The 144,179-nt window shown below is 43.7% G+C and overlaps 1 protein-coding gene across 3 annotated transcripts; it reads left to right on the forward strand.

Annotated features, from left to right (window-relative positions):
* Nucleotides 1–24,746: 24,746 nt before the first annotated feature.
* Nucleotides 24,747–111,330, forward strand: CACUL1 (CDK2 associated cullin domain 1). Of its 3 annotated transcripts, XM_075935375.2 has the most exons (9): nucleotides 24,751–25,230; nucleotides 37,031–37,157; nucleotides 46,704–46,806; nucleotides 66,489–66,584; nucleotides 83,248–83,350; nucleotides 94,702–94,791; nucleotides 101,588–101,726; nucleotides 106,708–106,751; nucleotides 107,771–111,330. In XM_075935375.2, exons 1-9 carry the CDS (start codon nucleotides 24,912–24,914, stop codon nucleotides 107,809–107,811), a joined length of 1,062 nt encoding a protein of 353 aa, XP_075791490.2. In that variant the 5' UTR covers nucleotides 24,751–24,911; the 3' UTR covers nucleotides 107,812–111,330. The 3 variants fall into 3 exon arrangements, with proteins under 3 accessions (XP_075791491.2, XP_075791492.2, XP_075791490.2); XM_075935377.2 differs by lacking the exon at nucleotides 66,489–66,584 and having other exon boundaries at nucleotides 24,750–25,230; XM_075935376.2 differs by lacking the exons at nucleotides 83,248–83,350; nucleotides 94,702–94,791; nucleotides 101,588–101,726; nucleotides 106,708–106,751; nucleotides 107,771–111,330 and adding an exon at nucleotides 67,619–70,622 and having other exon boundaries at nucleotides 24,747–25,230.
* Nucleotides 111,331–144,179: the final 32,849 nt, after the last annotated feature.

Genomic DNA, 144,179 nt, shown 5'->3' on the forward strand with positions numbered 1-144,179 from the left:
AAAAGGGGCCAGTGTAGACGTAGCCTTAGAGTACACTGCTCTCTACAAAAGCTCATTGCAGAAGATTAAAAGCTGCCAATGCATCCAAACCAAGAAATCTTCAAAGTGGGAATAAGATCCTCCGGAAAAGGGCGCTTTTTCCGGAGGATCAGGGCCAGTGTAGACGGTCTTTTCCAGCTTTTCTAAAAGCCGGAAAAAAGCGGCGGACATTTTTATTTAAATGCCGCGGGGGATATTTAAATCCCCCGCAGATTTCCCTATTATGATCTCAAAAATTACCATGCCCCTTCCGGAAAAGGGGCCAGTGTAGACGAGCCCTAATGGATTGAAAAGGCATATACTCTGGGAGCCAGGGCTGGTTGAAAATTAGGAGAAATTCACAAAAATGTTTTCTCTTTCCCCTTCCCTCCCTCTATTTTTGTTTTTGGCCAACATTTGAAACTTTGTTTACAAAAATGTCAAGTTTGAAATTAAAAAAAAGGCAAGTAGTTTCAGGAAGTGCCAGGTCCAACCCTGGCCCTGACATCAAACTCCATAAGTGACTTAGCCGCCTTTTATTCAGCTACCTCTTAATGGAGTAATACTGTACTTAGTTTGCAGTAGTGTGGTGAAGGGAAGAGGGGATAGTGCTTTGAAAAGTGCTGTTATGATAGAAGCTCCCAGTTCAACCAAGCATTTAAGAACTTGATTAACTGTAAGCACGAGTCATCTCCTTGAATTCAACCCATAGATAAATTTGGCTCATCAGTGAGTGGCCAAGGTATCTGGAGGAACTGAGTCTCAGATCTGAGCCATATTGGACAAATGAATGCAGCAGATACTATGGGTATTCTAGTCTGTGCAGAGAATAGGTAGGGTAGATCAGCTTCTCTAAGGGTATGTCTACACTGCAGTGTTTTTCTGGAATAACAGCCATTATTAAAAACTGTAATAGCATTATTTCAACAAAAAGGCTTTTTTGAATGGTGGTAAACCTCATTCTACGAGGAATAATGCTTTTTCAGAAAAAGGCATGTGTGGACGTAGAAGAGAGAGTTCTGTCAAAAAAAGAGGCCTCCAGGAAATAACATAGGTGCCCTCCTGGCCACTCTGTCCACACTCATAACAACTCTATAGTTCCTGTGTCCTGGGACCTCTTCAAGCCGCAGGCACCCGGGACAAGGCTTGTGACATAAGCCAGCCCTGGGAGCTGCACTTCACTGCACAGCTGACATTGCCACACTTCTCGGCACCATGGTCCTGCCTCAAGCCCCCAAGAGCTTCCTGCCCATCCTAGGGAGCATGCAAAGGGTTCCCAGGAGCCTGCTTGGAGCAGGAAAAGACATTCACTGTCCTGGTCTGGGGTGGAGATCCTGGCTCTCCTTGAAGTCTGGGGTGAAGAGGGGACCCTCCAGGATCTCCGCTCCAGATGCAGGAAAGTGGACATATATGGCTGGATGGCTGAGACCCTGGCCACGAAGGGCCACCACCACAGGACTCTGGACCAAGGAGAACAAGGTCAAGGAACTTTGGCAGGGGTATGCCAGGGTCAGGGAGAGCAGCTCTCGCTCCGGGGCAGAATACCACTCCTGTCTCTGTTACCACAAGCTTCACCTCAACTTGGGGGGAGGTACAGCCCCTTCCCCCCCCCCGGTCATGGACTCGGAGCTGGAGACGCCCATCATCACCCACCCTGGGCTCCCAGCCCAGGAGGAGGAAGGAGGTCAACGAGCTGGAGGAGGAGGAAGAGACAGTCAGCACCAGCACCCTGGAGCCGGTACCCCAGGGCCTGGATGTCTCCCAGGCATCCTCCGAGGCTAGGGAGGGATCAGCAGGTGAGTGCTATTAGTTTTTCACACACACAGGGCGGGGGCGGCGGGTGCTGAGGGACTGCGGTGTGGTTGTTGCTCGGCTTTCTTGGCCTGGTCCTCATGCTGCAGTATATGCATGTGGATGCACATGCAGTGCCAGTCTGTGCCACACAGCCCCAGAAAGCAGCCCTGGAGCAGCCCAGGCTCCTGCTCACAGGCTCTGGGGAGGCTACACACACACTTCTGACCCCACGGGAGGATGCCTTCCCCCCACCAGCCGCCGCTGGAAGAAGGCTGGGGACAAGGGCACACGGATGCCTGCACACAGACTGAGGAGTGCCGCACATGGCACATGGGCCTGCCTGCCCACTCGAGGCACCACCCACTCCTGGGGACAGCGCTGCCAGGAGCAGGTGTGTGTGTGTAGCCCTGATGGAAGCCCAGTTTGCTCGAGGTCCCTCTCCCGCCCATGGGATCACAGTGTGGCCAGACAATTCCCTTGCCTGCCTGTCTGTGGGATGAAGAGGGGGGTGGAAAGCATGGTCCCCGTGGCACCTCTGGGCCCCTGTGAGGCAGGGCCTGTTGTCCAGCTCCTGGGACATCACTGTCCTCTGCCCCAAGGACTGTTGCTCGCAGCTAACAGAGGAAACTAAGGCCTCAGAGACAGTGTCTGCATGGATGACGACTGCCTCTCCCTCTTTATTCTCCACAGCCAGACCAGCCATGACTGCGGGGCAATCACCAAAAGCCGAGCCAGCCACTCGACCTCGGGGGAGCTGCAGGAGCCAGAGGGTCCAGGAGGACCTAATGAGCGAGCACGTGTCCGTCCTCCATGACATGCAGCAGACCCTCACCCAGAAGGTCCAGGACGATACCCCGAGCTGGTGCAGCAGGGCTGCAACATCTGTGCCCACCATCCAGGAGATGATGGTATTCTTGGCAGCAGTTCCAGGCCCTGCTCCAGTCCTTGCCCCCCCTTCCATTCCTGACCCTGCCCCCCCTGCTATGCCTGACCCTGCTTCAGACCCCCTTCTTGCCTATCCCCCTGTTCTCCCTGGACCCTTCCACTGCCAGCTTCCCTGAGGTCCTCAGACGCGAGGTGGAACTTCCAGCCACACCATGTGCCACTCTCAGCCCCAGCTCTGACCCCCTCCTCTCTCCCCATAACCAGGTTCTTAGCCCCCTTCCTTTCCAGTTACTTTTATTATATATAAAAAAGTTTTTTTTAAACACAAAACTGGTCTTTTTATTGAGTATACAGGGAAGGGGGGAAGGGAGGGATTGTTGTGGGAAAGAGAGAGAGAGGCAAGGCACAGGCCCCTAGTGGGGAGGCCCTGGGGAGAGTTACTGGGGTCCTTCAGAGAAACACTCCCTCAGGGCCTCCTGGATATGCACCCCCACCTAATGAGCCTGGTGAATAGCAGCAGTGCACTGCTGCTGGAAGGCCCGTCCCTCCCGGCCGGCCTCAGCCCCCAACCCTGGAAGGAAGGCCTCCCCCTTGCTCTCCACAATTTTGTGGAGAACACATCAGGCTGAGACCACTTGGGGGATGTTGTGCTCCCCCACATCGAGGCAGGTCATGAGGCACCTGAATCTCGCCTTCAAGTGTCCGAAGGCACATTCAGCCCGTATGCGGGCTCTCCCCAGGCGGACATTGAAATGGTCCCTGCTCGGGTCCACGTGGCTGGTGTACAGCTTCATCAGCCATGGCATGAGGGGGTAGGCTGCATCCCCCATGATGCACAGCAGCATCTGCACGTCCCCAACCCTGAAGTCACTCTGGGGGAAGAATGGGCCAGCCTCCAGCTTCTGGGAGAGGCTGGAGTTTCTAAATACATGGGCGTCATGCGCTCTTCCTGACCACCTGACAAAAATGTCTGTGAACTGTCCATAGTGGTCAATGAGGGCTTGCAGGCCCATGGGGAAGTATTCCTTCCTGATGATCTACTAGGTGGCTTGATGTTCTGGGGCCCAGATGGGGATGTGGGTTCCATCTATGGTTCCCCTGCAGTTGGGGGAGCCCAGGGTGGCAAATCCAGCCACGATGGGGTGCAAGTCTCCCAGGCGGATGACCCTGCACAGCAGGACAGAGTTTATGGCCCTCGCCACCTGCAAAAGAAGACAAACACACAAAACAGAGAATCGGGGGGGGGGGGGGGCTGAGCCCTTGGGTGGTCCCTGCTCCCTTCTCATTCCGCTCCCCCCCACAAACACCCAAGGGGCCACCCCCTGTGAGGGCCTCCCCTGAAACACGGTGTGAACGCAGGGCTGCAGAACTCCGTGAGGACGGGGCTTCCCTCCCAGGCCACACCCCTGTACCACCAAACCGCCTTTCACTGGGATCCCCCTTTGCAGTACTCCCCCCCCCCAAAGACTGCAGAGTGCATTATCTCCATGAGGAAGGCCTCAACAGTGGACTTTCGCATGCCAATCTGGTTGCCCACGGACCTGTAACTGTCTGGGGTTGTGAGCTTCCAGATGGCGATGGTGACTCACTTCTCCAGGGGGATGGCGGGTCACATCTGGGTGTCCCATTGAGCGAGGGCAGGGGTGAGCCAGGCTCATAGCTCTGTGAAGGTGGCCTTCCTCATACAGAAGTTATGGAGCCACTGCTGGTCGTCGCACTGCTCCATCTCCAGCTGGTGCCACCAGTTGGAACTGGTGTCCTGCCTCCAGAACTTTCCTTCCACAGTGGGGTGCGGTTGCAAGGGCCTTGCTCCTGTCCACTGGCAGAGGGACTTGATGATGAGCTCGGAGTCGAGCTCGTGCAGGATCATGAAGGCAGCCTGCAGAAACTGCCGCAGAAACTGCAGCATGGCCATGTGCTGCCATCGCACGCCCAGGCTCCACGGCAAGGAGTGGGCTGTGGTGTCTGAAAGCTGGGCAACCAGAGCATACACTGCAAATGCCTTGCTGTCCCTAGGAGAGGTAGGCAAGTAAGCAGAAGAAGCGGAGAAACGGCTGTCCAGGGGGGTTCTTTAAGCACATGTCTCAGATAGCCGGAAGCAACAGCACCCGGAAGCAACTACTGACCTAATGCCCTGCCTGAACTGGATCTAGTATCTCCTTAAATGCGAGATAGCGTCCAATCAGTGCGGACGCTATCTTTTGAAATAGCATATCACTATTTCGTTATGCTTTTTGCGTGTGGACGCTCTCTTTCGAAATAAGCTTTTAAGGAGGATCGCGTCTTGAAAAGCTTATTCTGAAAGAAGCGTGCAGTTTAGACGTAGCCTGAGGTACAGTGGAAAGGAAACTAACTGTTGACACTATGGGTATGTCTACACTAGCCCCCTAGTTCGAACGAGGGAGGCTAATGTAGGCATTCCAAGTTGCAAATGAAGCCCAGGATTTAAATATCTCGGGCTTTATTTGCATCTTCCCGGGCGCCGCCATTTTTAAATCCCCCTTAGTCCAAACTCCGTGCCTGCGGCTACACGTGGCACAGAGTAGATAGTTCGAATTAGAATCTCTACGGATCTCTTACGGAGGATCTCTTACGGAGTTCGGACTAAGGGGGATTTAAAAATGGCAGCGCCCAGGAAGATGCAAATGAAGCCCGGGATATTTAAATCCTGGGCTTCATTTGCAACTTTGAATGCCTACATTAGCCTCCCTAGTTCGAACTAGGGGGCTAGTGTAGACATACCCTATGTGAGGTGTGATCTCTGGCCTATAACAGAAAGGGGAGCTATGGAAGATTGGCTTCAGATGCAAATACTCTGCATTCTTTCTGAATTGTATAAGCTGCAGGTATTCCACATTTACACCGGTATAAAAGAAATCAGAATCTGATTCTTTTTCTTTATTCTTCAGGTCTATTCTTTACGTATTTTGCTTATACAAATAATCTAAAAGAAACCTAGAGTCACTTTTGTATTTGAAGCCATTCCAGCTGGTTGGGTAAAGGCTACTTTTATTACACTAAATAGTTTATTAATAGTGTTTGGTTGAATTCTGTGTAGCAAATTAAACACACAATAATGATTTTCACAGAACAGTTAACTTATTTTAAAAAGCAGCATGTAGAAGTTCACTTACACAGTATGATACTTCACATTTCACCTCCGTGAAGAACACTTTAAAAAAGTCACATTAAAGATAATTGGATTTAATTTAGATTTCCTGCTACTACAGTAACTAGCCTGAATGCTTTTTTTTTTAGTATTCACTACATCAGTTACAGCATTTTTCATGACAAATTGTCATACATCTTATGCCAAACAGGCAAAAATATTTTTTTTGCAGGTGTCCAGTTGTTCATAGTAAACAGGGCCCTGGTATCAGAACAGGTCCTCTTGTGTTTTTATTGCCCTTACATTGTTTTCCATTTACTCTATTGTTCTGCAGCACTTTAATTCCAATCTTGGATAGTATCTTCCAAGATACTGACCATCTTCCTGTTCTTGAGGCACATCCTCAGGTGGTGTAAATCAGTGAAGCATCAATGAAATCAGTGGCTCTCCACTGACTTACTCCAGCTAAGAAACGTATTGACTCTTCAGTGCTTTGCCTTCCAGAATGTTAAGACTACTGGGCTATGTCTACACTACAAGGTTTTTGTGCAAAAAAGGCCGTTTTTGCGGCGCATCCACACCTTGAGCACGTTTTTGGGCAAGAAAATCGACAGAACAGAGGGCTTTTGCTGGTAGAGTTATTCCTCTCCACACGAGGAATAACTCCTTTTTGCACTACAGCTCTTGTGCAAAAAGGCAGGTGTGGACACTCCAGAGGGATTTTTGTGCAAGAAACCCCTATCAGAAAAAGCACAGGTGCTCTGATGAGTATTCTGTGAATGGCCATCAGAGCTTTCTTGCACAAGAGTGTCCATGCAGTGTCTTTGAGGTGTGGACATGTTTTTGTGCAAGAAGTTTTTGCACAAAAACTCTTGCACAAAAGGCTTCTTGCGCAAAAACCCTGCAGTGCAGACTAAGCCCTGATGCCCTGTAATTCTGCCAGCAAAGGTTGCTTTAGAAAAGAGTGTTGGTTTGAATGGTCCTATTAAAATAAACTTGCTCTGAAACAGAAAAAAAGTAAATTCCCGCAATATTAATGCAAAATGGGTTATTTCTGTTGATTGAATTGTGCTCTGACATCAGATGAGACTTTTATAAAGCCAGGATGATAGAATCCTAAATCAGAAATCAAATATCTGGTGATGGATGATTCTTGAAGCACAGCAGGTGGAAGGGATAGGGATTCCAACTGTCCTACAGCATATTTTGCTAACACTAAGGCCACGTCTTCATTTGGGGGAAGATCTATGCTGACATGATCGATCTTCCAGAGTTCAATTTAACAGGTCTAGTAAAGACCCGCTAAATCAAACTCAGAGGGCGTCTGTGTTGGTAGCCAGTACTCCTGCTCCTGCACTGTGGGGACTGTGAGGAAATTCAGATTAAGGTGCATCAACTCCAGATATGTAATTAACATTGCTAGATGTGTATATCTTAATTCAACCTTCCCCTTTAGTGTAGACCTGGCATCATTTGATATATGAAACTACACTCTGATTACTAGTTTTAGCCCCACAAGTAAAAGTACTTGATGTCATGTTGAATGACCCATGGTCGTAAAGTGTAACTTATTTTTGTTATTTATACTCTTCTTTGTAGACATTTTGTAGTTATTGATCTTGGAAAATGAACTAAACTAGTCAATTTCACTCTCTTGTCCTCAAACTATAACAGTACTGTAGTTTCAGCTCTGTGGCAAAAATTTTTAAATCAGGCAAGATGGTAACTGTTTTCAATTTGATAAAGATGAGGCATTTTTGTATTTTGTAATCTCTTCTGCCCTCTCCGCAAACCAAAAACACCTGAAAAAAATTAGGTTTAAACTTCTTGACACTGTCCCTTTAAATAAATACTATTGGAATGAGTTGCATTGTAAATGCTTTCAGTATTTTTTATTTGTGTAACTTTAATTATAACACCCAAAGCCTTTTTATATTTTAATTGATAGAGTCAAATTAAAAACCTGAACCTACAAAAAACTTGAACCAAAATCATAGCAGTAAAATGCTGGCAGATTCTCAGAAAATCTAACCTAATTTATTCCACTATTAAACTTTATTTTATTCCATGATTCCATGATTAAACATTATTTTAACAGTACCAAAGTTGTTAGTCAAGCACTCATGCAAATCCTTCCAGTAAGAGAGGAAAAAATGGAAAAAAAACAAACCCCAAAGCCCCTTAAAGGTACAAGAAATAAACGGTGTTCCTGAGAAGGCTATAGTTTCCTTTTTACTTTTAGTCAAGAAGGACTTGAATGATAAATGGTGTGCTTTTAGAAATCTTACAATAGACTGGACACACAAATGAAGGTTTAATAATGGCGAGGGAGATTACCAGGAGATAATGAAGCAAGTCAAATTAGAAAACATGATGAAACAGCAGAAGATTTATATACAGTTTTGGTTGTCCCCCTTGGCAAAAATAAGACCAAGGACATTATTATGTTTGTAGTATTATTATAGAGCAAAGAACTGTGTTACTAGTTTCTGGCTGCTAATGACCCACACAGCATTGGTAGACAAACCAGCTTCCACCCTAGTGAAATATGTTTATGTCTAATGTAAGGCCATAAAAAACAAGGTCATTTGGAATTTTGAAATATCATTGGTGGTACATTACCACATAAAACCTGCCAGACTCTCATAAAGAATCTAAATTTGTGATGGGAGGAAAAATGATATATATATAGGCTGGCCTAAATGAAAACACATTGGTGCCAATTCAGTTCCTCTGGAACACAGGTGGTGCATATTATGCAGTGAATCAAGCCAACTCATTTCGATCAGGCAGGAATAGGCGTAAGCCAAGCTCCTGACAGGCAGCTAGCCTTTCAGAAGGGAAATCTGAATGAGAAACCTACAGCAGACTTGGTTTAAAAGCTACTGATTTAAATAAAGAGTGTACGCAAGTTGCATAATGTAACAATTTTCATTTTGTATGAAGATGTTTCTTTTCACTTGTGAAACATAAAGGCCCCCTGGTGGAAATGATTGATAACAAAAAATATGGAGCCTGATTTACAATAGCCTAGTGTTGTTCCACTGTCAGTACATTTGAGTGGAATATTTTCATTGAATATTTAAACCCGTTTTTAATGTCCAGCATATTAACACATGTATGATTGTATGTTTTACTTATGCAAATCCTTCAAATAAGTGAGAAAAAGTAAAAAAGGACTATAAAGGACTTTCACTTTGATGATGCAGAAATCAAGATGGATACCAAGGTTGCATTTTGCTATGAGCAGTACATTGGCAGTATCTAAAGTTTCCCCTTTCCTGCCTTTGCTTCAAAGCCTCAGAAGATCCTTGACCTATTACATATAGCAAGAAGGATACCATGAGAAGTACTTTGTTTTTGTGCTTTTTTTTTATAATACATAAGTACTAAGGTGCACAAGTTACCCTCTGAACATTAGGCTTCCACACATTTGCTAAGCACTCAGCTGCTTTTGTAGTGCAGACATGCCTTGACTTTTCAACGAGATCACTTTCCTGCTTGTGGTGGTCCAATGCAATAGAAAGACAATGTTTGTAATTCTTTATTTTCATTACTAGGGTTTGTGGCAATGGATCTGTGTGTGGTTGAGTAAGTGGCAGGAGTTAAAAAGATCCAGTTTGTAAGAAATTGCTTAAGTGAGATGAATAGTGAATTTAACAATACAATGTACTAACTATGGGCTCCAAAGCTCCTATCAACCTATGGAACTGAATGGCATATGAACAGGGGTGTGCAAAATATTTCCAGCAAAACAGCATGTACTCTTCACATGTCATTAAAAATAAGAAAATTCATAGCTTTTTCTTCCAACAAAAGGAAAATGTGAAGTTGTAATTAAACTACTGGGGGAGGGGAGGAAGAGCTAATTTTCAAGTGAATATGGAACTTCTTTTTGAACAAAGGCAAATTTTGTAGTGAAGATATAACATCTTCAAAAGGGTTTGATATGAAAAATAGCCATTTTTGGTGAATTTTTACAGTGTAGCACAGTTCAAGGGTGCCTACCAAAATGTGAAGAGCTAGCATATAAACACCTACACAATTAGTCTACAATGCCATGGAATCTGACAAAGAGGAATCGTATTGGCCTAAATTCTCAATTATGCTAAGGCCCCTATCAGTTGCTATGGAGATGCAATGGACACCCTCTTTATACCAGTGACAAGGGGTTTTAAAGGAGGCTTAGAGTAAGTGAGCATTAGGCCCGTTATATTCAGCTTAGCTGGGTTGTGAAAAGACATTATCATCTGCTGGCATGTGGGAAATAAGTTTGTACAGTTCAGGCATCCATATCTTGAAGACTCAACAACAGAATTTGCACCCCCTGCTGGCAGTCTCTGCAGAGAAGTCTGAGCTAGATACTGAGGCTACATCTATACTGCACAGTTATTTCTGAATATGCTATTTCAGAATAGTTATTCCTAAACAGCTTATTTCAAAATAGCATGTCTGCACTGAAGGGAAGCCTCAAAATTAGTCCGAGGCAGGCTTCCCTAATGTAGACATGCTATCTCCATAGGGGGAATAACTTAGAATGGCTCTGCTGAGGGTCTATTTCAAAATAGCAGAAATGAAAAATAGCTATTTTGGAATAGGCGTTATTCTTTGTAGAATGAGGTTTAAAGAAGCTGGAATAAGCCGTCCATTATTTTAAAATTATTTCAAAATAACGGAATTGCTGTGTAGACACTTGCACAGTTATTTCGGAATAATGGCTGTTATTCTGAAATAACTTTGCTGTATAGACACACCCTAAGTCAGTGGTCACCAGCAAGTGGATCCGTATCTACTGGTAGATCTTGGAGCCTCTGACAGGTAGGAATGTTAGCAGCTAGTCCGCAAACCATTTAACTGATAAGTAATTGCCTATCGGTTAACAGTCCCAGTTAACCACAACACCCCTCCTCATGCACTCTGCATCTTAAACTTGGGCCGGCAGGCTGGCTCAGTCCCAGCCTGCCTATCTGAGTTTTAAATGAAGAGAATGCAGGGGAGATGCCTGCCACCCCGCACAGCTGCCTGTGTATCAGAGGCAGCAATGCGGAGCGGCAGGCGGAAGCCGGTCTGTGCGGGGAGCTGATTTTTAAACCCACTGGCTACCGCCTGCCAACCCATGCGGCTGACTCTGATACAGTGCGGGGTGGCAGTGGGCTCCCTGGGAGTGGGGGCCAGGAGTGCAGTGGCTCCTGCCTCCTGCCCCCAGTGGAAAGCATTTTAAAAACCGTGTAATCACTTAAACTTGTTGCGGCTACATGATTACTAAAATAAATAATTTCTAACATCTCTACTGGCAGGTGACCCTGTCTGTTTGGCTGGGAGGCTATCACGTGCCAGCATGTCAATTGCCCCTCTCTCCACTGCTGTCCTGCTCCTGCCCTCTGCCTTGGAGCCTCCTGCTTTCTGTGCAGGGTATAGGAGGCAGGGAAGAGGGAGGCTAATACCAGCGTATCCCCCTCCCTCTGCCCTTGTACCCTGTCTCCAGAGTGAGCAAGGCGGGTCCTGGGAGAAGGGGTAGGGCAGGGCCTTGGGTAAGGGGTTGGGAAGGAGGCAGGACAAGGGTATTTGGGTCTGAGGTAGATCCTGGACTGAATTACATTTAAAAAGTGGTCTTTTGCTTAAAAAGGTTGGAGACCACTGGCCTGGTAATCTCTCAGTCTCAGAAGATCTGAGGCACACTGAGAGGACTGCACTTCTGCTACCTGTGCTGTAATTATTCTACAGGTAAAGGAGTCTCTGGGGCTGTCAGTTGGGGATTTTTTACCAGGGGCTGCATCCTCATGTTGGAGGTTGAAAAGACTGGTGTAGTTCACCAGTATTAAATTAACGACTTTCCATCAACTCTGTTTTTTAAACATATGATAGGTAGGGCGGGTAGCACTCCTCCTTACTAAGATTGCCAAAGACTTTTTATTATACTTTGCACCTCAGTGATCCCTGACTACCATAAATGACTCATGATAATCCGGCCTCAGTTATTCACAGCTCGGTCACTTCTTGGGTGGACTATTGCCATGGGACATTGTGAGGTGTGCAGCCAATTCCATCTAATACAGCACCCTGCAATGCATCTCCTCAGCAATGCAAGCTACCAAGAGAATATTAGACCCGTCCTCCAATCACTATATTGTCTTCTCATAGAATTTGAATCAAGTTCAAAGTCACAATCCGTCTTTTTAAGGTGATCAGTTGCTTGAGCCCAGCATATTTAAAGGACTGTCTAAAGCTCCAGGATGAAGACTATGGTCAACAACTTATCTCACAATGGTGAAAATGAAGTTCATCCATGTAGCAGAGAACATTTTCAGGGACTGGTCCAAGACTAGAAAAAACTCCTTCAGGTGTAAAGAACCTATTCAAATCTTGCAACCTTCCGCTTAAATTTCAAGGCACATTTCTTTGACCTTGTCTTCTCTACAATAAGTACATAGCAACATGGATAATGAAACAAAATTACCCCCTACCTCCAAATCCTACTAAAAGAAGATGCCTCACTTCACATGCTTCTCCACCTGGGGAGACTATGAGGGTATGTTTACACTACATAGTTAATTAAAAATAACAGCAGTTATTTCAAATTAACTTTAATAGCATCTACACACGCAAACTGCTATTTCGAAATAGTAGAGCCCTTATTTCGAATTTGGTAAACCTCATTCTATGAGGAGTAACACCAAATTCGAAATAGCTATTTCAAATTAAGTGCTGTGTAGACATTGAATTTCAGGGAGCCCTGGTGGCCACTCTGGGCACAACCAGGAAAACTTACCCTCCTTTCCCCCACCCCCGGAGCCATTAAAGGGGTAGACCTTGGCCACAGTGCCTGTGCCAGCTCCAAGCCTGCCAGCCCAGAGCCAGCAGTGTCCACCGGGGCCCCTGACCCAGTGCCCCCAAAACATGAGCCAGCAAGCCACTGGCAGCCAGCCCTCCACCGCTCCCTAGGAGCAGTCTGCCAGCTCCCAGGAGCCTGATGGTCTGGAGAAGGTGGGCGCCTTCCTGGTCCAGGGTGGAGATCATGGACCTTATTCAGGTTTTGGGGGAGGATGCCCCCAACATCCATGATCTCCGCACTAGACGGAGGAATGCAGCCGTCTATGGCAGGATAGCTGCCAGCCTGGCCACCAAAGGCCACATGTGAACCCAGGAATAGGTTAGCATGAAAGTCAAGTTGGTCTGTTGAGACCCGAGCTTCCCTTCTTCCTTCTTCCCCTTGCTTCCCCCTTCCAGCTCCCTCCTCCCAGGTTTCCCCCTCCCCTCTTCCACTCTCTCTCTTCCCCTTTCCCACCTCCTTTACCAAGTCTCCCCAGAGGTCCATCCCCCCCCCCCAGTTTTGTTCAATAAACCCAGTTTGTATTTTTGAACATACGTGTGTTTTATTTGACATCAGGAAGGGGGCTAGGGAGGGGTAAGTGGAAGGATGGGTGGGGAGGACCGGGGAGCCTCCGTGGGCTCCTCGGGGTGGACGCTTTCCCTCAGGGCCTCCTGGATCCTGACAGCCCCCCGATGGATGCCTTGGATGGCAGCTTGCAGCAAGTACAGCTGGGCTGATGGCAACGACCCCTCGAGACGCACTGGGCAGGGGCAGCTCTGGCTCCATGTGGCCGAGTGTTGTAGTGTCCCTCATCAAGGTAGACAAGCAAGCAGGGAACCCTGAGAACTGTCTGTCCGGGGTGGGGGTAGGGTCCCTTTAAGCATGGAGCTCAGTTAGCCTCAGGCAGCAGCCTCACACACTCAAGTCCTAACTTGATGCCCTGCCAGCACTGGTTCCGGCCAGCCTTAACTTCGGATCAGGGTCAACTCAGTGTGGACGTGCTATTTCGAAACAGCAAAACACTATTTTGAAATAGTTTTTGTGTATAGATGCGTTATTTTGTATTAGCTTAATTCGAATTACCTATTTCAAATTAAATTAACTCGAAATAGTGCTGTAGTGTAGACATGTCCTGAGAGAACAAACGTCACATGATAGATGCGTGGTCATGTTGCTTTTAGTACTTGTGGAAGGCATTTAGATAGTATAGTGATGAGTGCAATATACGATTGTCTATAAAATAGAATATATTAATATTAGTTCTTAAGGACAAGGCTACATTTTCATTGTATGGAGCTAAACAAGCTATGATATTAATATATGCACATTCACACATACAGTTTGTTATAGCAATTTGTCAACGATGACAAATATTTATTTTAAAAAACAGATGCACTAAGTGATGTGGTTTCTATTCAGCTGTTGAAATTTATAAATAAATTTGTGAATGGACTTTATTCCTGGAAGTAGTTCTTGGGGCAGGACAAGTCCCGGGCTCTTTCTATTATCTTTTCCCCCCCCCCTACGTTTATAGTTTTCTGAACATTTATTTTCAAGGAAGAGTGAATGAACACATACATATATGAAAAGAAATACCTAATGGAAAGTACTCCCCCGAGTGGATAGATGTATAAATTGTAAGGAAATAATCTGCAAATGCAACCCACAAGAGCTGAATTATTTACACTCTTTTAATCCTCTTAATTTCAAATCTAGATCATTCATATTGCTTTAAAGTCAAGCTTTCAATTGTGTGTTCACGAATAATTTCCTTGTCATTCACTGCATTGAACACACTTGTAATCCGATGAGGTTTTCAACATAGAATCATTTGTCTGTTTATTCTACAGCCTAACAACTCTCATCTTCAGCCCTTCTTAATCTTCTTAAGTCATGTTTTTAAGTTCTCTGCCCAAATTTCTTTACAGTGGAAAATACATGAATAAACCTGTCAATAATAAACAGGAAACTGACTGCATTGCTTCTAGTTCAGCCACACCTGATATGAAATAACTTTCAAGTTGTAACATGTTACAAAATCAGCCAAGGAATTTCAAAGCTGGATTTGACAGTCTACCTTTAAAAAAGCATTTCAGGGATGGTACAAAATTTTGTATTCCTTGCTAACTGATAGTTTGAAATAGCCGCAGAACTGTTCTTGTTCGTTGGCTAAATATGTTTTGAGGGGGAAAAGATTTCTCTTGGTGTTTGGGGATTTGCATGTATAATTCCTCTCACATCCAAGATAAAAACATGCTTCTTTGGCAGTTTTACTTATTATTATTTATCAAAGACTAGAGTTTTTGATTAAATATTTATTTTAATATTTTAACTACATTAATCTTAGATTCTGGATGGTTAAATACATGATTTTACAAGTATGTATGGATTAACTGTTGAGTTATGCAAATATAAATAGATGAGATAGGCAGTAGGTGTACTAGGATTATGCAAAAAAACTCTTTATGTGACATAATTATTATATCTCACATATATAGCAGCTAGTTTTCAGACTGTTTGCTTTCCATTCCAAAAAGACCATTTAATGCACTTGCTTATTAATGTATTCTTCAGAATTGAATAGGCCTCCTGAATAAAGAGTTTTTAAAACACTCACATAACTCAGAATTGATACTGATCTCAGACCCGATTGCTGTGTGTTGGGCAAAAGTCAAATGCTGCACTCCATACATAAGCCAGCTGTGAGTCTCAACTTCCCAATAACTTCACTGGGAGTTGAGGACACCTTGCAGAATAATCCCCCCAAGAGTCCCGAAGAAAAGAATCAACATCCAGAGCAACACTGCTGATTTATGCTGCCATAAGGGAACGTATAGTAAAAGATGGTTTCTGAGATAATTGGGCCCTACACTATTCAGAACTTCACATATAATCATCAATACACTGAACTGTCCCAGGAAATTAATAGAAAGGAAATGCATGTGTTTGAGCATCGGTGCTCAGTTTATGCCAATATATTATGAAGGAAGGGCTTTCAACTTCAGTTCTGAGTAGAATGCATTGGAGTAGTCTAGCATATAACAGGAATAAATAACTTTTGTGGAGCCTTCAGCAGAGATGAGAGGTAATACCACCTTGACTTCAGTAAGCAATCAAAGGCATTATGGACCATATCACTACCTGACAATCTAAGTTCAATGGAGAGTCACTAGACTTGCACACCATTGTGTCAAAAGGAAGGCAAACACACTCGATAGTTGGTACATGCCCTCTTTTGACTTGATCTTTATTAAGTCAAAGTTGAAACTTCTTTATTAAATGCCTCCCTTTTCTTCCCATTTAGCAGAATTAAATCTTGGTCTGTTTACTTTCATTTAGGTATCTTCCTCATTTGGAAATAGACTGTAAAATCTGAGTTTAAGGGAAAGGAGAAGACCCAAGTCTATTTGCATGTTGATAACAGTGAAGCCCACAATATCTAATGATCTATCGTAGTAGTTGCACATACATGTTGAATAGGAGTGGTAATAAAATGGAACCCTCTGAAATCTCAAACTTAGGAGCTTGGGGCAGAGGGGTGAAAGCATTGCTTAAAATTAACTCTGAGGTCACTCAAGAAGAAGAATAAATTCACTGACGTACTGCTCCATTCACCACACAGGAGAATGGTCAATATTTCATTATCTTGGCATCAAAAGCTGCAGCTAAATGTAATAAAAATCAACATGATCTATCAGGAGATCAACCACTGGTCTAAAAACAGAGTCTCTTCCATATGCAGGTATGAAAAAGTAAACCAATAGAAATCAGGGAAATATGCAGAATTCAGATGCTACCCCTTGACACCTTCTTTGTTACCACCCGTAAAAAAGGAGGTTTAAGAATATAATGGTAATTAGCAAATTTAATAAAGTCAAAAGATAATTTCCTCAGGCAAGAGACTAACTATGATCTGGTTAACAGCAGCTTGCATTTAGCCTCCACAAGCATGGTGTAGTAATCTTCATCAGTAAAGCTCCAAAATCTCCAGTGGCCTTAACTACGGATCAAAGTCATGGGTCCATTCCAGAGATATGTTGGCACAGCTCCATACACATAATAAAACCCTGAAACTGAAACTAGGTGAAAACCAACCACAAAAGAGATCATCACATTTCTCACTTACTGCTCTGATATTGTTCCTTTCTTAGGTAAGTAACCATAATGATCCAGTGCTCAATGCTCTTCTCCACAAAATATTGACTTTCTTACATCAAGAAACACAAATCAACTATCGAGCTAAAGCAAGTTGACAATTGGCCTGCCCACAATTGAGAAAAGTCTGCTGTTTTGCATTTTATAGATGACAAGGTGAAGGAGAAAGCACTTTACTATGATCAAAATTGCTACCACAATAGAAATTCAGTATGGAACATGGATTATCTTCCTTGTACCAGCTTTTTCTCCACCAATACTTTATTCTCCAACTGTAAACCATTGAGACCTAAAGGCACAATGTGGGTGGGGGGAGAGAAGGGAATCCAGGTACCACTGTATCAATGTCCCTCTGCAACTGATATTTATGTTTCACAAGAAGGAGAGTGGATGAGAATTAGCAGCCCTAGGACAAGATGGAATCTCATTATGTCCATCAGTTTCCATAGGAACAGGCCCTCATGTTCCAGAGGCAAAGATCAGCAGTAAACTCAGTCAAGAGCAGATAATGATCAAGCTATCATGAACGCCTCCTTTTAACACCCTGTGTTTTCAATCCTGTCCTAAAATTTAGATGCAGAATGTGAATACAGTTATGAGTCAGAAACATTTTAAGGTCTTCCCACAGTTGCCATGAGAACATGAACAAACACATAAAAGATATCGATGGCATGGGCACTGAAGTTCCCTAGAACATGATGTCTGCACAGCTTCACTGCTAGACCACACAAGAACATAACTCAGATGGGAATTACGGTGAGTAGCAGACTGGTCTATACATTATCATAACTCATCCATATTAATTTAATCCTGGCACTTTCATATTGTACAAGTTGGACTCTTCCTTACAATTTTATCTTTGAGATAAGAGGCAAAAATATAGTCATACCCTCTGCAGGGTCCTCCATAGGCTCACGCTGAACAAGTAGCTAGCTAGAAGAACCTGAATCAGCTGGATCTTCCAGCAAGGTCTCTGAAATGCAAGCACGCACAGCTGCTTCATCCATGATTAAATATTTTGGATGGTAGCAATTTAACCAGCATTCACTCATGGGCTACAAAGCATGAGCTATAAGTTTGAGAAGCTAGTTATCATTGCCTTGGAGGAAGTAGAAAGAACATAGTAAGAAAAGAAAATTGACTTGTGAAAGGAACCAATTTGTTGCACAGAGCGGAGGAAGAGAATAAATATGGAACTCTTTGGTGCAATATTTTATTTTATAGACTCTTACCGCTTTCAGTACAGTGTGTGCGCATGGGAGGGGGAGAAAGGGTCAGGGAATGTTATCACATAAATTAAAAGGAATCACATAGTCCCAGATAGGGTGATGCATAAAGTGGCCAAAGATAAACAAAAGGTCTGCAAAGACAATACCGGGCCTATGCAAAGAAGGAAAATGAGTTAGAGAAAATAATCCTAGGAAGGGATAAATGTTGATCTTATTTTCTTTTCTGTTTTCCTCAAACACTGACAAGACAGTTTATAAATGAACAGAATATAGAAAAAATTGTGCGGAGGATAGTTATGTGCTTACTGCTCCCCTTGGCTCATAATTTTAAATACTTGGCATCAGATCTGAGAGCATTTAGATCAGCAAGAGAAATGACTTGATCTGCAGGTTAACACCACACACATACTTCTTAGTAGCAGTTAAGTTGTGCAAACATCATTTAAATGTCTTTGTTATTACTAGAAAATCGACACAGTAATCTAGTCTAAAATTGTTTCCTGATTTAGATTTCACCATAACATTCATTATAATGGGCTCTATTGATATTAACTATTACACACCACATGCCACACAAAGAAAGATGTGATGGAGTCACAAGCTCACATTAGCAACAAAGTAAATTATTGTCCCTCATCTTGTTGTGGTCAAGACAAAGCAACAGATCACCAAAAACGGGATGGTGGGACAGGGACCATTGCCTATCAGTAATCTGAGCACTACAAGAGATTTACCAGAGCCATATTTGGTCCCTGAATCAAGCCATGACTCTGTGGGAAACAGAGAAACTCCAGGAAACTGCAAACTCCAGCTTATTAAATTCTGGTTCGAACAAAGCCTGATGGAGTCGTTTTGTTTTAATCCCTAAATTCATCCAGGCCCTTCACAACAGGCCTGCTTCAATGACTATTGGAGTTTATTGATTTCAATAAACATGGATCAGGCCCATTGTCCTTCAGGCCAAAGAATAGATGGGCATGAATCCTGAGGTATTTTCACACCTCTCCAGAGATTACCTCACCAAGTTACAATTTACGTCAGTGATGGCAGTGAGGATGGAGACATTTGCACGGCTGCTGTTCATGCTATATTCATTTTGTGGACAAACAGAAGGCTTGCACTCTTTGCGCAGTCAGCATGGATTACCATTTAAGCAACAGAAACCCAGTGCTACTGAGGACAGAAGATCATTATAGGAGGTAGGCACATACTACATGTAATATTATGTGTTAGAAGAGTATTATAGAAGCTTTATCCACACACAGTAAGACAATTCCCTCAAATAATACAATACAAATAAAGACAAACTACGTTTCTAATAAGTCTCAGATGGGGTAGCCATGTTCATCTGTAACTTTAAAAGCAATGAGTTGTCCTGTGGCACCTTGGAGACTAACAAATTGTAGGATCATGAGCTTTTGTGGGTAAAACCCACTTCATCAGATGAGTTCAAGTGGAAATAACAGAATTCAAGATAACAGAAGTGGAAATACAGAATCCAAGATATAAATAAAAGCAATTTATATACTTGTCAATTGTAGGACACATGTTAATGAAGTTAATTAAGAGGACTGGATGCATCCCATTCGTAGCTTTTGATATAAAAATGTGAATGTCAAAGGCAGGGGAAATTGACTTTGTAGTGCATTAACCAGTTAATATCTTTATTTAAGCCCAGGTTGACAGTGTCAAATTAATAAATGAATTCCAGTTCAACAGTCTCTTTCTGTAATTAGGTGGTAAAATTCATTTGTAGAAGAATGGCTACTTTTAAATCCATGATTGAGTGTGCAGGTAGGTTAAAATATTCCCCTATAGGTTTATGTGTGTTACCATTTCTGAAGTCTGATTTGTGTACATTTATCCTTTGTTGCAGAGACTGTCAGGTCTGGCCAGTATACATGGCAGAGGGGCATTGCTGACACTTGATGGCATATATCACATTAGAGAATGTGTAGTTGTATGAACCCCAGTGTTGTGGCTTATGTAGTTAGGTCCTGTGATAGTGTTAGTTGTGTAGACATGTAGATGAAGTTAGCAATGGTGTTTATTGCAAGGGTAGGTTCCTGGGTGAGTGGTGTGTACCTGCTAGTAAGTATTTGCTTCAGGTTGGGGGGTTGTCTGTAGGTGAGGATTGGCCTGTTTTCCAAGGTCTGTGATGAGGATGTTAAATATTGGTTAATTGAATGGGGGGGAAGGGGTCTGAAATCTGGCACAAGCCGGAACTGAGCTGAACTGCCTGGCTCCTAATACATTTCAAATGCAGAGCCGCTGCAGGGGTAGGTCCAGGACCCAGTGCAAGCTGGGACTGAGCTGGACTGCTGGCCAGCCTGCTAAAAAATTGACTGGCACGGTGTGGGAGGTGGGGGGGGGGAAGGAAATGCGTGTAGTCTATAGCATCAACCGATAAGCTTTTGCTTATCAGTTAATTGGTTAATCAACTATACTATTACATCCCTAGTCTGTGAGAGTGAGGGATCATTTTCCAGGATAGGTTGTATGTCAATGACATGCTGGAGGGGTTTAAACTAGGAGCTGTAGGCGATGACTAGTGGTCTTCTGTTATTTTCCTTGCTGGGCCTCTCTTGACGTAGGTTTGTCACTTGTTTTTTCATGGGAAATGTTGTTCCTTTTTTGGTTTTGTCATGTCTTCCCACAATTTTTGTGATTGTTTTTTCACTGAAAATCCAAAACCCATAACATCTCCAGCTTGAGATAAAAAATATTATCCAATTTTCAACTCAAAAACAGGAAATATATTTGGAAGTTTGTTTTCAATTCAAAGATATCTTTTGCCCAAATTATGTTTTTGACAGTTTTTTTTAGCAGTTCTAGTTTTAGCTCAGTCTTCAAAGAAAAGTTCAAGAGTACTCTACAGCTATATAACTATGTATAGGTATCTCCAAATAAGGCTGATTTTATGTACAACTTTTCTTTTTCATTTGTCTGATGTTGACTGAAACTGACAAGGAATTGAAATGTCATTGTGTATAAGCTGATAGCAAAAGACACTACCTCATGCTTATCCACTGAAAACCAGCTTGTCAAGTACACTCGAGAGATTCTAACAGAGATAAGTCAGTGGCAAGTTCAGCCATGTCAGGAAAGTAAGTTTGGAATCAAACACAACTAACAGTACCAATGCCCTCACTCATGTACAAAGGCCCTCCCATTGTCTCAGGTTGGGTGGTACAATCTGAATGATAAGAGATTGCAATTTTAAAAAGACATGATTAACAGAAAAATAACAATTCTGTCTGGAATGTTTTACCTTTCATTGTTGCAGTGGCCATGTCTGCACAGAGGCTGTGTCTAGACTGGCAAGTTTTTCCGCAAAAGCACTTGCTTTTGCGGAAAAACTTGCCAGCTGTCTACACTGGCTGCTTGAATTTCCGCAAGAACACTGACAATCTCATGTAAGAAATCAGTGCTTCTTGCGGAAATACTATGCTGCTCCCGTTCGGGCAAAAGTCCTTTTGCGCAAAGCTTTTCCGCAAAAGGGCCAGTGTAGACAGCTCATATTTGTTTTGCGCAAAAAAGCCCTGATCGCGAAAATGGCGATTGGGGCTTTTTTTGCACAAAAGCGCATCTAGATTGGCACGGAGGCTTTTCTGCAAAAGCGCTTTTTGCGGAAAAGCGTCCGGGCCAATCTACATGCTCTTTTCCGCAAATGCTTTTAACGGAAAACTTTTCCGTTAAAAGCATTTGCGGAAAATCATGCCAGTCTAGACGTAGCCCTACAGTATGTCTGGTGAAGATGCTCTATGGTGAAGGAAAGAGCTTTCTTGCCAGCATAAGATAACTACCCCTGCAAACAGCAGATGCTATACAGACAAGAGAGAACTCTCCTGTTGGCACACACACACAAAAAAAACCCCACACCTGCAAGTGGCAGAAGCTATGTCAGTAGGAGAAACTCTCCCACCAACATAGTGCTGTGCACACTAGCACTTATGTTGGTGCAACTTACATTGATTGGGGTAGACTGGTCACACCTTGATTGACATAAATTTTGCTGATATAGGTGGTAGTGTAGACTGGCTTAGACTATAAACTCTTGGGGTAGGGACTGATTTTTCTGTTCTGTATTTGTACAGCATCAAGCTCATTGGAGTTCTGGACCATGATTGGTGGTTATGAACACTAAAATAATATAAGTAAATAGTAATAATTGCAAGTAACTCCTAAGATTACTGATAGAAATGTAGCCGTGTTAGTCTGATGTAGCTGAAACAAAATACAGGACTATGTAGCACTTTAAAGACTAACAAGATGGTTTATTAGATGATGAGCTTTCGTGGGCCAGACCCACTTCCTCAGATCAAATAGTGGAAGAAAATAGTCACAACCATATATACCAAAGACAAAAAATGAGTCACAAGGTAACAGCGGCAGCAGCTGAACTGAGCAAAAAGGGTAAAAAAGGCTTAAAAAAACTAAAACATCACAGTATACTGTATACAGTATGTACAATAAAAAGGGTTAAGAACACTTTATATACAGTACATAACGTATACAGTATATATATAACCATCTTATAGTACCTCCTGATAGTCCGGCATATTTGATAATCTGGCACCATCTAGGTCCCATAGGTTCCGGATTATTGGAAGTCTACTGTAATTGCTGCTGGATCCCAGTGGGTGGAATTGAAAGAGAACTCCTGAAATTTGCTCTTCCCTCACCTTGTAAGTTAAATCCATAATTTGTTAGTTACAGGAGAAATATTTAATAGCCCTACTAACAGAAGAAAACGTCTGAAGACTTTGCTCCCTCTTCCCCGCAGTGATAAACCAGATCGGTTTTAACTCTGCTGCAGCTTGGAAAAGCTCTGAGAAGCAGCAGCAGGGGCATGGAGACCGTTTGTAGACTCTTTGAAACAGTTTTCAAGGGAAAGGGAGATAGTAAACTGAGACTACTGCTGATTATGCAAACAAGTGCTTTTTTGACTATTATATGTTACCTCTTCCTTGTCTCCGTTTGCATCAGTACTGACAAACCCAAGTCTTCAAAAATCATGAGCGGCTACCATTATGGGTTCTTTTTATTTGCCTTTTAGGGCCTGACCTTTTTTTCAGGAGGGGAGGGTGGATTCACTTCGATTTTTCAAACTTTTCTCCATGACCATGAGGGTTTTTGAAAATGAAAGCTGTCTGTTTCACAGTCACATGATTACGGGAGCTGGGACTCTAAGAAAACCATCAAACAGTGTGCGATGTGTGATAAAACTGAGAGTGGGCCACACTGCATCTGTTTTGTCCACTGCATCTTCATGTCTCTTGTCATGAAGCTAGATGTGTATGCTCTTTCAATCAGATAGGCCTAGCACAACTGGGAGCTGATCCTTGACTAGGCTGGCTAGGTACTACTGCAATACAAATTACTAATAATTGGATTACGCTCAGTTCACAATTGGAAAGGTTTTCTTTGCTGCTAAGAGGGCTAAAAGCCCTTTTTTATATGACGTGAAGTTCTGCAGAGGTGAGCAGCCCTGGCTCCGCACCTTCTCCTCCAATGGATTCTTCAAGCCAGGCCTCTGGGAACACCACAAAGCAAAGCCCTTCCCTACCAGGGCGGTCTCCATCAGAGGGCAAATGGGGGCATCTCCCACAAAGAGAGACTGTCCTAACTTGGAAAAGGGGGCCACCTCTCCCATCTAAGGATGTGAACAACTAGTCAACTATCTGAGGGTATGTCTACACTTGAAGCCTATTTCGGAATAGGGCTGCAAATGTAGGCATTCGGGATTGCAAATCAAGCCCAGGATTTAGATACCCCGTGCTTGATTTGCATCTTCCCGGCTGGGCACGATTTTTGAAATTTACAAGCCTGGAATAACTGCCCGTGTCTATACGTGGCAGTGAAACGGGCGTTCGAAATAAAGCCCTATTTCAAACTATCCATTATTCCTCCTGCAATGAGGTTTAACAGGTAGTTCGAAATAGGGCTTGCCGCGTGTAGACGCGGGCAGTTATTCCGGACTTGTAAATTTCAAAAAATGGCGCCCGGCCGGGAAGATGCAAATCAAGCGCGGGATATTTAAATCCCGGGCTTGATTTGCAATTCCGAATGCCTACATTTGCAGCCCTATTCCAAAATAGGTTGCAAGTATAGACATACCCCGTTAAGCAAATGCTTATCAGATAGTCGACATACATGCTTTCTATCAAAAAGAGGTAGCCGGGGTGGGGGGAAAGAGAAAGGGGTGCTTAAAAGTGGCCGAGCTGCATGGAGCCCTGCATGGAGCCGGGCTGCATGTGGCATTTGCGCTTTGAAACACTGTGGGCGCATGGGGCTTGCAGCAGACTGCTTGAGGCCCCTTTGGCCCCAGGCTCCCTGCAGAGCTTTTGCCTTAGGGCTGTTGCTACAATTGGACAGAGGCACCATTATCGACTAATTGAATAGTCAATGTAAATTACATTGATTATCTGATTGGCCAATTAATCGAACTTTTATATCTCTACTCAGGGCCTCTCCTCTCCCCCTTGCCATCAGGGCCTCTCCCCTGCACAGAGAGAGGGGCCGTCTCCACCAGGGAGTCCCCCCTCCCACGCACCCCGATAAACAAGGCTCAACACCTCGCTTCTTTGCCTATAGCGTCATGGCGCTGGGGAAAACATGAATGCAGCGGGGAGAAGCCACGTGACACACCCGCTGGGCCTCCCTGGTCCCGATGAGACTACGATCCCCATAGTGCCCCGCGGCGGCAGGCGGAGCCGCCCGCCGCCGCAAAAGTGTCGCGACGGCGGAGCGCTGCTTGACGGCTGAAGCCTGAGCCTGCTGGTTCCGCCGCTTTGCCCTGCCCTCCTGCGGCCCGAGCCCTGCGATGTAACGTGCGGGATGGGCGGCCGGGTGTGAGCTCCCCCCGCCTCTCCCGCCGGAGCGCGCGGGCCCCCCTCCCCCGGGCAGGATGGAGGAGGAGAGCATGGAGGAGGAGGGGGGCAGCAGCAGCAGCTATGAGGCCATGATGGACGATCAGAACCATAACAACTGGGAGGCCGGCGTGGATGGCTACAGGCAGCAGCCCCCCGCGGGCCATGCCCAGGCCCCGCTCGGCGACCGGCCCCTGGATAGGAAGGGCCCCCGGGGGCAGCAGCAGGAGGCGGCGGAGGAGATCCAGATGGTGCCCGAGGCCAATGGCCTGCTGCGGGGCTGTGACTCTGCTGCGGCCAAGGGAGGAGCCGTCGCGGCTGCCACCATCAACATCAACACCTCCACCTCCAAGTTCTGTGAGTGACAGAGCCTGGCCCGCCCCTCTCCTGCCGCCCCGCCGAGGTGCCTGGACCCAGCCCGTGGGTCCCACCAGCTTCCCGCACGCGCCATGGCCGGGGGGGCCCTGCAGTCGGCTCCTGTATCGCCCCCCTCCCTCGCCTGCACGCACTCTGTGCCTGGGGTCTCGCCGCCTGCTCTTGTGTCCCACCCGCCTGCCCTCAAGCTGCCACTTCCCCAACCCCTTCTGCGACATTGAGCTAACGCTGGGGCTTCACATGTGTGTCTGAGCTACGCTTCCCTCCGCTCTTCTTGAGTCAGGGCTAAAGCTGCCTCCTCTCCCACCCTGTGTCAGCCTGTCTCACCCTACTGCTCAGCTAGAACTGTCTCTGTGTTTTTGCTCCTTCTTCCCTTTGAGCGCCTCTCTTCCCATAAGTACCTGCATGAACCTTGAGTCCCTCCTCAAAGTGGCTCACTTCCCCTGACTGCCTCAGTTCTTGCTTGTGTCTGAACTCCGAACAAAAAATATTTGAACCATTGACTGTTGGAAGTAGAAAGCATCTTTTCACACTCATGCTTCCCACTTGCCTCAAAACTAGGCCTTCCCATGCGGTCTGGCTTTCCACCTGGTGGCTCTGTTGGGGGCAGCAGGAAGTGTAGGAATCGCAGGTGAAAATAGAATGTTGTTTCATTCCACTTCTTCTGAATTAAATATTGGGTTTCTGGTCTTGTAAGAAATCTTGATATTTAATTTTTCATTTTATTTTGGAGTGATTTCCCCCCCCCCCCGAATTTGCTGTGTAATGTGAATGCCACGTGATAGGCATTTCAATTTTCAGACAGTTCTATATTTGAAGCGTGAGGGTCACTGAACTACTATGACAGCAACTGCATCGTGTGTGGCTCTTCTAAAATGTGGATCTGTCATTAAAATGGCAGATTCTTGTAAAGCATATTTGAGCATTTGCTTCCAGAGTTTCTATGAAATAGTTATGTAGGAGGTAGGCGGACCTTCACTTTTATTCAGAAATCCCTTATCTAATATTGCGAAAATTATGTAATGGTTTAATCATGATATTTGTGAAATCATGGGCAGGTGCTTGGTTCACTAGAACTCTTCAGTGTGATAAATCATCATTGCCTGTCAAAGACAAACCTTGCTGGTATGTGTACATGAGCAACATAGGTCTTATCCTCTGCAGCTGCTATGAAAAGGCATCATCTGTAGAGGCACTGTGATCTGAATGCAGAGGTAGCCACTCCTGTGTCTTAATCCTGGCTCTGACATTCTTGGCCTTTAACTATTTAATCTCTCTGCCTTAGTTTGTACATCTGAAAAATGAGGATAATAATTACTCGACAGGTGTGGGAATGAGGAAGTGGAAGAAGGGAAACAATTTTTCTCTTGCCTTCCTCACCTCAGCGGTTGCTTACTTTCTAAACCAGGGCTTCTCAACAGGTTTTGGTGGCCCAAGAGTGTGGCCACCAACTCTTACAGGTGGTAGTTCTGACAATTTTTCCTAAAATCCTTAATTAAATTTAAGAAAAACAAATATGTACCTGTACAAAAAGTGATTTGTTTTTGCAGTAGGAAGTAGGTAGGAAGTAGAGCTTCTCATTCAGCACACCCAGACTTAACTCCTATTTCTGTGCTTGGAGCAGGTCATGGAGTGGAAGCTCCTCACTTTGATGGGGAGCTGCCAGGCTCTTTAAGCTGCTTCCATAGCTAGAGCAACTGAAAACTGAATTTGGTCCCAGGCAAGGGAAGTGCTAACCCATTTCCCTGTTCCTGCCTCCCACTGGCCCTTCAGCAAGAGCCCGTCCTCTTGGAAGATGAGCTGGGAACTTGCAGACCACCTGTGGAGTCCCAGGCTTCCCATGCCCCAGCAGGGTGAGAACAGGGAAGTTGCCCAGGGGAGTGTCCCATGACCAAGTGCTGCAGTTGCCTCTGTGGATAAGAGCTGCCTTCAGCACTGACCCCACTTGTTTCATTGTGTTGCCTGTAGTCTCCAAGAAGGCTGCGCGTTGCAGGGAGCTGATCCTGGTGGCAACACCAGCATAAACATGCAGGCAGTGCATTTCACTGCCCTTGGTAGCAGCTACTCAGGAGCAACAGCTGGATGCTGCAGGGAGGGGCTACTGTTTTGCCTTCCCTACCCCAACAATGCCCAAGCTGTGAGGCTTGCCAGGGCTGGAACAATGATGCTACCAATAGATTTTGAGAAACTCTGGTCTACGCTACTCTTCCGTAGCACAGTTGCTAACTTTCCTGACCAGACACCGTTCATGGCAATGGTGTCTGGTCTATCCAATCAGGAAATTTGGCAACCCTACCTCAGTCTTGCATATGTTAGGAAAAGGGCTCATTGTTGACACTGGGTGCCAATAATAGGAGCAGCTGGAAATGCTGATGAACATATTTTAACGGCAAGAGTGGATGAAGTGTTGAGTACTAGAGCTTGTTATCTCCAGTACAGCTTGGAGAACAGCTTATCTGTGACTGTCAATATCTGCAGTTTTCAGCAGGGTTGCAACTGGATGCACTGCTGATACTCATGTCATCAAAGGGCAGTTTTCCAGGAGTAAACAAGATTTCAAACCGAGAACTCCCAGGCAGCAGAGTAGAATTGACTAGGATCTTGTTAATTTCACTTTTTGCTTCTTCTGTGTACAGTCTCAGGACACCCATGAATGATTCTTCCATCTTTTGATACATTTGAAATCCAGTAACATTTGAGTAGATCTGTCCTTCCTGTTTCCTTCCTGCAGAATAGAAAATAATGATTGGTGGTGGAATATTTAATTTACTTGCAGTGTGTTAGTTTTGTTCCTGTTTCAGTTGCAGACCAGTGTGTTTTTTGCCAAACTACTTCTGCAGACTAGTAGGGAAAAATGTTGAAGGGTCATCTTTTTTTTAAATACATAGAGAAGGTGAAATCTAGTGTAATATATAAATGCTATTCCGATAAGGTAAGTCTTAAACTAGATAGACTTGATATTGCATATTTAATTTCACATTATCTTCCTTCTGTTCACATAAAAAGATTTAAAATAGATTTATTTCTCTGATGGAAACTGTCGTGTTTCTTGCCAGATGATTATAAATCTAGTATTTATAGAAGCCATTCATTTTATAGAATTGTTTCCCTAAAGTCATTAAATAGTCAATTTGTGTTGTTTTATTTGACATATTGAAAATGTATCTAGTGTGTTTGTAATATGATCATAGAGAAAATGGGTAAAATGCAATTTGTATCAACATACAATATGACTGTAAACTGTTTCCAGTTAGGCTTTAGTTCGACTTGTAAACATAGTTAACATGTAGGGCCCTATAAAATTAATGGTCAATTTTGGTCAATATCACAGTCATAGGATTTTAAACATTGTAAATTTCGTGTTTTCATCTATTTAATCTGAGATTTCATAGTTTTGCATTTGTAGGGGTCTTGACCCAAAAAGGAGTTGTGTGAGGAGGGTCTGCAAGATTATTGTAGGGGTACTGCGGTATTGCTACCCTTACTTCTATACTGCTGCTGGCAGTGGCGCTGCCTTCAGAGCTGGGCAGTTAGGGTTTGTCTAGACTACAGGGTTTTGTTGACAGAAGTTTTGTCGACAGATACTGTCGACAAAGCTTCTGTCGACAAAGAGCGTCTAGACTACATCCAGTTCTGTCGACAAAGCAAGCCACTTTGTCGACATAACAGTGTGGATGCAAAGGACAGTGTAGATGCAATAATGCCTTCTATCGACAGAACTCTGTCAACAAAAGGTGTTATTCCTCGTAGAATGAGGTTTACATACGTCGACAAAACTGCTGAGTTTTGTCTACGTTATGTCGACATAACTCAAAGGCAGTGTGGACGCAGGTATAGTTTTGTCGACAAAAGTGGACTTTTGTCGACAAAACCCTGTAGTCTAGACACACCCTCAGAGAGCAGCAGCTTCTAGCCAGGATTCCAGCTTTATGTCCGAGTCACCAGCACCGCAGAAGTAAGGATGGAGTGGTATTATATTGCCACCTCTGTTTCTGCATTGCTGCCCGTGAAGCTGGGCCCTCAGTCAGTAGGTATTGCTCTCTGGCCATCCAGCATAAGGGCAGCAGTGCAAAAGTAAAGGTGGCGTGGTAAAATGTTGCCACCCTTACTTTGTATTGTTGTTGACGGGGCACTGCCTTCAGAGCTGGGCAGCCAGCCAACAGCTGCTGCTCTGCAGCCACCCAGTTCTGAAGACAGAAGTAAGGGTTGCAATATTATGAGATGCCTAAAATAACATTGCAACACTCTATTGAATCCCTTTTGGGTCAGAACTCAGTTTGAAATGCTGGTCTCCCCTGTGAAATCTGTATGGTATAAAATTAAAGTACACACAAGACCAGATGTCCCAATGGAAGAACAGATTTCATGGAGCACGATGTGTGTTTCATGGCTGTAAATTTGGTTCGGCTCTACTAATATGGATTTGCTGTTCAATTTAATAAATCCTTGTTTGGCAGTGCAGATAGCAGTACACATGATTGTCAGATATACTGGTACATACGTATGCTGACATGCTTACCCAAATTATGTAAGTATCTAGTTATAAAGCAGTCTCTGTGTTAATTTGTGTAAACAAATCCATTGATGTAGACAAAATGTTCGAAATATACTTTCAATAATCATTCTGTGTACTGAGTGGCAATTGGTGTGTAATGCAGCCAGAGTGGATGCATAATCTTGTTACATTATGCCGAGTTGTAGCTGAGGAAAAAGCCCTTGTGCATTCTTTTAACTTCCTATACTACTTAGTTTAAACCCAAAGGACAATAGTGAGTGGTCACTGTGGGTATGTCTACACTGCGGGGGTTTTTCGGGATACCACAGGTATCCTAGAAAAACTCCATCATGTCCAAGGAACGCATTTGCTCATCTACTTTTTTTTGCAGAAGAGCAAACATGCTCTTTCGGGGAGCCCTGTAGAAGAGGAGGCTTTTCTGCCATTTGGCCCCATCTAGACTGGGCCAAATGGCGGAAAAGTGATCGGAAAAAGCTACACAAATTGCAGAGCGCAATCTGCGTAGCTTTTTTTTAAAAAAAAAATCTATAGCTTAGACCTAGCCCGTATGAAAAGCTGGTGAACAGAATCTTTTCCAAAAGCATTCATTCTTAGAACTAACTTGTTACAATTGTGAATGGTGATTGCAGGAGGAAAACCAGAGTTAACTTTTCTCTTATTGTTTGTAATTAAACTGAAATGAGGGTCAAACATATGAGATGCAAGGTCTGCTTGGATATATTGATATATTTGAATGACGCTGTCTAGCAAGGTTTGCAAATTTAGTTGGAATTCTTTCAACTGTGCTTTGCAATTTTTCAACTGGATCTTCCTGATCTGAATTACATAAGGTCTGTTTAAATAGGGCTTGCGCTGTAGTTAAGAATAAAGATTTACATAATCTTGGCATTTCTGGATGATCTTTCAGGAAAATGTAATGGTTGCTGAAAAATGAGTGCTGCCGCTGGCAATATGGAGGCCCCATGCAAATGTTTGTCAAGCTTTCACCTCTCTCATTTAACACAGCTGAAGAATTTTTCTGCATTTTCAGCATTTCTCCTCTCATCTTATATAGAGCTTTCTTCATTTTGCAATAATGCACTTCACAAATCCACATGGACTGTGAAACCTTTGTAAACTTGGCAATCCTCAAGAGCTGCACATCATATGGTTTAGCATTCAGCCATCGTGACAGTTTGCAGCCACTAGATGTTCTTTCTCTCTGAGAAGGAGTGGGCCCTTACAGATACTTAGAAACTGTAAAAGCTCTGCTGTTGACTGTAGTGTCATCTGAGCTTGCTTAATCTGGCTCCCCACGCTTACTGGCTCCAGCCTTCCCTCACCCGCTGCCTCTGTATCAGAGGCAGCAGTGTGGGTGGGGGGCAGTCAGCTGGGTGGAAGCCGGTACAGGTGGGGAGCTTGGCTTGAAAGCATTCTACTTTTTCCACTTTAATAGACAACATTTCATTCAGTGGCACATTTGACTTCAGGCTCTGAAGAAACTGGATTTCTACACTTACTGAGATCAGCACAAATTAGAGATGTAAGCAAATAGTTGACTATCTGAGAAGCAAATGCTTATTGAATAGTTGACTGACTAGTCTCTTCCCTCCCTCCCTCCCTCCCTCTTCCCCCTTGCTGCCTCTATCAGAGAGATGCAGCAAGGCAGGGGAGCAGGAGCCGGTGCTGGGTGGAACTGTCTCTGTGGGGGGTAGGGGAGGCAGAGGCACAGTGAGAAACAGCATGAGCGGACAATGAAGCAGTCCTCACTCGCACCGGTTCCCACTGTGGGTGTTTCTGCTTTTGAAACGTACAAGAGCAGAGAGCACGGGGTGAGCAGGGACTCAGGCAGCAAGTGCAGGGGGTGGGGGAAGACAGGAGCTGGTGCTGGGAGGAGCTGGCTTAAAAGCTGGTTTCCCCCAGTACCATCTCTGGAGTGTTGCCTGTCGTCTTCCCGTGGGGGGGCTCCCCCACCTCTATCAGAGACAGCAGGGTGGGGATAGGGGGATGCTGCTGTGAAGCAGTCCCTGTCCGCAGGAGTGCCAGTGGGGAGCTGGGCCCCTCCGTAGATACGGGCTGTTGCCACCAAACAACCCTATGTTCGTGGTGGCCAAGGGCTGCAGCAGCCCCTGTCCGTGGTCAGCCCTGGCTGCTGCGAATGGGGGCAGGTGCCAAAGCAGTCTCTGTTCACAGTGGTCAGGGCTGGCCATCACGAACAGGGGCTGTTGGACTCAGCCTGAGCTGAGACCAAGCAGTCTTGGCTCACACTGATCACTGTGCCTCTGTTTTAAATGTAGTAAGAGCCCAGCGACTCTTGTTGCACTTAAAATGCAGAGCCTCAGCGTGAGTGGCTCTGGAGCCAGCACGAGCCAGGATTGGTCAGTCCCAGATGGAGTCAGCTCTGCAGAGATGCTTATCGACTTATTGTATAGTCGATACAAATTATATTGGCAATACGATTAGCCAAATAATTGCATTTTAACATCCATAGTGCACATTCCTTCTGTCTTGCTACTTTTCAAATCTTTGCAACGTTGACTACTTACCTGGGAAGAATTGTTTGTTTTACTTTGTCCTTTCAGTCACAATAAGTTTTCTGCCACTTGTTTCAACAGTAGTCATCGTGTGTCAGATAAAATTCTAGAGTGAAAGCTGGCCTCATTAGCTTAGTATCAACCATTAGCTTTCACATTTACTGTGATTTGAATGTGCGATAGCCACTGGATGAATTCAATACTGGAAAAAAAAAAGTTGCCAGATTTATGTAGAACTGTATCAGCTGCTCTACGGAGACTTGTATAGCTAATACCAAACTAGAATTTTCTTCTAATATTTTAGAATGTTTTTACTTAGATTAGTGTTAGAAATGTAGCCGTGTTAGTCTGGTGTAGCTGAAACAAAATACAGGACTATGTAGCACTTTAAAGACTAACAAGATGGTTTATTAGGTGATGAGCTTTCGTGGGCCAGACCCACTTCCTCAGATCAAATACAGTAGTGGAAGAAAATTGTCTCAACCATATATACCAAAGGATACAATTATATGTGTGTATACACAGACATATAATTGTATCCTTTGGTGTATATGGTTGTGACAATTTTCTTCCACTATTTGATCTGAGGAAGTGGGTCTGGCCCACGAAAGCTCATCACCTAATAAACCATCTTGTTAGTCTTTAAAGTGCTACATAGTCCTGTTTTTTACTTAGATTGAAATTGAAGCCTAATTATGTTAGTGTTTTAAAAACAAAATAACAAAAACCTTATTTTAAATATTGGCTATATTCATAAATGAATGGGGAAAATACAAGTAGTTTCCCTAAAAACTCACTTAAGTTGGTCTCCTCACATTGCACTTGCTCTCTATAAAACTCGTTTTATACCTTCTTGATGTTACTTCCACAGGCCTGATCTAGTTCTTGCACAATGCTGAATTAGTATTGTGCTAATTCAGCATTTACTCTGAGTAGATATGGATAAGAAAGAAAGGGCTGCAATACGTATGGGAATGAAAGTTCTTAGAACTCTGGAGTAACTTAGTTTTATTCTTTAAAATTTTTTAAAAAAATAGCAATTGAGTAGTGTGTAGTCCTTGGACTGTTTGATATATAAACGTTTTGGTTGGCTTCAGTTCAAAGCTGTGGTGGTGGCATTCAAGTGCACTTTACTCTGGATGGAATAAATACTATTTATAATGGCTTTCTAATTAAAATCTACTACACAATACTTTCAAAATCTGTATATTCTAGCCAGTTAGTACTAGGGCTGTAAAAGTGTAGTCATGTTGACTACTCACATTCTTTCCTCCCTGCCCACACACCTTGCTGCCTCCTATATCAGAGGTAGTAAGGAGGGTGGGGGAAGCAGGAACTTAAAAGCTGGTTTCCCCCAGGACCGTTTCCCTGGGAAGCAGGGAAGGCAGTGGTACTGTGGCTCTGCCTTTTAAATGTAATAGGAGCTGGATTGCTGCTTGCCTGGCTCCTACAGCATTTAAACTGCAGAGCCACAGTGAGGGGTAGCGAGCACCCCCCATCAACTAATTGAGTAGTTAATGGAAATTCCATTGACTGCTCGATTAGCTGATTAATTGCAGTTTAACCTCTCTACTTAGTACAATGCTGCTGCTACCTTTTGTCAGAGATTTAGTCATAGAAATGTCACTTTTTCTTTCCCTCTTCAAGACTAAAACTAAATAGGTTTTCAGGTTTCTATTGCTTAATTATTTGTGGTGCCACTAAAAGTTTGACAGGGTTTATCAGTATGTTTAAGATTTGATTCCACGTAGCTCTAAATTAGTTCTTAGGTCCCTCTTTTTTTTTTTTTTTTTGGGTCAGTATCGCTTAGTTAATTACACTCCAATCTACACAAAGATTTGGACTAATTTTTAGTGCTGGCTACATAGAAGTGTTTATCTTTTGGATGAAACCTTAAACTGAAGTCTCTTTTTTTTTTTCTGGTGACCAAATGGACTTTAAATATCCAAACATTCTTGTTAATAAAAGCAAATTAGGCTGTTCAAAGCTACATGTATGCTATGATAGAGAACAGCTACCCAACGCTGAACTGCACTGTGTGTTTTAGGATTAGATCCATAAGGCAACTGCTGGAGGATAGTGGCATGCTATCAGAATGAAGATTTAAATATGGGTTAGGCGGTCTACAATTTTTGATAGGAGTGCTACATGCACTGCTGAGTGTCCTAAAGCCTGTAGTGTCTATCCACTTATACAGAACAGAATGTATAACACATACTAAGCATGAGTGAACAGATTGTTAGTTTTGCCAAGATGGGCTGGCAGTATAGTATTGCAGAGTTATCCAGTCAGCAAAACTGCTGAATTTGAACTAAATGCTGTAGGAAGAAATATGTAAAGTACCATTCTCTGAGAGATCTTTACAATACAGTTCTGCTACTGCTGTTCAGATACTTGCTTGACTCTTACATCTTTCCATGTCCTTTATATCTTTCTTTTCTTGTGTTAGTGCCTTCTTTCATGTTGTCTGTTTTGCCCAAAATTCTCTCCCTCTTGTTGCACTAAGCTATCACGCTTCCTTTGTTCAAATCCCAAACCAAAACATTTTTAGTTCACTAATCCCATCAGTGTTAATCCACCAAAGAGAGTAGCAATGCTACATTTAGAAATGCATTTAAAATACCTTCATGGTTTCTGACTGTATCACTCTCCAAAATGATGTTTGAATTTATAATGTTCATTTAGAATGTGAGCTATTTGGAGCTGGAATAGTCTCCTCTGCTTTTGTGTACAGCACCAAACTCCCTGCTCAGATGATGATAATCTTTTGAATTGATCAGTTTAGATTTGGTAAAAAGTGTTCTCTATATTGTATTGACTATCTGGTGATTTTGGGTTAGTAGGATCTTGTGTTCAACTCCCTGAGAGTGAGAGCTAGCAAGATAGTCCTTCTAATGCAACATACTGCATTTTTTGTGGAAAAGATACTGTCCTTTCTAGAACATTTGATCCTTGGAATTGTTCCCCAGGTTAATCAAGCTTTCTTGTCTGAGAAGAGAGAGCTTTAATTACACATGTTAGAGATGGCACCTGTATAGATGTACAAAGCCTGATGGGAAAAGGAACAAAAGTAGGATGGTGGTAGTATAGTACTTGTACACCCCATTACTATACTATCTGAATGAATTACAATCTTTAATCTAGTGCTGCATTCTGCAACATATCTGCCAGTGGCTGGGGTGTAAAGTCTAAAGTTCAGCAGCATGTGCACTAACAGACTTGCGTGGTCCCTTGCTGGCATGCACAAAAAGTACCCTACTTTTTGAGATGATCTATATCAACACACACTAGGGAACTTTTTAGAGCACGTCTACACTGTGTTTTAAAACTGATGACAGTGGGTCTAGAGCAGTGGATCTCAAGGTGTGGTCCACAGCCATCTTGATGGTGGGATGTAGGCTTGGGACTCTCCCCTTCCCCACATCAGGGAGCCTGTACTAACACTTCAGTCCCATGGCCCCCCACGAGGTTGGAGCGCTAGCTTCATGCTGCTGGGAGGCGGGGTGAGCCTTGTGGGCTGGATCCAGTTTGTGTGGGAAGGAAACTGCTTTGCATGCTGCTGCTGCTGCTCCTCCTTCCAGCTGGGAGAATGGCAACATAGGAAACTGTTCACCTGGAGGCTTTCCCTGCTGCTCTCATTCATCAGAATCAAAGGCCAATGGGAGCAGCAGGGTGTGATGGTGATAGTGGTGTCTGAGAGAATGGAGCTAGGTAAGCATCCCTCATCCCCTCTTACCCAGACCCTGCACCCTCACCCTTCCTCCCAGGCAGACCCCCTCCCCCATATCTGTACCATACCTCCCAGCCAGACCCTGCACTACCACCTCCTCCTGCACCCGTTTTGTCGTCATGGCTTGTGGTCCACAGAAAGGTCTGCTTTTAAGCAGGGTGGGCCACAGGCCAAAAAGTTCGAGACCCCTGGTCTAGAGGGTTCAGCTATGCCATGGCACTAAAATCAGCTGTGTAGATGTTCAAGCTTGGGCTGAAACTTTGAAGCCTGGTGAGGAGAGGCAGGTTTCAGATCTGGAGCTCCAGCCTGAGCCTGAATGTCTACACAGTTTACTTTTAGCATTATAGCATGAATCAGAGTCTATAGGCCTGGGGTCTGAGACTTGCTACAGATTTTGAAACAGCATAGACATACCCTGAGTTTGTACCAGCAGGGTCTACAAAGGCCAGTTAATGCAAAATATGCTGGAGCACATAAGAATTTACACGTTGGCTAGTGTGGACTAAGGCACCACGTAGCAAGTCCTAAATTGTAGCTTCATTGATCCTTGAGGCCTAGGGTCGAGAGACTTGATGGTCTCCTTTAAGATGGTAGTTGTTTGCATACCAGTTGAGAAGGAATGTTCTGTGAAACTGATGCTCCCAGCCTACCCTGGTTCTTCAGATATGGGAGAGTTTAGTGTTAATCTTTATTTCTTATCTCCCACACGGTTGCATGATATGCCAAGTCACTGAGCCACCACGTGTGTGGTGGTGATGGTGGAGTTTCCAGAATGGTGATTTTCCCTTTTACAGCAGAATTGGTGATAATTTTTCAGGGGGGGGGGCACAAAACACCTATTTAGCAACTTTGCCACTTATGTAAACTTCAGATACATCCACCTTTCAGAAGAGAGGGTATCCTAAGACACATTAAACACAATTAATTTCTTTGCCTGCTTATCAGTTGTAATCTTAAATTGTAGACAGTTCAACACCCTCTAAAAGTGCAGTAAAACAGCTTTGTCTTTTCTTATCTTTATAGTAATGAATGTTATAACCATTGAAGACTATAAGAGCACATATTGGCCAAAGTTGGACAGTGCCATAGATCAGCTTTTAACCCAGAGTCCTGGTGACTACATCCCTATCTCCTATGAACAAATATACAGGTAAGGAAACCTTTAAACACAACATAGCTTCTTTTCAATTGAATGCATGTGTAAAAACCTCTCTTAAAGTTCAGCTGCCTTTGATTTTGTTTACTATATAAAGTGCAATCCATTTACCAGTGATGTGGTTAGAATGAGGAAAAATAAGCTGTCCAAATACCATTGCTTTTCCTGTCAAGGGGATTAAATCATATAGAAATAAATGCATTTTATGCTTCATGTTTTTAAATAAAAACCATGATCATCTTGAATCAGTGAAACTATAAAAATAACAGTGCGGTCTGTAGAATTTTGGTGTAAAATGCCATTAATTATGGCAGTTGAGGAAGGTGATATGGTAAGAAGTTGAGCGTATGCCTCAAGTGACCTTTTAGAGACTGTCTACACAGCAAGAACACCTTGGAGTCTGTCAGCTGATTTGGTCCTCCCTCTCCCCTTGCCTGGCTTCAGACTAGGCTTCAGCACAAGTCAAAATGCCTACTCTACTATATTGAGCTCTGCAGCACAAGCCTGAATCAGTTGGCTTGGCCCCTGAGTCTAATTGACATGTCTTTTTTGCTGTACAGACACATCCTTAAAAGCCTGATCCTGACTGGTTTTATTGGGTGAGGGCCTGTCTGAGGTATTCCTTTCAGTTCTGGTGTCCTATGTAGCCTGAGTACCTGCAACCCCTCACCCAGAGAAGTGGTCTCAAGGACTGCAGGGCCACGGGGGCACAAGCAGGGCAGGGAGGCAACAGGGATCCGTCGTGCTCCTACATTCACTAATGGTGGTGACAAGTGGAATGACCTGGCCCCAGCCCGCTCCACTGCCCTGGCTCCCAGCTGTGTTGCTCAGGTGAGAGGACTTGTGGAAGGGGTGGAAACCCCTAGACTTGTGACAAGGGTGGAAACTAGTCACTTATCTGATAAGCATAAGCTTAGCGGATAGTCGGGTAGTGATTTGCTTCCCCGCTCCCCCCCCTTTCTGCCTTTATCAGAGATAGGCAGTGGGGGGGAAGAGGGGAGCAGGAGCCAACGTTAAGGGGAGCTGGCTGAAAAGCTGGCTCTCCCCAGCACCATCTCTGAGGTGCCGCCTCAGTACGGACAAGCTTAGCACTCACCAGCTGACCTCTGATAAACAATTGAAATAATATATTAATGCATATAGCAAATCCAGACCGAGTTGTGTGTTTTCAGATAATTAGGTTTCCTGTTTAACTCTTTACTCTTTTAGAAATAGTTATAGGCAGGGCTTGACAAATGCACTCGCCCGCTTGCCCCTGGTGAGTAGATTTTTCCACCTGGTGAGTGCAGGGGCGGACTGGCCCAGTGGGCCATTGTGATGGGCTGGCCGAAGCCCGCACTACGGGCGGCGCAGCCCCATCTGATCTGCCAGCCGGCAGAGGAGCACAGTGCTGCTGGGAAGGGGGAAGTGCAGTGATTCTTCCTACCGGGCTGCCTGCGTGCAGCTCCGGCGCGAGGAGGCGGGGCGGGACGCCAGGACGCTGGCGTGACCTGGCCCCGCTGATGTTAAAGGGCCACGGCAGCTCGGCTCTGGCCGTGTGTCCCTGAGAGCTGGCTGCGGTGCACGGCACAGCCAGGGCCCACCCCGCTGGCTCCAGTCCTGCCACGGCCCCAGTCCCCCTTTGTTTCCGCGCCGCCCATTCTCCACGCCTCCCCTGCACCCGGACCCCCTGCTCTCCCTCTTCTCTGCAACCCTTTGGCTCTGCACCGCCCGTACACCCCGCACCCTGTTCCCCCCCCAATCCCTGCCCCCCCACCTCTGTGCTGCCCATTCCCTGCACTGCCCCTAGACCCTGATCCCTCTGCCCCTCCCGTTCCCCGTGTCCCATTCTCCGTGCCTCCCCTGCTCCCCCGATGCCTGCCCCCCCACCTCTGTGCTGCCCATTCCCTGCACTGCCCCTAGACCCTGATCCCTCTGCCCCCCCATTCCCCACGTACCATTCTCCGTGCCTCCACTGCACCCCCGCACTCTGCTCCCCCCGATCCCTGCCCCCCCAGCTCTGTGCTGCCCATTCCCTGCACTGCCCCTAGACCCCCATCCCTCAACCCCTCCCATTCCCCGCGTCCCATTCCCCGTGTCTCCTCCATACCCTGCTACCCCTGATCCCTGCATCCCTCTGTATCTGTGCTGTCCCTGCACCCTGCTTCCCCTGTGGGTCGGGAGTGAAGGGTTCTTGCCCATAAGGAGGGGCTGGACAGGCCAGGGAAAAGGCTGCTGTGACCCAGCAGTGAGTGAAAGGGGGAGTTGACTTGAAGCGCCTTTGCCTTTATGGAAAAAAAGGAATGAAAATGCTATTTGTTATTTATAGGGCTAAAATGCCGAGACACAAAAGAAAACAATCCCCCCTTCCCCATTGCAAAATGCAAACGTGTAAAAGACAACAACAAAGGGCGGGGAGGAGGGGCAAAGAAGTTTTGCTTGGGGCAGCAAAAAACTTAGAGCTGGCCCCCGGGCTGTGGGGAGGGGAGGGGAGGGGAAAAATATGGGGAAGGGGCTTGTGCTGAGGGGAGGAGGTCAGGAGAAGAATAAGAAGAAGAAAGGGGAAGGCACCAAGGGACAGGGGTTCAGGAGAGACAAATGCCAGGGGGCCAAGTGCAGGCAATGAGGAAAAGGGCAGGAGGGGAGGTGTCAATGGGAGCGGGGACAGGGTAATGCTGGGAGAGGAGAGGGTAAGGCCACTGAGGGCAAGAGGAGGAGGAGGAGGTGCTGCGAGAAGGCTTGAAAGAAGGGGTAGGCATGAGGAAGGCGGGGATGGAGCAAGGCATCTGTGAGGGCACAGGGGCATGAAGGGAACGGGGGCAGAGGGTGGTGAGGGGGTGGGTATCAGAGAAAAAGAGAGCAAAGGGGGCAGGGGCAGTGAGGAAAGGGGGAGGTACAAGGAGGGTGCAGGTGCCAAGGGATTCTGGGGGTGAAGCAGAAGGGCAGACACCTGCAGGGAAGGGATCAGCACCAGAGGAGAGAGGCAGGGCAGGTGTGTAGAGGGAGGATTTAGGAGAGGGGATTAGAAGGGGTAGCTCTCACAATCAGAGTGGGGCTACTGGAGGAGTGGGCACAGGGTGGAGAAAAGGGCTGGTGGAGGGGGGCAGTTCTCAGGTAGGCTGAGGGCAGTGAGAAGGGCAGGAGTCAGGACAGCATAGCGTGAGGGGTTGGGGGGCAGCAGGCACCAGGGAAGCTGATGGAGCAAGGGGAGGAGACATGGCAGCAGAGAAAAAAGGTGTAGGTTTATAAGATATTTATTAATAACCTGGATGATATTTATTAATAACTTATTAGTAATTACTGTTCTTATTCTTATTAGGAATTTATGCCATTAAAAAAACACTTTTTGTGGGGGAGGGTGGCGAGTCCCATTTTTTTCTGGCGAGTAGGGTTTTCCATAATTTGTCGACCCCTGGTTATAGGTTATAATCATAAAATGAATCTTATATTTTCTTAAGAAGCTAATCATAAGGATAAAGAATTGTACATTTCTCCCAAAAGATTTTAATCTCTGAATCAACAATCACTATTCAGATTATGATAGTGCTTACAGGTTCCAATAGAGATAAAAGCCTTCACATTTTTCAGAGTTTAGAAGCAAAATAGACAAGGTAGACCAAGTATAGGGAAAAGGAAGTGTTTTTTTTTTTTATACTGAAACAGAGATGAAGAGACTTGCTCAGTGTTACAGGGATTCAGTAAGAGTAGCAGGACTTGAACCCACATCTCTTTATCCCAGTCCAGGGCCTTAACCAGAAGACTGTTTTTTTCCCCTCTCCAAACCTACAAATAGCTACACATTTTATCTTTCTTGCTTTCTGAGAAAAAGATGGAAAAACAAAGACCGTTTGGACTTTAAAACGTAAGGTTTACGAAATAAAGGAGTCAATTCTTCTCACACACAAAGTACTTTAGTAAAGTCTGCCTATACACTGAATATTTTTCCTGTATCCCTAAGGAGTAAAAATGAGAGACAATCAGTAAAGAGCATCTTTCAGAGGAAAAAAATCTGAGATAGATGGATAGGCTTTTCTTGCACTTTTTGTAAGATCTCTTTAAATTAGGGATGTAAAATCCCATTTAATTGGTTAACTGGCTAAATGTAATGTTTAACTGGTTAATCGATTAAAGGACGAACGCTTCAGCCCAGGTGGGCTGGAGCAGCCTCCCCACCTGCCACGACCAGGCTGGAGCAGCCCCGCTGCCACGGACAGGGGATGGTTCAGCCTGGCCAGAAGCAGCCTCTGGCCATGGTGGGCCCTGAGAGGTTGGAGCAGCCTCCTGCCCATAATGGACAAGGAGCTGCTCCAGCCCCCACCGATTAACCTTTCTTATCCCTACTTCAAATCTAGATTCTAATTTTTTATTAGATCACCATTATACTACAGTAGATAATTTACAAATCTCAGATTATTTTCCATTGAGTTATCTTCTAATTGTTCTATTTGGGGAGTTGATAATATCTTCTTAAAGTGTTGGGACTGTGCCAAAAGAAATAACGTCTGGTAGAATTCTCTTTCAGCTTCCTTAGAGTAATATTAGAGCACTGATGACTCAGACTCAGACAGCAATCAGGAAGTGAGAACAGGATCTGAAAATGGGAAATAAATTCTAAAATAGAAGTGTTCAAATAAAAACTTAGACACACACCTACATGCATATACAAACATTGCTGCCTAACTACATCTGTTTGCTGTTTAACTACGTAATGGATTGCAGAAATTCAGGGCAGGAGTAGATCTAGAAGCAATTTAAAATACATACCTGCAGAATATCGTGTAGATCTGTTAAATTACATAGTTTCAAGTAAATCAATCCACTTCATTGATTGTGGAAATGACCATATATTGTGCTATGCCTGAACAAATAAATACCGCAGCCATGTGCTATCTTTATCCAAATGTTGAAGAGATTGGTTTTGCAATCCCATATCTCTTGATAAGCCTAATTACACTGTTTCTGACATTTAATGTATTTTTACCTGGTCCAGTCTTAGTACAGTTATTGCTTCATATAGACTTCATGCTAGAAGACTGATCTCATGCATATGGAGGAATCAACATGAGAAACTAAGAGGAGGAGACCTGATGGATAGGGAAATAGCAGTATAGGTGGCTATTAAAGGGGATGGACAAAATGTAGTACAAATTGTCATGGTATTTTGCAGTGTCTCTAAAGGAGTAGTTAGTCCAGAGTGGGCAATAATATGTGATGGGGGGGAGGGGGAGAGGTACTCCAAGAATTTGAGAAGTGGTCAAGAGCTGCACTCTTCCATATCAGCAGAAGAGGTGTGGAGTCTGGGATGGAGGTTGGGTGCAAAGGGAGCTTGCAATAAGGAATTGTGATGTAGGAGAGTGAGTTTGGGTGAAGAAGGCAGTTGTGACCTAGCTTAGGGAACTAGGGTTCAGAGGTTTGCGTGTGACTTTGGGCAAGAGGGGGCTGTGACTTGGGGCAGGGGACGGGGTGCAGGATATGCGAAGGGATATTGTGGCAGAAGGGGAGCCGAGGGTTTGAGTTGTAGGGGGGCAAAGGGTTGGGGTGTCAGAGGCATGCTCTGGCTGGGAGACTTACCTGCTTGACTTCCAGCTAGCAGCCTTCTCAAGCAGACCCCCTGTGGAGGCTACAGCATGGCATTGAGGAGCCTGGGCACTGGCTGCACAGAGGTGGAAGGTGATTGTGCCACTTCCCTCAGGACACAGTTTCAGTAGTGAAGCTACACTCAACGCAGCACAAGGACCAGACTTGCCTCAGAAACACCCCAGAGCTCTGTCCCTTGTGTCATGTGCACCAGATGTGGGCAGGCTCAGCAAGGCAGGATCCAAGTGTGGAGAGGCTTGGTGTTGGGGCCTCCAGATGTGGGTTTGAGAGGGTTTTGGGGGGGGGCAGTCTGAGTGTGCAGGCAGCACAGTGGAGGATCCGAATGTAGGGGAGGGGGAATCTGGATGTACAGGGACTTGTTGAGAGGGGAGAGGCTTCTGGGTGCAATAGGAATGAAATTCCCTCTTGGAGTAGATGTAGTAGAGATTTTGGCCACTTCAGCGGAGAAGGTTGTTTATAGTTTGGCTTTAGCTTGTTATATATTTGCATTACAATAGCACCTAAAGATCTCACCTGGAATCTGAACTGCATAGTGCTTGGCACTATATTGACACACCGTAAGAGGCAGTCCATATTGTAAATTGTGTGCATTCTAAATCGATACAACAGACAAAATGTGGGGCAGAGAAATGAAGGCATAGTGAGGTGAAGTGACTTCCTCAAGGTTAGTGGCAGAGAAAGGAATAGGATTCAGTTTTCCAATCTGGTGCCGTATTCAATAGTCTGTTGTTTCTCTTCACTAGAAGGATTAGCAATAGAATTAACTTTCAAAGGAGCTTAAGTCACATAATTAAACAAATAAACAAGTTATATTAATATAATCTTTTGGGGGGAGGGTGGGATTGACTTTTAAAATCATTTGGTTTAAATCACCAAGTGGAAAGTCTTGATTAAAATCAATGATTTAAACCACCTTTTCCATTTGTATGCTAGTTACTTTCAGAAAAGGGATGTATTCTTATTAGTTAATATAACCATACAAATATAGTCTGGAAGGGACCTTGAGTTGTCATCTAGTTCAGTCCTTTGCACTCATGACAGGACTAAGGATTATCTAGACCAGGGGTGGGCAATAATTTTTGATGGGGGAGCCACTTCAAGAATTTGGAAAGTGGTAGAGGGCTGCACTCGTTCATGATATTAATGGAGGAGGTGCAGGGTCTGGGATGGAGGTTGGGTGCAGAAGGGAGCTTAGGGTAAGGGATTGGGGTGCAGGAGGGAATATGGGGTCTAGGGGTGAGTTTGGGTAAAGGAGGAGGTTGTGACCTGGGGCACTGGACTGAGGTGCAGGGGTGTGGGTTGTGAGCTAGGTTAGGAGGGGATTGTGATCTGGGCTAGGGGACTGCAGTTCCATTTCTGGGAGGAGATATGGGTATAGGAGAGGAGCAGGTTGAAGAAGGGAGGGGGCTGGGGCATCAGAGGTAAGTTCTGGCCAGAGGCAAGTTCTGGACAGAAGATTTATCTGGGTGACTCCTGATGAGCAACTCAGCACTTTCTGAAGCAACCTCCCTGAATGCTCCGCCCCGGCACAGACTGCAGCCATGTGCTCTGTGAATAACTATGAGCCCCAGAGGGGCGGGAGTGTGGTGCTTTGTGGCTGGCTGGCTGTTCAAGCAGGCAGCTCCCATTGGCCAGTGTCTGGCCAGAAACTGGCCAATGGGATTGAGCTGGGGGCGGGAGCAGCATCTGAAGCCTTCTCCCCTTGCCCTATGGCCTTATAGTTAGTTTTTTAAAGAGAAACTGCTCCGTAGCTGCTTTTCTGAGAGGTGGGTGGGGTGAGGCAAGCAGTGTTTGCAGGCTGCATCTGGTGGCATGGCAGGATATTCAGGGCAGTTATTTGTCAAATCAAACATATTGGTTTATAACTAAATGAGCCATTGTTGAAATGAGCCTAGAATTGAATTGAATTTTTTTTTTGTACCAAGGAAGCAAAACTATAAACATTTGCATATATTTATAACACATGATTTATCCAAGCAAACACATTAGCTTAGTATTTTCAGATGAATAATTACTTATAGTTTATGACAGTTTCTCTCAAGGTGGGCTGTGGAGTCTTCAGATAAACAAAACAGAGAGACCTGTTAGCAGCTTTCTCAAAGTGGGCCCATGGCACACTTTGGGAAACACTGGTTTATTAGAAAATGGAGAATGACTTACTGATTTATTAGATATTAACTTTTGACTCCTGATTTGAGTCGTTACATTAAGATAGTAACTGAAGTTTAATTAAACACATGAATTTGAGTTTAAAACTTACTTTGATTAAACCATCTTAAATGTTTTGGATACATAAACGTCTCATCCAAATGTGTTCTATGTTTACAACTAAGTGATTTACTAAACAAAGTGATAAACTGTATTAAGTGAATTAAACTTATTATTTTCTTGTAAGCCTGGGGATATTTTTCAAATATGCCTAAATGAAAGTGACTGAAGTTTATGTACCTACTCACCTAAGTCTCTTGAAAATGACAGTCTCCAAAGTTACATAGGCTTGACCTATTGTCATTTTTTTAAAAGCTTGACCTCTAAAGTTAGATGGTTTTTCCACTGATTCTTTCTTAAGAATGAAAACTAGCCTTTAATTCCAAGTTTGATGCAGGCTCAGTATTCAGCATATTTATTTTTTATTTAAATGTTTTAGGAGATTATAATTATAAGCCTTAACATATTTAGTGTTAAAGTCTAATTTCATTTTAAAGAGGTTTACTTTTAGAAAGAAATTGTGTTCTAAATAATAAAACTAAAAGATCAAATTTAAACTTAAAAATTTGATGTTTAATTTTGATCCACCCTATATTTTGGCAAAGGTGTAAGGCAAGTATTGTAGATATTTGTTTTATTGTGCTTAAGTATATTGATAATGTATTGCTTTGTTGCCATGGGGAAAATAAAGTCCTTTTTAAAGGAAGAACAAATGTTGGTGATTTGACTTAATCCAACCAAACCATAAAATGAGCAGTTAAGGTACCATTTATGTCCTCCTGACCTCATGTTGCTTATATGGTTTATATTAAAAGTCTTTGCCAATGGGTGGCGATTTGCAGTTTGCTCTAATTCTGAAGTTGTCAGCCAAGTTTTATCCTGGCAGTTAATTTTGTGGCTTTTGATAGTTTAAAACTAATTTTTGTGCTATTATTTTTAAAACTGTTTGACAGTGCTGTATATTTTACACGAATTCTAAAGGGAGAAATTAGGAATGTTAAAATGCATTTCTTTGTAACTATGTAACACTGAACACTTCAATGATTACAAATTTACACAAGTGGGGGAGGTGGCTCCACAGGAGCCAGTAACTTGAGGGGATCGCTCCCGCGCTGCTGCCTCTGATAGAGAGGCAGTAGCATGGGTGGAAGGAGGGCAGGTTGGAGCACTGACCAGTAGTCAGCTCCGGCTCTGGGTTGCAAGTGCAGGACCATGAGCAATGGCTCTTGCCTGCGCCCATCCCATCCCTGTCATAGGGAGGGCTTTCATGTAACCGTGAGGCATAACTGATGAACCCAGGCTCATTGGTTAACCGTTTAAATGAATTCACTAACACATCCCTAGCAGAAATTATTTAAATGTATTGGTCATTTTAGGGGAAAGATTTTATTATTAATGTAACTTGAAAAAATCATCAACAGTGTACTTAATATGGTAACATTAATGCTGTGTATGGAAAGAGAAACCTAAAAAGTGTACTGTTGACAGAATTACCAATGTACTTAGAAGTGCATCATTACTTCCTAAGCAGCATTAGGTCCTGCTCCTGCTCTGAACTCCATTATGGAGAGTCTTCATTGAAGTCAATGGGATCCGTGCTAAAAGATTTCAGGATTGGAGCCTTTAGTGTATTAACTGTTGAAGTTTCATCTTGTTGCCTTCTAAGTTGAGATTTGAAGCAATATTTTAAATGTTCAATGTTTTCCATTGCTAACTGTTGTAAAATCATCATTATTCCTATATTTGTTTCTGCAGTTGTGTGTATAAGTGTGTATGCCAGCAGCATTCGGAACAGATGTATAGTGACCTAATAAAAAAGATAACTAACCACTTAGAGAGAGTCTCAAAGGAGCTGCAGGTAAGAAGCTGCACAATCTAATTTTGTTATTTTCCTGGGATCTACCAATGTATTGGAACTAACATATGGAAGGGTTTGCTGTCACTAGACTAATGCCTGCAGTTCAGTAAATTGATACATAATTAATACTCAGATTTAGGCAATAACAAACATGTAGGAAAGGTTAGATTTACAGCATTGGTTTATATTGGTTCATATTTAGTAAGTTGTCATTGCCAGGGCTTGACAAATTAGTCAGTCTATTCGCCCAGGGAGAGTAGATTTTAAGCTGGCATGGCGCAATCAGCGCATGCGCAGTGTGGTCTGCGCACGTGTAGCGTGCCAAACCGCACAGCTGGCAAGTGGGGCTCGCCGCCGCTTGTCAAGCCCCGGTCATTGCAAGCTTTGATAGTGGGGGATCTGAATTCAGTGCAAACCATGTAAGTGCATCAAACAGGCAGGATCTAGCCCATGTGAGAGAGGTACTTGACTCAGCTTTGCTAATCGAAAGCACACAAGTTCACTTTCAACCAGTGTATATCATAAATTGTAGACAACTGCATCTTTGGGGAGGGGGGAGGAACCTTGGTGAGTTATGTATGAAATGGTAAAAAAACAGGTATAAATTGTATGCTGTTGAATATGATTTCTCCGAGTTAGAGACACATGTGCATTTTTCTTAACCATCCCTAGATGTCAGTGGTTTACAACAATTTTAATACAGTTTGTATGTTCATATCATACTCTGCTTTTCTGATATTTGTACAGTGTCTTCCATCCATTTATTTTGTGTATTGTGTCAATTAGAATTTCTAATATGGAAATTTTAATGTAGCATTCTTCAACTAGTCATCAGTTGGTCAACTGGAAGTCTAGGGCATTCTGAAAGTTTTGAGGAAGCAGCTTGAAAATGGGAAACGATAGCTGTACAGCCTCTTCTCGACTTACAAAATGGTTACGGGCCAAGCAATTGGTCATAACTCGGTTTGTTCGTAAGTCGGACCCCATAGAGTTACACGCGACCACGCTGTTCATAAGCGCGGATCGCGTTTGTAACTCGGGGTCTGCCATTTACAACAGCTTTAGTCATAACTGCGAATGGTCGTAAGTCGACTGTTCGCAACTCAGGGAGCAGCTGTACTTCTATTGCTATACTGTAGGTATACTTTTGCCAGGATAAGCAAGAGAACAATTTTTGTAGTTTCTGTCTTTGCAACTACTTTCTTGTTTACAATGAACACATGACAGGTGATAGAATTATAATGGCATGGTATAATGACATGATATTTGACTTAAGCTACAATATTTTGTTTCATATGCAACACATGATAGAATTTGTAATGTGAGGGATCTATGCACATGCACATAGTCTTGTTTCCTACAAGAAATTTCTGTAGAACAAAGAATGGCCTTGTTGGATCAGATGGGTGGTCTCTCTTGCTTAGTGTTTTGTCTTCTGCTGGTGTCCAGTGCCAGTTAGGGATGTGAAGGACTAGTCGACTATGGAATCAGCAAAAGAGGCAGGCGCAGGAGAGATGAGGGGGTACTTCAACGCAGCAGCACCACATAGAGCCTGGGGGCCAGATCCCAGGCTCCATGCAGTGCTGCTGCTTTGAAATGCTTTGTGCAGCCCAGGGCCCGCTGGGGTGTCCCCTGGCTGCATGGGCATTTCAAAGCGGCAGCGCTGCATGGAGCCCGTGATCAGCTGGAGACTTCCCCCACGGATCCTGGGCTCTGTGCAGTGCTGTCTCTTTGAAACGCTACGTGATGCTGGGCTCCCCGTGGCATTTAAAAGCCGCAGCATTGCATGGAGCCTGAGGTCAGCGGAGGAGTCCCCAACTGATCCCGGGCTCCACAGGGTGCTGATGCTTTGAAATGCAGTGAGGGGCTCCCCACGGCGTTTCAAAGCTGCAGCACTGCAGGGAGCCCAGGGTCAGCGGGGGTGTCCAGCTGACCCCGGGTTCCACATGGCGCTTTTGCCGTGGAGGTGCCCTATTGACTAATGGAATAGCCAATTACTCACAATTTAACATCCCTAGTACCAGTTGCTTTAGTGAGAATGAAAGAACTGGCCAATTATCAAATGATCTATTCCCTTCCTTCTAGTCCCACTTGTGGTAGAAAAACTCATTGGCAATAATCCTAGTAGGCAGTTGTGTCCATGTCTACCAAGCCATACTTGTACACTGGCATTTTGGAGAATGTAAATATATTTTGCCGAAGCATTTCATTCTTTTCTTTATGTATTCATAATGAGGGAGGCAGAACAATTTGATATTTTAATCATGTTTTTTTATTTTCACAATTAAGCTCCACCAGTTTATAATAGTTTTCAAAATGCTATCTTTCTGCTCTGTAATCTAGAACTACATGTTCAGTAAGTGATCAAGAACCAATGTAAAGATGTATTGTAAAATAAAACTGAGCATCTTGGTTTCTTTTGAGGACAACAGTCTTGTGTGCTTTCAGCTATTGTTATGCATTCCAAAATACTAATTGCAAAACTGACACTTCTGCTGTTGACCCTAACCTCTCATTTAACTGAAAAAAATAATTGCCAGTGTCTTATTTTGGTGTAGTTTCAAACATGAAGGAACTGACTTAAACTAAAACAATGTAATCCATCTTTAAACTGTTTTAAGAGTGTTCATGCAGGAATTTGCACAAAGTATAACTAAATCCACTTTTAAAAAAGGCATTCATCTTAAACCACTGCAACTCTGCATTCTGATAGGGTCTTAAGTCAGAGGTGGGCAATAATTTTTGATGGAGTGGGCACTCCAAGAATATAAGTGATCAAGGAGTGCACACTCCCATGATAATGGAGGAGGTGTGGAGTCTCGGATGGAGGTTTGGTGCCAAAAGGAGACTGGAGTAAGGTTTTGGGGTGCAGGAGAGAGTATGGGATCTAGGAGGGAGTTTGGGTGAAGGAGGGGGTTGTGACCAGGGACAGGCGACTGGGGTGCAGGAAGAGGTGCAGGATCTGGGAGGGGGTATGGCTGCAAAAGAGGATTCGGACAGAGCGGTATGGGGGGTGCAGAGTCTGGGAAGGGGTTGTGACCTGGGGCGGGGGTGCAGGGATTTGGGTTGTGATTTGGGGCAGGGTCTGGGATGGGTTATGGGTGCGGGAGAAGATTCTGACCTGCAGAAGGGGTGCAAGAGGGAATGTAGGGTTTGGACGGGGTTGTGACCTAGGGTACAGGTGCAAGGGGGATGCAGGGATTTGGATTGTGACTGAGGACAGGGGATTGGGGTGCAGGGTCTGGGAGGGATTATGTGTGTAGGAGTGGGGGTGCAGAGGGTTTGGGTTATGTGAGGTAGGGATGCAGGGATAGGGGCAGAGGGTTGGTGGAGGGGGAGGGGCTGGGGTGCCAGAGGCAGGCTCTGGCTGGAAGATGCTTACCTAGATGGCTCCTGGCAAGCAGCCCAGCAGGTTCCTCAGCTAGGCTTTCTGCCTGCTCCACCCATGCATGTGCTCAGAACAGCTTGTTGCAGAGGCGGTGTGTGCGTCTCTGAATGTTGTTAGCCTGGGAGGAGGGGACCTTTGTGCACTGCCTGTCCTTGTGTGAGGAGTGAGGGCAGCATGAGAATCCTCTTCACCCCCTCCCTTGGGCTTACAGCACTAAGAGAAGCACCCATGGTCTCTGTAGCCAGCTGCTCTGAGCAATATATAGGGGCAGCGCAGGCAGGGGGCCTGGCTTGAGGATCTTATGGGGCATGGGCCGAATTCAGTGGCTTAGTGGGCCAGATCTGGCCCGTGGGCCATATTTTGCCCACCCCGTCTTAAGTGCTAGATTCTTTGTCAGGTATCTATCACTAAACCTGTCTGGGAAACCCCTAACACACCACAAATATTATATGCATAATTAAAAATGATGACTGTTTAACTCTCAAAGTCATGAAAGGTAGTATTCATACATATATCTCTAGCTTTAACTTCAGTGGATAGGGTTACCTGTAGTTAATCTTGTGCATAAAAGGTTTCATGCTATAAAATGAAGGTGGCGTGAGTGTGAAAAGATTGTAACTCATACAGCTTGAGGTGATATTGAACTATTTGCACTGTGGGTCCAATTGTACAAGTTTTCTTCAGGTGAACTCACACTAAATTCATGAGCGCTTTGCTCACTAAAAAAGCTAGCAAGATTGGACTTTCAAAGTGGTTTCAATAAGCAGAGGATTTTGTGCTCCAAGACTGTCTTGGGTTCCCTGTCTTAGTACTGTACAGAGATTTTGCCTGCATCTGCCAATTTCAGCTATCTCCTTCAGTTTGCTTGCTGTAATCTGCATTAGCACTTGAATTACTCCAAAAGGCTGTTTTGCAAAGCAAGTTAGACTGTACAATTCAACTGTTAGGTGGGTTTCAGTGGAACACTGGGTCCAGAACAGACTTCTCATGAAAGGGTCACTGGAACACTTATTGAAGTAAATGGGGGTAAAAAAACACCAAGGGATTTTAATTGGAGCTCGCTTCTTACCACAGTGCAGGTCAAAGCCTGAGATGCTAACTAGTAGTGGGTACCAGATATGAGAGTGGGACAGGAATTGGCGTGGCATTTATGAAGGGAGAGATGGTAAAGGGTTTTTGTAGTTGCTGCATAGCATGTAAATATATTGTTCTAAAATACTAAGTAAGATGGTTATGTCTTACAGTAGCCTCAATTTATGGCGATTTTTGTTGTTGTTGTCTGCCAGTCTGACACCAAACCCTCTGCTTTTTCAGTTGGGCTTGGAACTAGATGTAGCAGACTCTGGCAAATGAGTCCTGGAGGAATACAAGGATGTAAAGAAATTGGTCAGGAATATATTTGCTTTTGCAACTAGATTTGAGCAACTTCACACACAACTAGGAACAAAGCAGGGGCAGGGGAGGGGAAAAATGTATACATTGGCATAAGCATGGGACAAAGGACTACCCATTTAAAGGAAGTGAGATTCATCAAAGATAAAACTGATGTGTTGACTGATGGTAGTTGCATAAAGATAAATGGAAAAGTATTATGAACAGCTTTTAAATGAAGAAAACCCAAGAGAGCAATGTAACTTTGAAATGATGAACTTAGGCATAGTGGAGCCTACAAGATGTAGGGGTGAACGCTGTAAAAGAAATGAAAAATAGTAAGGTCATAGGTCCAGAAGGAATCCCTGTTGAGTCATGACAAATCTTGTAGTAGAAGGAATAAGCTTGGAATGACAAATCTTGTAGTAGAAGGAATAAGCTTGGAATAGAATCTGCTGCCATCCCTGTTAAGTCAATTATGAGATGGGGAAAGATGTCAGATGTATGGAGGAAAGGATATGTAGGTGCTAATATATATACAGGCAGTCCCCGGGTTACGTACAAGATAGGGACTGTAGGTTTGTTCTTAAGTTGAATCTGTATGTAAGTCGGAACTGGCGTCCAGATTCAGCCGCTGCTGAAACTGATCAGTTTCAACAGCGGCTGAATCTGGACATCAGTTCTGACTTACACACAGATTCAACTTAAGAACCCCAGGCATCCCCAAGTCAGCTGCTGCTGAAACTGATCAGCAGCTGATTCCAGGAAGCCCGGGGCAGGGGCTTCCTGTAGTCAGCCACTGGTCAGTTTCAGCAGCGGCTGACTTGGAGACGCCTGGGGCAGAGCAGCTTGGGTGCTGCCGGGTTGGTCCAGTAGCGCCGCCGCTCCTCGGCGCTACTGGACCAACCCGGCAGCACCCAAGCTGCTCTGCCCCAGGCGTCCTGATTCAGCCGCTGCTGAAACTGGCCAGCAGCGGCTGAATCAGGACGCCTGGGGCAGAGCAGCTGGGGTGCTGCTGGGTTGGTCCAGTAGCGCCCAGAGCGGCGCTATGGGACCAACCGGCAGCGCCCCAGCTGCTGTACCACAGGCGTCTGGAGCAAAGCCGCGGAGCACGGGGGCAGCGGGACAGCCCAGACGCGCCGTGGCTGTCCTGCTGCCCTCGGGCTCCGCGGCTTTGCTCTGCTTTGCTCCCCGTTCCCCTGGTCTGCAGACCAGGGAGACAGGGAGCAAAGCAGAGCAAAGCCGCGGTGCCCAAGGGCAGCAGGACAGCCCAGACGCGTCTGGGCTGTCTGCTGCCCGCGTGCTCCGCCGCTTTGCTTCCTCTCCCTGGTCTGCTGGAGACCAGGGAGATGGGCATAAGTCGGATCCGCGTAACTCGGGGACTGTCTGTAATTAGCACCAATATACCTTTCCTCCATACATTTGACATTTCACCCCCATTTTGTAGTAATTACAAAAGTATAAAGTTAATAAGTTGTATAATAAAACTGGAAGAGTCACCGATAAGAAATTAAGCAGATATTAGTGCAAATCAGTGCAACTTCATGTCAGGAAGGTTAACTGTAGATGCTATTTTCACATGAGGGAGCCTGGTGGCTCAAAGTGAAATAAGTATTCACATTTGACAAAAATCATTTGACCAAGTTCCAAGGGAAGTCATCTTGTGATGTATTAAGGAGAAAATCATACCAGATCTTTATATACAGCATGTTCAAGTCAGGCATGTATGTGTAATGCCAATGGTCAGAACTTGGTGAAACACTTCCTCGGTAAAAGAGGGAGTGCAACAATGTTCCCTCTAATCTTTTCATATGCAGAATAAATGTTATGCACACCAAAGTGTGTGTGAATGTGCACCACCAATAGAAACACGAAACCTAGCTGTGGGTGCTCTGCTAATCAGCTCGGTGGCTTTTGAATTGTGCCCGAGTGGCTGCACAAGTGCACGGCTTACTGTGAAGGCTGAAGTGCATCCAAGATCAGTATTAAACCATTTCTTGTTAATCCTCATGCTGGTTACCCTGACAAGAGACATATAGAAGGAGTCTCATTGGTGTGTGCTGTTTGTAGATGTTATGTTGTTTAGTGAAAAGAAAGATGGTCTGGAGGAGAATCTTGAAAAAATGAGAGGTGTTGGAGAAACACAGCTTCAAAATAAGCAGAGGAAAACCGAGTACATGCTATGTAATTTCAGTAATGGGAACACTGAATTATCCTTCAAACTAGATGGGCAGATAATATAGAAAACATAATATACTATATATTTGAGAGAATTTGTGTGTCTGTCCATGTGTTTCTGACTGTTCCAGAACTACTCCTAAATGGTAAGAACTAGGACCATCCGTTTCGGTATACAGCTTCCTCTTATCATAACTTTAAAGCAAGACAAGGGGTTGATTGTGCCAGGAAAATGGGACTGTGCCCATTTGGAACTGCAACAGCTATGGAAGGCTGGGCTAGTGCTCTCCACAGGGCGGCCTGCATACTAGGGATGTGAATGGTTAACCGGTAGGGGATGGAGCAGCCCCTGTCCGCTGTTGGCCTGGCCTGGCATGGTCCACTCTACCTGTCCTTGTTTGTTTAATAGGTTAACTAATTGAAATTTAACCAGTTAACCCATTAAACAGGATTTTACATCCCTACAGCATACTGAACCCCTCATTCTGAGCCTGACCTAGAGCAAGGATTTCAGTGAAGCATGTACATTTCCATTTTATTTTATTTTATTTTATTTTTCTTCACTCAGCTCACAGTCAATCTGTGGAACTCCTTGCCAGAGGATGTGGTGAAGGCTAGGACTTTAAAAGGGTTCAAAAAAGAGCTAGATAGATTCATGGAGGTTAGGTCCATCAATGGCTATTAGCCAGGATGGATACGAATGGTGTCCCTAGTCTCTATCTCTGGAGGTGGGTGACAGGGGAGGGAACACGTGAGAATTACCTGAAGTTGGAGCTAGAATAATAAATGTCTGGCTCAAATGGAGAGAAATGGTGTAGTATGTCTCAAGAAGATGCAAGTAAGATTAAAAGGGAAAGTTGACAATATGGTATTCAGTTCAGTTTTACTGTCTGGCCCTGAGTTGGGTGGTGAAGAAGATAATGTGAGTAAATGATCTTTTCTGCAGAAATGGTGAGATGATTGAATGGCGTAGGAGAGAAGGGCTAAGTGAAGAACGTGTGTGTTAGACATTGTCAAATTAACACTCATAAACAAAACAAAAAAAAGAGGGTGTGCAGGCTCAAATGGTTTGGTAATATAAAATCCGGTCATCACAACTGTGGGCAAGAGAATCCAACAGATCAAGATTGAAAGAAAAAGACAAAGGTCGAGTCAAGAAGAAGCGGTGGGATTTCATTGAGACGCACACATTCACATACAGTGTGATAGAAGTTATGGCACTGACCCAGGCCTGCTGATGGGGGCGGGAAAGGAGACAATTCAAGTGGCCGTGGAACTCCCAGATGCCACTGTTACTCTGCAGAAGTGACAGACAGAGTTCCGGGTCCCTTAGAATTGCTGCTGGAGCACTGCTCTGTATAGCTTTGAGGGCTGGGCAGCGCTGCGGATTGGGTGGTGCTAAGGGCTAACTGCCCCTGGCCCCCCTTGCCCTGGAGCCCACGGTGACTGTCGGTCCCTCTTCATTGAACAGAGCATTTTGGAGGGAGGGGACTCATAGAGCAGACCCCATTTGAATGAACTAATGCAAGGAAGAAAAACGTGTCTTAGTGTTTTAAAACAGTTGACCTCTAGCTAGAGGACTCTGTCAGGAATTTATATTCCTTTTTATAAATGCTCAATTTTTAAAGCTGTCTGGTGGTTCCTGTGTCTTTCCTAATCTACTATAATTGGAATTTTTTGTCCATGCTAGACTCAAGAGAACACATTAATATTTTATGGAAAAGGAGGGTATTTAAAGTTTTTTAAAGGATTATGTCGTTTAATTTGGGGCAGGACAGAATATAGCCTGGAAACTGCCTATTACTCTTTAGTAGGGATGTCAACGTGTAATCGACTACACGATTAACTGATAAGTCTTGGCTTACCGATTAATCTTCTTGACTATCTGCACTCCTTCCCCTCTTGCTGCCTCTGTATCAGAGGTAGCACAGGGTCAGGGAGTGGAAGCTGGTGCCTGTGAAGAGCAGGTTTTAAGCAGGTTCCCCACAGGCACTGGATTTACCTGCTCTCCCCCTGACCTCTGCACTGCTGCCTCTGATGGAGAGGCAGCAGCATGGAAGGTGAGAGGGGGCAGGCTGGAGCTGATAAGCACAGGAAGCTGGCTTTCAAGCAGGCTCTCCGTGTGTGCTGGCTCCGCAGACCCGCCTTCTCCAGGGCAGGCAGGCAGGAGCCGGTGCTAGTGGGAACCGGCTTAAAAGGCTATCAGAGGCAGCAGCACGAGGAGAGGGGCCAGAGAGACTGCTGCGAACCAGCCTCTGTCTGCAGTGGCCCAGGCTTGCCACGTACAGATGCTGGTCCATGGCAGCGGTCCCTGTCCATGGTGGGTCCAAGCTCCTCCGGCATCCCATGGAGCAGCCTCTATCCGTGGGGAACTCACCTCCCCGTGGTCAGGGACTGCTGCCACCCTGTGCTTCTACCTCTGTATCAGAGGTAGCAGCAAGGGGAGGCAGGCAGCCAGTCTGTGCTTGGAACTGGTTTTTAAATGGGCTCCTCTTGCTGACCTGCTCCCACCTACCACCCTGTGCTGCTGGGTGTGGTGACAGGGGGCTCCTTGAGTGGAGTCAGGAGCACACTGGCTGCCAGCCCTGCCTCCGGGGACTATCGAATAGTTGTGTAATTGCCAAGTTTTCATACGGTTACATGACTATTCAGTTATACTATATCGAACATTCCTACCCTTTAGCACTTAAAAATTCTTGAAACATTCAGCGTTTAAGTGGATATTACTTGACATGTGTGGCCCACAGCCTTTCTACAGTGCTATAGCAGTTGCCTAACTAGTGTTGTTTAATAGGGATAGATATAGAAGATGGGGCCTAGCACAAGGTGGTAATATCATATGTTTCTTCCAAAGGAAAGTGGGTGATTAAAAATTACCATGGCAGGCATGCAAAATGTCATCTCAGCAAGCAGAGTAGTTAGCAGCAGTGGTGTAACAGCTGCATCTGTATATAACTAGCATGCCAGAACAATCTGCTCACCCTCTAGCTGAAATTTCCTAATGGGAACACTGAAGAAACAAGGTTCCAAGATATCTGAACATAATACTGCATATTTATAGTTCTGGACAGGTTTTTGAGTGTCTGGTTCCAGTCGTATTAAAACCTATCCTCTATCTGTAGTGGGTTCATCACAGAGGTACTTTTTTTGATACAATTCATTTGTCCCATGTACATATTCTCTTGAACACTACATTAAGGGGCCAATCGATCTTCCACTGAAGACTTCCAATGGCAAGACTTAAATGATGTCAGAGGGTTGAACAGAGCCCTAAATATGCACGAACAAATGAATCTTTCATATTTAAAGCTTTTCTAATGTCCAATATTACTCCTGGGAATCCATTTAAGATTTGTACTTTATACTGTAGGTGGCAGTAGAATGCAAATAAAGTTAACTTTATGTGCATTGTAGCTTAAACTTTGCACAGGGCTATATTTTAATTTTGACACAAGCCACAGTTCTGTCTAGAATGAATGCTGCTGTACTAATTGCAAACTAAAAAAAAAAAGACCAATTAGCTTTTTCTTAATGTTAATGTGTCACAGCTGCTTCTCTGCCCCCATTAAAGCTACGAAACATACAAAGTAGAATGTATTTCTTCTTTAAGTATTGTCTTCTGTCTTCCAAATTGATTTCCAGCCCTCCACTTTGTACATTCTTTGCTGGAGCAACAACAGTGTAATGGATGGATATAAAATGAATCTAGGGGGTCAAATAACACTCCATTAGGTGTCACTGAAAAGATGATGGAAAGCATAAGAAAATATTGGTTAGTGCAAAAGACTCTATTAGATATCAGTAGTAGGGTGGGCTGGTGAGCAGCCCAAACCACAAACAGAAGCCATGGTACATTTAATTAAAATATGTAGTGTATGTGTCACTTGTCTTCAGAGATCATAAATTTTATCAAGCAGGACTAATCCATGTGTGGAAAGTGCCTGACACATTTTGGGTGCTACTAAAATTCATATACTTTTGTGATATTGATGTACGGGAGGAGAGCTGAGCAGGGGACAGTGTTACCAATCACCCTGGTTTCACTAGGATTCTCCTGGAATCTTCCTCTCTCCTCTGAGGCCATTTTAGCCAAACAGGGATTTTGGGTACCAACAATCTGGCAGCACAGTGAGGCTAAAGCAGGCTTCCTGCCTGCCCTCACTCTGTACTGCTTCCAGAAGCAGCTGGTACTGTCCCTGTGGCCTTTGGAGGGCCATGGAGTGTCTGGGTGACACTCCAACTCCCTGGCCCATGAACTGCAGCAGATGGGTGGTGTCTGTGGGCAGCAATGCATAGAGACCCACTGCCCTCCTACTCCCCACTCCTCCAGAACTGCTGCCAGAGGGATATGCCCACTGGTTTGGGGGGACGCCTGAGATAAGCACTGCCCTCTCACCCCCTCCTACACTCCAACCCCCTGTCTCCCCCAGCCCAGAACCTGCATCCCTTAACCCTTCACACATCCGAACTCCCTCCCTGAGCCTGCACCTCCTCCCGCACCCATACTCCTTTCCCTACTCCAACTCGCTCCCAACCTCCTACCCTGGTGCCTGTATCCAAACTTTCTCCCAGAGCCCTCATCCCTCCCGCATCCCAATCCCCTGCCCCAGCCAGGTGAAAGCCAGTGACAGTGCGGGGAGAGGTGAAGTTAGTGAGAGGGTGGGACCTCTGAGAAGGGGTGGGGTAGGGTCTTCGGATTTGTGCGATTAGATAGTTGGCAACCCTAGCAAGAGATGGCTTCTAAGCTTCTTATACAGCTATAAGGGGTTCCTACCTTTCTGATCACCATTTACTGGAGTGAGTGAGTCTATTGAATAGCCCCCCTCTTGTGGGTCCTCTCTGTGGACAGATTCTGGGCAAAGATTTCTTTCAGTCCCACTTTTCCTCACCCCTTCCAACTAATAGGCAAAGCAGGTAACTGTGCGCCTCAGTAAAATTGACCTTTTGCCAGATTGCCATGTGTGTAGTGAGTGGGCTGTACAGAATTTCAGAAATGAGGCAGCTGCAAAATGGCTAATTTGGCATTGTTTAGGCATTAATAGAGAATTCCCCTTGGGCTATGTAAGCAGAAGGCTTGTGAGGTTCCTATGCCTTGTAGCTCTGGGTTCAGTTTTCTGATGGACTTCATCCCAAAAGCGGAACTAAATATAATAATGCAAATTTTAGTGGATATTTATGTAAATCAAGACACCTGTTTCTGTTGTTGAAGCTTGACAGATTAATTTTCCCAGTGTGAAAAACAGCAGGAATTAATTGCATTCGTGGATGTGCCTAATTAGACAGTGACGGTGAGAGAAGCGATAATTCTTGGTATTGTACTTAAGTTCTAGTTGGAGCATTATTTATTACTTTCCTGTTCAAACTAGAAGTCAAAATTGTATTAAATATGAAAATATCACTTTGAAATCACTAACTTGCATTTATGATGGTCACTGTACTTTTCATCATTACTCTTTGTATACAATATACTCATTTCTACTTCTTAAATTGGGTTATTTAGTAATTTTTTGGTAATGTTTTATCTTTTTTTTTTTTTTTTAAATGGCTCACACCAGGTTTTAAAATGTGTTGTGTTTTACTAGTTAACTATTCCTTTGGGAAGTGTGCAGACATATTTAGCCATGACACATTTCTGTCAAGCAACTATCGATCAAACTTCTATGCACTACCTTAAGTTGAATTTCCATGTAGTCTGTCCAGTTTAATGAAGATTCATACAAATAAGAAGTGAAATTCTTAGAACTACAAAATTTATTTTTAGTGTTTGTTATAAGGAACATTTGTTCTTTATACAGATATGACCTTAAAATTATGAAGTTCAGCAAAACCATCTCAAAATAGTATGACTAGGTAATGTTCATATGAAAAAGGTCATTGCTATAACTGAGATGATAGGCATAATGCACCTTTCTAAAAATGTTCAGAATTATTTTTAGTGTTAGGAAACCAAACCTTGCATAGCATAGAATGATGCTAATGAAATTTTAGCTATTGTATTTCTTCTGCTTTCAGAGTGTCTGAGCTCCATCCCTACCCCAACCTCAGAACAAGGCTCTGTACACTGCCCTAAACGGTTTTTGCAATCCATGAAAATTAGTTTAATCATTCAGGCCACTGAAAAATCAATTAAAATCAATGTGAGAGGTAATTAAATACCTTTTGAGAATCTCTGCTTCAATATCTTGGGTCAGACCCTCCTTTTTATTCTTCATCTTTTATATAATATTCTCCCTCTTGATGCCTTCTGTGTCATTATTTCTTTTGTTAAGGTAGTAGACACTAATAATCAGAAAATCCTAGAACTAAGAGCCACAATGTATTTGCTGTTTAAAGAATACTCCCTTTACCTTCTGTGATGTTTCAGTTGACAATGATCTGTGCTCTATCTAGTCCAGATTTAATGATGTCAAGTACTAGATGCACAATTGCAGTTGCACATACATAACTTGTTTTCTCAGGATGATTTTTAGAGATCACCAGGACCTCCTAAAAAGATTGAGTGTAAATCTGGGTCCAGATATTGAAGAGTTTTAGGAGTTGGCACACAAACGTACCAATTTCCTAGATGCAGCTGTTCCCTCCAGAGTAGGGTTGCCCACCAACAGAGTTGTGTTAGGAGGGACCCACCAAAATGGTGTGACAGACACCTTCTTCTCTGCCCCACCATGTCAGAGAGGTCAGGGAAGAAATACTATGTACTAGCAAGTGAGTTCAAATACCTTTTTATTCACACACATCCGTTGGGATCCTGGTATAGTAGCGACAGCAAATGAATGGGACAGATAGGGGCAAACAAACACTGCCCCCAAGAATGAAACTACTAAGAGATTAGACCTTTTTGGATGAAAGATTTATTCAGTGGCGAGCCTCTAGTTATGTATCTCCAGCAAAAAGGCTTTGTTAGGAGGTACAATTTTAATCTGTGGGAGTTGTCCAAATTTAAATATAGTCCACAAGAGTCAAGGCAAGAGTTCACAGCCGTCCTGGAGGAGAGAGAGAGCGGCTAGGACCTCACTGTAGATAACTGTGGATGCGGCTGACTTGGCAGCTAGTACTGTGGTATCTGCAGTCACCATGAGGAGTTATTTGTGGCTCCAGTCCTCTGGTCTTCCTCATAAAATTCAGCAGTCCCTCCAGGATCTCCCCTTTGAAGGCGTCTCCCGATTTTTTTTGGAGCAGACAAGACTCATGTTCACAGATTCAAGGGCCACCTATTGTTCCTTAGGCCTTTACATGCGACCAACTTCCAGGAAGCACTTTAAGCCCCAGCAGTCTTCCCAGTTTTTGGCACCTCCTAGATAGGAATTCTGCAAAAGAAAGGGGAAGGGTTAAAAAACAATGCCAGTCCCTCCCTTCCACTTCAGCCTCCACGTCAGGTTCTCACAGATATTCTGGGGAGCCAAGCAGGCTTTTTGGAATTGCCCCAATGGCTTTATCTACTTGTTACTGTTCCAGATCTGCTCTCTCATTTGTTACTTGTCTGTCTGCCACCTTTCAGCCCAAGTTGGTCATACAGGACATTAAACCATTGGGTCCTGGGCACAGCGAGAGTCATTTACACTCCCCAGTTTTTATGTACCCCCTCCTTTTCACCTCCCATCCCGTTCCTCTTCAGGGACCCTTCTCACAAGCAACTCCTTGCCCAGAGGTTCAATCTCCCTACATGTGGGTGCTATAGGGAAAGTTCCCTAAGACTGGAGAAGAAAGTGAGTTTTACTCATGGTATTTCTTAATCCTGATGGTAAAGGAAGCCTACATTCCCTCTTGGACCTGAGTTGCCTAAACAATTCTCAAACTGAGGTTCCACATGGGCTCCTTGGCTTCCATCTTTCCATCCCTGGATTGAGGAAACTGAAACACCACCCTTGACTTACAGAACACTTATTTTTACATCTCTACCTTCTGCAGCCACACGATTTATCAGGTTTGGAGTTAGTGAATGCCACTACCAGTTCACTGCTTTCTCCTTCAGCCTGCTGGCAGTCTCCTGAGTCTTCACAAAGTGTATGGCAGTAGTAGCAGCCTTCTTCAGACAACAAGGCATGCAAGTCTACCTGTACCTCAAAGACTGGCCTATCAATGGTTTGCCACAGGATAAGGTGCAGGACAGCATCAGCACAGGCTTTCCACTTTCCTGGGCCTGCTGATAACTAACAAAACGCTGGTCCTGGTTCAGAAAATAGTTCACTGGGGGCAGTGCTCGATTTGACTCAACCTAGAGCAGTGTTTCTTAAACTGTATTCCGCAGTACACCGGTGGGCCCGATGCAGTCGGAGGTGTGCCGCGGAGAACAACAGAATTCAAAATGGCCACCCTTCAAGGGGCAGGTAACTTTCCCCTGACACTCTTTTCTTCAATAAATCTTCTCCTCCCCCCCCCCCCATCCCCACACACACACTTTTTTTTGCGCTCAACAAAATCCTTGGTGTTTCTCATAAAAAAAAAAAAATTGTTTGGTGTTCCTCAGCCTTAAAAAGTTTAAGAAACTCTGACCTAAAGCCTTCCTGTCAGATGCTCGATTCTGGACTGCTATACCTGATCTCCAGTGTCATGGTCCACCCAATGATGATTGCTCAAGTCTGCCTTAAACTATTGGGCTACGAGGCAGCATGTCTATGCAGGATACAGTACAGTGGGCAGTGCTTCAGGCCCCTCCAGATGTGTCTGGCATCAGTCTATTTCCCCCACAGACACCTCTTCATCTCAGTACTCACAGTTCTGCATCTGGTCCTCACTTCCTTAGCCTGATGGAAAGACCCAGGACCAGTAATGAAGGGGGTTCTCTTTGCCCCTCAACTGTTGGTAGCCTTAGTCTTGGACACGTCAGACCTAGGAGCCGACCCAGGGCCTTAGTCCCCAGAAGAACACTCCTTACGTATAAAAGGCAGGGAACTCAGGGTGGCATGCTTAGTTTATCAAGTGTTCCTTCCCCAGGTCTCAGGAAAAGTGCTGCAGGTCCTTACAGATGATATCACATCTGTGTTTTACATCACAAAGTGAGGAAGGCTTTGATCTGCAGCCTTGTGCAAGGAGGCTCCTTCTGCGGGACTTGTATGAAATACGCCATTCATCTTGAGGCAAAACAACTCATAATATCTTGAAATGTTGTGGTAAATCACCTTAGCAGATCCTCTTCCTCTCACCATGAGTGTTCTCTTCACCTGGAGGTCATAAGTGTCGTCTTCCAGGGTGGGGGACCTCCCCAGGTGGACCTTTGCACAACCAGGCAGAACAGGAAATGCTATCAGCTTTGTTTACTGTGCGTGCACAGCACAGTCTCCCTCTGCAATTCCTTTCTGCTCTCGTAGGCGCACCACCTACTGTATTCCTTTTCTCCAATCCCTTTGGTTCACAACATTCTGCTTAAAAATTTAGCTGAGTTATTCTGATAGTACTTCTGGACTGCTTGGTAGCAACTCCAGGATCATGAGCATAAGTACCCTGCTTGGACTCGATTTCACAAGACCATGACAAGTTGCTTTGCTGGAATCTTGTTTCCTGCACCTGATTGCGTGGATGCTGTGTGGCTGATCCTGAGGAATAGGCTTGTCCAGATCAGGTTTGACAGGTCTTCCTAGATAATAGCCTTCCACCAAGGTTACCTGCTTGGCCAAGTGCAAACATTTCACTTGTTGGGCCTCTGAACAGAATCTCTATCTGTACATTCTATCTTGAATTGTCTGCTCTACCTAAGGCAGTAAAGTCAGGCCCCTCTTGTCTACTAAGGTTCATCCAAAACCTGGGAATAAGTGACTGAATGGAACACTTGATTACCTGTTCTATTCATTCCTTGTGGGGCACCTGGCACTGGCCACTGTCAGAAGACAGAACACTGGGCTAGATGGACCTTTGGTTTGACCAAGCATGGCCATTTTTATGTTCTTATTTGACAGCCATCTCAGCCTTGCACTCTCCAGTGAATGGCAGGTCAGTGTTTTCCCACAAAATAACAGTCCAGCCAGGAGCTCAGGAGTTCCCTCACTGCTGCCCCCAGCGGCCAAAAGCACAGGGGTTTTTCCACCACTGAAAGCTCTGAAGGCCCCTTCAACCCTAGCAGTCATGAGATGGGAGGGCGGGGGGGTTCCCCCCTGTCACCAGCAGCTTTGGGGTTTCACCTGCTGTCCGTAGCATCTGGGAGCAGTGGAGGATTCCATTGCCTGTGGAGGCTTGGAGCTCATGGGGCCGCCAAAGACAGTGGGGTGTACACTGCAGTTTCATGCTCCTGCAGATGGTGCGGGACCCTATAGCTCCCACCATCATAGGCCAAAATCAGAGGTTGCTGGAAATCACAAATTCTGGGATTTCTGTGACCTCTAACTATATTGTGGCTTGAACCATGATCAAGTAGAGTTTAATGACACTTGGGTTTGTAATCTGTATTCCTAATGGGAGTTCTTAGGGCTTTATATGTCTAATATTTTGTTAGGTGAAATTAAGTATATTTTCACCTTTTGGGTAGATATAAACAATAATTAATGTCAGGACACAAATTAATGGGATATATTAGGTATAATGTATGGCACACAATGTTCAGATGTGGTAGAACAATTAGTTACTGCTTTGACTTTTTTTCCCTCCTTTTTTGAGGAAAGTCTTATGTTAAATTTGCATGGCCAGATGAGGATAGGGAATTCCAGCGTGAGATTGTCTTCTGCTTGTTTGATGCAACCTTTGAAGTGGAAATTTCCTTTTAAAACTTTACTGTTAGGAAAAGAACAGCTGGCCCAGAGGTGGATAGAGTAACAGGGGACCTTTATTGCTGATACTCGTTCAGTCGCAGATCCCTCTTACCTGGGATGCAAGTGAGCAACAAATTTACCCAAGTATACCTTTTTATCTTAGTTAGTATGTAAATACACTGTGGCTACATCTACACTGCAGGCTTCTTGCGCAATAACTATTTTGCGCAAAAATTCTTGCACAAGATCATGTCCACACTGCCATGTGCTTTTGCGCAAGAGCGTCTATGGCAGTGTGGACGCTCTCTTGCATAAGAAAGCTCTGACAGCCATTTTAGCCATAGGGATTTCTTGTGCAAGAAATCCCTGTTGCCCGTCCACACTGCCTTCTTGCGCAAGAGGGCTTATTCCTCATGGGGAGAGGAATAACTCTTGTGCAAGAAGCCTTCTCTTCTGATGCTTTACTGTAAATTTACTTGTGTAAGAATGCGTGTGCAGTGTAGATGCTCTTCAAGCTTTTGTGCAGGAACAGCTGTTCTTGTGCAAAAAGCTTACAGTGTAGAGGTAGCCTTATTGATTACATCACTTCTTAGGCCCTGATTTAGTAATGTGAATACCCATATGCTGCATAATCATAACCATGTGGTGAATATAACTATATCTGCCACTGTTTACAGCTTTTAGCTGATGTCAACAGGTTTCACATCATAAAACTCCTGGTACCAGCAACTTCAAGGGGTACAGGATACGTGACCCTGAATGTATAATTCACAACACATAAGGGAGTAAGGAAGATAGCTTTAGCACCTAGGTCAGTGGTTCCCAACCTTTTCATGCATAAGGACCCCTTTTCAATCTGTTAAAATTTTATGGTACTCCCCCAACCCCCTGCACTTTTATTACAGTGTACCCCATTAATTTGCTTTTTTAACTTCTTTTTTCCCCTATTTCCATATAACTGGGGGCAGACTATGGAAAATTAACACTCTACAAATTTACTAGCTATGTTAAGGAAATAAAAAATTTCTGGAAAACCCTGGGCTGTATGGAATGATTGGTTTTGAACATATTAGAAGTAACATTAGCGCTTCTTTATGAAAATACTGACAACAATGTAAATCACCTTTTTAGAAGATAAGGACTCTGGCTTGTGAAAATGAGGCAATATTTGAGGTAAAGCTAAATAACTGCACACCTGATTACAGGAATTAATATAATGCAAACCATTCTGAATGAGCATGGAAGAGTCAGTGTGACAGACCCCGCTTGAGAAATTTGCATCTTTCTCACTGTCACTGTGTAGGGTTCAACCACTGTTACAGTACCGATGCTTCTCTGACCATAAGAAATACCTAACCTGTGTAGCACTGTCGAAATGGACAGTGCAGGGGAAGACACATTCCCTGTTAAGTCAGTAGCAAACTTGGCTGGCATTAGAGAGTAGCAAGCCCTTTGAACTTTATAAGGTATTATGCCTCACACCATCTCCAGTGAAACATTTGATCATGCTTCCCTCACACTGAAAAACCCAGACACACCATTTTTTGAGGAACAAATGCTTCCTGGAACTTCCACCTGGGCAGTGTCTCTCCACATTACTTTATATGCTTCATGTCACCATAATATCTAAGAGCTAGAGCCTAAAAATGAATCCACACAGACACACTTCAGCGCCCACGGAGGTTCATTGTCAGGATCTTGCCCTGACAGTCGCTAAACCTTTCAAAAGAATGTTTGGGTGCTTAGTTAAATGTATATTCTTGGTTGTGCTAAATGCTGGTTTATGCTATAGGCATGCTGGAGGTATAATTGGACATATTTGCCAGAGTCGTGACACATTTCTGGGGGAAACTGGGTGCTGTAGGCTAAGTTTTTGCTGGGTGTCTTGGTGAAGGTTGTTCTAATTAGATTTAGGAATGCTGGATTAATATGACTAGCCCCTTTGGAGCTAATTGTTTCATCCTTTTTAGCCTGGGGAATTTTAAGTTGGAAGTGTAGTCCATAGTGTGCTACATTTGTCTTCCTTTATGTTAAAATTACTCCTTCCTTTTTACTGTTTCTTGCAGGCCAGCCCTCCAGATCTGTATATTGAAAGATTTAACATAGCTCTTGGGCAATATATGGGAGCATTGCAGAGCATTGTGCCTCTTTTCATATATATGGTAAGTTTAGAACATTCTTTTTGTATAGAATATCTATGCACGTTGAGATGTTAATAGAAAGCGTAAAGAGCCAAATGCAACTTTAATGTCCTAATTTCATTAAAAAATAAGTATTGTTGTACTTGCTGCTGGTATTGCATTTAGGATTAAATCTAGGAAGATTAAAAATAATGCACTTAAATTGACAGTTTTTGGCTATTTTTCTGCTTTGCTGATGTTTTCATAGCAGAAAGATTGATATTTTTTGATTGGCAACCAGTGTCAACTTCTGTGTAATTTTTAAAATATTGTGAGTTTGGCCAGCTCATAGAGTTTTTAGATGTTGGTCTAGTAGTTTGTATGCATTACGGAGAAGGAAATATCTCTCTTTAGGTTGCACAAATTCTATAGGCCTACCGAGCTTTCTTGCAGATATAGAAAAGGGAAAAAACCACACAGTCAAAAAACCAGCCCAGTCTCCCTCCCCATATAGTCTCTTGGAAGAATAAATAGCCATGTTGATCATGGAATTGAGAGCATCAGTTGCACCAAAAAAATTTGTTCACAAATCTTAGTTTGAAAGTATGTTTGCAAAAGCTCTAAGCTCTCTGAACTACAGCTATTGGTTGTATAGATTTTGTAACTTCCTGCCTGTGGTGCTCATAAGCTCTTTGATACCTATGCATTCTATGGGCATCTGTTGGAGCACCAAGACTTATATTTTTGTAATGAATAACTAAAAAGAAATAATTGTATGTTATCTTATAAAAATAATTCATGATTTGGACCTCACTCAAAAATATGAATAGAAGGAATATTTCATTTCTAGACCACGGAAACGTATTTTTAGTTAAGATTTTCAAAAATGTCTTCTGTATCTCAGGCTCTGTTTAAAAAAAAAAAATCCCTCTGCTAATTACAAAAAAGTTCTTTAGAAGAAGGTGGGTGGGTGGGGTGTGTGTGTGTGTGTGTGTGTGTGTGTTGAATTCACTTGTCATAATTTTAGGTAAGGAGTAACTTTGGTATCTTTATTATAATCCTGCACGTTATGAAAGGAGATGGGGATTCTTCAGTCCCCTCCATGTGGACCAGTGTGTAGTGGAGCCAGGAAGCATGATGAAGATTCTCCAACCCTCTCCTTGGGAGCAGGCACTGGCTGTTCTTCTTCGAGGATGTCCCTGCGGGTGCTCCACTGTGGGTGCTGGGCTTGCCCTGGTGCTGCAGACGGAGGCTTGTCAGAAGCAGTATCCGGCTGGACCGCGCATGTGGCGCGGGGCTCGCGGCTTTCACACACTTTTCTTGGAGTGCGGTCCGGCCTCCCTCCAGTTCCTCAAGACCGCCTCAGGCTGCAGACGCTTAGAACCGCGCTCTTCACTTCAGCTCTTGGAGACTAGCGTGCTCTAGTCTTCCGCTGTATATACTTCCAACTACTGTTTCTTCCCCTCCCTGCCTGCTCCATTACTTCTTTGTTTGTTTTGTTTTTAAACTAACGCGGCGGTGTTACTTTCCATCTCTCACAGCTGTTTCCTGGTTCATCTCCTGTACATAGTTGCTCCTTTAAAAAAACAAAAACAAAAAAAGTATCCTTTCTCAAGAAGAGGAAAAGCTCAAACAGACTTTACTCCCTGGTCACAACAAAGTACCCCCTTCACCCTGACTTACAGGCTGAACTATCTGACCACTGGCTCAAACCTGCCATGTCGACTGGCTTTAAGAAATGCGGCTCTTGCCGGGAGGCAATGCCAGCATTCAACTGCATCAAGTGTCTGGAGGAAGCTTACATTCCCCAGAAATGTCCCCATTGCTGCAAACTTACCTCCAGGGTTAGGAAGGAAAGAGAGAGGCGCCTTCACATGCTCCTTTTTGATAAAGCCCTGCAGCCGCAGCATACTACTACCGGGAAACAGCCGAGCCAGGAAGCATGATGAAGATTCTCTACCCCTCTCTTTGGGAGCAGGCACTGGCTGTTCTTCCCAGCTTAATCTCTTATACCAGCTCGCGCCCTCCCCCCCTCCCAAAAAAAAAAGGCAGCTCTATCCATATTCCCCAGAGATTTGGAGATTTACTTGCTGGTACAAGCTGAGACCATTTTCTTTCCAGCTCAGTCCCCTGAAATGGGATAGGAGAAGCTAGTGAGAGATGTCTATACCTCCTTGATTTACTACATCTTTGTGGTGATTAGTTGGCCCTCCTAAGTGTGCAGTGCTTGCTTTATACGTACTATGTGAGAGTCAGTTGCATTATCAGGATATGCTTTGAGCTTTCTTTTATTCATGACTTAGAGCTCATATCTAAAATAACATAATATGTTTTTAATGTCAAGTACGTGTTTTTTACAAGAAGGTAGATTTATTGCATAAAATCCAGGTCAAAAGCTGTTTTTTTGCAGATCACATTTGAGCTTTGCAGTAATATATTCTCTTACTTATAGTAAATAAAAGTTAACATTATACTCAGGTACTGATTGCTGTGTCGGTTTCCCCATCCTTTATTTGTCGTTAGTAGTGATAACAATGTTATTTTTGCTAGTGTTCATTCCTTTGAGGGGAACTTTTTAAATTCAGTTAGTTTTGTGGTAGAGAGTTTTTGAGTATATTGTTTACTGCATCTGAAAATAGTAAGTGAAAAATCAAATTGTCAGGATTAAGGACTTACTGCTTAGACACTATAGATGTTTACTATGTAAGTAGTAAACAGGCAGGTGGTAACTACAGGCAGTCCCCAGGTTACGTACAAGATAGGGACTGTAGGTTTGTTCTTAAGTTGAATTTGTATGCAAGTCGGAACTGGTACCTATTTTTGGGGGGGACGGGAAGCTGGAGTTAGGTGGAAAAGACCCTGCTTTTCATACAACTTCCTTATTCTCAGAAAAACACATACTGTTTTGATATGAAGGTTTTTTTGGTTGATATTTTAATTAAAAATTGATCATAAGTTTCAGTGTTTCATGCTATATCCAAATCTTCCTTTTGGGGTACCTGAAAGATCCCAGTTATTCATTTAATAGTCAGAATCTTTGTTTTTTATAACTTAAAAAAAAGTTTATTCAATGCATATTACTGTTCCAAATAGAATTTGCTACAGATGGTTCAGTGAAATGGGTATTAAGTGTAATCAATAGTCATTGGAGAGCACAGTGAAATGTGTATGATCAAAGCTGTTGTTGTATTCTGCTGAGCAGAAAATGGAAATCCCTTCCTGGTAAGTGTGTGTGTGTGAGAATTTATCCACAGGATTAATTTTAAAGAAAAATTCTGTGTTGGGCACAGGAGTTTAGCCACAGGTGGGTCTTCATTGTCCACTCACCCACTTTGCAACCAGACCCATCCCCTTGGGGCTTACCCTGCTCTGCTCCAGCCAGGGTGTGGGGTTGGGGCTTATCCCCTCTTCCCTTCTGTCCTGCTCCTCCCCATTCTTGCCCGCCCACACCTCTGGGTAATTTTTCAGCTTCACCTCTGCCAGGCTGGAAGGGACTTGTTAATTTCACGTGACGCTAACAAGATACTTGCAGCTCTAGTCCTGACGAGGGAAAGAGCTGTTGCTCCCAAGGTGGGGACTGTAACAATGGGTCTCTCTGCCTGCTACTCCTGCTGTTCCCTAGGAAATTAATTTTTCCGCTCTGGAGTGCCCCCTTTTGGCTGGTGTCTTGTTCCCCCCAGCAGACCCACGTCCTCCGTGGCGAGAAAAGCCACTCCGCATCTCCCTGGTCTGCTGGGGGAGGGGGGGTGCTAGCTCCGCGTCTCCCTGGTCTTCTGGGGGGAAGCGCCCCCCACGCCGCCAGAGGTGTACCCCCCCGCCCCCCGTTTGTAACTAGGGATCCGATGTAAGTCGGATTGATGTAACCCGGGGACTGCCTGTAAACATGCTTTTAACTCTGTTTAAAAAGAAAAAATAGATTCTTCCTCAAGTAGTGTCCCTATGGATGCTGCACTGTAGGTGTGCTTGCATCCCTGCACTGCTAATTGGAGAACTTTGATATCAGTGTCTCTTGGGCCTGCTCTGTGAGGCTTCATTTAAAAGATGCCAGAAGTACATCATGATTTGGTCAAGTCTATTATTGTTGGGGGGGGGGGGGACAATTAGTGGCAAAGCCCTCAATGCAGCCAACTCAGCCTCTAGGTCCATCTCCCCAGCTGCGGTGATGCAATGAGCTCCATTTATCACGCATCCCAAAAGAGGTACAGTTCGTGGTCAAAGACCTTCCCTTTGAGGACCTGAAGCTCTTTGCTGAGATGACTGATACCTTCCTTCACACCCTGAATGACTCCAGGATTACCCTCTGGTCACTGGGTATCTATACATTGCGGAAAAAGAGACGAGTTAGTCCCCAGTTCTAGCGTAGAACACAGATATCTCAGCATCAATGAGAGTGCCATTATGAGTTGCAAACAAAGAGAAATTCCCTGAATGCAAATCTCCTGGCCCATAATCTTCATCCTGGCCCTCTATGTCTAAGTTCCACTTTTGACAGCCAGGTTGAGGTGCCATTAGACCACCCCCCTCGAGTGACATGCCCAGCCACTAAATAGCAGCATTCCATAGTGCCTAAGGAATGCATAACATTGGACTGATGGGTCCTAGAGATTGTTCAAACTGGGTACGCCATCCATTTTTACCTCCCTATCTCCTGCACAACTCCTTCTCCATCTCTCTTCAGGGACCCTTCTCATGAGAGACTACTGAAACAGAAAATTGATCACCTCCTCCAGTTAGTAACCATAGAACCAGTACCTCAACATCTACAATGGAAGAGGTTCTGGTCTCGTTATTTCCTAATACCCCAAAAAGAAGGAAGGTTTGAGACCCATACTAAACCTCAGAGCTCTCAACAAATTTGTCAAGGTTCAAATATTTGAGATGGTCACTTTAGCAGTGATTTTTTTTTTTCCCAACACTAGATCAGGGAGACAGGTTTTCAGCCTTCAACCTCCATGGCATCTATTTTCATATAAGTTTTACTGGCTCACAGACAAATCCTTGAGTCCACTTTGGATCACAACCATTACCAGTACTGAGTGCTCCCCTTTGGGCTATTGTCAGCCCCTAGTGAGTTCTCCAGAGTTCCCTGAGAGAGGGATCCTTTCCCAAACATTGACTGGGACCTTTCACCATTTTAACAAGTTTCTAATCCTAGTGGGATTGTCCTTGTTTGCTCTGCAAACTGATCTGAATCATACTTGGAGGTATTGAATGGAAAGCCGTGTCTGCTGCCAAATGGCTCAAGAGTGGCATCAAAGTCTGGCTGGTATTTGTGGGCTCTTTTGAACAATGTCTGAGTGTGATTAGGAATAGGAACCTGTGTTGGTGTAAGAGTGCTTTGGGCTGTGACAAGTCAAGTTGGTCCCTATGAATTCCAGGCGTTGCACTGAAGTCAGAGTTGTTTTCTGGGTTGAATTCTGTAAACAAATGTAGCCTTGGTGACTCTCCACCTCAAGGCATGGATCCTGTGTGGTTCTAATACCTAAAAAGCTCTTGTATAAGATGTCCTGTTACACGGTCACAAGCCCTTGACACCCTTGACACAAGCCCTGCAGAAGTAGTCCCAATTTTCAGATTGGGTGTACATTCCAGTAGGGATGTTAAATTGCAGTTAATCAGCTAATCGAGTAGTCAATGGAATTTCCATCAACTACTCCGTTAGTTGATGGGGCAGCGCTCGCTACCCAGCAAGCTCTTACTACATTTAAAATGCCGAGATGCAGCATGGGTAACTCCTGGGGCCAGCGTGACCCCGAACTGAACAGTCCCGGCTCATGCTGGCTCCGGGACGATGCGACTCTGTCTCTCCCTCCACACCACAGAGACTGCTGGGGGGGACCAACTTTTTAAACCAGCTCTCCCTAGCACTGGCTCTACCCCTGACCAGAGTGAGTAATTGACTCGACTACCCAATGAGCATATGCTTATTGGATAGTTGTCTACTTTCTTACATTCCTACATTCCAGCATCCATAACTCTTCCACATAGCCTAGACTATGCTTAACCTGAAGTGAAGCACTCATAGGGCACTACTCAAAGAAGACAAACCTTGTGCAGTAACCATGGTTCTTCAAGATGTGTGCCCATAGGTGCTGCACAATCCATCCTTCTCTCTTTCCTTTGGAATTCTTGTCTCAACTTTGTAGTTGAGAAGAAACTGAGGAGGGTTAGCTTGCGTATTCTGGTTAGCTTCATGGAGTAGCATGAGAAGAAATGTTTCATGTGCAGGTCCAGTGGACACTGATACCAAAGTTCTCCAATCACAGTGCAGGGACTCAAGTACATCTCCAGTGGAGTATGCATAGGGAAACACTCATCAAAGAACCGTCATTTCTGCCTACAATGACATAGTTTCATTTCCTAGTTGAGTTTCTCCACCTCTTTCCATCATGGATTCTGATTGTGCCATCTGATCTGTATGGGAATGTTCCAGCACCCAGGTAGTGGGACTCTGCATGGATTGAAGGGTCCACTTGCATTGGTCAGATTGCAGGACTGGAGCCACATCCAGTAACCAGCGTTTAAAAGAAGATATTTGTCACTTAAAACAGGAGCAAACTAATGCTGAAAAAGTTGCATATGCATACAGGCAGTCCCCGGGTTACGTGGATCCGACTTATGTCGGATCCCTACTTACGAACGGGGTGAGGGAACCCCGTACTAGCTGTGCCCCCGCCCCCAGCAGACTGCCGAGACGCGCCGCGGCGGTCCCGCCGTCCGCAGCGAGAAAAGCCACTCCAGAGGACCAGGGAGACGCGGAGCAAAGCCGCGGAGGACACGGGCGGCAGGACCGCAGCGCGTCTCGGCGGTCCCCCCACCCGCGTCTCCCTGGTCTGCTGGGGGGGGGGGGGCACCGCTAGTGTGCCCCCCCCCCGCCCAGCAGACCAGGTTTTTCTCGCTGCGGAGGACGCGGGCGGCGGGACCTCCGAGACGCGCCGCGGTCCTGCCGCCCCCGTCCTCCGTGGCAAGAAAAGCCTGGTCTGCTGGGGGGGGGGGGTGCACTAGTTGTGCTGAATCAGGACACTTGGGGTGGAGCAACTGGGGGGCTGCCGGGTTGGTCCCACAGCGCCGAGGTGCGGCGCTACTGGACCAACCCAGCAGCACCCCAGCTGTTCTGCCCCAGGCGTCCCCAAGTCAGCTGCTGCTGAAACTGACCAGCGTCTGACTACAGGAAGCCCGAGTCAGAGCTGCTCTGCCCCGGGCTTCCTGGAATCAGCCGCTGAACAGTTTCAGCAGCAGCTGACTTGGGGACACTTGGAGTAGAGCAGTTGGGGTACTGCCGGGTTGGTCCCGCTGTGCCAAGGGTCGGTGCTACCAGACCAACCCAGCAGCACCCCAGCTGTTCTGCCCCAGGCGTGTCCGATTCAGCCGCTGCTGAAACTGTTCAGCGGCTGATTCCAGGAAGCCGGGGCGAAGCAGCTCTGCCTCGGGCTTCCTGTAGTCAGCTGCTGGTCAGTTTCAGCAGCAGCTGAATCGGACACCTGGGGTACAATATGTACCAGTTCCGACTTACATACAAATTCAACTTAAGAACAAACCTACAGTCCCTATCTTGTACGTAACCCGGGGACTGCCTGTATTATAAACCACGCTACTGTTTAGATCAGAGCTACTTGACTTTGCAAGCCCTGGGGGCCACAGTGATACTCACAGCACATGCTGATGGCTGCAACTTAAGAGTGGTTGCAAATACATGCAAATATACATGCAAATAGTTTCTTGCACACAATGCGCCAGCGCTCCCGGCACTTCCTCCCTGAGGGCTAGAAATGCCAGCACCTTGTACCTGTCTGTTCCTGCCAGTCCATTCGCTTGCATCTTTCATTGCTCACCCCGCCTAGAAGATGCCTTGCTGTTGTAGAGCCTGTTCCCAGTGGAGGCCATGTTCAAAGGATTCTACCTGTAGGTCATGCGCTGAGCCCTGCATAAACCCAAACTGCACTGCGGGCCACAAACAAACGGGCTGCAGGCTGCATGTGGCCCAAAAGCTGCATGTTGAGTAGCCCTGGTTTAGATCCTCCTCTCCCCTGCTTTGGATTTTCCACATTGTGCATCTTTTGGGTATAAGCTTCCTTGCTCAGTGAGGGTCATAAACCTTGCCATTTCTTGAGCTGGTCCATATTCAAATTTTGTTTTGTAGGTGCGTGGGGCTTTTTTTTTTTTTTTTTTCCTCCCAGATCTTGAGATATATTCCCTTCTCCCGCACCCTTAGAAAAGAAAACACTTCGGTATTCATGCCCTTTTTAAAATAAAGCAGTCTGATTCTGATAACACTTAAGTGTACACTCACATAGTCTTTAAACAGATGTAGCAAAACGGTTGGAAAATCTATTGTTCAAAAAGTAACTGTTCAACTAAGTGGTTAGTGCATTGAAAAATTTAATTTACCATGAATTGCCTTTACTTGAATTCAACTTGACAATACAGAAGTGCATTTTGAAAGGATAACAATATTCATATTAAAGAAAAAAAATCCAGGAAATCAGTGTTTTTTCTTGAGAAATCTGTGGTACATGGAACATGCTTTTGTTCCTGAGCTCCTTGGTTTCTCTCAGCCTGTTTCCCCAGTACTCCCAAACAATATATTTTACTGGGGGGTTTAATGTGTGTACTCAATCAAGTCAATAGCAAAATTAATGACTCCAGTAATACAGGATCAAATCCTATGACATGTATGGGAGGACTGAAAATGTAGGAAATGTGTATGCTTCATCAGTTCAGTGCATTAACTAACATACATTGTAAGGTTCAACTTTATGAGGTAGTGGTGGATTTCTTAGAGAGGATTATTTCAAGAGAAAGAATTGTCATTTCTTCCTTTTGCTAAAAGTACTCACTTATGGGCTGAAGTTCGTTTGCTTGGTTGGTTTTTCTGGGATTTCCTGAGAGTCTAAAGGGAGGTAGGGACTTAACTTTCAATGTTCCATCTAGAACTTAGATGCTTACTAAAGTGTGTACTCTACAACGTTCTGTGGAACATAAACTGTGGAGTTAGAGTTAAACGAAACTTTTCCTAAACGTATCCCTGAAATTTATCATTTTGGAATATTCACCAATTTTTGTCTGAAATTTGATTATTTTTTTCATGGGTTTGCCCAAAGTGTGCCATGGCCCTACCAAATTCATGGTCCATTTGGTCAATTCCACAGTCATAAGATTTTTAAAATAGTAAATTTCATAATATCAGCTATTTAATCTGAAATTTCACAGTGTTGTAATTGAAGAGGTCCTGACTCAAAAATGAGATACCGGGGCGGATTATTGGTTATTGAAGGGGTAGGAGTTGTGGTACTGCTATCCTTACTTCTGCTTTGCTACTGGCAGCTGCAGTGTCTTCAGAATTGGGCAGCTAAAGGCATATCCACCGCCAGCAGCAGCACAGAAGTAAGGGTGGCGTGGTATGGTATTGCCGTCCTTACTTCTGCACTGTTGCTGGCAAGGCACTGCCTTCAGAGTTGGATGCCCAGTGAACAACTGCTACTCTCCAGCCTCCCAGTTCTGAAGGCAGCTCAGAAGTAATAGTGGCAATACTGCAATTCCCCCTAAAACAGCCTTGTGATCCCCCTGCAACTCCCTTTTAGGCAAGACCCCTAATTTGGAACATGCAGATCGCTCCCCTGAAATCTTTATAGTAAGGGCCAAAAGACCAGATTTCATGGGGGCAGATAAGATTTCAGTCATTGACCCATTTTTTTTCATGGCCATCAATTTGGTAGGACACTAAGTAAGGCTGAGTCCCAGAAGTTGAAACCCCATTACTTTTCAAGTCATGAAGTCAGATTAATCAAAATCGTGGGCCCTTCTGATTTTGATTGCTGAATTCTGTCACCAATTCAGTTCTTCCCAAATGTTAGCACTCTTCTTTTGATCCCTCCTTGATGCTCACTAGATGAAGAATATATTGCATGGATGGTAGTAAAATTGTTTTCCTTTCCCATTTCCTGGTACACCAGAGTAGCACTAACTCAGGTTCATGTTTGATGTCTGTTGGTTTGAGAGGTGGTGGGGTGTAAAGGAGGCAGTTAACTATGTCAGCATTTGACGAGCATTATATCTTAGTCAGACCCTTAAACAAATTTGTCACTCATGCTATTTTAAGAAATAGCAACACTGTATTTTAGTTGGAGTCATCTTTTATGAAAAATCTGCTGGTGTCTCCCCTAAGAAGGGGGAGAAAACTCTCCTCCTTGTCCTTTCAGAATTGAAACATTAATCGTTTAGGGTGCGTCTACGCAGCAGGGATTAACTCGAAATAAGCTACGCAAATTGAGCTGCGTCAACTGTGTAGCTTAATTCGAAATAGGGAGTGTTTATACAGCACTTATTTCAAAATAGAGCACTCTTCCTCCGACTTCCCTTACGTCTCATACAACGAGGGCTACAGGAGTCGGAGTAAGAAGTCCTACAGTTTGACAGTATTTTGATGTTATTTCAAAATAACTGCCTGCTGTGTAGATGCTGAATAAGTTATTTCAAAATAATGTTGCTGTGTAGACGTACCCTTACAGAATAGCTACGTGTGTGAGAAGCGAAGTGGGCATAGCTTATAAACTGCATTTCCAAGTAAACAAATATATTCTCTAATAGTGCTGTATTAGGGTGAATGTATGGTATTTTCTATCAAAGCATTATAGAAATAACTATTTAATCTTTTCTCTTGTCAATGCAGTAGTACAGGCAGTCCCCGACTTACCTGCGGATCCGACTTACGTCGGATCCGCAGATACGAACGGGGCTGCCCCAGAGTACACGGACTGCAGGACCTCGCAGACCAGGAAGACGCAGAGCAAAGCCGCGGAGGGGCTCGGGCAGCCAAGGGGCGCCTGGGCTGCCCGAGCCCCCACCCTCCACCCCCCCGCGGCTTTGCAAAGCCGTGGGAAAGCCGGCAGCGGAGCAGTCCAGGCGTGCCTGGGCTGCCTTGCTGCCCGAGCCCCCCCACAGCTTTGCAAAGCTGCGGGGAAGCCGGCAGCGGAGCAGTCCAGGCGCGCCTGGGCTGCCTCGCTGCCCGAGCCGCGCCCCCCCCCCCCCCGCGGCTTTGCAAAGCTGCGGGGGACTCGGGCAGCGGAGCAGCCCAGGCGCGCCTACACTGCTCTGCTGCCGGCTTCCCCGCGGCTTTGCAAAGTCGAGGGGGGGGGCTCGGGCAGCGGGGCACCCCAGGCGCGCCTGGGCTGCTCTGCTGCCGGCTTCCCCGCGGCTTTGCAAAGCCGCGGGGGAAGCCGGCAGCAGGACAGCCCAGACGCCCCGCGGCTGTCCCGCTGCCGGCGTCCTCAGAGGCTTTGCTCCCTGTCTCCCTGGTCTGCTGGTCTCCAGCAGACCAGGGAGACTGGGAGCAAAGCCGCGGAGGACCCAGGCGGCTGGACCGCGGTGCGTCTCGGTCCGCCGCCCATGTCTTCCTGGTCTGCTGGGGGGGAGGGGGGAGCGCAGTTAGTACGCCCCCCCCTCCCCCCAGCAGACTAGGCTTTTCTCCGGACGCCTGTGGCAGAGCATCTGGGGTGCTGCCGGTTGGTCCCGCAGCGCCGCTCTGGGCGCTACTGGTCCAACCCAGGAGCACCCCAGCTGCTCTGGTCCTGATTCAGCCGCTGCTGGTCAGTTTCAGCAGCGGCTGAATCAGGACGCCTGGGGCAGAGCAGATGGGGTGCTGCTGGGTTGGTCCAGTAGTGCCGAGGAGCCGTGCTACTGGAGCAACCCAGCAGCACCCCAGCTGCTCTGCCCCAGGCGTCCTGATTTAGCCGCTGCTGAAACTGACCAGCGCTGACTACAGGAAGCCCGAGGCAGAGTTGCTCTGCCCCGGGCTTCCTGGAATCAGCTGCTGATCAGTTTCAGCAGCAGCTGACTTGGGGACGCTTGGGGTTCTTAAGTTGATTCTGTATGTAAGTCAGAACTGGCGGTCAGTTTCAGCAGCGGCTGAATCTGGACGCCAGTTCTGACTTACATACAGATTCAACTTAAGAACAAACCTACAGTCCCTATCTTGTACGTAACCCGGGGGACTGCCTGTACTCCTTACATTCAGCTAAACTCTCCATTGCTTTTTCAGTTAAAAAACATAAACAGTGGGGTTTCCACCACCTCCCAGAGAGAGCGAGTATGTTGTCTGACTAATTTGTTTAATTTCGGAAGAAACCAACTTATTAGAATCTTTTGACTCTCTTCCCGCACCCCTCCAGTGTCCCAGTCAAATCTGTTGTCTTCTCAGTTCAGTGTCTCACCCCACCCAGACAAAAATAGTTACTGCTGTACTGCTTTGTGCCTGTGAGACGTCAGTTGCCTAAGTTAGCATGAGAGGGACGCTCTGTGTAGATAAATCACTGTAACTGATGTATGTTAGCTGGCCAAAAAGATGGGTAAATCTGACTGTGCAAATACCATTGCTATACTACTTTTAAGTCTACTAGCGTTAGAGTTCACAGTGACTTAGCTACCTGCTGGCTCCTACACAGGAAAAGCTCTGTCTGTTGCATCATTGACAACATTTATTGGGGTACTTCAGGAAATAAGGTCTGACAAAGGGCAAACTTGTTAGAACATGAATGTACCAATCTCTTCTACAGCTCAGCAAAGGATTCATTTGAAGCTGATTTTATGCATAATTACTGCACCGTCATTCAATGACTAATATAAATGTAGCTAGTTGGCACTATTAATGTATTTAGGAATGTTTTATAGATATATATTTTTTGTATGTGATATGTCTCATCCTCTCTGAAGCTATCAGTTTGAGCCAAGAATATGATTTGATAAATACTGTAATGGTAACACACCACCTTGTATTGTAATAGACATTACTGGTGTCGTACTTCGGTGTTTTCGTACCTCGGTACCTTCAGTGGTCTGGTCTGTCAGTGTCAGCGTCGTCTGGTCAAGGTTGTCCTGGCGCGCTCCTGACAGGACCTCTACTCCGTTGTTAAACTTTCGGCTGCGTGCGTAACAATCGGTACTCCCTTTATCTAGAGCAGGGGTCTCCAAACTTTTCTGCCCGAGGGCCGCATTAACTATCAAACAGCAGTTCGGGGGCCGACTACACACTTGAGGTCCAAATAAAAAACAATCAAAACATGGATGTTGTTTTAAATTATTTATTGAATATTATTTTATTCAGTTATTATTTAATAACACATTGATACACTACACATGAACACCTGTATTAGTGTGAATGGTGAAATTGTTTCCTGGATGCCAAAATAGCAGACATTTCTGGCTTTAGAAATCACTGTTTGAAATTGGGGGTGGTGCTTGTCCTAGTCCTGCAGGAGGGGCTCCAGAACGGGGAAACTGCTGAGAACTCATTTCCACCTGTGCAATGTGATGAAAATTGTAAGCAACATAATCCTGGCAATATGTTCAGCCTAAGACACTCACACTTGAAGAGATGTGATCGCTCTCCTATCATGCAGGGAATGAGGTGACAATTTGTAACATAGCCCCATGGAACAAGGGGCATGCATTTTAATGGGAAAAGCTGGTTTGAAAGCAGACACGTTATCACTTGGTAAAGGAAGTTGGAAAGCAGTGCCCAACGCTCCCACAGACTGATACCTGGCAGGGCGGTGCTGCTCTGGGTTGTGGATGAGAGAGACCAGACGTGGAAGGGAGAGGGATGTTTCTTCAGGGCGCACTGCAGGGACCAGGGCAGCGCGCTAGGCACGGCACAGCGTCACCCCGAGGCTGTGCCACAGCAACCAGACCGCCTCCTGCAATGGGCACCAGCTCCTCAGCCCCGCCCCCGGAGAAGTAGCCCCTCGCTCCTAGCCCCTGAGAAACCACCGTCGGGTTTCCTCCCCTCCGTCCAGCCTCCCGCGATCCTCTGCCGCCGGGTCTGATCCGGAGCCCACCTTCGAGACCCCCCTTTTTCGCCCGCCTGGCCAAGCGGCACACGAAGCCGTCCCTGACCTGGGCTACCTGCTGTCCTGTGCGCGCGCTGGGGCCTCGCGCAGCCGCCTGCGAATCCGTTTCTCCTGCTGACACCAATGCTCGGACTCAAGCTCTCTCCTTCCACCGCCGCAGCCACCCTCCGCCTGATTGGCTCCGGTTGGTGCCGCCCACAACGCGTGACCCTGCCCAATCTGGGTTGAGAGGGACTGAAACGGCAGCATCGAAAGGGCTTCTGGGAAACGTAGTTTAAACCGAGAGCGCCTCAGGGATAATCTCGCCGGCACGCGGAAGAAGGCGGGGCCAGACAAAAAGGTCTCCACGGGCCGGATGAGAGGGCCTCGCGGGCCGCATCCGGCCCGCGGGCCGTAGTTTGGAGACCCCTGATCTAGAGTGTTAGACCCCGTGCACTTGGGTCAACACAAGAGATCTCTGAGAGGCCCCGGAAACGACAGATGCAGGCAAGGTTTGAAATCAATCGAGCAGGTTTATTGTCAAATGCGAAGCTCTACCAGTTGGTAACAGAGATCAGTACAATGTTACACCACTGGGCACTATGGCCCGCGTTGACAAGGTACCAACACCGGGCAGGCCTATTGCCATATAACAGATATTACCAGCAGTTAGTCAAAGTTAAGCTACTGTGCACTCTGTAAGTTTAGGCAATGACACCTGCCGTTCAGGCGCCTAGTGCGCCCCCCCCAAGGTCGGCCGGAGAGCACCCTTTGCGGTGTCCTTTTATAGACAGGTACAAACAACTTACATCATTTCTTTACGTACCAGGTTACCACCCTCTGTTGCCTAGTTACCACCCCTCACCTTATGGAAGGGGGGCTTACTTACTATCCTTCATGCTGTCAATTTCGACCCGGTCCTGAACCTAGGTTGGTATGTGCATTAGTTTTTAGGGAGTTTTTGTACCAAGACATTTCTATTAAGATGTTCCAATACTCCCCTTTGGCTCACAGTCTGTACCCAGTACCTTCCTGTGTCCTTCCATGCTCGACCTAACTTACACAATCACACAATTTATCAATAGGGCCTCTTTCTTGGCTCCTGTTACTGAACCAAAGTCTTGCTCACTAGATTGCAGGCCTGTTCCTGTTTTCATGTTATAGGCCTCTATTTAGGCCTGCTGACTCCATGTTACTGACCTCAACTTACTACAACTGGAACTACTTAGTAAGTCAGCATCATTTTTCAAAACTAATTGTACCACCTAATAAAATTAAAAAAATAATATCAGAGTAAAGTCCCAACACCTTTTTTATGAAGTATAAAATTATGACCTCTTATCGTTGCTAACCTAATAAAGAATGAAAATACCAATAATTATAGAAAAAGTTCAGTGTGTTTTTCCTCTGAAAAACTGTAGAACATAATTCATAGTCCAAATCAATTGCAGTATGTTCATGCAGTAAGAGGAGCAAAGAAATGCCACCATGGCTAAACATCAGAGTATAAAAGAGGCATTTTAGAGGCAAAAAGGCATCTTTTAAAAAATGGAAGTCCGGGCCTGTGGAGGAAAATAGAAAGGAGCATGATCTCTTGCAACTGAAGTGTAGAAATATAAGAAAGCAGGCCAAGAAACAATTTTTGAGAACAATTATCTAAGGACTTGGGATGTAAAATCCTATTTAATCAGTTAACCGGTTAAATGTTGCATTTGACTAGTTAACTGCTTAAATGGGAGTGGGCAGGGCCTGGCTAGGCTGGGAGTGGCTCCCTACCTGAGGTGGGCCCAACCAGGCTAGGGCATGGGGCTTTTCTGGGCCAAGGGTGTGGGGCCTGGAGCACTCCCAACCCACACTGTAGGTGGGGGGGGCTGCTCAGGCCAGATTGGGCTAGGTTTGTGTATTTGGGCTGGGGCTGCTCTGGGCCCTCTCTGGGTGGCAGTGGCGGGTTGCCCTAGGCTGTGCACGCTGTGGGTGTGGGAGCTGCTCCAGGCTGGGTTGTGACTTGTAAATCCTCATGAAACTACCAGTGCTGGCACCAAATCTAACAGTCCCTTGCCATGAAAGCTGATGAAAAGCAATTCAGATTTTTTCCAGAGGTTTTAAACAAAAGGAAGTTTTTCTTTGCTCAGCACATAGTCAACCTGTGGAACTCCTTGCCAGAGGATGTGGTGAAGATTAGGACATTAACAGGATTCAAAAAATAGTTAGATTCATGAAGGTTAAGTCTATCAATGGCTAGTAGCCAGGATGGATAGGAATGGTGTTCCTAGCCTGTTTGTCTGGAAATGGATGACAGGAGAGGGATCATATGAGGATTACCTATTGTGTTCCCTTCCTCTGGGGCACCTGGTATTGACCACTGTCAGCAGACAGGATACAGGGCTACATGGAGCTTTGGTCTGACCTAGTACGGTCGTTATGTTATTTTTACACATACACACTCATCCTCTCACTCCCATCCTTCAGAAACAAGTAAAATTTTGCAGATAATGAATCCTATCTTAAACATTTTGATGCCTTTGATCAATATGTCATTGCTATAAACTTGATATCCACACCTGTTTTGTTGTTATAGTCTGTTCAAAACTATCATTAAAATAAAGTGTATTTTGCAGACATAAACCCCAATTCTGCAAACACACACGAGCTTAACCTTAAGGAAATGTCATTGGCTTCAGTGGTATTATTTGTGCTTCATTTTAAGTATGTTGCATATGACTATAATATATGTGCTTTTGTATAATATGAATCTCTTTAGAACTCAAACAATAACATTATTATAATTTTTAAATTTTGACTCCATTAGGTGATAAAGTGTATTTGCTTAATGTGCAATTGTAAAGTCAAATACAAAAATCTCTGTCTCTATTGTTTTCCAGAATAAATTTTACATAGAAACCAAGCTTAACAGAGACTTAAAAGATGACCTTATAAAGCTGTTTACGGAACATGTTGCAGAAAAGCACATTTACAGCCTAATGCGTAAGTCAATTTATTGTATTTTTCTTAAAATAGATGGCAATCAAATTCTATTGCAATTTTGGAAAACTAACTGTAGGTTGTAGGAGGAAAAAGCAGAAAAGGTAGGAACAAAATCCTAAGACTAGAAGATTAAAATACAGATTGCAAGTACTGTACATACTTACTGTGGGCTTTTTTGGTCTCTGAATAAAAATGCAGTGTAATGAGGTTGGTTATTTACTAAATATATGGTTTTAAAAGTTTTTAGGAGGAAGAATGAGGCATGTTAGTGCCAAAACAACAATCGTTTTTTCATAGACATTTTGTGTAGATGCCATTGTTGTCCAAATATTTCATCCCAGTGATGTCTACCTTACAATTATGATGACTACGTATTTTATTGTGCAGCGGCCTAGCCTGTTCTACTTTCAGTACAGGTTTGACCTCCATGACCCAGCACCCTTGAGACTTGACCCATCCTGAATGAGGGAATTTGCTAGATCACGTTAGGTCCCTTCTGCTGGCCTCCCAGCCTGCTTCCCCCCTTCCCCCTTCCTGTGGCTGCCTGTGCTTCAGTCCCATTGCCACTGGGCTGCCATCCCACTGCTGCCAGGCTAGGACTACCTGGGGACAGAGGTCCCCAGCTGCCTCTGACCAGAGCTCCCTGGGGACGGGGCTTGCCAGGCCTGCTGCTGTTCTGCCTGCCTGGGACTTCCCTGGGGACAGAGTTTCTGGTTGCTGCTGCTGGTGGGCCCGCTGCTGGACTCCCAGTTGGTACTCATTCCCCTGTGCTGGGGCTCTCTGCTCCAGCAATATCCGTGATACACCAGAGCGTAGGAGGTTTAACCAGTATCAAGAGTGCTAGGTAAATGTGTGTGGTATGGTTGGAGGAATCAGGTGCCCAGGTATGAAACTTGGTTGTCATCTTACTGTATACCTCCTCCCCCCTCTCTTTTCCCACCCCACCAATTAAGAAAAAGATGGGGATGGATGAAGTAGTGGCTAGTGTAGCCTTTATTTTTATTGAAAGTTAATTTTAGTGATCTTATATTACACCATTGAGGTGTAGTGCTGGCTACACTCAAGTTTAACAGAGCTCTGCTTGTTTTTAGATCTTGAGCTCATTGGAACATTGGAACACAGCTCATAGGCAAAGAACACATAATCACAAGAACCAGATCTATCTTTTATCAGTTTTATTAATGTTATGAATATTGCAGCAGATACAGCTTATAGGTATTTTCATGCACCACTTAGAACTAAGGACACATCGTCCTAGATAGTGTTATGGACTGATCATCAGTAGACAGATGTTTCTGCTAGGGCTTTCTCATAAGAAGTGCATTTTTCCTCTTTGGACACCCCGTTTTTTGTCTATACTTACTCTTCACATGTATGTGAAAGTTCCAATGCTCCTTTTTTTTATTGGTCTGATATGCCTTAGGAATTTAAGGGACCATGATTTGCATAGGTTTCTCTTTATTCTCATTAGTGTTGATACAACCTGTATCCTGTGTTTGACATGTGTTGGAGATAGATGTGCTTCTACATTTTTTTGGCAATTTAAATAAATCATCCTTCTAATCTTTTGCAATGTTATCTCTCTTTCCCTCATAATCTTAGGACATCAGTTTATTCTTTGAAAACTTACTTAAGAAATGCTATTGCTAGCATATCTCCAAGGGCTGAAATAGCTAAATTAAAATCTTGCAGGCTTCAGCTTACAGGTATTGTTTCAGCCTTCCTTACTTGGATACCTAATATATGATTATTCCTCCTAAATGCTGATCGACCTTATAGTTCTATAATCCTACACTTTAACTCCATTTAACATATAATAATTAATCATAACATCACACAACAAATGAACAATAAACAAAAATCATAGCTGTACTAGCCACATTAATTTCTCTCTCATGCTATTATGTTAACATAGGTACAGTATATTGATACTATCAGATGACTTCCAAGAACTCTGAGCTGATTTAAACTTTGATTATGCAATTAAATTTGTGGAGGGCACCTGCACCCCATGGAATCCAGCCTCTTATACAGGGGAAGGGTGCAACTGCATCCTCCCCATGGTCCCCCAGGTAAGCATGGGGGGCTCTGTTAGGGCAGTGGATCCACGGCTTGAGCTCAGGCCCCCACCTTCCTTCCGTAGTGGGGAGCCTACACTGGTGCTCCAGCCTCGCCTCGCCTTCCCTCCCATTCCCTGTGAGGTTAGTGTGCCAGCACAGGCTTCTCAGTTGGGGAGCTGGGGGAGAGAACGTCCTGAGCCTCGCTATGCAATCCGGCTTGCGGTGAAGAAGGTTTCCCTCCCCCCTCCCCTGGCTGGGGGAACAGCAGCACATGGGTGTGCTGCATGGAGGCTTTCCCCACTGCTGCCATTGGCTGGAATCCGACAAATGAGAGCAGTGGGAGGCTATGCCTGGTACCTTGCAGAGTGCAAAGGTAAGTAAGTGCCCCCCACCCCTCATGCCCTGACCTCACACCTTCAGCCCCTCATATACCCCCTTCTTCTGGCCAGATACTCTACCCCCAACCCGCTGATCCTCCCCTGCCAACCCGGCCATGGCTGCCACGATCCATCCAAGAAGGTAGTTTCTGTAAAACCTTTATTACTGTATATAATTTTAGTTATAATACAGTCATTTTACCAATCACTGTTTCCACTCAGATTTTTCATTAACATCTCTTATGTACACTCATTGCATGGCAATTTTGAACCCCTTTATTTAAAAAACCCTGCGGTTCACATTTAAAAAAAAAAAAGTCTCCTCCACAGAAATTCTTGGGTACAGACCTGGAATCCTAGTGCAGTTGGCAAGCACCCACATGGCAGAGTCAATTGCAGACTTGGGGCCTCATGAAAATGACTGTTGGCTATTGAGTAATCACAAGGACACTGCTTCATCTATTGTTCCTACTTGTCTGTCAGCAGTGGAAGATAGGTTTGTACTATATATGTAAGTTCAAAGCATTGAAAATACTATTTATATAATAAGATCCCAGGACTGTCACACTGATCATTGCTATAAACTTGATATTTACATCAGTGTTCCTTCTAAGCTGTGTGGCAGCACAGTTTCACAGGTGATTAATCAGCTCTGCCTAGTCAGTAAACTCCATGCAGAAAGCCCTGAGCCTCTAACTAGGTGGGGCTGATCAGTCACCTGGGTAGCTGTACTGCTGCTCAGCTTAGAAGGAACACTGATCCACACCTGTTTTGCTATTATTGTCTTTTCAAAACTAAATTTGCAGGCCATAATTTCATTCGTTATCTGAGACTGCACAGGTGGTGCATTAAGTGAGTGAACTGCTATCCACATGAATCTCCAAGCACAATTTATCTCCCCATCAGATACAAATCAAGACATCCACCCATATGTATCTAGCCAATCATTTGCCACATGCATAGATCCACACTACTCATAACACAGCCAGCACACGAAACAAAACCAGGAATCGTTCTGAAGCATAAAATGTCTAAGTTAGTATGAAGAGTGGAAAGTTGAACAAGCATGGCTGACAACTCTCTTTGTTCAGAATATCACCAGGTTCAATCATCACCGGATTTGTGGTCTGTTACCATCCAGTTCTCACCCACTTTTGGCTCTTACCACACACGACTTCACAAATTACACTCAAGTAACAGCATAGGCTTTTAGCTACTAATGTGACTTAATTTAGTCTGACCTTCTATAAGGAAATAAGCTTTGTTGCACATTTTGTTAAAATCTTTAGAAAATAAAACATTCCTGACTTATTTTGCCATATAATTTTTCTTTGAATTCTATCAAAAAAGAATGTACTGGGTAACACGTAACCTTCCTTTGATTACCACAGGATCTATTTCTTACCTTACTGCTTTGTGATGACCAGCAGAAATAAAAAGATAAACTGCAGGAAGTAGCTTTGTGTTAGGGTTGCCAACTCTGCAGAGAACTATCTTATAGTCTCCAGGAATTTAAACGTTCATCTTTAATTAAAGGTGGCCATGTGATACCTTCAGGAATACATCCAACCAAAACTGGCAGCCCTAGTGTAATGTGCACTGTTAATGGACCTCCTCGTATGATTTCATATATTTAGTCTCACCATACAGCTTATTAGAACAAAGCCTTTTAACATCTTTTCTTGTATTTTAAAACTTTTACAAAATTTTATTGTGACCTGACTTTCTTAGATCCTGACAGTAATAGTGTTTTCTTTCCCCAAAAACAAAGATTAAAGTGGTATAAATTTTAAATGTACTAAAGTATCCCTGGAAATAACTGAGTGCATGCAGCACAAATTATACTATAGTAGGGACATTGAGAAGTATCTTGTAGTTACCTTAGATATTTTCTTGTCATTCTAAAATTGAATGCCAGAACAAATGAATTTCTCTCATACTTTAAAGACACAAACAATATTCTATTTCAAATTGCATTCAAGAGGGAATATTGATATAGTTTAATTGATTTGTAATGTGCTACTGCACAAAGAGAAAAGTTTAATATGCTGTAAGGCAAAAGGCTTTGTGTACAATAGCACTTTGTTGGTCAGGGGTGTGAAAAAACACACCCCTTACCAACATAAACATTTTTATGGGTGAAACTTATATGAATAGCTCTGTCTGCAGGATAGGCTCTCCTGCCAATTTGGCTAATCCTGCTCGTCGGAGGTGGTTTAATTTAGGGATGTGAATGACTAGTCAGCTATTCGATACGCAAATGCTTATAGAATAGTCGACCTGCTCGTCGACTTATCGACACCCCCCACCCCCTTTGCTGACTCTTATCAGAAAGAAGCAGCAAGGGGGAAAAGAGGTGGGGGTGCTTCGAAGTAGCACTGCTGCATGGAGCCAAGTGTCTGCCAGAGTCTGTCACTTTCAAGTGCCCCAGGTTGCATGCAACGTTTCAAAGCAGCAGCACTGCATGGAGCCTGGGGTCAGCTGGGGACCCCTCCACTTAATCCAGGCTCTATACGGCGCTGCCACTTTGAAACGCCGTGTGGAGCCTGACGCTAGGCTCCCTGCAGCGTTTCAAAGATGCGGTGTTGCATGGAGCCAGGGATCAGCTGGGGATTCCCACCTGACCCCAGGCTCCATGCAGCACTGACGCTTTGAAACACCACGTGGAGCATGAGGCCGGTCAGGAAACAGATTTGTTCATTCATACTCTGAGTGCTCCATACTGTTAAAAATGGAAGAAATGAAATATTTTTTAATAATAAAACACCTGTTATCTCTTCCAATTTGGTCACTGGTATTTAAAGTAGACTCTAATCTAGAAAACCAGACTCTTTTTTGCAGACTTACTTGGGAGTCTTTTGCAGACAGTTGTGGCTCCCAGCTCTGTCTTGTGTCCAGAGGAGCCTTTTTAAAAAAAAGACTGCTTTGTTCAGTGACATCACTGTTCACTGGTGGTATAATAGGCACCTGAAATTCTATGGTCTATTTGCAGCTTATATCTACAAATGTGTCCAGCCATCTTCCTTAGTGGCAAAAATGTTTTTAAACCACCTCCAGAGGAGCTAACTAGGACAGAGCTCAGTTTCCCAAAGAGCAGGGTTTTTGGTTTTTTTCCTGTTGATCTCTGAAAAGACCAGTGATTTACTATTATAAAAATTTGGGTTGACCCTGGTTCTCACTCCAGAAACTAAAGGTAGACTGAGTCTTGCCAAGAAGATGTGGTACATGCAGTCTCTAGATACAGGTTGAACCTCTCTAGCCCATATTCTCAGGATCTTACTGCTGGCAAGCCAGTACATTTGCCAAACCATGGGAGGTCAGTATTGTCTAGCAGCATTTCTACCACTTATTGGGCTCTTAGAGGACATGTAGTGATAAATTAGAGCTAAATAGGAACACAGAACACTGAGAGCCAGAACTGACAGCCAGGCTGTAAACAATCTTCATGAGACCATGGGGAACTTGGCCACACCCCTGATAAGTGGGCATCCAACTAACTGAAATCATGCTGGACCACGGATGTTGCTGGACCAGAGTGTGCCAGACTAGAGAGGTTCAGCCTGTACTGAGAGAAATAGCTGTGTTGTTTTTTTTTAATTGATCTACTAAGAAACAAGCTTCTAAGGAACAAATTGGCTTGGGAAGAGTATCTAAGGCAAAATCATTTTGATTTTCAGTTCAGAGCAGTGGTACTCATTAACTTGTTTGGCTGGGATGTGTCTGATTCTATCCTTGGGGCACTACCAAGAGCTTCTGTGAGTTGGTATCACATGCTGTAACACTGACTTCCAGGTCATTCCTGTTTTCAAGTGCACATTCTCCTCTTCCTGCCATGTCAGTATTTGAACTGAGGAATGTTCATAGTATTAATTGCAGTAGGGGGAAACCTACCCTTGTAAAACAGCATGATAACACCTGCCATTTGGTGCAGTCTGCTGATTTCCAAAGACAAAACGATTGCCCTTTGAAAGCATCTTTTTGATTCAAAGATAAAGCACTCCCATTTGAGCAGTAATAATTTCACTATAACTAGAAATAGAGATCAACTTCACCAGAGGAAAGAAATTAATGTTTTCCACATAACTTGCCAGTGGCGACTTCACTTTTCCGTGATTGTGGAGGTAGGGGAATGGGAAGGAGCCTGAATGCTTTCCCTTCCCTCACATGAATCGATGAGAAAGCAAAACCTCCAGCTGCCTGTTAGTGTAGATATCTGCTAGAGTGTACTGCTCATGCAAAGAAAGTGCTATATATAAGGAAACAGGAACTCTGGCTGCAATAACTCGAACCCTTTAGTCAGATTTCAAATCAGAACTGCAAGATCTGAATGAAGGTGGACCAGAGAACCAGAGTTCCACTGAGTACCAGAGTCTAGGTATGAAAATACAGGCAGAAAATTATATTACTTGAATACAATATAGTACAACACTGATTATTTTCCTAGCCCTTCACTGTTTTGTCTATTCTTTTCCAAGTCCTAACATATACCTAGACCAGGGGTGGGGAACCTCAGGCCCAGGGGCTGGATGCAGTCCCTGGCTTGCCTGGATCCAGCCCTCAGGCTCAGGCCTCCCATGTTGGCGCTCCAGTCTCCCTGCTGCTCCACCTTGGGGCTAGAGCACACAGAATCTATCAGGCTAGGCTCGCCTAGGGTCTGGTGCGCAAAGGACTGTGGGGAGTGTCTTTCTCCTTCTCAGTCAGTGGCCATGTCAGTGTGTTTGTTTTGTTTTGTTTTTTTCTTTTTGCTTCTCTCTTGTGTGTTGTCCCCAACTGATTTTTCTGTGGGTCAGTGGCCAAAAAAAAAGTTCCCCATCTCTGACCTAGACAGCCATACAATTAGCTAATCAAAAGCTAGTCATTCATTTGATAGGTTTGCTGTCTCCAGGCTGACTTCACTATAATAGCGAGCAGGCATTTGTTTTATGTAGTATTCAGGTTCAAGATTTAATTTTCTTAAGTGCATTGAAACCTGAAAAGACACACATTGATATTGATGAAAAACTGAAGCCAATATTTCTGTCTCAAAAATAACTGTGGCATGGATTTGTGTGATTTACATTTTGAAGTCTGAGAGTCTGACATCTTGCTCTGTTAAGAGTCTGTGTTTCTTTTGCCATGATACTGAAATGATCTCCCAGAACTCTTTGATGTGAAACATTTAATTGACCCCATGGGTATGCTTCAGTCAGTCTAACTTTTACTTAAGACAGTGTTGTTTTTTTCCCAGTCATGTTCCCCCAGACTCAGTGAGGGATGGGTTTAAAGCAGTTCATCTCTTTGTTTAAAAAATTCAGGTGTACAAATATAGGGGGGAAGTCCTTCAACTGTAAAAATGTTGAGGAGGAAGCAGGAAAATTGACCAGGAAGTTGAAGTTCGGTGATTTCTTTACTTTCTGCCTTGCTTCTGATATGAAATTCAAAAGCATAAATGCCGTATGCAAACAGAGAAAACTAAGGCAGTTAGAGACTGGTACACCTTGCAAGGAAAGGGCTTTCTTTTGCAATACTTTTTTTTTTTTAAACTTTTTGTACCTCGGTTAATGGATAAGCAGAAGAGGGTATCACTTGATTTCCACTCAAGCATATTACTAACAGATGTGTAAATCTATACTGTCATCACGGAGTTCATTGTCAGTGGAACAAAATGTACTGATTTGTTCTTTCGCTTTTTACTAATAAGGCAGTAGTGTGACACACTGTCTTACAGTGATATGTCCCATAGTCCAGTTTTTAGATATGGGAAGAGGGACTATGGGAAAAAACCTGGACAATACTTAATGCCAGGATAAATGCCTGACTGGGCTGCTATGGCAGAGAAACTAGTGTCTTCTCCAACCTCACCTTTTGGAACAGGCAGGTAGAACTAAAGATTAATCAGATTGTGGGTTTTGCTGCCTTCCAAAGATGACTCCCTTTATTTCTCCAGTTTGGCTATTACCTCTCAAGGAGTCAGCTACAGAAAAGGAACCTGAAGCTGCACTGGCAAAGCAAATTAGGAAAAGGTCCTGAAAATAATAAGTTTTTGGTATCCCAGTTGCAAAGAGAAATGAGGAATGCACTACACTCTCATGTGTGCCCTCATGTAGAGCCCTGCAAATCTGCTTGTATTCTGCGGATATTCATGGACCACTTTTGTTGATCGGATGGGGATACAAATCCATGCAGAGCTATACATTTTATAAGATCTGAGACAAGGAAGTACAGTAGCTGTCTTCAGCTCATAGCCTGTGAGGCTGCTTCCCCACCTTCTGATCCTATATTTCCTCTTCCCTCCTCCCTTCCCCTGGCCTGTACTTACTGTGGGAAGGGAGGAGGGAAGATCCCTCTCCAACTGACCTAATATAATAAAGTCAGGAGAGAGTTCCTAAATAGCTTGGCTGCTTAAACCAGGTAGTAGGAACATGGGGGAGTTTGCTGTATGTTTTGATTTATTAACTCCCCTTTCATTGTAGGAGGGTGGGAAAAGGGGCTATAAGCTACTTCCCTGACTTCTAGATCCCATTTTTTCTGTCCCTGCATGCAGAGAAAGAGAAGGTGATAGATCAAGAAGTAGTTATCTGCTGCTTGTAGCCTATAAATTGCTTTCTTGCCTTCCAGAGCCTCATAGGCTCTGAACTGCAGACAGCTGCTTACCTGTCTTTGAGATCCTATGTACAGTATATACACATGAACACAGATGCTCCTCTGAGAGACACTGAGAGGTAGCATGCAGATGTGGCTTCAGATAAGACAGTGCAGATTGTGGGGTGGATGAGAATTGATTCTCACTGAGATGGATTGGAAGCAGATCTACATTTTTGTATCTGCACAGGGCTCTACCCCCTGTTTGCTTTACCATTAACACAGGGTTAGCCTGTGTACTGCTCCTACCTCATTGAAGAAATTAATCTGTTTAGGAAAGGAATATTTTTATTTTAGGTGACTTGGGCCAGCAGCTATGCTGTCTCAAAATCCGTTCAGTTTGGGTTAATTCAGAAAAGCTTTGAGTGAGCTGTTGTAGTTTTAAAGGCTGATGTAATATGTTTACAAAAACAAGTGGTACAAAATGTTGATGAGTCAAGCTGTAATAAGGGGTTGGAGAGGAAAGCACAAATTCACTTCTGTTAATGAGGATTGATCGCCAGGTGAATTTGCTAATGAAATTTGTTTATAAAAAGTCAGGTGCAGTAATAAATAAACCAGTACTGATTGCTGCACACTTTACTTGCCACATATCGTGGATTCACCTTGTTAAATCTTCAAATATTATATGTTGTGGAATAGGATTATAGCTCATTTTGAAAAAGTAAATGATTTTATGGGGGAAAAAGTCTAAACTAGTACAAAAATCAATTAAAGATATGGAAATAGTCAGCAACTATCATCACATTTGTCTAAACATCTCCAGGCTATGGCTTAGTCATGCAAACAGTCCTACATTTCAAGACTAGTTCCATTGATTTTAGTACTCTACTTGTGCAAGTTAAGGGCTACTCCTGTGTATGTTTGCAGGTTGGCTCATGATCAGTCATCTCCTGTGGTCCTGTGTCCACTGCAAGTGTCTCAACTATGTACCTAGGCTTGTGTTTTAGATGCATAAAATATCTATAGCTTAATCTCTTCTAGACTATATTCAGATTTCGGTACACATTTTATTAAAGCCTTGTTCCCTCTGTGACATCACAGTATGCAGTTTTCTTGATGGGCCTAGGGATTGTTGCAGAAAAAATCTGTAGGAGGAAAGTTGCAAATGTCTCATGGTATGCAAATCACTTCCCAGATTTCAAGGAAAACTGTTCTTTTAAAAATCACACTTCCGTCTGAGACCAATGTACCTATAATAGTTACAAATAGAACCTTCAGTTACTGTAATTGAAAGATTAAACAGATTTCTCTTCTCAGTTTGCACTGTTTTGTAGAGGTCTTTTACACAACAGAAAAGGGAAGGTTAGGTGTGTTTTTTTTTTTTTTTTTTTAAATCAGCTATGGTTGTGAGTGTGTGACTGCCATCTTGACTAATGTTGTGGACTGAACTGGGAAAGCTCTACAGCTAAAAATATATGTTTCTACAGTGTAAGCTAAAGAGGCAGGACAGTGCTTTGTGGATGGGGCAGAAAGAAGAGCGTGTAACACTCTGACCTGTGGGTTCTAGAAATATGCAAATATTGGCAAAGGGGCTTGGCGCAGGTATAGTTCTTTTTAACACCGTTCATATTGTCATTAATATACAGGACATAGCATTAATCAAAGCCACTTCTTGTTAAAAATTAATGTTGTGTAATATACTTAATAGTATCAAATCAATAATCATTATGCACATGGCAAACAAAAATTGTGGTTATTGGTAATGTCTCCCAGTTATTTATTAAGCCAATAAGTACATCAAGAATGAAAAATAAATATCCTCTCGTTTTTAAAAAACAAATAATTTCTTGCTTATAGCTGATTTTTAAAAAGCTTGTTTCAGGATGTTCATGTTCAGATCTCCAATCCAGAGCAGATTCTGTTGTCAGTATGGTAAATGCTTTAGTATAGTTATAGTGAAAATTCTTATGTTTACCGTAGCACTGTGAATATTACTGCTAAAATAAGTTGTATTTACTTCAGTTCTGTCTCAGAAACATGGAAATACAGTTACTTGACTGTTTTTCCTTAGAAACCCCATATGCTTAGCTGTAATATGAGAAGGCAAAAGTATTATTTTACGTTTTCACCACACAACTTCATATTCTATATTGCACTTTGACTAAAAGGTTATATTTATACTTGTAAGAATGCAATTGTCACTCATTTGTCTGTCACTTGGTTTCCTCGTTAGGAACATCAGGTGACAGACAAGGAAAAAATAACTTCACTTAACTGCCAAAAATATATGCTGAGAACCTAAAGTATTTGACCAAGAAAATGGTTAATCAGGCTTCTCTTTTCATTTCAGCTTTACTTTTAGATGCTCAGTCAACACCGTTTCAAATAACCCCTTCAACCATGGCAAATATTGTGAAAGGCCTGTATACACTTAGACCAGGTAAATATCCATTGCTTTGTTTTGCAATCTCTCATTGTACTGTAGTATCAAAACATTCCACAAACTTGTATGCAGTCTAACTACAATATTATGTATTTTTGATAAAACCATAAAATCTACCTTTTTAATCAGTGGTTAGCTGTGTTGTGCATTGTCACAACTAGGCCTTCGTTATGAATGCAGAAGATCTATTTTGTGACCTACGGGACAACTGATTCTTGCATTGGGCTCCCACCTTCACTTAACTAGTTTTAAAATATTAAAGGGAAGACTGAAGCACAAGCACTGTGCTTCTTTGTATTACTGTAAGGGAATGAGCTGTTCAATAGGACAGATATTGAACAGTAAGATAGATAATGGAATGATAGGGCCTTTATGTCTAAATGACCTTTCCACCTCTGATGCTGTGATGATTGCAGAACAGATTTTGATTGCAGAACAGATTTTGCTATAAGAAAGATCCAAAATTTATCATTTTTATATCATGGTAAAATTTTATTTTACCTTTGAATAAAATGTATATAATGTGGGCTTCATGGCCAACATTATCTCAGTGAGCCAAGAAAATTGTGGTGTGTACCTACACTGCGATAAAAGGCCCGTGACACTTCATGGATGGTCTGAGTCTCAGGACTCAGGCTGTGGGGCTATAAAATTGCAGTGTAGATGTTCTCGTGAGTGGTGTGGTGAGAGATCCCTCTCTCCTAGGGATGTTAAATTTCTATTAACCAGCAAATCGAATAATCAATGGAATTTCCATCAACTGCTTGATTAGTCGATAAGGGGGGCGCTCACGCAGGGTCCTGACTGCCCTCCTATGGAGACGGTGCCAAGGGGAACTGGTACAAAGGCAGTAAGCGGATGGGATGGGAGATGTGACTAGTCGACTACCTAATAAGCAGAGGCTTATCGGGTAGTTGACTAGTTGCTTACATACCTACTCTTCCTGCCTCTTTCTGCAAGAGTCTACACTGTAGGTTTCAGCCTGTAGATTGGGCTTTGCAAGTCTGAGTCATTTACCAGGTTCTGAGACTTGGTGGCGTAGTTTTCTTATGGAACTGTTGACGTAGTCTGAGATTTTTCATGAATTAGAAACTTAATATGAAATGGAGAAGGGACTGTAAAGTATCATTTGGAAACTAAAATGAGCCCTTATCAAGGGACAATATTCAAAAGGGGTTTAGCAGTGCAGCAGCAGGTAATTAAAATAATCATTGCTCACTGGCTATGTGCAGTTTGCTGAGCTCTGCAGTTATAAGATTTAATGGGTATATAATAAAATATGACATTTTAACAATATTCTAATGTAATTGTATTTGTGATGGGCAACCTACAGCCCACTGGTGTTCCGCCTGTAGCCCATGCTCATCCGGTCAGTCCCCTACCCCACATACCTCTCACGCACTGGGGCACTGGAGCCTCCCAATTCTTAGTCCTCACCCTCCGTCCCAGGACTTTTTGGAGCATCATGAATCCGCTGAATCGTGCTCTGTCCCTGCTTTTCCCCCTCCCTTCCAGAGCTTGCACAATTATGAAGAGCTGTTTTATGACGTTCAAGCTGTGGGAGGGAGAAAGATGGAGTGCGGATCACAGATTCAGAGAGCTTCAAAAGTGCTGGGAGGAAGGGGGAGGAATAGGAAGTGCGGGGCTCCAGTGCCCCAGTGCGCAGGAGGCACATCGGAAGGGGGAGAAGAGAGGGTTTCCAGGCCACAGGTTGCCCACCATGGGCAATCATGAAGCCCACTGAGATAAAGGAGGGTCATTCAGGCAGCTTGCTCACTAGTCTTGGTTATCCATTGCTGACACACAGTCTCTGCTGCAAATCTCTGTCAACAGCATCTAGCTGGTGATGAGGAGAAGGAATGTCACGGGCACCCTTCCCGGAATGAACTTTCATCATGCTCCTTTATTTCTCTGCTTAAGAAACACAAATACCAAAGTGGTCCAGGTTTTCCTCTTTTCTGCAATCCCAGTCATAGCTCCATGGAGTTATTCTTGTTTTGTGCTGGTGTAACTGTAAAGAGGGCTGTATACAGGCCATCCCATCTTCTTTTCCATGGAATTGCCGCTCAGAGCCATAAATGACAAAGAGGATGCTTTACAAAACTTCAGAGTCTGACAGGTATTGCATATGAAGACCAGTAATGGGGTGGTCAGATTACCTACAGAATTCAGATTAATCACTCTTAGCAGGCATGTTTTATTTTTCTCACACATTAAAGTGATAGGTTGGGGAAGGACTATGGTGATGACTTTCATCTTTATCCTCTTTTACTTTTCATTACTGTAGAAGGAAATATATTTTATAAGAGCACAAACGCATGATTTCATTCTAACTTGAGCTGATGTGTAAGATTTTGATAGTATCCTACTTGATATCCCCAGAGGCAAGAGTATTGAAAGCTCTTCAAAGCCTGTTAACATTGAAAGAAACTTGCCTTTTCCTTCAGAGACAAAGTTTAGTTTGATTCAATACTGTCATTCCCCTCTCAGATTTTCAGTATTCTTACTGTGTTCTAAAAGATATTTAAATAAGATTGTTACCAGGGCATGAAAAATCCACTGGCTAGTGTTGATCAGGAAAACCTAAGCCATTGATTTCTGCAGAATTTCACTTAAAAACTGGTCCCCTCTTGATGCTTAATGTCCGTTACCAGTTGCTCCTCCTCCTGTGGCAGTGGTCTTACAAGCTTCTCCCTGAGTCCTCATGTGACAGATTGCTGAAGCTCTTCCATTATTTGCCAGAAAAAAACCTGACTAGCAGACAGGATTGTACAAACCACTCTTTACCTTCCTAACATGAAGGGCATGGATTTTATATTGCCAGTGCTAGATATTTAAAAAACATGAGTTATGTCCACAAAATGAGACTTAATAAATGATACATCTAAGATTCTTTTTTTACCATATGGCGTTTAAAGTTTTGGACTTAACATTTTCAATCCCATCTTCGCACTCCTGAGGGATAGAAAAACAAAAACTATAATTGTATGACTCCAGGGCTGTGTCTAGACTGGCAAGTTTTTCTGCAAAAGCAGCTGCTTTTGCGGAAAAACTTGCCAGCTGTTTACACTGGCCGCTTGAATTTCCGCAAGAACACTGACGATCTCACGTAAGAAATCAGTGCTTCTTGCGGAAATACTATGCTGCTCCCATTCGGGCAAAAGTCCTTTTGCGCAAAGCTTTTGTGCAAAAGGGGCAGTGTAGACAGCTCAGATTTGTTTTGCGCAAAAAAGCCCTGATCGCGAAAATGTGCCAATCTAGACGCTCTTTTCCACAAATGCTTTTAACGGAAAACTTTCCTGTTTAAAAGCATTTGCGGAAAATCATGCCAGTCTAGACATAGCCCAGAAGTTCAGGCTTTAAGAAAAACAGAACAACATTTGCAATAAAATTATGAGCATTTGCAACATTATAATTATAACTTTAAATGTCTTTTTTCTAAATTCTCATGTCATACTCAATGAATTCCTTACCTGTTGACTTTGACTAAAAGTATGTAGTTGTCTGAGTAATCTGGTTGAACACTTCTTAAGTAAGCATTCATATGCACTTGTAATATTTACAGTGAGATCATCAAAAAGTTCACAGTGCCCACTCAGCCAATCTGTGAAGAGTGCTTATGCTATTGAAGAGAACAGAGTATTTTCAGTTGCCAGTTAAGGAAAGAATATTAAGTTTGTGATATATTTTGAATCAAATTCTTTAAGTCCGTCTCTCAAACATTCACCTTGTCATGACTTTAGTCAATAACAACATAGTAAAACTGATTGGGTTGAAAAAATGAAGATAAGAATTTATGAATGTCATTCTATCCAGCCTGGAAGTGCTGTAAGTTTGTACTAAGAACTATTCTTCTGTATTTAAAGGTGTTCCTTAGTAGAGTCAGTCCTTGTTTACTTGGATTATAATGTGTTCAGAGGCGCAGGCCCCTGGGACACTGTGAGACCACCTCAAAGATGTGCACTGGGGAAGCTGTCCAATTGTATATGATTGTAGTGTCACTCAGGCTGTGTCCAGACTCAGGGTTTTTTCGAAAAAAGTAGCCTTTTTCGAAAAAACCTCACCTGCATCCAGACTCAAGCCGCGTTCTTTCGAAATTAAATCGAAAGAACGCGACTTTTCTTTCGGTGGCGGTAAACCTCATTTCACGAGGAAGAACGCCTTCTTTCCAAAGTTCCTCTTTTGAAAGAAGGTGTTCTTCAATGTAAATAGGGCTTCTTCGAAAGAGAGCATCCAGACTCACTGGATGCTTTCTTTCGAAAAAGCAAGCCGCTTTTCGAAAGTTCAACGTGCAGTCTAGACGCTCTCTTTCGAAAGAGGCTCTTTCGAAAGATACTTTTGAAAGAGCCTCTTTCGAAAGAGGCTTGCAGTCTAGACATAGCCCTAGTCTCCAGTGTTTGCACTGGAAAGACAAACCAAGAAGATATTAACTTCAAGAACTATCGCTTCTCCATACTTTGTCTGCAGATGGTTCTATGAGACTAGGTGACTGACAGTAAAAGGAGAGTCTGGCAAAGGGAGGAGAAAAAAAGTAAAGTGAATGGAGAAACTTGTCATGCACTTAAGTACTCTTATCTGGACTCAAGTCAGGCAGTGGAATATGTCCAACAGCTCCCATTAAGCAGCTCAATTGTCTTTTCGTGCTCTCTTTTTTTCTATCTGCTGTAGTATGCCTTTTCCAGAGGAACTCCAATATACGAATAGATTTCTCTCCAGCAGCAAAATTTGCTCCTCTTAATGCTAGGTATGGGAAGAACAAAAGGTAAAAGATAAAGAGTGGAAGGACGGGGAGAGAAAAAGGAAAGAGAATAGAGCCTAAGAAAGAGACAAGTATATGAATGAGCCATGTGCACAGACGAGATGAGGGGTGAAAAAAGAACAAAATGAAAATGTCAGGGGTGGGGGAGGGATGAGAGGATGGAGAGAAACAGATCAGATGCAGTGACCAGCCAAGACATGAGGTTGAGGTAACCGTGGGTTGAAGCTCTTGAAAATGTGGAGTTAAATGTGGATCTAACATTATTTCTACCTATTTGTTATATCTGTTTTCTACGAAAATATGTAGACATTTACATAGTGCACTTGGCTGCTGTCCATAACTTTCCTTCCCTGGTAAAGAATTTGTAAGATACTGATTTTTCTGACTCGTATCACCATTAGAGGATTTATTGTTTAAACCTATGAACACATTTGGTGTCAAGGTTGCAGTGGCACAAAAGGGCTTGTCATCAACATTTCATACTAAGAAATTAGCTTGGACTAACTTGGTTAATTCTGATAGTTTAATGTTTGTGTCCATCTGTGTGTAAATCCATTAAATGGTACAGTACCTTTAACTTACCTTGCAATGTGAAAAGTGATCTGGCTTTGTTTGTAAGTTGTTAGTGACCCCTACTACAGTAATGAAGGTATTGGTTTATGCACTGGTGTTCATCTGTAAGGCCATGTCTACACTAGAAACAATGTGCGTTTTTAACACACGTTAGCTGAGGTACATTCAGTGGTCATGTAAACCCCCATAAGAGAGTCTAAGGTTTTATCTGTACCAGTGATCACATGCTTAAAAATATAACTTGCTTTGTCTACACTAGGATTGCATTAGTTGTTGGCAAACATTCCACTCCTTTCCAGGCAATCTGGGCCACAGACACTTAGTTTCACTGTGGTACTGCTCTGTTTCTCTGTTTGCTAGGCAGTTGCTATATGCTACATTATCTTTGCTTTGTCTCTTCTGAGAGTCCATAGAATCAGCCTGCAGATATGTCTGCTTCAGTTAAGAGACCCTGTCAGTGGAGCCTGCTGGAGTTCTGACTTGGTATGAAGGATAGTTCAAAAACTTTTGAAAACTTGTCTCTTGCACCATTAGAAGTTGGTCCCATAAAAATATTCTTAGTAGCATTTTACCTCTCTTGCTCTAGTGTAAAGAATTTTACATGGTACATGCCAATGAAGTATATGGTTCATACTTTTTATAGCTTTAGGTGTCTATGGTGCCACTGATTCTTGATGGAGCAGCACAGACTATTGGGCCAAAAATGTGTGTGCCTTGAATATCTAGTCTTTTAATTAGGGCTGTTAAGTGATTACAAAAATTAATTGCAATTAATCGCATGATTAAAAAATGTAATCGCGCGTGCTTCCCCTTTGAAACGCTGCAGTGACTTTTCAAAGGGGCAGCTCTGCGGAAGCCCAGGATCAGCTGGAGTCCTTATCTGACCCCAGGTTCAGTGCAGCTGCCAAATGAAGTGGCGACATTTCAAAGGGGCAGAACCACAGGAGCCTGGGATCAGCTGGAGTGTCCAGCTGGAGCCGGGGATCAGATCGAGCGCCTCTCCGGCGCCTCAAAGGAGAAGTGTAGTGTGGAGCCAAAGACAGCGGGAGTGCCCAGCTGATCCCCGGCTCCGTGTTGCGCTGCCCCTTTGAAGTGCCGCTCGGGCGCTTTGAAAGGGCAGTGCTGCACGGAGCCTGGGGACAGCTGGGGACTTCAGCTGATCCCAGGCTCCTAATGCCCTGCCCATTTGAAGCACCGGAGTGGCACTTCAAAGGGGCAGCGCAGCATTAACGTCTACGATTAACATGTTAAGGTTTTTAAAGCATTAATCCTGCCCTGCGTTAATCGCAGGCATTAACGCAGATGAATTGACAGCCCTACTTTTAATTCAAGATGTCAAGCAATTTTGTATAATCTTAAAAAAAAAAAAAAAAACTATAGTCCTTCAAAATAATTATTGCTGACGCTCATTTTTTTTCTATTCTGTGTTTCATCATTTTTCTGTTTTCTGTTTTCATGCAGAGTGGGTTCAAATGGCACCAGCTTTATTTTCTAAATTCATCCCAAACATTCTCCCTCCTGCTGTGGAATCTGAGCTTCAGGAATATGCTGCTCAAGACCAGAAACTTCAAAGAGAGCTTATGCAGAATGGATTTACCAGGTAGTAATTATTACCCCGGCAGTTGCACAGGACAGCACAAACTACTAAAATGCATAGACTTTAAAAAAGAAAAATCTATAAAGACGTAAATATTCAATATAATACTAATTATTCTAAAGAGTTGAACCAGAATTTTCAAATCTGGGTTTTTATACACTTAAATCCATATTTAAGCACCTAACAATGTGTCTTGGGTTTTCAGAAGTTCTAAGAGGCTACAGATTTCACTGATGGCAGTAGGAAATGAGTGATCAACATCTTTCAAATACTTTGAGATGAAACTGAGATGCTTCTGATTTTTGTTAATGCTCTTCTGGTATTTTGATGTACTTATTAATGGGTAAAAGCGGCGAGGAGTCCTGTGGCACCTTATAGACTAACTGAAGTGTTGGAGCATAAGCTTTCGTTGGCAAAGACCCACTTTGTGACATGCATCTGACAAAGTGGGTCTTTGCCCATGAAAGCTTATGCTGCAACACTTCAGTTAGTCTATAAGGTGCCACGGGACTCCTCGCCGCTTTTGCAGATTCAGACTAACACGGCTACCCCTCTGATTATTAATGGGTGATATTCTTCACAGACCGTTCTCATTCAGCATTGTCCTTTGAACTTCCCTTTTCCATAAAATAGTAAAAGGACACCAAAAGTTTGAATTTTTATCGGTTTAAAATACTTGCTGGGCCTATTGTGCTCATCCACTCCTCCTCCTTCAATTTATGCTCACGTGCCTTATTGTCTTTCAGTCATAGAACCATAGAGCTGGAAGAGACCTTAGAAGGCCATGAAGTCCAGCCCCCTGCCCAAGGCAGGACCAATCCCAATTAAATCAACCTAGCCAGGGCTTTGTCAAGCCGAAACTTAACTTGCCATAGCTGCCTCTCCTGCCCCAGTGCTTTGCGCTCCCTCTGCAGGAGCTAGAAACACTTAGCTTAGGCTGAGGAAGTTAGTAAACCCAGATCCTTTCATAGGAGCATCACTGCTGAGGAAAGCAGCTCATGCATGAGGCAGGAAGTGAAAGTGACCCTCCAGAAAGCATTGAAACTGTTAATGCACAAAGTAAACAAACTGCATACAAGATAATTTTATTTTTCTCTAAATGTCAATTATTTTAATCAGCAGGGTTGCTTTTAACAATAGTTGGTATACAGAAGTCTCATAGAAATGGGAATTTGTAGATGATAGCCTTTAAGACCTTCAGTTATCACCTGGAATATTATTATAAGAATTCACTAGATTTTGGAGAAGCTTATTCTTTTATCTCCTAAATAGAATAACATGATGTCTTGTATGTTGCCTGTCAGGATGGTATGCAAGGAAATACAAAATTTTGTCCTCTCCAATGATAAAGAATATGCACAAAACAAAAGATCAGTCTTAACGCATTGGTGTTGACCTTCAGATGACTTTGTGATTGGTAGCTGAGCATGTCAGATTAAATTTCAGTGTATAGCTTTCTGAGCTACTTTTAAATTTCTCCAAGCATGATTTCCACTTACTAAAGTAGAAATGCTGCTAAGGTAGTAAATATTCTGCTGTTCAAAGCACTAATGCTAATTAGGGATGTTAAGAGGTGGGTATTTAATTAATCGAGTAGTTGATAGAATTTATATCGACTACTCGATTATTCGATAGGCAGCTCAGCTCAGTCCCGGCTCGTACCAGGTGCAGGACCAAACCCTGCTGACCTGCTGAGACTCCGTAATTTAAAAGGCAGTAGGAGCCAGGCAGCCTGCTCCTGGCTCTTACTACTTTTTAAATTGCACAGCTGCAGCAGGGTTTGGTCCTGCACCCAGTGCTAGGCGAGCTGCCTGCTCAGCTGGCAGCAGCCCCTGTCCAAGGGCAGTCCCAACTCCCTGCTGGGACTCCTAACCCTGTGGACAGGGGCTTCTTTGATAGGCAGCAGCATGGGGAGGGATTGGCCGTCCCTCTGATAGGCAGCAGCATGGGGAGGGATTGGCCGTTGGCACCATGAAGGCAGTGCTTGGGGGAGTAGTGGAGTAGAAGGGAAATGGATATTGAATTTAGCGTAGAACAAGCATCCAGAGTGAATTGTTACTAGTTTTGCCTACAGATTTAGCTATGAAAAGTATAAAAAGTTCTTCCTATGTTAAAACCCTCATTAAAAATATGCTTTAAAAAAAAAAAAGTTAGAAAGACTTTAACCACAAGATGACTTGATATTTCTAAAGCTTCATTTTTGCCAGTAAAAATATTTGAAATGATACAATTACATTGAATCTCTTAAACCTGAAAATCTGATTATGAAATAGGGTCTATTTTTAATTGATAAATTAAACTCTCTTTCCTTAGAGATAATTCAAAAGCATGCCTTGGGCTGAGCTTTTTAAACAATGGCAATATTTCAAGTGTTAATAAATTTTATTTGAAAGATCTTTTTCGATGATGCCATAGGCTAATTAATTATTTGTAGTTTTATCATAAAGGGTTTGACACTTCCCCGTCGAACTATACTAACAATACAGAGAGGAAAGAGAAACTGGTGAAAGCTTGTGTCTTGGAATGTAGCTATTTCACCAGTGCAACTCAGTGCTTTATTTAAAAATCTACATTAAATTATATAGATAAGCCAAACTTTCTTATCCTAACTCAAATTTTGTCACAACAATTGGATAACATTTTTGTAAATATTAATATGCTATATGGAGGCAAGTAAGGTCTGATTTAGGCATTTGGAATAAAAATAGCATGCTATGCATGTTAAGTTTGAAAGAACAGTATTAGAGTAAACTATGTATGCTTAGATATTGCTCTGTTGGGAAGAATTATTAATTAAAAAATATGTAATTTTCTTTCAATTTTTAGCATTTAGAAGAGCCCATTACTCTAAAAGTGCCCTAGTGCTCTAGCACCAATTTATATTCACTCTAGTTAAAAATGATTGACAATAATCCAAATATTACTCAGTAGTGTATTACCAGCCCAAACGTAAAAATAAAGGTCTCCAGTTTTACCATCTACATATCATCATCTCCATAAATGCTCGAGAAAGAAGATGGGCTTTGTATTTTATGCCTGGGAAGTTCCCTAATTCATACTCTGGCAGAGTTAAAGGGCCCATGTGGAGAACAATTTGCTGTCTGTTTCATATGGATCCCATAGCAAGTACTTTGCACCTTGAGGGGTCCTTGAAACATAGTTTGTCAATTTCTATTGTGTACAAAAATAATTAATTACCAGTTCCTAATGTTACTGATCACTGTAGCCTAGTTCCAGTTCACATACGTTACTGTTGGAAATGGTTGTTAGTTTCGAATGGGAAAACCCAGGGTCTTCACCTGCCAAAATTTGTTCTATAGCACTTGTAAAGAGCATTTTAACCATTGATGGTTGATTACTTTAAAGAGCACAAGTGGTGTCTATTTGCAAACAGGCTGTGTTGTCCTTTCTCTCTCTCTTCTGTTTGTGACCCCCCAGAAAAGCGTAGTGGCAGGGGGTCATACAGGAACAGAGAAAGTAGAACCAAGAACAAAAAAGTGGATGAGCCCAAGTCCTCTTGTGAACAGCGTTTGGTCAAATGCACTATTATTAGAAAAGTACGCATGCTCAGAACTATATACATTTAAAAAAAAATCAAGTTGTGTAAGGTTTTTATACTGAGGATTATGGGCTTTTATTTTATTAGCCGTTGGCACCACAAAGTCCTACATTAGTTCCTCTCTAATTTAATTATATAGATGGCTTGCTTATGTAATTTACATTCGTATGCTGATTAAACAGGTATTCTGCTAAATAAATTCTAGAGTTGCTAAACTTCAGCTGAGTTTCAGTGTGCATTGCAGGAGAGAGTTAAACTAAGCTTCTGGTGTGCTGTTTAGTATTTAAAGTGACAGATTAATGTATTTATTAAATATAGATTAAGAAGTCATCAATTTCAGCAGCCTGATATCTAGGCTCTGGAGTGAAAACAGCATTGCTGTTTCCCATTGATACTTTTGGAAAATGTACCATGTTGTTGACATCTTCACTGCTCCATATCTCTCATCAGTATTAACCACAAGGAAACTGTATATTGAAGAGTTGTCCACACACTAATTTCATGACAGGAACCTCTTGAGAGTTTTCAACAGTGATAATCAAATGAGTAGTGCAACTGAAGATGGTGGGGGAGTTATTTAATCACTCAATGTCAATTCCTAATGACTTTGAAGTGCACACCAAAAGCTTACCTTCAAAAAGGATGCATTTTATTTAAGTGCACCACTTCCTGTTGTCACAGTTGCACCACTTCCTGTTGTGTCACATGAATGTCTAATCTAGATTGTCTGCTAGCAGATAAGTGACATTCTGAATAGCGTGAAGAAAATAAATAACAGACATCTTTCATGCCTCATAGTGGTGAACTGTTGCCATCTAACTCAAATAAAAGGGAGTGGAATTTTCTACATATACTAGTCAAAGTCAAAGGGGCGAAGGAATCCTGATCCTTTTCTAAGTGACTTAAGTGGAGCTAGAATTTCACAAAAAAGTGTTTTAAAGAGCTCTGCTCTTAGAGGAATTGTATGTGGACTTAGTAGATCAGAAGAATTTGGCAATTACTAAATGTCAAAATCTTTCAGATCTTTGAAAATAGCATTGTAAAACTGCTATAAGGAGTTAGTTTTATTTAAATCTAATTTAATGTCTTATTTGAAATCAGACTATAATTGAATGATTTGTGTTAAAACAGAGGATGAGCTTTTTATTTATCACAAGAATTCAACTTTTCTTTAATATTGATTTTAAAAGTAAGGATAGAGTACACTGTAGAATTGTCAGATCACACTTTTTATTGAACCAGGTATATTGGTTCTGGTGTGGGTTTTCCCCCTAGTCATATACATTGATTGTTATTAGCATATTTGCCTATTGTTTAATTTCTACTAAATGGCTAAGCTTTATAAAAGTAAATGTGAGGAAACTATGCTATCGTTGTTTTCCTTTCTGATTCACTGACCACTCTTTTCTCCCCATTCTTTCCCAGAGGGGACCAGTCACGCAAGCGAGCTGGGGAAGAGTTAACTTACAGTAAGTAAGAATCTGCTACTGTTCATGGTTTAGTTTAAAAACATAAACAGACTATGACTGTCATTGATCATCTGTGCTAGTCCAACTTGGATAAGGGGTCTCCCAACGAGTCTGGAGACACAATATCGTTTTCCATGTGTATATAAAGGTGGAATTCTCCAGCAAGTGGAGGAACGATTGCTTTCCAAGTGGACTGCTTGAACACAGAGAAAAGGATCAGCCTCTGAGGTCTGGGAGTGATCAGAAGGAACTGTACTGTCGTGTGGTGTTCTTTGCCACATAACCACTGCTCATGGAACCAACTCTAACAGGGCTACAGTGTTGCCTCTTAGGCAGCAAAGTGTCCATGCAGCTGTGGAGATGGGGGAGCTAGATTCTCCACACAGTTATGGCTCTTTGCACTATGAAGCCCATGTAAAGGAGCCATCATTTGGCTAAAGTACGACCAACAGACAGTTCTCTCTGTTGGTGCAAATGTACCAGAACCGGGCCCTGTACCTGAGTTTCCCACGTCAGCCCTCCCCGAATAAGAATATATGAAGAGGAAGGAGGAGAGTGGAACTCTGCTACAGTTCTTTGCTGGCTTCTTCATCCCAGAGGCACAAGTTAGAGCTGCCCAACAACTTGCTCTAATTTGCGTTAGGGCTGGAGCTGGCCTGCAGAATGAGGGATTGACATTTTATGATGAGACTGAAAAGCAAGGTCCTGATCACTTGCCAGTAAATATTCCATGGATCTTTCAGTGTCAAGAATAGCAGCTCATGTTGAATGTTGACTGCATTCGGTCTACCCAGATTTTTCAGTAGTATCAGAATATGCCCCCCTTAATTTCCTTCTCTAAACTGATATGCGGCATGGCTGCTCTTCTTCTGTCTAGAAGAGTGCTGGATGAAAGGACTGTATAGCTGGTATATGAGCATACGCAGTTCTTTTGGATCTGGCAGGATGAAAGGTGCTACAGAAGTGTAAGTTATAATAAGGATTTCTGATTAACCATTTCTCTCTTATGTGTATTTCAGATGGCTCATCAACATGTGCAAGCTCCAGAGGGTACAGATAGTGAATATACTGGATGTGCTTTTATTCCTAGCCAGAACAGACACTGGAAGAGCACAGATGATATCCAGAGCCCCAGCTGGGGTCTGCTGATATTCAGGAGCTCTGTCACTAGCTATACGTGGAAGAGGAGTTTGGATTTTCTTTATGTAATAAAATGTCAGTTGCTGCTACACTTGGGATAACTTTGAAAGACATGACTCTTTGGTTTGGTCTCTCAGCAAGTTCTTATTCTCCGATTCTGTGAGGAACGCGCCTTGAAAAACAGATAATTTCTAAGTGAAAATTGGCAGCCAAAATCAGCAGCTTCCTCCAAAAATGTTAGAATGGAAGAATCTTTTTTGCACTCTTGTTTTTTATTATGGACATTCTTTAAACTAATTAACACATCAGTGTATTAGTTTTAAAACTTCAAGGTATTTTCTGAAGCTTTTACTTAAGAGTGAAGATTTGTTACTTTGCAGTATTTATTATTCAGCACAAAGTGACAGCAGCGTTAAGAGTTGGTCCCTTCTAAATATAATTTGGACAGTAAGTTTGTTTCTTCCATCTTTTTTCTTTCCTAACTTATTTTCCTTTTTTGGTATGTTTTCTGACTCTGTGCCTTCAGCTTGTGCACTTGGCAAATTTATAGACCAGATTTGTTCAATGCAAAATATGTTCTTAAGGAAAATCTTGTGGTATTGTGAACAAATATATGCTGCAAAGTCACAAGTTTCTCCTGTGTTACTAGACTATTAATTTAGAAAGGAAGACAAGGTTTAACCTGACAATGTTACTGATATTGACTAGGCCTCCTTCCCACTTTTTCATGTATATGTTTAGTATTAATGCTGGGACCAACTCTTGTAGAAATATCCCACTTACGTCGCTGCCCGCCTCCCCCATTTTTCTGGTGACTTTGTTGGCCTCCATAGTAATAACAGTGGATCAATGTGAACTCCAAAATGAATGCAATGCCAAGCTATGTTTGTGTTGTGTATTATATTGGAAGATTAGCTGTCACAGCTGAGAGTTGGATTATGAGCAAGATTCTCCAGGCTGTTCAGTTATGCTATGTGCCACTCTGAGAGCACTGAGCAGACTTAAACCTGCCTTAATTGGTCAGTGGATGACAGCACTCTTGCAGGGCTGCTGTAGTGGATCTGACAGCACTCCTCCTGCTAGCTACCAGCATATAGAGTGTGTCACTGGTAAAAAGGGGTATAGCCCTGCACCCAGCCAGGGTAAGCTGCATAGCATCATTCAGGATCAGGGAGATACCAAGGTGATGTAATGCATACGTGCATGCACACATCCTCTTCTAGACTTGTGCCAAGCTCAGTTGGGCTGGTCCAGTAAATATGGACCTGTAGTCTTAATTGTAATGGTTAGGAGATGAATTTCAATCCGGAGTATGGTAAGTGAATCCTGTTAATTTAAATAGGGGAGAGAAAAAGCAGTTTTGATTCCAGACTCCTTTTACCATCGTTAGTTAAAAAGGAAAAAAAATACTTTAGTGATACAAAACCCTTTCTGAGCTGACACACAAGTGCAGTCCCCCATTCTTCCACACATAGCTGTCCTGTTAGGGGAGTTTTCTAGGCTTTCATGAGTTTTCTATAGATTGCAGGAAAAAAACAAAATATACACGAGGAAGGGGAAAGGAGTTTTTCCTTTCAACTTCGCTTTGTAAACAAGCTATATTCTCCATGTTTAAATTCATAGATTGCAAGGCCACAGGGTCCTGTTTTGATAATTTAATCAGGCCTCCTGTATAACACAGGGCAGAAAACTTCCCAAAATAATTCCCAGAGCATAGCTCTCAGAAAAACATCAAATCTTGATTTAAAAATTCTGAGATGGAGACTCAACCGTGACCCTTGGTAAACTGCGCCAATGATTAATTGATTCAGTCTTTAAAAAGGTACTCCTTATTTCCAGTCTGAATTTGTCTAGTTTTAAATTTTCAGCCACGTGTTGTATCTTTCTCCTCCGGATGAGAGCCCCCCTTATTAAATATTTGTTCCCCATATAGGTACTTACAGACTAATCAAGCCACTCCTTCATCTTCCCTTTGTTAAGCTAAAGAGGTATATAATTGTAGAGCATGTATTCTAATCTTTTAATCATTCTCATGGCTCTTCTGTGAACCCCGTCCAATTTATCAATGTCCCAGAACTGGGCTCAGTATTCTAGCAGCAGTCACAGCAGTTCCAAATGCAAAGGTAAAATAACCTCTCTAGACATAATTGAGATTTACTCTTTTGATCCTTAGCTCTTTTGATCACTTTGGGAGCTCATGATTATGCACCATGAGCCACAAATGTTTTTTCAGGATGATTGTTGCTCAGGAGCAAGACTCTCATCATGTATGTATGGCTTATGTGTTGACATTTAGCCGTATTTAAATACACATTGTTTGCGTGTATCCTGTTTACCCAAGTGACCCAGATTGCTTCGAATCAGTGATAAAAAACAAACCATGAACGATAGGGTTTTGAAAAGCACTGTTTGGTGTATCTCTGATTTCACTAAAGTCAATAGGAGTTTTATCATTGGAAACAGAGATAAACAACATTGGCTTATTTTTTTTTTAAATCCTACCTAGAGTAAAAACAGTGGACAAAGTAACAAATACAGATAGTGAATGGATACTGATTTTAATTTTACCAAGGTTTCAAAATTTTATCAAGAACAGTTATACAATTACTCTGTATACTGACAGCAAATTATTCTTGAATTAAGAATATATACTTTAACTAGTTGATTTAACTACATCAGTACCATTCTAGTTCATATAATAGTGTCCAAGCTCTTGGCATTATCGTGCCATTACGATTTTGCTCAGTCTTTTTTACAAAGGGTTTACTGATATAGGGTTTGTAAATAAGTTGTAGGACTTAGGCCTCATATTTGAGGCAATGATTTTAATTTACTTTTTTATTGTTGCATTACACTTAGGACACAGATGTTTGAAACAATAACTCTGTAAGAAGGTAAAATAAAACATTCCTCTTAGTGTGGGCAATATGATATGCACTATAACAGTACTTGAATGCTTTTCTCCATGTGGGTTCTCGTTTGGCCAGCAGACATGAGAACTCTCCTTGGAAAGCATTGTATTTATGTTGTAAATTGGCATTAAAATTTCTATATGTTTTGGCATTATTAATCTAATGCTGAATATTGTTTATCTTGTCTCTTAGGGTTTTATCATTGTGAGCAGAGCATGAAATGGAGTATAGCATAATATGCTAAATTATTTTGTTTCTTTGTAAACTTGAATTTTACCAGTAAAACTAACTATAGTAAAACTAACTCAGCCGATTTGAGAATTAATGCTGTAAAACCATAATTACAAGGCAGCATGGTCCTAGCTGTGCTAGTAACTCTAACCAAATAATAACTTTGTGGTAAATTTGCATCGGTTGCTTACCATGAGACTGAACAGTAAATTTGGTTATACATTGGTGTCCTCTTCTATGTTACATTGGTTCTTTAGGCAAACTTCCTATATTAAAATATTTTTAGATGAATTTCATTTCTTGCTTCTGAAACTTGAAATGTTTCTTACCGTTGTTGGTTGTGTTTGGACTAAATGTTTAAAGCATTTTTTTTGACACAGAAATAATCTGCGGTGTTATATATGGCCCAAATTATGCAGGTGATGAACGCTCAACTCCTGGGTGGACTTTGGACCTGACTCAACATCTTATGTAGTCATTTTGGAAATGCAATGCAGCTAAATGGAAAAGGTGCAGAGAAGGACAATGAAAATGATTAGGAGGCTGGTACAGTTTCCAGACTAGGAGAGAGAAAAGACTGGGAATGTTCAGGACTTTGATGGGATATGATAGAAGTTGATAAGTCATGAGTGGTGTGGCAGAAATATTTATAATAAGCAACAGGTTTGCAGCAAAAGGGAGTACTTCACAAAATGCAGTTCACCTGTGGAACTCCTTTCCAGGGATGTTGTGAAGGCCAAATGTTGAAAAAACAATTTAAGTTCATGGAGGATAGGTTCAAAACTGGCTATTAGGCAAGATGATCAGGGAGGCAACTGCATTTTTGGAGTCCCAGAACTTGGCAGTTAGAGAAAATGGGCATGGACAACGCGAGGCATCACTCATAATTGACCTAATAATGATCTTTATGATGCATCTGACATGAGCCACTGTCAGAGACAGGATACTGGACTCCATGGATCATTAGTCAGTCTGTGTGGTCATTCTTATATAAATATTTGAGTCTTTTTGGCATCAGTACTAGTCAGAAAGTCTGCCAGACTTATCTGTTAGTGGTGTCAACCATGCTGAATTTAGCTCAGTGTTTCCTTTTCAAATATCAAATGTAAGGTCCACATTTGCAAGGTGTTGAATGCCTTCATCTCTTTTTAACTTGACCAAGCATGGTTCTTCATCATTTTTCACATTGAGAACTCACTGACCCCAAAACAAAAATCAGTAAGTTCTGAATTGTTAAAAAATGATTCTCATGCATTCTGTGACATTTTTCTGTGAAAAGAGTAGGATTTATAGGGATAGCTAACAAATACTTGCAAGTTCACCGCACTCTTGGGTCTGGCTGACTTGTGCTTGGTGTAGACTCTAGTCAGGAGCAAATTAGATGTTTTATACCACCTTTGCGTTCCCTTTATGTCTGTGACTTTTTCAGTCCCCAGTGCAAGTTAGAAAAGTCTGAGTTGTCCAGATTGACCAGCAATGGCTCCCAAGGTCCATGGGTTGTCCTAGAGCACTGTTTTACCTCCAGCATCCTTCTGCCATGTCCCCTACACCAGGGGCTTGTGACAGTGGAAGGATTCTTGACTGCACTGATACTACGCCTCCTGGGCACTCCATCATGCCCTGTTGGTCACATATACCAGGTGTAAGACTGCTTTTAACTATTGGAATAATGTGAAAACAGTCTTATTGGGGCTGAGCATCTGACCCATAATGTCAGTGTTCTTTGTAGGTGTGGCTCTTTTGCTGCACACTGTGTTGCTTTATCAGTGTCTGATTCCAGTATGATGATGTCTTGGCTGCTGAGAGTAATGGGGCTTTCCTTAGCTTTCTTCCCCACTTCCACCCTCTGCGTTCTGAATGCTGCAAGAGAGAAGGTCCAGAGGATGGCTCATCTGAAAACTCCACATAAAGGAAACTTGCGGCATTTCGTGTTTTATCTACTGTTACCTTGTACTGATTTGAATTTGGAGGTCTAGGGAATCCAGGAATTTCACCGATGTGTAGACAATTAAGTCCTCCCTTCTGCTGCTTTCATGCATCTTAAGAATCCTGTTGGTTAATGTGTAGTCCTGAGCTCCTGCTAAAGGATTTTTAATTAGCACAGCATTGGAAATGTTGAATCCAGTAATGATGGGATAAAAATGGTGGCTGTTTCAAACCCTACACTCACTTGCCGAAGTGAGGCAGAAGCAGAAGGAGGACTGTGATTCTGGGGTATCTTATTCCTCCTAACTCTCTGCATCCCATATCACTCACACCTCAAAACTCAGAAACCAAATAGGGTGTCTTAGTGGACGTGTCTTCACTAAGGGCTGGACCAACAGGGCAGTGATCGATCCAGTGGAGGGTCAATTTATCACATCTACTGCAAACATGATAAATTGATCACTGATTGCTTTCACATTGACTCTGGTTCTCCACCAGGACAAATAAGAGGAGAGAGTACCAGACAGGAGAGTTCTTTCTGTCGATCCAGAGTAGTGTGGACCCTGCAGTAAGAATGTAACTCAAATTGTGTAGCTTAAATCAACCTTTCCCCATGGTGTAGACCAGCTCTGAGGGCAGGCACAGTGTTTTCTAGAGCTTCCCTAAGGGTCGGAGTATAATGTACATGCCATCTCTTGCTCAGGTCTGTGCCGAAGAATACACCTTAACCCGTAGAGGCTGTTATTCAATAACCTCTATGCTGTATATCTGAGGTCTGGTGGAGTTTCGAGGAGCTTCTCATTGGCTACGTCTACACTGGCCCCTTTTCCGGAAGGGGCATGTTAATTTCAGCTATCGTAATAGGGAAATCCGCGGGGGATTTAAATATCCCCCGCGGCATTTAAATAAAAATGTCCGCCGCTTTTTTCCGGCTTTTAGAAAAGCCGGAAAAGAGCGTCTACACTGGCCCCGATCCTCCGGAAAAAGCGCCCTTTTCCGGAGGATCTTATTCCTACTTCAAAGGGAAGAACTAGTCAGCTGTTTCTGAAGAGTAGATCCCTTTAAGGTGCATCAAATTAGGCACTCAAAAATTAAGCCATAAAAAATTAAGCTCTGGGTATTCTAGTGCTAATGTATTCACTTACATCTAGGCATCAATGAAAAAACTCTAGAATTCACCATTCTGTGGTATATCAAGCAACATGAAGGCTAATTGTCCATCGTGTCTCACTCTGGTGTAGTGTTGGTCAACCACGAAGTACTAAGATTAGCTCCCAAGGGAAAACAAAGTGAAGGACTGAGTTATACTTTTTGTGCTCAGGCATGTGCTGTATGCCTATTTAGAGAGGGAGCCAATAAATTTGTGCTTAATTCAGTTTTCTGCTTGTTTTTGAAATAGGAAGTAATAGACTTCTGAAATGTAATCTGGTACTAGTGTGGGAAGAGTGCTTGGAGAATTCTCCTTCAGTACTCCGAGTCTTACTAGTTTGCTGCCAACTAAATTGACTCTTCTTTTTAAATCATAATTATAGCTCAAGACCCAATCAACACAAAGTATACCAATTGAATTTAATCAGAAATAAAAGCTGAATTATGGCAGTTGAAATCTAACTATTGCTAAAGAATTCTTGTCTGTCATGAAATGCATGTTGAAATAATTACTGAATTTGCCAGCTACCTTTTTTTTTTTTTTTTGCTGAGTTGATTTTAACCTTTTTAATTCCTTAACATCTGCTCTTTGAAAATAAATCTTTATTCTGGCTCAGAGGCTTGTGCAAAACTGAAGAAACTTATACTGCTGATCTGTGCTGGGGTAGACCCAAGGGTGTCATTTCAGGAGGGTGGGGTGACCGCAGCTGTGCGCTCCGGGATGCAGCTAGCTTTTATAGTATGTACTAGCAGATGTACCCAGCGTATTCTTCTTTTTTTTTTTTAATTAAAGACTCAAGCAATGCTGGGTACATCTACTCCAGTACATACTATAAATGGTCTATTTTTAATTGAACCTGATCATTCAATGTATAGGCAGCAATACAAATGTCAGGGGAAAAAAACGTGAAGTTTAGACCTAAACCATGAGTATTTGTTTATATCAATTTGGGGGAGTGAGAGAGAATTGGTATTAAATTCATTTTAAAATGCAATTATCAGAAGAATAAGTGGTATCTGCTTACTATTAGGGAACTTGCCAATGAAAGTGTTTCACCAGTTTAATCACTTTCTAAACTGATTCAATTAAACTGCAAGTCCCTGGTGTGGACTCCTTAATATTTAAGCTTAATTTATCACCAAAATAATTTTTTCTTTTGCAACTTTAACTCCTTGTTAAAATCTGCTCACCTATGGAATATGTATTTCTCCAATAATACATGATTTGTTTCAAACACACAGATAACTCTGTTAATCATGGTGAACTCCTCATTAATTGAATTAAATATGCCCTATCTACCAGTAAACACTTTTTTTTCTCTTCTTTTTCCCCCTGCCTTTTCTCCTCCTGCAAATGAAATAGATTGTTTGGACCTTTGTGAATTACCCATCTCTATTCTAATTAGGGATGTAGGGGACCCCGGGCATGCCTGAATGCTTCCAGCAGCAGGAAGACCCCAGGAGAGGTATTGGTGCTTGGGTTACTTTTTTGCCAAAATAGTTATACCACTGAGGGGCTGTTGTGGCTCTATACTAGTGTGGATGCTGACTGGACCTTATGAGCATGGTGATTTTGAGTGATAATTTTAGCATGTTCTCTTAGGGTATGTCTATGTAGCAAGGCTAAAGTCGAGTAAAGCTACCCAACTTCGGCTACGTCAATTACGTAGCTGAAGTCAAAATAGCCGAATTCAGCTTTTGGCGCTGTCTACGCAGCAGGAAGTTGAAGGAAGAACACACTTCCTTCAACTTCCTTTACTCATGAAATGAGGGTTACCATGAGTCAGAATAAAGGCTCGTAGTGTAGACACACACTATATTCCAAACTAACATTGCTGTGTACTACCCTTAGTGAATAGAACCCCCCTTTTCCTTTTAATGTGTTTGAGGAATTTAGGCAGCGGGATCAAGGTTCCCTCTAAGCTGCGTGGCAGCATGGCCCTGCAGTTGCTTAATCAGCCCTGCCCAGTCAGGGGCTCAGAGATGCTGCATATGGAACGGTCTGGCTGGGGGAGGGACACTCCTTCCTCAGCAACAGCAACAGCAGCAGCTCCCTGATGCAGACAGAGCAGCGAGTCTCTTCCAGCTGGTCCACTCTGTCCTCAGCAAGAAGCTGCTGCTGTTGCTAAGGAAGAAGTGCCCCTCCCCCAGCCAGGAGCTCCATGCGTGGGGCCCTGAGCTGCTGGTTGAGCAGGGCTCATTAAGCAGCTGTGAGGCCATGCTGCCACACAGCTTAGAGGGAATGTTGGGGGACCCCCAGCAGGTAGGTGCAAGGAAACCCCAGGAGAGGGGCCAGCTACCAGGATCTTGCTGACAGCCAAGAGCCCAAGTGCAGGGCCGGCAGCTGAGAGCCTGCAGCAGAAGGCTGGTAGCTGGGACCCTACCGGTAGCAGAGCCAGTGACATGGAGCCAGCAGCTGGGACCCCAGATTGGATGTAACCCCTTCTACCACCCTACCTCTCCATCCCCGGATAAAACATTTAACCATGTAACTGATAAAAGTGTGATCGTTTACACAGTTACTGTTTTTTGTACATTTTTTTGTGTGTCTAGTTGTCACTGCAGAAGACCTTGGACCAAGAAATAATTTGTATTACTATTGTCAAGGGAAAGTGGTTCTTCTGATTGACAGGTAGGAAGATACAGTTCAAGCAATCTCTGAATCACAGCCCAGTGCTTCACTGTCATGTAGAACTAATTAATCATTTAAAACCACAGAAGAGCACATTACTATGCTAAGTCATGATGAATTTTGATGCTGAAGGTGCAAGGAGCACTCATTCCTCGGAGTGAACTTGTCACTGACTGAATCCTGAGAGTGCCTCGTGCTGTTGTAAACGTGCGTTCTTATCAGCCATGGGTTCCACAGCCTCCTCCTTGAGCTGGCGGAGCAGGAACAGAGCCTCCAATCTTGCCAAGAAGCTGAAGCAAAAGTTTTCCAGCTTGGGTGCCCAATGGCAGGCACCCAGTTACCCTTCTAAGTAAGTGACATTGTTCTCAGGAATACTGAGTGCACAGAGTCCACTGATTTCAGCCTTAGCCACTAGCTCATGAAAATGCTGGTGTAAACACATGAAGTTGGATTGCCCCTGAATGGGCTACCCAGACCTGGGTCCAGTTGCAGAAAGCAGGTGCCGACGGGATGGATCACTTGATGATCATGTATTCTGTATAGCCATTCTCGTGCATCTGACATTGGCCACTATCAGAAAAGAGGATCGGGGTGGACTGGAAATCAAAATAGGCCTGGGAAATGGGTTGAGAATGGCCCATTTTTTCACAGCAAAATTTTTTTTTTTAAATTTACTCTTTGACCCCCATTAGCCACATCCCTGACCCCTGTTAACCATGCCCCCATCCCCATTCGCCACACCCCCTGACTCCCATTAGCTAGGTAACACTCTCGGGGCAAGATGGACACATGACCAGAAGTAAAAGGTATCATGTGACCCCTCTAAGGACTTTTCCCACCATCCTGCTACCAATAGGGATTAGTTTGGCTCTTTACAAAAATCCTCCCTCATGCAATTATCCTGCAATTGCATTAACCCAATGTACGTGACATTAACTTGGGGGCAGAGAGGGTGAAGAGGCTGGGGGAAGTGTTCCCTTTGAGTTTCCCTTCCCATGAGCAGAATGAATTTTGTGTTGTGCACCAGTACTGAGTTGATGTGGCTTGTTTGGATGTGTCACTGTGGCACCCAAGGTATTAATAAATATCCTATAAACCTCTACCCTTTCTCTCTGCTGCCATGTCTCCTCCCCTTGCACCAGGGGAGCTGATGGAGCCTGCTGGCCTCCAACCCCTCACCCTCCTCTGCTGTTCTGACTCCTGCCCTTCTCACTGCCCTCAGTCCTCCTGTTACCTGCCCCCCTCCACCATCCCTTCTTTCCCACCTGTGCCCATTCCTCCAGTAGCCCCACTCTGATCATGTGAGCTAGGCCTCATCTCCTCTCCTAACACCTCCCTCTACGCACCTGCCCTGCCTCTCTCCTTTGGTGCTGGTCCCTCCCCTGCAGGTGTGTGCCCTTCTACTTCACCCCAGAATCTCCTGGCACCTACCCCATCCCTTACCCCTGCACCCTCCTGGTGCCTCCCCCTTCCGTCACTGCCCCTGCCCCCTTTTTCTCTGATGCCCACACCCTCACCACCCTCTGCCCCCATTCCCCTTATGTCCCTGTGCCCTCACACATGCCTTGCTCCATCCCCACCTTCCTCATGCCCACCACTTCTTTCAAGCCTTCTCTCAGCACCATCCCCTACCCTTCCCGCAATGCCCTTACCCTCTCCTCTCCCAGCATCACCCTATCCTTCCTCCCATTGACACACCCTCTCCTTCCCTTTTCCTCATTGTCTCCACTTGGCCTCCTGGCATTTGTCTCTCCTTCATCCTGTCCCTTGGTGCCTTCCCCTTCTTCTCCTGCCCTGTCCCCCTCCCCTCAGAATAAGCCCCTTCCTCTTCCACCCCTTGCCCCTATTTTTCCCCCATCCTCTCCCCCACCTTCTGCCTTCCAGTTTGCAGGGCTGGGGTCTGTGATTGGGCCTTAGAAGTCCCCGCAGCCCTGGCCCCAGCTGCTTCTGGGGCTCCAGACCATGTGCTGGGCCTGGAGCTGGGCCGCGCGGTGCAACTCTGGGCTGGGCAGTTTTAAAGCCCCGGGCCGTGACGTCACGCCACACCCGGGCCTCTCCCCTCTCAGCTGTTGCACAGCATTTGAGCACACCGGGCTTGCTTCCCTTGGCCCTACCATGCCCCGTACGTGGCTGGTGCCAGGGAATTTAAAATGCGGGGCTGCAGCTCCCTGTCACAATCTTCCTCCTCCTCCAGCAGCCTCCAGCCGGCCCTTCGGAGGATGGCCCACTGGGAAATTCCCGGTATCCCGCCGGTCAGTCCGCCCTGAAGAGGATACTAGGCTGGATGGACCTTTGGTCTGACCCAGTATGGCCATTCTTATGCTTTGTGCAGGAGTAAGTGGGAGCTATATTTTTCTCCCTCCCCCTAAGTAAGGAAGTGAGAAGAATGGGATAAGTGGAGACTCTGACCATTCCCCATAGCCTCCCTCACTATCCTCAAAGAATGGGGCCATGACCTGGAGCTTACTTATATACCAGCATCCTTGGCTGCCTCTCTAACCACTTGATAACTGTGTAATTGGTTGCCCTCACTCCCTGACTGACTTTGTGGGGAGAGAAGAGGCAAATTTTAAAGCTACCTTTGCAGTCCCTTTTTCTGAGTTGCACTTCTTAGTCACAGCTGAAGATTTCTAGAGCCCATACCTTAGGCAGTGCCTTGGTCACAGCTGGTGAGTTCAGGATGGTGTGGGAGCTTTAATTCCAACTGCCTTTGGTTGACTTTAAAATAAGCAATGCTAACACATTTTCTAAGGTGCTAGATCTAATCTTTGCTAATGGCTGCTACAGCAGCACAGATGACAATTATGATGCTTTGAAGTCCCAAAATATGCCAGATACTTCTTGTGTTGATATAGTGCTCTCAGAAGTGGTAGCAGGGCAAGGGGATTGAAATCTTCCACCATCAGTGCTGGTTCTTTGTTCCCTAGGTGTTTCTATGGTGTCATTCAAATACTCATGATTCACACATTCTTACAATATATGAGGTTCTGCCATTGACATCCTTTCATAATTCACAATACCGCATGTGTGATGTCAGTGACCTAGATGAAAAGGCACTGAGCAGAGGTTCAGCAGTTGCATGAATCAAAGTGAAATACTTAGGTTTTTTATTTTGAGCTGAATTTCTCCACAAGCCAGTCAAACCCATGACCTCTTTCATTCTGAGCCAGAGCTTTTCAAAAAAGGCCTCTCTTTATTGCATGATAAATCCCGGGAAAATTAGATTTTAAATAGAAATAACTTTTCAGTGCAACTGCCTTTGGCCACAGTGTCCTCACAAGTGAAGAAAAGATGTGGAAACAATAGTTTTCATGGACCGAAGAGATGAGAAACTGCAGGAGGAGCTAACAGCGAGTGTGGACGCAGGAGGCTCATTAACAAGTTGGGGTTAGTAGCCAGTGCATAAAGCCAGGGTGTCGAACCTGTCCTGAAGCAGTAGCCACTATAGAGGCTACTGCTATAGCAAACTAGCCACACTCAACCAGCCAACTAGCAACATTGTTCAAGCAAATTAGCTACACTCAATTGGCCAAATAGCCACTAGTGGTTAGTGTGCTGGATACCATGGGCTTAAAGGTTCCAAAGGCTTGGTATGCCCGTTTTCTATATTGGTATAACTATCTTGCTTAGGTATGTCTTTTTGCCAAAATAGTTATACCACTGTGGGGCTGTTGTGGCTCTCTACTAGCGTGGCTGAGCATGGTGATTTTGAGTGATACTTCTTGCATGTTCTCTTAGTAAATGGAAACCTTCCTCCCCCTTTTAGTGTGTTTGAGGAATTTAGATATCCAGGACTAAAGTCAAACCTGGCTTTCAGGTGCCTCTGTCTTGACATGGTTTTACACCAATGTTGCAAAATATATAGTCTTGGTTGAGTAAGCCAGACTCTTATTAGCCAGCATGAAAATGGAGAGAGCTAGGAAGAAAAAGAAGGAAGATGGGGAAAGAAAAGGACCCCTGCAGAGCAGAAGGGGAGAGAGACAAGAAGTGTCACATCCCAGGTAAGCTGAAACTGGTAAGTTTGATAGAATCATCCTTGTCCCCTCTCTCTGAGCTGGTCTGATGAGGACATCTCTTAGGATGAGGACAAAGAAGGTCTAGGATACCAGGAGATGGTGGTTTGAGAACTGTGATGGTGAAGCTCACTTCTTCCCCTTCTTTGTCTTGCATTCAGCCAGCATCACTCTATTGCTGTATTTCTCCCCTCCCCCCCACACATCAAAGAGATGATGTGTGCATGAGAGTAGAAGACACCCAAAGGTGTCCAAAGGGAGCAACAGGAGGAATAATCTAGTCTTTCATTTAGGCTATGTCTACACTGCCACTTTTGGGGTTAAAACTTTAGTCCACTTTGGCCAGAAGGTATTAAAGCAGGCTGGAGGAATGTGCACAGAACCCTGGCCAACCAGAAAGAGGCTTAGAAGGAGCCAGTGGGGTAGCCTCATATGTAAGGAGCTGCTCAGTAGAGAGAGAGCTGCAGGCATTGATGCAGGGGCCAGGAGAGTGGGGGGGGGGGGGGAAGAGGGGTCACAAGGGAAGTGGCCTACGGAATAGGAGGCAGTAGAGGGGGAGAGAGAAGGAAGGCAGGATAAAGCTGTCACCAGAGGATCCCTGGGTCAGGACCCAGAGTTGTGGGTGGACCTGGGTCTCCCTCTTCCCTCTTGCACTGCACCCTAGCCACACACAATAGCAGACTTTATAGACTGGTTTGCCACTGCGGTGAGGGGCTAGAACAGAGCTGGGCAAAATAAGATCCATGGGTTGATCCCTCCACTGGGTACTCAGAAAATCTGTCTGTGGGGCCATGTGTGTATCTCTGAATGCTGAAAGAAACATCCCAGTACCCTATCCCAGGTCACAATCCCCTTCTTCACTCCATGTCTCCTTCAAATGCAGGGGTGGCTCACCTGCCCCCAGGCCAATCAGGGTCTGGGGTTGGGGAGGGAAGCCCACAAAGTCTCCTCCCACTGCCAGGGGCATGGGCACCTAGGGGGAGCCTCTGGGGGAGGGAAAGGCTTCACCTACTCCCCCACCCCCAGACCAATCATGGTTGGTGGGTGGGAAGCAGGGAAGTATTCTGGCCCCACCCCTTCTGCTTGAGGTCCTGCCTCTTCCCATGTGGCCCGGGGCCACTTTAAAAAAACTTCTGAAGTGGCCCCTGGCAAAAAATTATTGCCCACTTCTTCCCCAATGCCTTATCCCAAGCTCCCTTCTGCACTCAACTTCTATCCCGGATCTCCTCCATTATTGTAATTAATATATCCACCCCCCCCCCCCCACACCTCTTTCCTTGACCACTTACCTGATTCTTGGAGTGGCCTCCCATCAAAAATTATTGCCCACTCCAGGCAGGAATGAGGCTGCTGTTGGCCACAGTGGGAGGTGCAAGTCTGAGGACTACTGATACCCTCCCCAAAGGAGGCGAGGAACCAGGGTGTTGGGCACTGCTGGAGGGCAGTGTCCTGAAGAGGATGTCATGACCCTCAGAGCGATGAACATCCAGAGTAGAGCACAGGAAGAGCTCAGAGCGAGGAGAAGTAAGACACCGGCGAGAAGGTACCCTACTAATTCCTGCTGTGGACAGGACAGATAATTCCTGCTGTGACCAGCAGGAGGCACCAAGGTGGTGAGTCACGACCCTTTTACCACCTCCTGAGGTGCTGAAAGGTGTAGGTAAAGATAGCTTTATTACCGGGAGCCCAGCTCCTAACAATAACGCACTATCTCCCCTGGTTCAGGATGGGTTAGTCCCTGGGGGCACGTCTACATAGCAAGCAAAAGATGAAATAAGCTACGCAACTTAAGCCGCACAATTGTGTAGCTCAAGTTAAAATAGTTTATTTTGGCTTTTGGCACTGCCTACACAGCAGGAAGTCTGAGTTGGAGCCCTCTTCCTCCAACTTCCCTTACTCCTTGTACAATGAGGGTTACAGGAATCCGAGAAAGACGTCCTCCAGCTCAATGTTATTTCAACGTTATGTCAAAGTAACTGCTTGCTGTGTAGACGTGGACTGTTATTTCAGAATAATGTTAGTTATTCCGAAATAACGCTGCTGTGTAGACATAGCCTGGGAGAACTCTTCCCCCAGCAATAATGTGTGATTACATGGCCCACTCATAGCACTGTAATATGAGCAGTGTAGACATACCTTATGGTATCCACAAACAGGTCTAATTTCTCACACCAATTTTGGTAGATTGACTTTTTGCTCTCATGTTGTCTGGTTTACCAGGCATGATCTTACCACAGTCCTTGTGTTATGACACTAGGCCTTTTTTATTTGTATTAATTCAGCTTTTCTTTCTCAATCTTGCAACTGTTCTCATTATTTGTTATAGGTTATGAACTTTATGAACTTTCACTCACTTTTCACAGTTGAGCTCACAATCACAAGACACATTTTTAAAACAAATGGGAAAGTTTTGTGTTTGCATCTCCAGTCTTAGTTTTCCATTGCACCAGCTATATCCTCTCCATTCTTCAGCTGCTCTAACCCTGTTTCTGTGCCAAGAGCCAGCAACGTCAGCTTTTAAGTGAGCTTAAATTGCATGGTAGTGGAGCTGATTTACGCTCCATCCCTTTTATCCTGTTCAAATACAGAAGATTTTCCCAAACCAGATGTGTTTACAAAGCTGACATTGATCACTGGGCAGCTCTCAAATGTAATGATGCAGCATGTCTTTGGGGGAGATTCAAAGGTCTGTTGTGCTGTTATAAAAATTACCTTTTATTAACACAACCAGGCAAATGTTTATTTTTAAAAACAGCTGGTCATCTTGTCAAATTTTCCTTACTCTAATGCTGTACCTCTTCTCCCCTATATATAACTCTGTGGATTATGGCTTGTCTTAAATGCCCATGTCAGGCTGCAGTAGATAGCTGACCTATGATCCAGAGTCAAGCTGGCCTATCACTTCTCCTTAGGCCTGATCCAAAATCCACTGAAGACTATGGAAAGTGTCACACACCTAGTAGGCTTTGGATCAAGGCCTTCTTAATTGTCAAGGCCAACCTAAAGCCCCAGTTCTGTACATTGTTGAGAGCCCTCCACTCTCACTACAGTTTCTGAAGCGAAGGCTTCATGTTAGAACAGTTATTTGCTCAGTGCATGGGGTTGGGAGTGAGGAGATTGGGATTCAGTTCTATACTCCAACAAACTTTCAGTGTTCTCTTGGAAAAGACAGTTTCTCTTTTGTGTAAAATGGAAATGGGAATATTTCACTACTTCAGGCCTGTGCTGAGGATAGGTTTAATAATTGGAAGCTGCTTAGATACTGTGGTGCTGAGGCCCATGCAGGCAGATCGATAGCCTACTGAATGCCTCGAAGTTGAATAAACATATGTTGGCTTCTGAGTGCCTCTTTAAAACTTTCTGATATCTGTTCCTTGAATACAATTAAATAAGCTAAGGGGAATGGCAACTGAAGGAAGCCAAGGTGTTCTAGACAGCTATGCTATCACTATAGTATGCTTATGAGTGAAATCAGCAGTTTGCCTGACTAATTACCCCTTCATCTTTGGGACCAAAGGAAACACATTTATTTGTATAAAGCAAATATTTGGAAAAAAAATCAAAACGGTTCCCTGGATGTATCTTTCCCTTTTATTGATTTGCTTTTGGTACTTTGATGGCCTCATTACAACAGTGCCTTGTAACTGTTAATGTCTGTAGCCTCACTGTACCCCTCTGGAGGAAGGGGAGTACTGGTATGTTATATCAGAGAGTGGGGGAACTGAGGCACAGAGACACTAAGGGCACATCCGCACAGGAGGGCAGAAATCTAATGACGATACACAACTTCAGCTACGTCACTTGCGTAGCTGAAGTCAAAATAGCTTAATTCAGCATTAGGTGCTGTCTACAGCAGAAGTCAAAGGAAGAACACTTTTCCTTCAACTTCCCTTACTCCTCATGAAATGAGAGTTTCAGGAGTCAGAGTAAGAAGTCCTCCATCCAGACGATATTTTGAAATAAAGGCTTGCTGTCTAGACACGTGCTTAGTTATTTCGAAATAATGTCAGTTATTCCGAAATAATGCTGTTGTGTAGATGTACCCTAAGCGACTTGCCTAGGATCACTCAGGATGTCTGTAGTAAAGCTGAGTTGTGAACCCAGGTTTTCTAAGTCCAAGGCTCATGCCCTATACACTAGAAAGACCATCTTTGCTCCCCTTGCTCAAGTGCTATCTTCTTCCCAGTAAGATACAGTAGGGTCAGTTCTTAGGGCATGTCTAGACTGTTTTTCTTTTGAAAGAGGATATGCAAATTTAGCGGGAATTTGCATATCTTCTTCCGATCGCATTTTTGAAAGAGGATCTTTCAAAAGTGAAAGTAGTCTGGACAAGTTTTTTTCAGGAAAAAACCCCTTTTTCGAAAGAACCGCTCTTCCTTTAAAAAAAGGTATATGCGGTTTTTCGAAAAAGGGTTTTTCCCCGAAAAAACACATCCAGACTTTTCACTTTTGAAAGATCCTCTTTCGAAAATGTGATCAGAAGAAGATATGCAAATTCCCGCTGAATTTGCATATCCTCTTTTAAAATTAAAACGTAGTCTAGACGTGCCCTTAGGCTGGACCAGCTTGGGAATGGGAAAGAATCCTGAGAGCCATATGCATGGGGGTCAAAATGGAATAGTGAAATAGCTGTGGGAAAACTATTCCAGACCAGAGGTGCTGACTTCCCATCTAGCTGGGAGGTACTCAAGTTCAACCCCCCCTGTCAGCCGATGGTCAGGGCAGTGCGTGGTGTGTGTGTGTGTGTGTGTGTGTGTGTGTGTGTGTGTGTGTGACCCCCGAGTCTTCAACTACTAGGACCGGGGACCCATCGCAGCGGGCAGCCTGTGAAAGGCTGACGGGTGCCTTGAGGATTTGCAGGGAGAGCTTATTATACCTGCAACTTTAACTGCTAGGACACACGGTCCCTTCACAGTGGGCAGCCTAGGGAAGGCTGACAGGTGCCCCACGGATCTGTCCCCTGGAGGCGACACAATCCAAATGCTTAGCTCTGCCTGTGTCTGTCCTTATGACCGGCTAGAGTTCTTTTAATTGTTTGGCTCTGTTACATTAACAGGAGGAGTCAGGTTAAAACTTAAACAGTTACAGATTTATTAAAGAGGTTTCTAAAGCATGTGGTTACAGTGGCTATTGCTCTACTTCTTAACTGCTAGCAAATACAGATCTTAAATGGTTACAAAGGAAAAACAAAAGGAAGATAGAAAGTAACGGTACCAAATGACAGCTTAATCTTTAAAGAGCTCTATTCTATACATGCACCAAAACAAAAGGACATATACAGGTACAATTTTTACCCCCTTCTGCATCCCTCGATTCCAGCATGTCAGGCCACGATTGGTCCCTCAATTCCCCAGGAAAGACTAATATGAGGCTGGGTGTCCCCATGTGGACCTCGGGAGGCAATCACCTAAGCCGACCAGCCGGTAGATGGTAGATTGACACTCAGAGTGAGTGTGCTGCTGGATCCATCTTTATATCCATTGGGTCACGTATTCTCTTCCTTATCTATGGTGCCAAATGGTGCTGGTTCGTCTTTGTGATGCCAGCTTTTACAAGGGAGTTGTAAACTTAATTTACACTTGTAAGAGATAACTAAATTGGGAGTACTGAACATTCTTTGCTCAGTGGGCGATTTCTCTCCCCCGAGGACGGCTGCGTGATCATATCAATATAGGTGCCAGCCAAGGTAGTTCTCACAGCCTCTAGGTCAGCTTATTGGCTTCATCACCCTCTCGTATCTGTTTACAGTTATCCAGTGTCACAGCAGCCAGCATTTCTGGGCCTCTATCAAGGCATCAAAGACTATGCTGATCTTATTGCTCTTTATGCCCTGTGCGCTTCAGGCACCTAAGAGGGGCAAGCAAGATGGATGTTGCAGGGGGACTTCTGTCTGGCTACACCCCAGCCCTGCTTCCCCCATGCCCTGGCTCTTCCACACCTCCCCCGTCCCTTTTTCTCTCCCTCCATCCCTATCTGAGCTTCCTGAATACCATGGATCAGCTGTTACGATGGGCTGGAGGCTTTGGGAGGCTGAGGAAGGAGTTGGTTAGTGGGGCTGCTGGCAGGCATTAGGCATATGGGGAGCGCAGAGCTTGGTAGTTGGTGAGTGCTGAATCTGCTAACTTTTCCCTGTGGGTGCTCGAGGGCTGGAGTGGGCACCAATGCTCCAGACACACCTCTAAAATAGCTAGGGCAGATTTCTGTGGTCTCTGGCATGGGTGGTGATCCTAGGGTAAGTAACCTTTTGTTACAATGCCTGGCTTATTGAGCTTTATTTACATTGCTCATTGGCCAGTCTCCAATAAGGCAGCTGCTGGATCAATAACTCTCTGAAACAAAATACAGGACTATGTAGCACTTTAAAGACTAACAAGATGGTTTATTAGGTGAGGGGCTTTCATGGGCCAGACCCACTTCCTCAGATCAAATAGTGGAAGAAAATTGGCATGACCATATATACCAAAGGATACAATCAAAAAAATGAACACATATGAAAAGGACAAATCAAATTTCAGAACAGAAGGGGGATGATGGGGGGGGAGGTAAATGTCTGTGAGCTAATATATTAGAGGTGATAATTGGGGAAGCTATCTTTGTAATGGGTAAGGTATATTAGTGTCTTTGTTTAGACCTAGACGTAAAGTGTCAAATTTAAGCATGAATGACAGTTCAGAGGATTCTCTTTCAAGTCTGGTGTTAAAATGTCTTTGAAACTGCTTTTGAGTTGAGCTATGCCAGTTTATACTAACTGAAGACCTGCCTTCAAATAGTTATACATACTGCTGGGTATTAAATAGATGTCTAGACAAAATCATTGGTGCTGAATACAAAGTAAAAAGTCATTACAGTGACATTATCAAAAGCTGCTGCATTCATGTTCCAGGAGCTTGCAAGCCATTATAGTTCATTGCTGTTTTTGGGTAGGTTTTCTGATCCCTATGTCCTCATTAATTCCTTGCTCTCTAGTTTCTCTGTTAACCTCTAGATTGCCAGCCCCAAACATATCTGTTTCTGAAAGATCCCAAGTTGTTTCTTTACTAGTTTAATTTTTCACAAGCAGGTGGTTGTCTGACTCAAGTAGACTTCTTAAAGGGGAACTCAAGTAATCAGGTTGATGATTTCTTCTCTCTCAAAATACTAAGAACTTGGTGGGGAAGGTCATCTAGATTCTCAAAGCCTGACTTTTAAAGGCTCTTTGAGCCAACCTCCTTTTGTGAGGACATGGATCCAGATCCTCAGAGTTATTCAGGCTCTGAACTTCAATAGCAGTCGTGTTCTTAAGTGCCTTTTTGGCTTTGGACTACATGTCTGCTGATTGCTGTCTCATTACTTAATTTGCAGGTGCAGTAATATGAGCAAGGCTAATTGCTATCACACACAATATTTAATGGTAAAGAGGGGTGATTAAAGTTAGGCCCCTTGATTGGCCTTTTTTTTATAAAGCACTGAATGCCCAGCAACACCCATTTAAAAAAAAACACTCGGATTGTGCTATAAAGCAAAGCAATCTTGTTGATAATTGTGAAGTAAAGTGTAATCACAGTTTTTATATGAGCCACAATAACTATTCAGCTGCTTGCAGATCCCATTAGGAAGTAGATGTACAAATGAACTCAAACAATACCAAGGCCCTTAGGGCCTCAGTACTATTGTTAAGTCCCAGTTGAACCCTGGTAGCTCATGAATAAACTTTAGTAGCTCAAAGAAACATTTGTTATTTCAGCCAGCTCCTAGCCTCAGAACCTGTAGGTAGAAGTTCTTGTTCAGCTCCTGGTTTGCTGGTGTCCTGAAACAGACTGAGATGTGGCACGTTTGTACTCTAAAGCTGACAAAGGATTTATGAAGACTATCAAAGCATTCCTCACCTCCTGAGTAGTAAATTCCTCTCTGCCTGTAGCGCTGGCAGAATTGTGTTGATAGCAGCATCAGTGAAACTGTTTCATTCCTTCTGCCAAAGAGGCCAGCATGCTGGCTTGTACTCTCTCCCAAATGGGATAGTAGAATGATCAGGGTGTTTCAGTAGATTACATCCACTCCTGTGCTTATTCTATCCTTTACATTGAATACTTGACAGTCAACTGTGTTACATTCTGGCTTGTTACTCTCCTGTGCCATCACCGGGCTGTCATAAGTGGAGCCAGCTGTGGGGTCCCACATGTATCTGTGCCAATGGGGTCTGGGTGGAGTGTGGTCACTGTCTCTAGCTCTGGGACTCTAAGGCATGCTCCCAGCCTCAGACCTTTTTTCTGGTGCCCTACCTGGGGACATGGAGCCATCCTGGATCCCAAAATCTGTGTTTGGTGCCTTCTGAGGCCCCCCTCACCAGTTACATACACATTCCCTCAGAATTCCACCAAGATGTAGTCATTTGGGCTTCCAGTGTAAACCTTTTGAAGATGACATGGCTGGAAAGCTAGTAACATGGGGTTAGCAAAGGACTTCCTTAGCCATTACCATCCTGGCAGACCCCCAAGGACATAGTCTACCTGCATCACCTCCATCTTTTCTGGACTCAGCCTCAGTGCCTAGTAATAGCTGGGCCATGGATGAAAAAAGATGCTAGAGACTATGTCTACACTGGAGCGATCTTGCACCAGAAGTATGCAAATGAGGCTCAACATGGAATATCACCAAGCCTCATTTGCAGATCTAATGAGCCACCATTTTTGCGGAAGAGGCTCTTGCCGCTGTGCTGATTCTTTTCAGGAATAACAGCATTGCGCAAGAGGGTTTTTCTTGTGTAAGAAGGGGCAGTGTAGACAGCTCCTTCTGGCTCAAGAGTCTCTTCCGCAAAAATGGTGGCTCATTAGATCTGCAAATGAGGCTCAGCGATATTCCATGCTTAGCCTCATTTGCATACTTCTGGCACAAGATCGCGCCAGTGTAGACGTAGCCTGAGAGAGGAACTCAGCAACACTCTTTGGGTCAAAGAAGATGGAGGGAGAGAGAATGGAATGTTATCAGCATATTGAAAGCACTTTAGCACACACGTCCCATAGGTACTTTGAAAAAGTGGTAAATCTGGGCTATTTCAGCCCAAGGCATGGAGAGAGGGCAGTCCAGAGATGGGGGTTTCCTCTCCCATGTCCCATTCTAGGTGGAACAAAATGAGAGCCCTTGGAAGAAAATCAATGGTTCAAAAAGCACCTCCTGGGATATGTTTGCAAGAGAAAAACACAAACTTCAGATTGGCAAGCCTGTCATCCGCTCATGATCAATGAAGGCACCCACTAGCCTGAAGGTAAGATTTCAAGTGCCAAGTTTTTAGAAAGCTGATAGGATTTAGCAGTTCCATATTTATGTCATTCTGATGATTCTCTGAATACAGAAGAGAGAACTCAGCAAGGCTAAACGAAAGGATGGACTGATTCAGTTGTTGAAGATGCTTGGTCCTTTTTTCTAGCTGTCTGCCGTATATTGCAAAAATAAATGTTATATTGGTCTTGTCATCAATTCCATCTCCCTGTCCTACCTCACTATACATGCTTATGCAGATATAAAACAAATTCAGCTGAACACAAATTAAAAAGATCTACTCATTTTCATTTCCATTAATTGAGCTTATTTTCATCATTGGCATGGGATTTGGTTTTGTATTATTAATTTTAATGAGTTATTAATGGGTCTATATATATTAGAGGTAATATATACCATAAGACTCCACTGAATTGAGAGACTGCAGTCAAAGAAGGCTTACAAAATAATTCCAAGACTTTCCTTCCTTTCTGGACTATTTTGAAAGTAATTTAATGTAGCATATTTTCTGTTTTGTTCCAATGACAATTACTTTAGACAGACCCAAACATATTGCATGAAGGGAGAACAGAATAAACAGATTAAAAATTACAAGGCTAAGAGTATAATTTCCCATTTCAGTAGATATTGATGTACAGTGTAACCAGATCTTTATCTGATGTGATCCACATAGTAATGCAGCTACACCGGTTTACATCAAGAGTTAGTTTATTTTGGAGAATATACACTTACCTTGTATTGGGAGTAATATGTGATGAAAATCACATTGTTTTGTCCACAAACAAGAAAGCAATCAACTCATACTTGAAAAAGTAGGTGCTTCTATTGAAATGTCACTGATGTTTTTGAGGGGGAATTGTAAACTGTACCATCCCCCACTGCCTCCCTAAATTGGCTCTACCATGCTCCTTGCTGGTACTGAAGAAAACATTGTAACTGTGCTAGAAATGAATGAACATTCTAAGTGTGTGTGCGCGGGGGGGGGGAAGAAATGTCAGAAAGCATATTTCCTAGAAAAAGAGCCCAGTGCAGCAATACCTGCCTCTGGAGACACTGTCTTATATGACATTGCTGGGGCAAGAGGTAACGACTGATTTTCCAGAGGAGCTATGAGGATAAAGGATATGAGTTCCAACCTCTCAGGCCCATTCTCTTTCCTTCCGTCCTACCATGCCATGCAGTGCTTATGTGGCTCTGTGGACACGCTCAATTAATTTTCAAGCACACAAACTCTGACCGATCCTCCCTCCCTCCTCCCCGCCCACACACATGGTACAATGTAGAAGGGGGATACCAGTGAGCCCTCTTTCTTATAATCCTGGGTGCTCTCACACTGTGTTGCTATGACAAGCTGCAGACTGCTCCCAATCTTGTGCACTTAGCAGCATTCACAGAGGTAGGGCCATACACAGCTGCAGATACATGAAGGATCTGCAAGCTTCTGCATGGACCAACAACACCAAAGCGCCAGGCAAAATACGCCACACTCTCCATCCTAGGACCTAAAAGCTGTATCATTCTGTTCTAATCTAAAGCCTGACCAGTAAAGATTATTACTGTTCCCCAGTCTGTCCCTCCCTTGATGTGGAGCGGGTTACATTTTTGTTAATAGAGCTGAGATTTGTCCTAAACACTTTGCTCACCCTCACTGTTTCAGGTAAAAACAAAAAGATTTATCAACTACAGAAAGAGAGATTTTAAGTGATAGCCAACAGATCAAGTAGATATTACACAGGATTTGAATCAGCATCTCACCCTATTAGACAGTACAAGCAGGTTGTAGATGTTTCACACGTAGGCCGGGCTTTCTTCTTTCCTGCCTGGGACCAGCATTTGCCCCAGTTCAATCTTTGTTTCTAAGGTGTTGAGTTGTAGAGGGAGGTGAGGCCCCTTGGTGATGTCATTCTCCTCTCTTATAGCTTATTCCATAAGACTAGAACTGCTTTTTCCCCCAGACAGGTTCCCAGCCTAATTTGTGGAAAAATACAGGTACCAAAATGGAATTCAGTAGCATGTGGTGTGATGGCATGCTTTGCGAGTTGTAGCAGGGGACCATTACTTGTATTCTAGCTACAACATCCTCAGAAAGGTCCATCGGGGAGGGGAGGCTTCTTCCATGGTCCATTGTGAGTTAAGCACTCTTTGGTAGACCATTCAGCTTGAATAGTTCCTTCCCAATGTGCCAGACTAGAAGTAAAGCTCTTTATCACTGAAGTTTGGAAGTTTCTGATCAATTCTGCTGTTGGCTGTAATGATTCATAAGAATCCTTCCTCCATGGAAGTAGAGCATTAGTCACCTAAACTGCTGTGTGTAAATTCATAAGTACCAGATAGTAGCACTGATGTCCAGAAAGGGTGAAATCCCTGTTTCCCCCTGTCAGCCGACAGTCAGGGCAGTGTGTGTGTGTATGTTTCCGAGAAAAGGTTTAACGTCCGTGCCTTTACTGCTAGGACCGGGGTCCCATCGCAGAGGGTGGCCAGCAGGCCAACAGACGCCCTGTTATATAGGAAGAGCTTATTACATCTTAGATTTCAGCTGCTAGAATTTCATAATTCCTTCGCAGCGGGCAGCCTTGAGGAAAGACTGAAAGATGCCCCAGTGGGTCCTGTCACCTGGGAGTGACACAGATCCAAACGCCCAAGCTCTTCCTATAATTGTCCCTTTAGACCGGCTGAAGTTCTTTTAAATTGTGCTTGGTTCTGTTACAGCAACTGAAGGAGTCAGGTTAAAGCTTAAACAGTTACTATTTATTGTTACAGGGTAAACTTAGTTGTTAAATGCTACTACTGTGTTACAGATAACACAGACACTACAAAGGACAGGACAGAAATTACACTAATAAGACTTACAGGTACCATGAAACCCTTTGGTTCTCTGAGCTCTTATTAAATGCATGCAAAATAGACACATAGCAGGTATATATTCTCACCCCTGCGTTCCAGACTTGGCGTGGCCAGCGTCTTTCTCTCAATCCCTCGGGAAGAAGTAGGGCGAGGTTGGGCGTCCCACAGACCTCGGGAGACAATCAATACCTGCCAGCAGGTATAGATGATTGGAGCTCAAATAGGGTGGGCTGCTGAACCTCTTTTATACCCCTTGGGTTATTTAGACTTCTTCCTGGGCTCAAGTGGCCAATTAGGAAAAATGGCTTTGAATGCCAAGTTTCCCACGAAGGGTGCAAAGCATAATTTACACCTGGGAAAATGCAGACAATGGGCACCTCTGGTATGTGATGGGCGAAGATTCCTCTCCTGGGACAGTGCAGGCGTGTCAATTACTGGTACTAGCCATCAGGGCGACGGGAGGCCCCGGGTCGTCAGCTAGCCCATTTACTGTCTGGTTTCTGTTTATGGTAGAGTCAGGGATAGGCAGCAAACCTGTGTTCCCAGGGCATCAAAGGCTGACTGCCTTTCTCTTGCTCTCGGGGGGGGGGGGGGGGGGGAAACAAGATGGGGCTCGTGGAAAAACAAGATGGGGTTTTGTGTCTGGCTACATTCCACCCCCTTGACACGCCTCACTATGTCTCAGAACGCAAGATGGCGGTGATGCCAGCACCTTTTGCCCTTCTTGGAGGAAGCTAAAATCGCCCTATCGGCAGGGTCTGATCAGATAATTTTGGATCAAGGGATTGATTAGGATCACTTTCCAATGCCATATACCAGATTTGTGCAGAGGAGGTAGCAGTGTACACAAAATGCCTAACAATACATAGTCCTAGGTGTTGGGCTAGACAATCTAGCCATGAGGCTTTACATTTTTAGTTACAGCATGTCTTATCCCATACCGTTTGTTGCCACTTCCCTTGCCTCCCCCCTTAACCTCCCCCCAGAGTTATTTAGAGGATTGCGGTAGTCGCTGTCATTGAACCATACCGGTCCCCATCGGAAGATGTCACTTTGTTTCACCAGTCATTTGGGCTGAGAGGGACAAACTCGATTCCCAGTTCAGTAGAGGAGTCAAGTAAGGTGTTCTGGTACAGCAGTAGCAGTTGGGATGAGGAAGAAGACCATGGCGAGTTGGAGTACCATGTCTCATTTCAATAGTCTGTAACTAACAACAGTGGTTGCAAGCGCTACAACAGCAAGCGGTATATATATATACACAAAAGTTCATGGTGGTTTCCCGGATTCGCACCAGCACTGGGAGGGATCCATTCCACTGGAGCACTGTTCAGGGATATTGCCTCAGTTTCCTGTAATAAAACATAAGGTTTGCCGGTCTTGGATACAATCCAAGCCTCAGTAATGGTTATTGGTGTTAGCCCAGCATCTGCAGTTGTCCAGACTCCTTTTCCCTTATAGGAGTGCAGTACATGGGTTTGTGTCCCCAAACTGGGGTGTTGGGACAAGGGCTATTAAGTGGTTTAGTTCCATGATCGTAGACAACCCTGTTGTCCATCGGGTTGGGTAAGCAAAAACCAATTCCTGAAACAATTTCCATTCCAGTTAAAACATACTTCCACCCTTGCTTACTGGTGGATAGTGTACCAATATAATTTACTTGCCAGGTTGCCCATAGTATTTTTCCATTTCTTAGCCTGGCAAATCATTGCCTTTTTGTTATATGTTTTCTGAGTTCAGCACATAGGGTGCAAGCTTGTACCAGATTTCTGGCTTGTTTGTGGGTAATAGGCCACCCCCTGGCATGTGCCTGCCACACCAGCTTATCGCTCTCTGTGTGTCCCAAGGTTTCATGTAGCCAAATGTACAGGCATTCCCAATCCACCTGGGCAGCAAAAATTTGTACTGCTGCATCTGCTAGGTTATTTAGCTATGCAGTCAGGGTGTTATTCTTTTGGTGAGCTGCCACATGACCTATGCTTAACTCATGTGGGGTTGCATGCTGGTATATCCATTTCCAATATTCCAATTTCCAAACAGGCTTTCCTATTTCCCAGTTATTATTCTTTCAATTAGTTATCCACTGGGTGGCTCCAGCCCATACAGCATAGGAGTTAGTGTAGATGGTACTGGCCCCTGCCTCACAAGCTAATTGATTGCTGTCAGCTCTGCAAGCTGAGCTGTTCCTTCTATGTTTGTGAACAGGGGTGCAGTGGATGTGTCTGCTGAAACAGCAACAGCCTTCTCTGTCCACTTTCCTTTGAAGCCAAAAGTGTTATCAAGTCAGCCTTGAAAAAAAACAGTTAAGTTTCAAAGCTTGAATTTCTAAACTAATAATTTGGTTTTTTAGAAAGTTAAATGTCCTTAAGAGTTGAATGCCCAACAGAAGCACTAACCAATTTGTGCCTTGTTTGTTTGCAATTTTAATCAAGAGGACATTATCCAAAACAAAATAAAACTAGTTCATTTGAAATCCACAAAATGGAGTTACAATATATAGAGCTCATTCCTTTATGCAGTTAACCAATTAAGTTTCAGTAGAATCCCTAATTTTCCTTTGCAGATTTAACAAAAGTGTCCATAGACAAAATGTTTACATTTGATTGTTTCTTTGCCTACATGGTTTGCACAGTGCTTAAGGAAGAGGCTGCAAAGAAACAAAGTGTTTTTTTTAAAACAAGATTTTCCCTTCACATATTACAACCATCACTTAATTCCTTCCACACTCCCACAGAGTCCACCTTTTATCTTCACATTCCCTCAAATCACTTGCTTTGTCCTTTCAAAGAAAATGTTTCTCATTCCTAGTAACTTTCCAATGTCTGCTCTACTTTCCTTATTTATTTAACTATGCCCATAGGGCTCCAAACTTTTTGCCTTCCCCTTTTTACATGCATTTTCCTTCTTTTGGTCCATCCTAATTCCTGCTAAATGACTTTTTACAATGACACATGTTTGTCTACTATTAATTTGGTAAGGAGGGTGAGCTTGTTCACTAAGCCTCATACCTCCTGGTCCTTTTCTTAAACATATTCCTGAGGGAAGAAAAAAAATAAATCTGAGAGTTTCTTTAACTCTCAGAACCCATCCTTAAGGGAATCTAGCTCGTCTGGGTACTGAGGGACATGCATTTCTACCTCTTCACTTCTGCAGCAGAGGCTTTTACATTTTTGCAGAACACCTCTTTACAGGTTTCCACAGAAGACAAAAGCTGCAGCTGTTTCCCTCTCCATTGGAGCCAAGGGTTTACATATTTACAAGTAGTTAGCCAATTTGTAGGTCTGAAATTGTATGGACAAGCAGTTAACACTTGATCAGACCAAGGGCTATGACCGAACCTTTGCAAGATTTTGTTCAAAAGGGGTAACATCTTTTACAAATGCCAATTTCTCAGTCTTCTCTCTGCCTTCTCAAAAGACTGCTTACATTTAAACTTTTCCTAGTATACCCAACCTCCTATTGGGACTAAAATAGCAATACCAATACCTCCTTTTTCTTTCTTTCTGGAGGGCTACAATTTGAACTTTCTGGTCTCAGGTAGTTTGCTAATCAAACTTAGCTATTACCTGCAAAGCTTCTTTGTGCTGCCAGCTAGGGCATTTGCACCACAAAGGAAATCACAACCTGTTGTGGCTCCTGGAGCTTTCACAGCATTTTAGTTTGTTTGCAGTTTTTACTCATTCTATAGTTTACAGGAAAATGTGCAATCTTTGTTTACAACACTACTTAGCCACATTAAACTTTGCATATAGTGTAACTCTTTCTTTATGCTTACAGTTTTCCTGTACCTTTATTAAACAACTTGGACTAAAATGGTCTTACCAAACCAATTTGTTTTAAACCTACAAACAAGATTACTGGACCTTGAAAACTTCATATTATTTACACTATATATATATATATATATATATCTACACACAGATACACATACATTCTCTCTGAACCTTTCTTACACTATTTCTACATAGCTGTACAACAATTACATTCCCTTTTATTCATTGGGGTAGTTCAGTTCCAATAGAACTCCCTCCCTTTAGAGTTCTTTTAGCAGTATCTATAATCAAATGTTAAGATTTGAGTCAAATTTGCCTGGATTATTTACAGACATTCCTTTGGAAAAAAGGGCCCATTTTTCCTTCAGAATGACTGTAAAGAAACCACAGTTTTCTATCTACACCATTTTAGCATTTGCACAACTGCTCAATTCTCTCCATTCTCTTCAGAGTTTAAATTCTCTGTTTCTCTTTTCTTAAAACACTTTCTTATCTCTAAAATAAAAACTGGCCTTGTTTCAGATATTACTCTTGTAAGTATGCTTAAGGATTTAGATATCCAGTACTTACAGCCTTTTTCTCAATTCTACCACAAGGCTTTCAATCTTATCTGTTACCTGCCTGCTTGTCTGGGCCTGATCATGTTTTCCTTTTCTGCCTGCTTGCCTGGGCCTGATCCTGTTTTTCTTGCTAAATGGAAAGTGGCTCCTTTCCACAGACTCAGGCTTTGTCCCATTCTTTAGCTTGCAGGCAGTTCTATACTTACAGAACTGCACCCACAACTCCTCAGGATTTCCCCAATCCTCTTCTAACATTTCTCTATCCAATTTTGGGTTGCCCCAACCTTCCTGGGCAAACCCTTTCTCTATACCACTAAAATCCATGTCTATCATGACAGGCTTCATGTTGCTGTATGTGAACCAGTAGCACAATCCTGCCGACTACGCCAATTCTGTCAGCCGACAGTCAGGGCAGTGTGTGTGTGTATGTTTCCGAGAAAAGGTTTAACGTCCGTGCCTTTACTGCTAGGACCGGGGTCCCATCGCAGAGGGTGGCCAGCAGGCCAACAGACGCCCTGTTATATAGGAAGAGCTTATTACATCTTAGATTTCAGCTGCTAGAATTTCATAATTCCTTCGCAGCGGGCAGCCTTGAGGAAAGACTGAAAGATGCCCCAGTGGGTCCTGTCACCTGGGAGTGACACAGATCCAAACGCCCAAGCTCTTCCTATAATTGTCCCTTTAGACCGGCTGAAGTTCTTTTAAATTGTGCTTGGTTCTGTTACAGCAACTGAAGGAGTCAGGTTAAAGCTTAAACAGTTACTATTTATTGTTACAGGGTAAACTTAGTTGTTAAATGCTACTACTGTGTTACAGATAACACAGACACTACAAAGGACAGGACAGAAATTACACTAATAAGACTTACAGGTACCATGAAACCCTTTGGTTCTCTGAGCTCTTATTAAATGCATGCAAAATAGACACATAGCAGGTATATATTCTCACCCCTGCGTTCCAGACTTGGCGTGGCCAGCGTCTTTCTCTCAATCCCTCGGGAAGAAGTAGGGCGAGGTTGGGCGTCCCACAGACCTCGGGAGACAATCAATACCTGCCAGCAGGTATAGATGATTGGAGCTCAAATAGGGTGGGCTGCTGAACCTCTTTTATACCCCTTGGGTTATTTAGACTTCTTCCTGGGCTCAAGTGGCCAATTAGGAAAAATGGCTTTGAATGCCAAGTTTCCCACGAAGGGTGCAAAGCATAATTTACACCTGGGAAAATGCAGACAATGGGCACCTCTGGTATGTGATGGGCGAAGATTCCTCTCCTGGGACAGAGGCGTGTCAATTACTGGTACTAGCCATCAGGGCGACGGGAGGCCCCGGGTCGTCAGCTAGCCCATTTACTGTCTGGTTTCTGTTTATGGTAGAGTCAGGGATAGGCAGCAAACCTGTGTTCCCAGGGCATCAAAGGCTGACTGCCTTTCTCTTGCTCTCGGGGGGGGGGGGGGGGGGGGGAAACAAGATGGGGCTCGTGGAAAAACAAGATGGGGTTTTGTGTCTGGCTACACCCCCCCTGCCCCCCATCACTTTGGGGGCTGTGGAATCTGAGAGAATTCTCAAGGACTGGAGTCAAAGATTAAGCGGGCACACAAGGAGACTTGATAACTCCTGCAAAGTGTACATAACCCTCCACAGAATGGACGTACAACTAATGGGTTTGGCCTTGGGCATGGATGCAAAGTCCCTCACATCACTGAGCCCAAAAGGTACCACTTCTTTGCTCTACCTTTCAGATGAATTCCATCCCATGCCTAGTTCCCACAGAAAGCTAATTTTGCAGATGCATGTTTAACTCAAAACCCATTGCAGACTGTTGATTTCTCAGATTAGTGCGAAGTGCACCCTTTTTCCTCCCCAAGTGGCTGTAGCATGGAGAAGTTAGTCAAAAGGGTCTATCATCACTTTGCTTCTCTATATTTAAGAGAATAGGCTGATGAATAAGATACTTTTTAGTGCAAGAGCAGGCATGGCACTTTGATTAAAAGTCAAACCTCTCAAAAAGGCTAGCAGAATAGACAATAAGAATTATGAACAGTAAACTGCAAAGAAATAAAAGTTATAGACACAGAGCTTCAGCTAGTTTATATCGGCAGTGCTCCAGTAAAGTCAGGGAAGCTGTTTTGATTTACACCACCTGAGGAGTTGGCCATAGGCTTTAAAGATGACTGAAAATGATGTTCCTACTTAAGTGATAGCATGTCTATGAGGGACCCATAAGGGTTAGGCTATGTAAGATAAGTTTATCCTGAACATGTGGCAGTTTCTGCTCAACCAGAACCAAGGAATAAAACAGCAGGCAAGTAATAAGTTCTCCAGTGTCAGGCCAGTTCTGCATCTTTCTAACCATTGTAATTAATCCTGATTTTGGCAAACCAAAGCATGCTTTATGAAGTGATGAATGAGTTAAGCTTGCGCACAATAAATGTAACTTGGGGTTGTGCTTCATTTTTAGTTCATGAAAAGAGACATCAATTAGTTAAAATGGAAATTAATCATTCGGTGATATAAACAGTCAATGTACTATATCTGCAGGCTACATAGTACATTTGATTGCTAGGGGCTTGTGGCCTATTTGTTGTATCTTGACAAGTGCTGTCTTGCAGAGGAATAAATATGCAATTGATTTATTGGTACTGTTTACTATTTCAGCCCAAATCCGGTGAGGAACCTCAATTCCATGGTGTATTGATTCCTTTCTCAGACAACAGAGCTGTCTATTGTTATGGAAAGCACAGCTGAAACTGGTGACTTACTGTTTTAATTGGCAACATGATAATCACACAACTTTTATTAAGCAATCATAACAGAGGAACATAGTGTTGCATGGAAACCTGTATAAGTGATTGCTGGGGCTTGTGAGGCATGTCCTAATATTGTACAATACTGAGAGTGACATGCTTTAAACCAGATAATGCTTTTGACAATTCTTTCATTATTCGTGAAACTCTCATATTCACAAATTGGAAAACATGGCTTCTCTTTTTCTAGTCAGAAACCATACGCAAGCAGAATGGCTATTTAAATATTCCTCCAACTGTGCTTGTGTGTATTGGGGTGGGGGAAGCAGGGCAGTCTTGCTTTTCACAAATCTCATGCTGCTTTCATAGATTATAAGACGAAAAGGGACTATTGTGATCATGAGCTCCTGTAGAATGCCACCTATCGGACTGAGTCAATTCCTGTTGGAATGAGAGTATTTCTTTTCGAGAAGCAACCAAGTTTAACTTAAAAATTCTCAGTAATGCAGAATCCACCATGGGCCTTGGTTTGTTTTTCCGATGGTTATTTACTCTTGATTAGAAATAGTGCACAAGTATTTAGCCTGTATTTGTCTAGCTTCAACTTCCAGCCATTAGCTCTTGTTGTATCCTTTTTGCTAAACTGAAGAACCATCTATTACCAAATTTATGTTCCCAAAGCCATATCTATAGGCTAAGGATCTAACTGAGTAATTTGGACATCAACCTAAAATATGAAAGTTGGGCCCACAACTGATATAATTTGTATTTCCATTTATATAAATATAGAGGATGTGAACTTTTTCTGTTTTGGTTTTCTTTTTCAATTTCAAATGCTGTTGGGACTATTCCTTCAGTGTAAATAACTTAGATCCTGATTTTTTTGTCTGATTTTTACCATAATGTGAGGGGGGACCCAAACCATTTGGTACTGTCCTTAGAAATGGGGTACATTGGAACGCTATGCACCTTACATCCAATCTACTAATCACAGTTCAAGATGAAGGGGAAAGGGAGAGTATTTCTGTCTCCAGTGTTGCACTATCCATCATAAGTACTTATGTGTCCCCCATTATAGTAGTATCTGAGCACTACTCAATCTTCGATCTTTATTTACCCCTCTCAAGATAGGGATGTAAAACTGTCTGTTGTACAGACGTGCCCAATGGGCACAGGATGCCTAGGGGAGCCATGGACTTGGACCTAGATCTCTAGCATCTAAATTAGGGCTACTGAACTTTGGAAGCCCTGGGGCCACAATGATTCTTACAGCACATGCACAAATGAAGTGTGGTTGCATATACATGCAAATAGCTTCTTTCACACTGACGGGCATGAATACAAAGATTAAGCCTTAAGATGCAGCACAGGACCCAAACTTGGCCAGGCTTTGTGCACAAAGCTGAGCAGTCGGCACTTCCTCCCTGGGGGCTAAAAACACTGACACCCTGTACCCGTCTGCTCCAGCCAGCCTGTCCACTTGTATCTTTCAATGCTCACCCCACCTGGGAGACACCTCACCATTGTGGAGCATGGTCCCAGTGGAGGCCATGTCCAAAGGATCCCACCCATGGGCCTCGTGTGGAGCCCCACATAAACCCAAACCACACTGTGGGCCGTAAACAAATGGCCCACAGAACGCGCCGCGTGTTGAGTAGCCCTGGTCTAAGTCTAATGCGCTAAATGGACCATTCGTTCTTCTTTTCAGCCTACTAGGTTACCTCAGAATTAATTTATCCCCAGCTCACAAAATTACCTCATCAGTTTTTTTGGCCTTACCAATGTACTAGGTTTTACCAAAATGCTAGGCATTCTAACAAAAATGGGCACAGAGTTAGGTACAGCTGGGTCTCCTAATGCAGGTTTTATTCCACTTTACAATTACCTCAATTTCAAACACTGCAACAATTTCTCTCAGATCTTTGCTCATCCTTTACTGTGCATTTGCTTGACAATCTGAATGTTCTGTGGGGAGCTTGACAGGGTTTTCTGTAAGGACAATGCCAGTTGTCCAAATTACCATCATCAAATTGCAAACTGATTGTGTTAGCGCCATTATTACCCATGTCGTCTTTGAAAATCAAAGCTTACTCAGAATAAGGATAAATTCATTAACCAAAGGCAAAATAACTTACTAGCATCAAAATAAAAAGATTGACACACTGTGTTACAAAAATCTGCACTTTTAGGAATTCCTCGCTATAATATCTATCATATTGGATAAAGGAGATGTTTGGGTTTTTTTCCTTCACGTATAGATCAGTTTTATGCCAATCCCATGTACAATAAATCTACTCCTTTTCCAGACCAAAACACACAGTAAGACCTTGATATTGTTAACTTTACACACTCAACAGCCAACAGGGCTTGTCAGAGTAACTAAGTACAGCACCCGTGTAAATACTTACATAATTTGGGGATACTAATATTAACTGTAATGTAGTGGATATTTTTAATATATTCATAGATTAAAAGGCCAGAAAGGACCATCTAGTCTGACTTTCTATCTTAAAAAAAGTGATAGAACTTTCCTGAATTAAATCTTGTTTCAAATAGAGCCTTTTTTAAAAATGTGCAGTCATCGTTTTAATATTGGCAGTGATGGGGAATCCATGGGTAAATTGTTCCAATGGTTAATTACCCTACCATTTAAAACAGCTGTGTGTGCACCTTGTATCAGATGGAATGAAATTTTCTCATGTGTCTCCTAAGAGCTGAAGTATTCAAAGGTTTGACATCCTGTACCACAAAATAGCAAATGTACAAATTAGATCTTGTTGGGGTATCATTTTAACAGATCAAGACATTTTGAACATGCCTATCCTGTTGAGTTGTACGTTCTGTCATTGTGTGTGAAGTTATAAAGTATTGCTATATATTTGTTACTGAGCTGTGTGGTAAGTGTGACACACCCACAGCTAATCTTTCAGTGGCAATGAAGGACAACGAACACTGACACGACAGATTTATATCCAGATCAACCAGACTGGGGGTGGTGATCCATCAAGAGGAACCTACTCTCCCAGAGATTCCTCAGAGAGGGCATATACATGATGGGGGTTATCTAATCCCTAGGTCCCAGCAAGGATCTTTTTAGTACCTGGTGATGAAAGTATAAATGAGGACCAATGACATCCTCACTGGTCTTCTCTCCTCCCCCTTCTCAGTGTATTTTCAGTATGGTATAAATTAGTCACCCATAGCACAAGGTGTTATCAACAAATGGCTGATGTTTACTGAGTGTTCTACACAACTTAGTAGGTTAACAAATATATTGTCTAATTCAGATGTTTAAATCTGTATGTTCAATACACAACATGCTGTCAGATTTAGCATAGCTAGGTCAAGCCTTTAGCATGTGAGTTGACACACAATCAGTTTGTTGGTCAATTTAGTCTCCCCTACAACAGCAGGACTGGAAGGAGATGGGACTTAGGGTGTGTCTAGACTACAGAGTTTTGTCGACAAAAGTGGACTTTTGTCGACAAAACTATACCTGCGTCTACACTACCACTGAGTTCTGTCGACATAACGTTGACAGAACTCAGCAGTTTTGTCGACGCTGGTAAACCTCATTTTACGAGGCATAACACCTTCTGTCGACAGAGTTTCTGTCGACAGAACTCAATGCAGCTTGCTTTGTCGACAGAACTCAATGTAGTCTAGATGCTCTTTGTCGACAGAAGTTTTGTCGACAGTATCTGTCGACAAAACTTCTGTCCACAGAAGCCTGTAGTCTAGACGTACCCTTACAGATCACTTCCTTTCTAAAGTCCTAAAAAGGCATGACATCCATCTACAACACTTATGTCAGAGGCATCTCATCACCTGATTTTCACCTCAGTCAGCTGAAGAAACCTTGCCAAATTGCCAGTCTTATTTGAGTCCAATTTTGATAGAGGAAAGGCAAATTATCAGATGATGTAAATCAGCTTTGCTCTGATCTTTCGTGGAGGACCACCAGCTGTGAAGGCTCTGACCTGGAGTGTTTCTCCACAGCGTACGAAAGCGCATTTCAGTAGTTTAAAGTAACATTAGCACCAGAGTTACAGAAACATTCCGAAGCAAAAGAAGGCTTGCAGTTCCCATTTCAATAAAGTACATTCCTTTTATTTCCTCTGTCACTGCAAAGCAGTGATGTTGGGGAGCTGTGTGCCTTTGGAACTTTTTAGAACAATGACATGGAAAATAGCCATTTTGCTTTGGTCCCACTTCTCCATTCCCCACGATCCAATCATGTCCTGCTTGCTAAG

The sequence above is a fragment of the Pelodiscus sinensis genome, chromosome 8, assembly GCF_052426305.1.
Source record: "Pelodiscus sinensis isolate ZL-2025 chromosome 8, ASM5242630v1, whole genome shotgun sequence".
Lineage (NCBI taxonomy): Eukaryota > Metazoa > Chordata > Testudines > Trionychidae > Pelodiscus > Pelodiscus sinensis.

What these genes read in the sequence shown, in the direction of transcription:
- CACUL1 (XM_075935375.2), top strand. Translation starts at nt 24,912, where the DNA reads ATGGAGGAGGAGAGCATGGAGGAGGAGGGGGGCAGCAGCAGCAGCTAT. An exon ending in TCCTATGAACAAATATACAG is followed by an intron (nt 37,158 to 46,703) that starts GTAAGGAAACCT and finishes TTGTTTCTGCAG; the next exon opens with TTGTGTGTATAAGTGTGTAT. An exon ending in GCACATTTACAGCCTAATGC is followed by an intron (nt 83,351 to 94,701) that starts GTAAGTCAATTT and finishes TTTTCATTTCAG; the next exon opens with CTTTACTTTTAGATGCTCAG.